Here is a 144,179-nt window from a genome sequence, read left to right on the forward strand (position 1 = left end):
TTGTTATTATAGGTCAGTCCGTAAACACTGAAGTTGGTGCTTTGCATTAAAGTAAGGATAGCACTCAATACATTGATTCACAATACACTTGTATGGCGTCTATATCGTATGACGCCGAGAGGCTAAAGCGGGGAAACGTTTTAGCTGTCAGACTCGCTGCTTTAGTCGTTGTCTGCATGAGAATCACTGCTCCAGCCAGGGTGCTGCTTTTGTTATATTGTATTAAAGTTAGAGAACATTACCACAGTGAATCACAGCATAGTAACTAACCCCTCTCTCCTTCCATTCATGAAATGCCGCCTCGCGAACAGCTGACTTTACTATGAGTGACGTAGGTTATAGTAGCACGCAACACCACGTGACCCATATAACTGTCACCAACAACACTTTTAATTATATTTATTACACGAAGCAGACAGCCCTGTGATGAAACCTTTAGCATTACACTGTGGTTAATACGTTTTTATTCACAATGGAATGTTATTGTACTCTTAATATATCACAGCACAGTAGATTCATATTTCAATCGATCTGGGATGTTAAAATTGTGCAAAACTCTGTTCAATCAATGGCCTCTTCTGCTACATGATTAAACATTACTAAACATTAAACGTTACTTAGCCTATACCTGTTATTGAGACTCCTATAGAGCATGTTGACATGGATAGCTTGGTTAGTAGTATCTCTGTTTGATTGATTGATTGAACTATTTATTAAGTCTGTAGAATTTACAGTACATTTTAAGCACAAACTCAATACAAAGACTGTTAACTGTGAGTGGACGACCCAATTAAGCATTACACTTGTTTACAACAGGGTCCACATTGTTCAATTCATCAAAACATTTAGAGACATACAAACATTAAACGTTACTTATACCTGTTATTGAGACTCCTATAGAGCATGTTGACATGGATAGCTTGGTTATAGTAGTATCTCTGTTATATTTAATGCAGTTTGATTAAATGAATAGCCTATTTTATTAGACAAAAATGTAGAACAGTAGTACAAGTACCGTCAATACAAAACAATTCACATGCAAGTAAAGGCATGGTGTTGCAAAGCAAAAGAAGCACTGGTAGTATTAAGTAGGCCTACTATCCAAGCTTCTGCCTGGATATTGGGCGTTTAAGTTAAATAACTCAGAAACTACAAAACATTTCAAAATAAAAAAGTTCCAACATGTGTCTCCACAGTAAGCTGAATAATACAAAGTGTGAATGGAGTTTCTAGGTGAAAGTGACTTTTGACGTGCCTATAGAGCTGCCAATTGAGCCCCATGTTCAATGTCTCAAATTTGAAAGCACTATATTTCTAAAACTAAGAAACATTTCAAAGATTCCTTTTCAGGCAAACATGTCCACCATAAGATGAACCTAAGTAGGCTAGAATGGGGTTGGTCGGTTTAAGTATATGTAGGACTAGTAGCATGCCAAAGTTTGTGCTATTGCCATAGAGAATGCATTGGGCGTTTAAGTTAAATAACTCAGAAACTACAAAACATTTCAAAGTAAAAAGTTCCAGCATGTGTCTCCACAGTAAGCTGAATAATGAAAAGTGTGAATGGAGTTTCTAGGTGAAAGTGACTTTTTGACGTGCCTATAGAGCTGCCATTGAGCCCCATTATCAATGTCTGAAATTTGAAAGCACTATATTTCTAAAACTATGAAACATTTCAAAGATTCCTTTTCAGGCAAACATGAACCTAAATAGGTTTGAATGGGGTTTCTTTCAAAGGATATCAGACTTATGAGGCCATCAGGCATTCGGAGCCACTCTACTACTACGGGTCACAGCATCAATGTGCATCAATAAAGCCCAGGATTCAAACTCAGGCCTCCCGCGTGAAAGTCCAAGATCTTAACCACTAGACCAAAGTGATAACCCTCTGGACTGGGGGAGATATTAGACTTACAATTTACAATTTAGGCATTTAGCAGACGCTCTTAATCCAGAGCGATTTACATTAAGCAAGAACAAAACAAGCATGGGAATACATCACATAAAAAGCATTTATCATGAAACATGCGTAAGCTAAGAAAGTAACAGTGGAATATCTATATTATGAGACTATACATATAAACTATATATATATACTACTATGCTATACATCTGTACTATGACGTGCTATGACTACATACAATGCAATTATAGTGCTGTCTATACATAACATGCTATAAGTCTGTATCAAATGCTATCTAAGTCTACAGAAATGCTATCTAAGCGGGTAGGGTAAGTGCTATGGGCCATGATGGAGTCTGAAAAGGTGGGTTTTCAGACTACGGTGGAAGATTGGGAGTGAGGCTGCAGTTCTGACTGCAATGGGAAGTGCATTCCACAGTTTTGGAGCCAGAAGGGAGAAGAGTTTGGGACGTGTGGAGCGTTGTCCCGGCGTTTTTAGTGAGGGTACTTCCAGCTTCCCTGCGTTGGCTGATCTGAGTGCGCGGGAGGGTTTGTAGGGTTCAATCATACTTGCAAGATATGGGGGAGCCATACCTTTGGTTGCTTTGAATGCCAGCATCAGAGTTTTGTATTCTGTGCGGGCAGCGACCGGGAGCCAGTGGAGGGAGCGGAGCAGGGGGGAGACATGTGAGAATTTTGGCTGGTTGAAGACCAAGCGAGCTGCGGCATTTTGGATCAGCCGGAGAGGCTAAAGTGCACATGCTGGTAGGCCAGTAAGGAGGGAGTTACAATAGTCGAGTTTTGACAAGACTGTTGTCTGGATTAGGAGCTGGGCTGATTCCTGGGTGAGGAACGGTCTAATTCGTCGTATGTTATAGAGTGTGAACCTACAGGATCGAGTGACAGCTGTGATGTGAGTTTTGAACGAGAGCTGACTGTCCAGGACAACACCAAGATTCCTGGCTGTTGGGACAGACGTTACCAGGGCGTTGTCTACGGACTTTTGAGGCCATCAGGCAGATCGGCTCTGAGCCACTCTGCTACACATGCTCATAACGTCACATCACAGATCAGCTTTGTAACCATTTTTGTATTAACAATAAAATCTGCTTTTGGGGCATAAATAATATAGCCTATTAGGTGCTTTTAATCCAGAATTGATCGATGTCACCATGGGCCACATACTGTACCCTATAACTGTATTCATGTGAAGTGCTGATTGAACCTGGTGAGTAGACTAGATACTTTGGAAATGTCAGCTTTACTGGGGCACTGTGCAGCTCTGCGGTTTCCTGAACATCTGTAAATTGAGTACATACTGTATACAACACACACACACATGCACACACACACACAAAGTGGCGTGCACAAACATTCTGAGGGGCAGGTGCTCAAGTGAAAAAAGGGCACCTTGTGCAGCACACAATCATTTCATGTGATCATTTTATCCTGCAATTGTGTGTATATGCACATCATGATGCGTGCAACATGCTGTGCCTGTTTTATACTTTTAGCGCATTGAAAAATAGCAGATATGAAAGCTCACATATGGCGCGCAACACATAGTGAGCTAGCAGATCTGCTTTTCTTGTGCGCAACACCATGCACAACCAAGACCATGCACAACCAAGAGACTGAATCATGCTGTTTGTATGGCTATAGCATGCTGCGTGCGTTGTGGTGGGGGGCTGGCCTGGGAGTGCTTTCTGTGTAAGAACCACAGGGCTGTTTGATGATCACAGCTGGAGGCATGGGGACACCTGGAAGGACACTGTGGTTTCCCTGGCCTACATACAGCGTGTGTGTGTGTGCGTGCGTGACAGCCTTCCTGTGTGTCTGTGTGACAGTCAAACCAAAATACTTAGCAAGATTAATAGTAGTAGAGTATAGTAGAAAGAAGTATGATTGAAAGATAAATACCAAGAATAGGAAATAGGAATGCTATGTGTTTGGAAAAGACTAACATGTATGTTCAGTGGTAATGATCGACATTTCTCAGTGAAGGTTCCAAACAGTCCAGACAAGCTCTGTCAGACGTGGCATTGTTGACATTTTACAATTTATTCTGGTGTATATAAAATATATTTACAATGATTGTTTACGTTTTAATACTTTAATACACAAAACCCAGCCATGTAACAGTTAGATGTAGATGATAGATGTCATGTGTGAACTGCAAGTTTTTAGTTTTTGACAATAGCACAAACTTTGGCACGCTACTAGTCCTCAAACTTTAAAATGTTCATCTTGCGGCTGTCAATTGCTTCCCAGATACACATACACACGTGTGTGAACAACACTAAGTCAATACACTCACAAAACCTTTCCAAAGGATCTTTAGCCATCTTTTGTACAACACAATTGTTTTCCTTCCTTAGTGCTAATCATAGCATCTTCAATTCTTGCTTTTTACCAATTTTCTCGTTACAACCACACACATTTCTTCACAGCACTGAGTTGACTGATTGAACCCATGACCTTGTGGTCAAAAGACTAGCTCTACCAACTGCACTACCCAGACTTACCTTCACTTCAACTGATTGATATACTCTTCCTTTAGGATTATTCTTTTGTATGTTAGCCTTCAGTTAGTAATGTTACATTGACATTCTGATTTGAACATGAAATCTGTGCTGAGAATCCGATCATTAGAATACTACACCATCATTTGGTCACTCTCAGCAGTGCATAGGGGCACTATGCGGTGGCTCAGGGGCTCAGTGGCTGGATGGTAATCACAAGGTTGCCAGTTCAAACCCAGGCTCCCCCAGAGTTAGTGTCGAAGTGTCCATGAGCAAGACACTGAACCCCTAATTGCTCCTGATGTGCTGGTTATTGCCTTGCATGGTTCCGCCGCCATCGTAGCCTGGTTAATAAACCAGGCTGATTCGGTCTGGTTTATTAACCAGGCTACCGCCATCGGTGTATGAATGTGTGTGAATGGTGCACAATCTATGTAAAGCGCATTGGATAAAGGCACTATATAAATGCACCATTTACCATAGTACTGTTGAAGCGATCCACATTGCTCAGGGACCCATTCTTCCAAGTGTTGTTTATTACACAGTCACAGTAATAAATCAATATGAATTGAGGGACAACTATATGAACAGTTTTATGTGAAATATACTTTTCATTTGGAATAATCGTGCATTTCTACCACCACTGATCCATGCATTAGTGACAGTAATGAACTTGATCTCATAGTAGTGAATGGTGAAAGTCTACCAGACTCCAGAGAGTGAGGCAGAGGTTTACTTTAATTTGCACATTTATTTTACCCATTAAGACCTTCTACAGATTCTACAAAGGTCTTCTCAATCTTAACAGTTATCTGAAAAAATGTACGGTATGTTGCTAAATCAGTGGTTTTCAAACTTTTTCATGTCAAATACTACCAAAATGTATTTGGCCTCATGAAGTGGCTATAAATAAATAAACAGTTTAAGTCCTGTATTCTTACATTTTTATTTACTGTCCTTTAACACAACTTTATATACAGTTATGTGACCCCCACATCCCCAACAACAGGCAAACAGGAGTTTTGTGGTTATTGCTCCGGGTCGGTAGCTGAAGCATTGCTAGCATGGTCACATGTTGGTGCTCATCCGGGTTTGGCTGGTGTTGGCAGGTGTGAGCTCTCCTTGGCCACCCTCCCTCGGTGGCGACTGAAGAAGACAGAGAAGGAAAAAAAAGACATGGATGACTTTCTGTACAATAAACTGGAGACACTACTACTACTACCACAGAACACAACTTTTGTGGTAAGCATTTCTCTTAACTCACTCCAGGGGTGGACTGGCCACAGGATGTACCAGGCATATGCCTGGTGGGCTGTCTGGGCAAAATCTTACATTTGTTGTCCGTCTGTTGGTTGAGTATCATTGATGTTGTACTGTAAATGTGGTGGTTTTAAGGGCTTGTATTTCAAGTATTTGTATGGGCCTTAACCCGAAAGGTCAGTAGAGTATCTGCGCTCTTGTTGTGGTGGGCCAGTCTGGGCCAGTTTCCGTGAAAATGTCCTGGCCGAATTTTTGTCTCTTTCGGCGACCGGATGTTATGTTGTCTAACTAGTGTGTGTTGTCGCATATCACTTATTTTTTGCACCGTACATTATGTGTGACTAGAGCGGTGCCCGTTGGGCACTGGCCTACTTGGAACGATGCACGTCGGAAATGCATGCCCACCCAGTTATGTCTGTGTCCCTATTATGCCCATATATGGAGTTCTTTGTCAGGAATGCCCAAATATGGAGTCTATGAAGGCTTGTCAGAACAGGCCAGCGCCATATGGAGATATAGAGGTGATCAGGTCCAGACCCCGGGCAGAGGCTTTTGTGCTGGTTCTGGACAGCGATTTATCCGACGGACTCGAAACCGGGCACTGCACTCCCTGTGGGGGTGTGGAACGCGTGAGTCGAATTTGAAGTCGGTGGGGCGAATGGTTTTCGAGTTAGGTGGATTATAGACGTACGTACTGTACATACACACGTACAGAGACTTGTTGAATTTATAGATAGGGAAATTAACCTCCCCTGGCTCACCATCAATAAAATAAAATACATTTCTCATACACGCAACGACTACGCCTCAAGTAGCGACACAACTCAAACAACGTACGTACTATTGGCAGTTTCAGCTTTGCAATCATGTAAATTGAAGAGGTAGTTAGAATTTCACAATGCTTTCACATGCTTTAGAAAAGGTTGGCAAAAAAGATCAGCTGGGCAGTGTGTGCACATACAGTAGAGGTGCTCCGATCACGTTTTTTGGGGGCCGATTCCAATCACTGATTTCACACAATTTAGCAGCATTCATTATTTTTTCATGATGTATCTATATTCTTTTATTTTTTACCTTGACGTGGATCTGGTTGCGCAGCACGGCTGCTCTGAGGATCATGGCTTTGGCTCGTCTCTGAAACTCCTTGCCCATGTGGACGGACTTCTCAAAGGTGGTGCTCCTCTGGTCCACGTCACGGGCATACAAAATCTATCAGCAGCACAACGAAAGACCATGTTAGGGATTATAGAATCTAACAGTACAACAAAAGACCCATGGCATTTCGTTCAACACGTTCACAGACACACATTAGATATACCAGTACACGTATGAATGCGAACAGTGAACAAGGAAAGACTGCCGTCATTTGCTGTGCTCTGCACAAATGGAACAAACTTCAAGAGGACTCTCTTTAACTGGTTCGATTGGTCTTGATCGATAGTAGACATTTAGGGTGCTTCTTGAGGGGACGTCCTCAAGAAGCATTGTGACTGCATCCGTTTGATGTTACCCAATAGAGTTTGACGGCAGCTAATTGTTTAATCCAGTGTTCCACCGTGCGTAAAACGCTATACCCGACATTTGTTTAATGCATTTAATTCGCCGTTTTAAAATAATTAAAAAGAAACAGCTGATTTATCCGGGACCTGATGACGAGGCCGTCGTGTTCTGATGACGAAACCGGAAATCAAGTCATCATCTGGGCTGCTAGGGCTTCTGGGAAGTTTGGACTACAATACCTCATGGAGGCGGATCCTGTAGCGCATTGTAATCTCTGCTGGTGCTGATGATCATAACATGCCGACGGACGGATTTTGGTCGTTGAAAGCTGCAAATACTTCAGCGTATTCTCTAAAGGTAATAAAACAATCTCGGCAGCGTAGAATATTTGATTAAATAGCGGGTAACGTGTTTTATGGAGTCAAACTGTTAATGTAATGTGGTTCAAATGTTTGTTAGTGGTTTTCATCATGCGTGTTCAGGGCATCATTAAAAAGAGAGCTTGCTCTCAATGGACTACCCTGAATAAATAAAGGAAAAAGAAAGAAAGAGCTGGGCTTAGCGTTACAGCTGACCAGACACAAATGTCTTGTGATTATGCTGCATTAAGGCCACGTTTACACGGCAACGGTCTCTAGAGAAAAGGGCCAAATAAAATATATCCATTTAGACGAAAACCCCTTCCAGAGTGGAAATCTTTTAAATTGCTCCACCTGGCGTCTCTATATTTGTAAACGGTGAATCCGCAAAACGTGTGACATCATGGCTCACTTCGCTTATGTTTATTACATTGGTGCAGAGCTGTAGGCGATATTTGAGTTCCTCATTTTAGGAATACAAATTTAGCAAGCCGATATTGGTGAATGTAAACAGTTGTGTGATTCTGCATGCCTGGTCTGTCTGGCAGTGCGTCACCGGCACCTGCTGTAAGCACCTGGCATGTACACTACAGCGTTTTAAATAAATTGTGCCTGACTAAACGCAGAATAAAAAGTGAGAACGCAACAGGACTTTGCCCAAAAGAGACATTTTGGAGAATGTCTCCCCGGGACCCAAACTAGTGAAAATAGCAGATAGATCGGATATTTTAATAACACTTGTTTTCTACTTTATCGAATTTTTGATGCTTTGTTCATTTCTTCATGAAATTACTGTAAAGAAAATGTTTTTGAATTATTTTTTGTTTTTGATTCATGAAAATGTTAGCTTTTTTGGAAATGTTTTTTGAAAATGTTTTGAAATAATAATTAAAATAAATAAAATAAAGGGACCCATAAAACTCATTTTGGGGGTAAACGGTTGTCTAAACGTGCCATGCGTGCGTTACCTTGCTGTGGGAGTCGATGCGTCCGTTGATGAGTCCTTCTAGAATCAGCTGTGTGAGTTCGTCCTCCAGAGCAGGTACTGTGGTGTTGAAGGCCTGGGCCATGTTCATCATGTCTGCCGACACGTATGGGCTGAAATACTGAGAGAGAGAGAGAGAGAGAGAGAGAGAGAGAGAGAGAGCGAGAGAGAGCGAGAGAGCGAGACATGGGATTGGGAAGCGAAAGAAAGATGTGAGTTTGTCTTTAAGTCATACGTGTCAGTAAGGTAAATAGAAATGTGTGTGTGTGTGTGTGTGTGTGTGTGTCAGACAGACAAACAGACGTTACTGTGAAAAAGAACTAAAAGCTAGTGTGAAGAAATGGGTTAATAAACAATACAAGCGAGCGTTCTCTGTGGACTCACCTGTATTAGAGCTCTGTTCCTGATCTGTGTGTACAGGGTTCTGACATGAGGAGCCAGGTACATGTCCAGCAGAAGGTTGTCCTGGAGGACACACACACACACTTTAGCCCATTCTACAAAATAATCCTTACAGTTTTCTGAGAATGTTATGCTGCTATATAATTCAGCTGTGCTCAAACTTTTGGATCCCCTAAAAGAAATTGGTGAACACAAATGTTTATTTCTGACAGCATGTATTGACCGTTGGAAATTAATCTGTCAGCTCTTACCTTCATTTCGTCCAGTAGTTTGAGACAGGAGGCGTACTTGGACTCGTAGAATGTAAAGATGATGTCACGGACCTGTGGCTCTAACTCTAAAAATAACTTAAAGGTGCTGGATGGGAGAGAGACAAAAACAAAACAAAAAACACATTAATGTTGCAGAAGCATGAAACGTCAACATCAACAAGTTTGATTTAGTTTTAGTCATAGTCTTTTGAATAAAGTTCCATGTAGTTTAAATTAAATTTTTGTGAAATGTCAAATCTGAAAAGATTTTGTTTTAGTTGACTATAAATATCATGTAATTTGAATCGACCAAATCTACAGTTGATTTAGTCGAGCAGGCTTTGATGGTGTCACAGCGCCTGATTTGTAGACAGACTAAGAAAAAATCACCCGTGTGAACTGAGTGGTGCAACTCCCCTCCCCCCTCCTCTCTCTCTCTCTCATTAGCAGGCATCAGTGCAGCACTATCTCTCTCTCTCTCTCTGTTTCTGGCACAACAGTGCCCCTACTGGTACTCATAGTCATACTGGTGCTCATAGTCACATAGGTAGGTAGGTTAACGTCACATAGGTGAACACATAGGTGAACACAGACATTGCTGTTCCTTGGAGTGGTTGCACCACTCAAAAATAGCTGATCTACAAGTTCACAACACGTCACAGGGACTCGCCTTAGTTCTACTGCATCTCTTCTCCACTAGTCCCTCCCTTAACATTTCAGTTTGTATTCGTTGACAAATTGTCAATATATTTAGTCTTAGTCATCATACAAGCTCATTTTAAATTCTAAATTCAAGCGTGAGTGAATGAAGTGCACAAGTCTCTGTACCTGCTTGAAATGACATTTCGTTGGAGCTCCTGTCTGTCGAATGTTGCCAGTGCACAGAAACCTCCGTACACGGCTACGTTACTGGGAGACAGAAGCTGGAAGACACATAGAACATAAATTAAATGCATTACCAGCCAATAGAAACTAAACTCTGTCCACCGACTGTGTGGCATGGGACAGGTCTGCTCTGAATTTACAGGAGTTTACAGCAGTTTGTCAAATAAGCAACATTGATACTGTAGTAGGCCTGTTGAAGCTAAAGTCACCAGGTATAGGTTAACTCACCTCTGGAAAATCACAGTGGTCAAAGGAGGCTAGTAGGAAGCACTTGGCTGCTGCCTTGTACTTCTGAGACGCCAGCTCTGCCAGGCCTACAGTACAGCACCCAGACAATGTACACAAAGATGAAGGGTCAAATATCCCCTTAACACCATACAGTTGTAGATCGTTATTTATTACATACAAAACTTTTTTTTTTCTTCCAACCAAATTTAGCAGAACATTTACAACTAGAAAAGGTGCCCTTCTGGGCACAGGTCTCCATCAGGAGGATAGGAGTGTGTGATGTTTGGCAAAATGTTTTTAAAAGTAATATAATCATAATCATGTGTGTGTGTGTGTGTGTGTGTGTGTGTGTGTGAGACAGAGACGCGGCTTGGCCTGTTGTAGCGCCACCATGAGGCTGATTTGAAAACTGTCAAGTGGCATTTCTTCCTCAGCCTAGTGGGAATATGCATGCACAGTTTCACCGCAATCGGACAGCTGCGTTGAGTAGTTGTGGCAATTTGTACAAAACGGGTACACAGCGGGCTACTCCTGAAAAGTTTAGAAGCCAATCGTAGGCAATGAAGGTGGATTATGAGAAATCAAACAAACCCGTCTTGATCACATGACTATGGAGAGCATGTGTACCAATTTGCGTGACATTTTGATAAAATCTGAAGGAGTAATATTAAATAATGTGTTTTACATATGTCAGCCTCCTGGTGGCGCTATAAAGAGCAGATGTGAAAAATTCCAGGCAAAGGTTTTTCATTGGCCTCTAGGGAGTTGGCATATAAAGTTATCCACAGATCTGTGCAGTTAGAGGTAAAAACACTTTTCGGCCAGTAATAGCGCCACCATGAGGCCGAATTTAAAATGTTCACGTGGCATTTCTTCCTCGGCCTAGTGGGAATGTGCGTGCACAATTTCACGTTAATCACATGATGTGTTCATTATTTGCAGCATTTTGTTTGAAACTGAGCCCTCCTGCGAACTTTGGAAGCCAATCTTAGCCAATCAAGATGGAGTCTGAGAAGTCTGAAAGACCCGTTTCGTTGAATGGCTCTAGAGAGACTGTGTACCAATTTGCATGATGTTTGGACAAAATCTGTAGGTGTACTGTCCAAAAACTTGTTTCGCACAAAGCCGCCTCCTGGTGGTGCTATAACAGGCCATTCTGGAAATTTTGGGGCAGAGGTTCATGTTTGCATCCAGGGAGTGTGTGTGCAAAATGTGGCATCGACCGGGTTACCGCTGCCGGAGATTAGCTGTTCACATACGGACGGACAGACACACGGACGGACGGACGGAGTGCAAAACATGCCTTCGGCCTGGTGGAGACAATAAAATATACTCTCTCCCCATGCCTTCGAGCTGGTGGAGACAAAAAAACATACTCTTTCCCGATGCCTTCGGCCTGGTGGAGACAACAAAACATACTCTCTCCCCATGCCTTCGGCCTGGTGGAGACGATAACCATTGACATTCACATTAACCGATAATATCCGACTATCCAAACCTGCATTGAGTTTACCATCGCAGACATTTACCTGAACCGTGGACAGACTCAATACAAGTTAATATGCCAAGGGCTAGTTCCATAAGTGAAATCATATTGAAGAACGCAAGTCTTATCTAACATTATCAAAAAAGCTCTCAAATGCTGTAATCACCATCAAGAAACAAAGAGACAAAGTAATCATGAGAGATGGCAGTATTCCTTTACCTGCAGCACATTTTAATTTGGTGAGGACCGATTGGTTTTGACTGTCTCTTTCTCCTCTTTGCTGGAACAAAAGACACACATACAAAACAAATGAAAAAACAATCAGAAAAACACATTTGCTCTAGTATCACTACAAGTGTTTCATCGTGGCTAAATGAATCCTTACTGGTATTGCATTATTTGTTTAAATGCATGCAGTCATGCTAACAAAATAGACACCAGTTATACCTGAGGTATAATCAGACATGTATGTTTGAGGAAATTAAATACATTTAAGACTCCCATCAATTTAAACCATATTATACGTCTTTGTACGCCAATCCAACAAGCTCACAGGAGGCAAAATAAAAGTGTTACATTGTGGTGCGTTGTGAGCTTGTAAGTAAGTCGCCTTGGTCCCGACTCTCGAGCCATGTGGCCCATAGGTCAGGAGCCTATCTCCCGTTTGTGTAGTATGAGGCAACTTGATGTACAAGTCACATCCTGGAAATGATGCTAGCACTGTATGCCACAGGGACCAACCCTCAATCCAACCCTTGATGCTGAGTGCCAAGCAGGGAGGCAATGGGTACCATTTTTATAGTATTCGCCTATTCGGTATGACTCGGCTGGGGCTCGACTCCCAGTCCTCAGGGTGCGCACTCCTATTTTCACCTATTACAACATGACCAGAATTGGGATGCCAGGTTTAACATGGTTACAACAACAAAAAGGTGACTCGGGTTAGTGGCAAACCATGGTGCTTAGCTTACCTCTGCTATTTCTGGGGTAGACTCAGCCTTGCTGACGTAGCTCAGCACATGGGACCAGTTCTGGAGGTAAACGCTGACCTGGAGAAGGACAAGAGAGAGCTTTTTGTCTTACACCCAAAGTCACCATGCTGTCATCCCTTCCAGTTTTAGTCTAACCAGGAGAAAGTATGTCAGTCATGTCATGTTCTATACCAGTGGTTCTCAAACTTTTTCATTCCAAGTGCCTTGGTTTGTCTAATATGCAACGCCATCGGCACTATTCCAAAGCCCCCTCGGGTACATTGTTTAACTATTTTCAGCTATTGGATAATATATTTTTTGGTGGGTAGATCTTGTTGAGCCATTTTGAAAGTAGCTCTCAAGTCAAAAAAGTGTGGTCTACTATCAAAGTATTCTAAGGCACCCCTGGACTTTGAGAAAGCCTGCCATTTACCTTGATAACATTAAGACACATGTTAATGACATGCTTGGCACTGGTACAGTAGTCTCTGGCTCTGGAGTAACACTTGAGAGCGTTGCTGAGGTCACCACAATCTAGATAATGATCCCCCAAGTCATCGTGTCCTCGCCTGGGAAGAGGGAAAGATAACCAAAGGCCATGGTCAAACAGTTTGTTGTTTTTAATTTATGATGATGAATTATTTATGATTTTTACAGTGGAAGGACAAGATTATGTTTTCTCTTCTCTTCATTGTTGACTTCTTATACAAGTCTGATTTTAGTAAATAAACTAATAAAGTCATTGTAAACAAGGAGGTAAATGTGCCTTGAACTACTAATTACACTTGCGATCTGTCTCTTTTGAAAGAGACATAGAAAAGTGTGAGTGTGGGTTTGTAAAATGAAACGCTGCCTCTGAGCCAAGCATACCTGATGCTCTCTTTGATGGAGTTTCCTTTGTAGTTCTTGAGGTCGGTGTCTAGTTTCTCCAGTTTGAGCAGGGCTTTCTTCCGGGTGGACTCGGCCCAGGCTGTGTCCAGAGCCGGAGGGTCCGCTGCTCCCTCGGGCACTGCGTCCGGTACACCCTGGACCTCACTGTAGTGTACAAGTACAACAACACATACTGGATGTTTTTACATGAGCTGACTCTACATAACTCAGTGCCGTGGTTCTCAACCTTTTCAGGCTGTTGTTCTGTTCTTATATTATTTGACAATCGTGCCCTAGGCGATCTGTGGTCATTAATTAATCTCGCCCCAAATCTCACCCTAGGAGAACGACCTTTTAGACAGGAGGATGAGAGAACAGAAGCCGGCAGAAAGCTTTGCTCTGAGCCATGTTTAATTATACAGTCAGGATCAAACAGTTCACCAAGCCCAACAATACAGCCTGGCCTGCTTCAGAGACATCATGTCTATCGGTTTTCACACCGTCATCAGACATCATGATGATCCCAAACACACCCAGTCTGCAGAGTGCAGACGGACGTACCGGGAGGCCTCTGTGAGCTTGCGATGAATCTCCTCATACGCGTCCACATTGAAGGTCCTCTGGACGAAGGTGAGCGCCATCTTGAGAGCCTCGACGCGGAGCTGGGGACAGTGCTGAGCGATGAACTGGAGCCTCTCGATCCTCATCAGGCCGCTGTAGCTGGCCGCATACTGCTCCAGGTCCTGTAGGCAAAGAGGAAGAACAACATTAACCATATTACAAGCACATGGATTCTGATTAGGAATGCACTGATGTGGAAATTCTTGGCCGACACCGATACCAATGTTTAAAATAACAATTTAGCCCATAGGCGATAATGATAATGAGATGTTTCTTTAGTTTTGTTGTTTTTTATTTCCACCTTTTGTGCCAGGGAAACAAATACATCTTCAATACAAGAAATAAATGTTCAGAATCTACAGCTTGGTAGGCTGCAGATAACCAACACAGCCAAAGCAAAATGTATGCTTATCGGGGCGCCCGCTGTCCTAGCGGTCCAGGCGCATGCCACATATAGGCTCTGGCCTTACAGCGCATTGCGTGTTCGAGTCCCCTTCATGACGACCTTTGCTGCATGTCTCTCCCTCTGTCTCCACTGTAAGTATCAATAAAGGCACAAAAGCAACAAAAATCTATCTAAAAATAAATAAATAAAAGGATGCTTATCAACCACAGATAAATATCGGCTACTGTCATCGGTTAATGTCAGTTTGATTTGCAGATACCGATATTGACCGATAACGGCAAATATCGGCCGATACCGATATGTGGCCGTTACATCGGTGCATCCATAATTCTAATACACCCCTACTTGAACTTAATGGGTAAAATGCAATTTCACCATCAACGGTATCAGTTTATTATACATTTATGTAATCTAATTTAAGTGAGGCCACCACAGTTCTGACTGACATTTCCCTTTCTCTTAGTTGCAATACTGACAGTCTAGATGTGTTCTATTGGTGGTTGCAATTCTTCCTCTGTCAGTGAAAAGTGGCATTGATGCATTCTTGCACATATTGTAAACTACACTGTGTGTTGTGTAGTTATCTGCATACCAGTGTTGGATTATCAACGATATAGTTGGTGTCTGGAGCATTCTGCTGGTCATCATGAGGGTCAACATCAATCTGCATTGGCTCCACAGCCCCCTGCAAAAACAAAAACAAAAAATACATTAGGCAAAGACTAACATCCCTCAGCTCTCTCAGATCCAACCATAACGTCTTTGTAAAAGCTGGTATCTCAGCTATATGGTGCTCTGTCTAGTACTGTGCTGGCTTGTTACCTAGTAATGCCTAGTCTCGCGTAGCCAGACAACTATTTAACATTCTCAAAATGCTATACAGAGTCTGGAACTAGCTGCTATTTCCGTTCACGAAAATATATTTTAAAATATCTTTGCATTTTATTTTTGTATTTCCTTTTCTGCTAAACAGCTAGCTATATTCTATTTATATTAGGATACATTTGCGCGACAGTAAAGACGAAACGGAAGTGGGGACTCGGGAGGAGGCTCCACTTCCGCTTTATATTTTACTCATGATAGCTTTTCCACTGCTCCACACTGTATGACGGAAGCATTTGGAAATTGCAAGAGGCAACAGTCTGGCAACGCGAGACTAGCTAATGCCCAAATACTCTAGCCTGACACTTTTCATTTCGTTTCACTTCATTAAATATATATATTTTTAATGGGTGTGAGGCTGTGAGCTAGTGATTCAGGGGCTGGAGCCAGGCTATAAATACTGTGCACTGGTTATAATTGTTCTGAATGTTGGAGTTTGGAAGCGCTCCTGCTGCCTCCTGCAGGTGATACGAAGGACCATTGAGTGATTTCCACAGAGCGCTTTCAACACTCCAAATTATCACCTGCACGCCACAGAATGATTTGACAGGAAGTAGACTTTGCAGATAGAAAGAGTATAATTCAAGCTCTCCGTGCAGCTGCAATGTTTGTGAGTGTAACACAATCAGATAGGACTTTTCTGTTTAGATGTATTATGAATGAATAGGGGGATTATTCATTGTGAGCTTAAAATAAGTTAAAGAAAAAATGACATGACAAAGGATCGGCATCAATAAGCTTTGAGCTTCAGCCTATGCCTTTTCGATCAACTATAAGAGAATGTGAATATTTTAGGTAATGATTTATGTTACACACTGTTGAATTGATCGAAATAAACTAAATTATACTTAGCTTTTTGGATCAGAATTGATCAAATAAATGATATAGTACTTGTCAGTTATTGTCAGTTTGCAACTTTGCACTGAAATTTGTCTTGCGACCCAGTGGTCTTGCAGACTTGCACGCAACACATACACACATTTGACATAACATAACAGAAAAACAAAATTACATACATAAAGACAAAGGCAAGAGCAATGTCCACAGCTCAGTCTAGTCCTGGCAAAACTCCTGATTAAGCCTCAAAGTCGACTAATGGACAAAGGACTATCTCCTTCCTGAAGGCAGCAACCTACACTCTCCATGCAACACATGGCTAGTATTTGAGGTGATATAACTGATATTCCTTGCTAACCTTAATAGGATGCAGCTGCTGTTATCATACGTGGATGTATAAAGTCCCCGAAGGGCAAATTGATTGCAGCATCACTACATCACTACATCACTACAACAAACACAATAAAATACAATAAAACATACAATACACATAGCCGATACCAGGAAAAGTACAATAAGTGCACATTTGACCTTTAAAGTGCCAGGTGTTAAAGGCAAGTGCTATGCAATAAAGTGCACATTGACATGGAAAGTGCATGTACATAGTCCCAGAAGACAGAACCATGTACTGAAGTGGTTGTCCAACAATCTTTGAACAAATGTTCAGTTGTTGCAGCAATTGTGACTTTAAGCCTACAGCAGACAAAACATTCCCTACCAGGTGGTACTATAGCCCTACAAGCAGAACCCAATGCTACTGAAGTTTCTGACATTTTTTAGACCCAGAGCATTGGGTCCTATTCCACCTCCACCCTGCCACCTGGTACGCACACATATATAAACGTAAACAACTTCGGATAAGTCCTTCTGCGCCCTTTCAGGACTTTTTTTCATGTGAGGGCTTCTGAATGTGTGAACTTTAAGTACCTATAAATACCGCTGCGAATATCTCCTGTGGCGCGGAAGCCGTTAAGTATTTTTGTTTGACCGATTTGGTCGCTTTGATTCTTCTCTTCCTTCCTTGTTTATTGACACCTCATTGTACCGCCTATCTGGCTAGCTAGTGCCTAGTGGCGCTATAGCTATGACAGAGCAGATCAGAGGCAGGGACGTAGCCGGCACAAGCCAACCGCACACCGGGAGGCGGTACAATAAACGGTAAACAAACAAGAAGAAATAAAGCGACCAAATCGGTCAAACAAAGATTAAAAATACTTAACGGCTTCCGCGCCACAGGAGATATTCGCAGCGGAATGTATAGGTACTTATAGTTCACGAATTCAAAAGCCCTCAAAGGAAAACAGGCCGTCAAACGCCGCAGATACGATGTTACGGAGCATATTTATGGCCGCGTTCCAAAATTCCCATACGAAAATATAGTTATGAACAGGGACCATACATAAAACTCATCCAAATTTCCAAATTCCGAGAGGGGCTAGTGGTACTACAGTACTGAAGAACACTCATTAATAACAGAAGTGGAAAAACTAAAGAAGAATCCGTCTACTAGCACCAAAAGAGGTTAGTAAAACGGAGAAGGAAAGTGATTCTTTGCTTTGTTTTCTTACACACAATCTACGACCCAAACTCCTCCATCACCTGCAGGTGCCATACATCTCTCTCATCGCCACCTCTGCATCCTCAGACTCCATCACCTCTCATCATGATCTCTCTTTTAGTAGCTCGAGAAATGCACACACATGCATGACAGCTCACACTCATATTAATGAATGAGCACATCAAGGTTAGCTGAATGCTCGCTTAGCCAGCATATTATATGTTAAAATCACACACGTGTGAACTGAGTGGTGCAATCCCCCCCCCCCCCCCCCTCTCTCTCTCTCTCTCTCTCTCTCACTCTCTCTCATTAGAGTCACTACCCCTCTCACTGTTTCTGGCGCCCCCTACTGCTATTATTAAGTCACATACTCGTGCTTACACAGACACACACACAAACAAACAAACAGGTACGAGGACATTGCAAGCTGGTTGTAGGAGTGGTTGCACCACTCAAAAAATGACTGCAGCTATAGCCATGCTAGCCAACTCAATCACGTACACCTATACTTGCCTAATTAAATCGTGTGGACTAGTACAACAGACAAAGTAGCCAGACAGACATTATGCAGTCAACTTGTTTGGAAATCTACAGCTGCATTTTGAGCTCTTATAAAAGCTTCCCCACCATGGCATGTAACTATACTTGGCTAACAGTTAGCCTTATCTAGCTATTTGGCTACCATGAGTTGAAAGTTGAATTACCGGTATGAAGAATTGGGGGGGGGGGGGGGGGGCGCTATCATTGTGTAATACCGACGTGTATAAATAAATCATACACTTTTCATTGAGTGAACTTTTTACCTGAAAGTTGAAGACCTGCACGGGCAGCGGCATCTCTGTTCTGTTGTCAGAGTATATCCCTCAGTCTCAGTCACAGGCTGCAGACTGCTCTGTTGTTCTGAATCACGATAACATCCGGTGCGTGCAGCTGCTGTCAAGTCACAGCTTCCGGTCCGATTCCGATTTCAAATTAAATCTTCAATGTTCCCTTTTTTTACTTTCTCTTTATGATTTCCTAATATATGACATTGTTGTAAACAGGTTTAGTGCTTTTAATGCTTTATCTTGGTTCGGTTCGTCCACAAAGTAACAGTTTTTGTATTGACTTGCGCTTCCGCTTGAAATGTACCCATTCTGCATACTGTGAAATAAACATTTCAATCAATCAATCAATCAATCAATCAATCAATCAATCAATCAAACAAACAAACAAACAAACAAAATAAATAAATAATAGTACGATTTGTAGCATTGATTGATTGATTGATTGATTGAATAGTTTGTAGAATGGGTACAGTTTAACGAAAGTACAGGTCAATACAAAAACTGCTACGAGGATAAAAACTGAAAAGGCACTAACTTACATAGGGTCCTCCACAATTCATCAGAACATTAAAGACATACAAATATACACTTATAGCCTACAGGAGGCAGGGAAGCATCATAGAACATTAAGTGGTCATTAAGTAAAGTAATAAAAAATCACAGCCGTCAGCCGTGTGAACCGAGTGGTGCAACCGAGTGGTGCAACTCCACAAATAATTTAGTGCCTTGTTTGTGCCGACTGCCGAATCTCGGTTGTACATGGTTTGTTGCACTCCCTCTGGTGTTGTGGGTGTGGACTTCGTTAACATTAAGGAAGTATCTAGAGATTCTAGACAGGTATACATGGTATACCTTGTATATCATGGTGGTGGGTGTATCGAATCTTGTAGACCAGACCCATTGCAAGATGCCGTGTTGTCAACCCTAAACCATTCCAGCCTAAGCGAAAAATGTCGAACCAGCCAGGACTCGAACCTGGAATCTTCTGCTCCGTAGGCAGACGCGTTATCCATTGCGCCACTGGTCCGCTGCAATACAAAGTTATGAAAGAAGTACTCACATGTTTTACTTAAGTAAAGGTATCAAAACTGCTTTCTGGCCCTGACAGCCCATACATCCAAATAGAAAAGTCCTATCTGATTGCATTAAACAACATTTAATGCAATTTAAATTTGCCACTCGCTCTATGCATGCGCATACCCTCCATTGTAGAAATAGTATGTTACAGTACAATTAGGTATTCAAGATTTACTTGAGTAAAAGTACAAATTAAGATATTGGCATCAAAATATACTTAAAGAACCAAAAGTAAAATAACTCATTATGCAGAAGGTCCAGAAGTTTTAAAAATCCTTTGAAAATAGCCAATCTACAAGCTCAGAACTCAGCTTGTAGCTCAGCTTGATTAATTATAAATATTGTAGGAGGACAACATTCACCTCAGAGTTAGTGGAGTAGAAGTAAAAGCATTGGAAATCTTAAATTATTTTGCACCACTGGTACACAGGGCAAAAGTAGTCATTGGCCCGGTGGGGCCGTGGCCCAGGCCCCTTGGTTCTCTGGGGACCTTTGAGGATATTGGACCAGGCAGTACTGGATTTGAGGCCCTGAAAAGAGCTCCTGGCCCTGGGGACCTTCATTGGGGGTTAATCCGTCGCTGCTGGTACAAAATTAGTTTACTTTTAATCACTAGTGTGTCTGTGAGCAGATATTCTAGCTGCAGTTCTCCAGATTCTCCACAAGAGGTCATCAGATCCTGGAGGTGAACTCCACTCTCCTGACAATGGACCTGCTAATCTCTGATATAGAGCGACAGCCTAGAGACAGATAACACACACATACACATTCACACACACACACACACACACACACACACACACACACACACACACACACACACACACACACACACACACACACACACACACACACACACACACACACACACACACACACACACACACACACACACACACACACACACGGAAGCATTGATAGTTTCGTAAGTACTGTACAGTGACACAGAGGTCAGTTGAGGTATGCGTGTTGTGTATGTAGATAATAACAGATATACCTGCAAGGGCCATGGCAAGTCGTAGTTCTGATCTCAGTAGCTCCAGAACCTCTGAGACGCCTTGATCCCCCTGTAACACACACACACACACACACACACACACACACACACACACACACAGTCACTCACACAGTCACACACACACACACACACACACACCTACATGGACGTGTCCGTGGCAAAGACTTGGTCTAGGCAAAATGTCAAGTTTCTTCAGAATACAGTATATGTATGAGTATGACACTTATCTACTACGACATGTCATAGTAACTAGTGCTCTAGTACTAGTGGTTCTCAAATGTTTTATTTGCAAGGACCCGTACAGGTCCATTTGGTTCCTTTTGTCATAGGAATTCAAGGCTAGCTCTGTATGTCCGTGGCATAAAATAGATTTTTCTTTACAAAAACGTCCACCACAAGCCAGCATGGCGATGGTCAGTTGTCAGCTGACTGACCTGACAGGCCAGTCCCCACAGTATGGGACGTCCTATGAACACAGCCTTGGCTCCCAGAGCCAGAGCTTTCAGGACGTCTGTTCCTCGCCTCACTCCTCCGTCCAGATACACCTCACAGCGACCCTGCACGGCGCTCACTACGTCTTCAAGCACATCCAGCTGCACACACACATATATAGATAGACGCACACACACATACAAACACAATGCACACACACATATAGACAGTAGACACACACACATCACACACATGCACGCAAATGCACACAAAGGCCAAAGACAAGATTTCAGTAAACGGAAAATGAGCTAAACAAATACTTTTCGACTTGACAAAGCACAGATGTAAAAGCTGTAGAAATGTTTTTGTTGTGAAAGATATGTCTTTAAAATGCTTAAAAGGACGACTTCATCCATTTCACTATCATCATAAAATTGGTCCTCACTAAAATCTACCAATAAAGTGAAGAAACATAGTGGAACTTTGAGACAATGGAGAATTTGGAAGTCTCATAACACACATGCACGTCACGCAGGCACATACACATACTGTAGGCTACATACACACTGTACACACATACGCACACACACACACACACACACACACACACACACACTGTACATACACACTTGCACAGACCGTGGCGGGAACTCCGTCCAGCTGTCGAGCTCCGTGATTGGACACCAAGATACCATCGACACCATGGTCCACAGCCAGAATGGCATCCTCAGCTAAGCATGCAGACACGCACGCATGCAGAGAGAGAGATTAGGAACAGTTAGGGTGACATTTGGAAAAGTGAGTAAAGTCTCTTCACCACCATGAGAAAATCATTTGTGGTCATTTAAAGCGCAAATAACATGCATTTTAAAACTGCTTTTAATATTTAATATCATATTGTCTATGTCCCTCAAAGTTATTTCTATTGGTTTGAGCCTCAATCACCACTCTGATATAACCAGGCCTTGTCATTTCTTTCTGGACTTTGAAAGCAGTTTTAGCTGCAGTACCACAATGTCCTGAGGTGGTGGGGGTGCTGATATGCAGATTATTTAATATTTGAGTCATTATAATACTGATGCTAGATAAAACCAGGCTTGTTTCCATGCCATGCCAGCTTGGAAAATCAACAATGGTGGACATTGTAAACAAAGTGGAAATGCAAATTTGGAACTGAAGACTGAAGAAGAGGAGGAATTATACAAAGTAGGGTGACATTGGTGACATCACGATGAGGCCAAAATCAGTCGAGCTGTTCCTGAGAGCAATTTCCATTAAAACACCCATATGACATGAAGGCATGAATGTTCAAAATTGGTTATTTGTGGGGATAGAAAACACATGGGAGCCCCAAAAACACAAAAGAAATTGAAAAAGTTGAATTTTATGTTATAGGTCCTTTAATAATGTTACTTTAACCTAAACATCCAGGGAATGAAGGCACTTTGCATTGGGTGGTGCTAACATTATGCGTAGCCTAGGCCTACTAGAGATTTGTGTTAGCACTATAGTGCAATTATTAGGAAATAAAACTGAAAGATGACATCATTCTTAATCATTTGGTCCCTACTCCATTGGTGGCATTTGTGACTGTATAAATATTTGCACATACGGTAAAATGTGTCCTCTGCGTTTAACCCATCCAGAGTAACAGGAGAAGTGGGTGTAGTGGCTGCTGTTTCCCAGCTCGCCTCTCTACCCAAGTGTAGTGATGCGCAGGAGCCGGGGATTGAACCCCAGTCTCCCACTTGCCAGACCGACACACAAGCCGGCGTGCCAATAGGGCTGAGCCTGGTTAGCAGGGCTGTTGTGTGCTCATGCAGGCCGCAGCCATGGTTTATTGCTACAGTCATGGATGCTTGCATCATATTGTTTCATATGGGAAATACAGTATATTACTTCAAGCACTCAACACAGCACGCATGTGCGTGTGTATGTGCGTGCGGCGTGCGTGCGTGCCTACCGGTCAGTATTCCTTTCACAACCACCGGCAGGTGTGTGTGTTTTTTCAGCCAGGTGATGTCTGTCCAGGAGAGGGAGGGGTCTATCGCCTTGGCAACATACACTGCCAATCCACTGTCGTCGCCATAGCTACCTTCAGAGAACGCCATCGTGGCTGTATTAAAGTTAGACATACTATGCACACACACACACACGCACGCACACGCACGCGCACGCGCACGCGCACACGCACACGCACACGCACACGCACACGCACACGCACACGCACACGCACACGCACACGCACACACACACACACACACACACACACACACACACACACACACCAAGTGTCACGTTAAGAATGACATCATAGGGATATACAGTATCAAAAAGATCAAAGCTACTTTTTATTTTCGATGTCTAGACTAGAGTATAGGCTACGTCTTGGAAGATCTAGTCTTGATATGGAAACGTTCCGTCTTAAAGGCTTTCAAAAAACATGGTTCCTACCTGAGGTGTGAGGGAAGTTTAAAGCGGTTGCGCACATCGTCCCACCTCCTGCCAAGATATGGCGTATCCACGGTAACAAAGATGCCCTTATAGCCCGCCTCCTCCGCCCGGCGGACCAATGAGAGAGTGAGATCCCGGTCTTTGTAGATGTAAAGCTGCAGCCACATGACACCCGAGTCGCCCGGCGATGATGTCATCGCTGACATCACTTCCTCTATGGTGGAAGTGGCCCAAGAGCTCAGCATCATCCCTGTTCCCGCCGCTCGGCATGCTGGGTAGAAGCAACGTTAAGACATTTTAGCTCAGTGGTTCCCAAACGTTTCTGGATCAGAGCCAAGGCCCCAGTGAGACTCTTCAACGTTAAAGGCTTGAAGCACTGGGCCCTAGTGGTAAGAGGAGGGACTGCAGGTGGACCCGTGGATTCATGACGAGGAAACCCTGTGCAGCTGGGCTTTAACAGCACTCGGTTGCACTTCCGCATTTGACCACCAACATTTGGTGGTCAAATGCGGAAGTAGACGGTAGTAGACGGTTCTTCCGGGTGCTTAAAAACGCCACTGAGCAACCCTTGCACATGCTTTTTGGTTTTGTCCAAAGCTAAATACATTTTGGCAATCAATATTTAAAACATTTTCAGATGTATTAGAAGTGCCCATAGAACCCTCTGCCACTATTGCAGTGTTTGGAGTTATTTCCCAAGATCTTCATCTTAGAAACAAAACAAAACAAGAATATGATAGCCTTTGCATCTCTTTTGGCTAGGCGGCAAATACTATTTAAATGGAAGGAGAAAATATCACCAACCTTTAAATCTTGGGTTAATGATGTTTTACATCATCTGACATTGGAGAAGATTCGCTACTCCACAAGAGGGTACGCCGGTGCTTTAAAATTTTACACCATTTGGCAACCGTTTTTGACACACATTGAGAGGATGAACACGGCTGACATCAACAATCCTTAACTTGTTACACTGACCCTACTGTAATTGTTTTATTTTATTTTATTATTATTTTTTATTTTATTTTCATATATATATATTTTTTAAATTATTATTATTATTTGTTTGCATACTTCTATTATTCTATTATGTCTATGTATATTTGTATGTGCCTTTTATTTCATATGTTGCAAGATACCGGGGTTGTGGCTCTTTCAGAGCGGGAACTCTGGGGGGAGGGGAGGGGGGGAAAAAAGGGGGAAAAAAAAGAAAGTTCGAAAAATGTTGTATGATATTTTCATATTTTCAAATTAATAAAAAAACAAAAAAAAGAAAAAAACGCCACTGAGCAACTTCCACTGACATGAATAGCGGGGGGGGGGGGGGAGCTTCAGTCTCTATCCTTCTTTATACTCTATGATCAGAGCCTTGTTGAAAATATTGAGGGGTGTTTGGCCATCTGAGGACGGATTATGGCCCTCATTTATCAACCGTGCGTACGCAAAAATATGGGTGCACGCCGAAATTACCGACATTTTCGACATTTACCATTTCCGGCAAAGCTTGAAATTGAACTTGAACGTCTGCTCGGGAGCTGGCGTACGCTTTGTCCTCACCTGTTTTTCTGTCGTAGAACGGCGGAGCAGCATTGTCTGACCAGCTGAGAGGCTGCCAAAGGCATCGAAACACATGTATTCACTCCTAAAATGTTAATATAAAACTGTATGTATATGGGCTACATGTAAATAAATAAAAAAGAAAAAGAAAAGAAAAAAGGAATAGACCTACAAGATGTGTCTTTGTGTCATATGAAATTTGTAGGAGCTTTCCAACTTTACAATTAAAATTGTTGATTTAAGCCATTTAAACAGTGTTTCGCATGAGCGCATACATGCGAGGATTTGGGCTGTCTGTGCTGGAATATTTCCATGACGTTGGAAAGTAGTCTATCGTGCAATGCAGCTGCGGAGATTCCCAACATGCATGGGTAGCCTATATACTGTAGCCAAATCTACAGCAGGCCAATGTCTTTCTGGAAGTTACGGTATATGCAATCTCCTCCTCGTTTAATAAACCCGTTGCGTCACTGGAATGCCAATGTGCCGTGCCAGCGCAAATGCATGCAGGGGAACCGCATCGGCTAACCCAGCCATGAGTCAGCCCACCACCACCAGTACCATATATTTTGGCTGCACATTAATATAATCGACAGTTGACAGCCCTGCAGCGACTAGCGACTGCGAGGCAATCTAAATAGACTGTCGAACGGAACGTGCATGGTCAGTTGGTCACGGACGGACCACAGTGATAGAGAGAGACAGACAGGACAAGAGGAGCGCCTATGCAAAACCGAGGCGTGCCGCGTGTGTGTGCCTATTTGTTATTTAATTCATGGTTCACAGGTTCAGGTTTTCGTTCACTAATATATCTTGTTGTATATCAAATTAAAAATACTTTAATAATTTAATATACCAACTATAACAACACACAGTGAAAGTTGCTTGAAAATTGCGATATGTGCGTGCGTGCGGGGGGTGAGGCGAGTTGCAAGTTGCGTGTGCGTCTGTGTGTGTGTGTGTATGTATGAGAAAGGGAGCCGCAAGGCAAGCGAGAGAAACAGTTTTTTCCTGTAACCACGGAAACCAAGGATCGTATTGCATGTGTTCATGTCGCAAAAACGAGGGCGAGGCTTGATTCCATAGGGCGTGCCAGATATATTTCAGCCGTCACATTTATTAACATCGGAACGAAATTAAGGAAGGATCAGCTGTTTGCGATCACTTTATAAATGCCGTGGCGACGTGGGTGTACTACGAAACCTGCACTCGAATCTGTGGCAGATTTTACACTCGATTGATAAATGAGGGCCTATATCTCTACCCTGGCCTGGTAGTAGAGGATAGGGAGAGAGAATGGCCATTTCGCGCTAATTTGTCTAAACGCGCCAAATTGTGCACATATGTAGCCCAGGGCCTGCTCTAATGATTTAGCTAGGGCGCCCGGCCACTGTGGTGACCTTCTGGGTCGCCACAGTGGCCAAATCTGCTAAATCTATATGGCCACCATTACTACTACTGTATATTAGGCAACAGGGGGTTTTCATGATTCTGAATCTATTCAAAACATTAGTTTTGCAACGAAAAACACGGCCATAGCCATCATCACAAATGTGATGAGGTCATGTGGTCATGTCATGCTATGGCCGAATTTAGCCCAAGGAGTGTTTTTTGTGCAATCAGTGTTTGTAATCACTGCATATTAGTCTGTGTGGAAGATTCATTTCCATGAAGGCGTGGTTTTACAAACAGATTCAAACGTCACAGCAAAAAAATGTCCCACTTTGAATAGTGGCCTCCGATTGGTCACCCACAACTCTGGTATGAGTTGAAATGTATAATTCAATTCAAACTGAGTACCAGACCAATCTGCCAGATTCGTCTGGTTTGCAGACTAGGTATGAGGGTCCTTGAAAAGACAAGGATTGATTGATTGATTGATTGACAGACAGATCACCTCTGGCGGTGGCGGTCTCTCCGTCGGGGTGGGCCATCCTCTGCATGGCCGTGGCCGCCACGCCCACAGGCATGCTGATTGGCTGTCCCAGCACGGAGCAAGACAGGTCAATGGTAGACACATCTCTCAGCACCCGAGGGAAAAAACGCCATCTACAGTACAACACACACACACACACACACACACACACACACACACACAAGCACAAGCAGTGTTTAACATGAGACATCGATCTGGCAAAGTTTGTTGGCAGCTTTTAGGATCCTGGTTCAAATTAGGGTTAGGTTAGGTTAGGCACATGAACTCTATAGTGTCCCTCCCTATTCTGGGCATGTCATAATAGGGGAACTTTCAGCTAAAATAGCCAACCTACAAGCTCACTATAATGATAAGAAGGAGGGGGCCACATATAGACCCCTGGGGGACCCCGGGCAGTGAAGTATGGAGGGTTTAAGACAGTTTAAGACAGTTATCATAGGCATTTAGTAGTGAGGTAATACATAATAATAATGATAATAATGCATTTAATTTATGACCACTTAAAACAGCAAAGGCAATCAAACAATTGCATGGGACCCTATTAGGCTAAAGGGTCAAATTAAAAACTACAGTGGGTCAAATCAGGCCAGGGAATAGAAAAGAACTGGACCAAGAATAATTAAGAAAAAGCTTGTTAAAAAAGGCAGGTTTTTAAAAGCATCAGTGGACTGTGGTGCTCTCAGGTGTTCGGTAAGTTATAGGGCAGTGGTTCCCAAACTTTTCAGCCTGTGACCCAAAACTGAAATTAGGTATTCGGGTATTCGGGACCCAAACTAGTGAAAATAGCCGATCTACAAGCTCATAACGTGTCTCTTCGCGTCACGTTGTGAGCTGGTAGATCGGCTATTTTCACTATACTTAAATATTATTTTCTAATTCATGGAATTTCTTAGATTTTTCTTTCATTTCTTTATGACATTACTGAAAAGAATCATTGGATTTTGTTATTACTTCATGAAAAGTTTAGCTTTTTGGGGGATTTCTTTTTTATGAAATAATAATCATTTAAAATGTAGGAAACTAAAACGATGGGGACCCATAACAATGTTGAAACAGTGAGGTCTGGCATTCCACAGATGTGGGGCACTAGATCAGAAGGCCGGCCGGTCAGTCGCTCATGGTGCAGAGCTTGTGGGGACAACAAGGAGAAGGCTGGTGTTGGAAGAGCGGAGGCTTCGAGTGGAGGGTTTTGGGGCGTGTGTGTGTGTGTGTGTGCGTGTGTGTGTGTGTGTGTGTGTGTGTGCGCGTGTGTGTGTGTGTGTGTGTGTGTGTGTGTGTGTGTGTGTGACCTGTTGAAAGCGGCGGTGTTGTCGGCCAGGCTCTGCTGCTGGTCGGCTCCTGAGCGGTAGTAGTCATAGGTAGCCTTAGGAAGGACCCTCCTGGCCTCGTCCTCAAAGTCACTGATACACACACGCTGCCCCGACATCACTCACTACTACACACACACACACACAAACACACACAGCTAGTAGCTCTGATGAGCTGTGGGAACTCTGAGAAAGCGACACAAACCAATACAGAGAGAGAGAGAGAGAGAGGATACCAGCAGAACAGCTTTAATCATTAAACTGTTGATGTGACCCTTACACCCCCCCCCCCTCCCCCAAACACACACACACACACACACACACACACACACACACACACACACACACACACACACACACACACACACACACACACACACACACACACACACACACACACACACACACACACACACACACACACACACACACACACACACACACACACACACACACACAACTCCTCCCCTCCTGTTTGTCTCAGGTCTTCTTCTGCTGTTTCCGGTGACTCTGCTTCTATAGACCGGCCCTTCATTGACCATTTTAACACGAACAGACACTGTAGTACAGTAGTAGTAGCCTACTAGTTACTAATGTTACTGTTCACACGGAACACCAACCGCTGTCAATACTGTGTGTGTGTGTGTGTGTGCGTGTGTGTGTGCGTGCATGCGTGCATGCGTGGACAAAGTTACTTCATAACATGACCCTGGCTATCTGTGAACCTTGAGCCCAGGGCATAACATGTAAGATGTGTGTGTGTGTGTGTGTGTGTGTATTGATTGCGTATTGATTCAATCACACTCCGTCTAGTGATTGATGCTCATGTGTTGAACCGAAATTACATTTAAAGCTGAATATTATGGGGGTGTAGTAGACGAGGGGTATAAAGGCACAATTAAGCTATCGCATCCAGCTATAGCACATATAATGTGCTATATAATGTGCTATAGCTAATGAACATGTGAAGTGATCTCTGTGAAGGAGCCGGACAGTTATAGCACTGCTGACCCTCAAGAATGTTCAGTATGGTATAGCCTAACTTCTGACTGAGACAGCAGTCACAACATCAAGTGTTACACACACACTGTCAATGCTGGCAGAATTGACATGTATAACTGGGAACTGTCCAATTCCATGAAGCCCTTCATGTTCGTATACAAGGAAGTACCCATTCAAATAACTTGTTTCCACACACACACACACACACACACACACACACACACACACACACACACACACGCACACACACACGCAGCTCTGATGAACTGTGTGAACTCTGAGAAAGCGACACAAACCAATACAGAGAGAGACAGAGAGAGAGAGAGAGAGAGAGAGAGAGAGAGATAGGATACCAGCAGAACAGCTTAAACTGTTGATGTGACCCTTACTGACCTGAGCGTCCCAGACGATCCCAGGCAATCCAAGGCACTACAACGAGAGGCTCAGGGGTTACCACAGACGATCCAAACCCCCGCCGCCTGCAACGCGACCTCTCTCCCTCAGAAGACAGACGACCCGACCCCAGTCTGCCCCTCTCTCAAAGCTCTCAACAAACCACCACTCAGGAAAGTGATGCATTATACATCAAGTTTCTAAGTTCATGGCAAAGAACATTATCTATCATATAATTTCATTATCATTGTCTCCACCAGGCCGAAGGCATGTGGGGAGAGTATGTTTTGCACTCCGTCCGTCCGCGTTATAGCGCCACCAGGAGGCCGCTTTGTGCAAAACTAGTTTTTGCACAGTACACCTACAGATTTTGTCCAAACATCACGCAAATTGGTACACAGTCTCTCTAGAGCCATTCAACGAAACGGGTCTTTCAGATTTATCAGACTCCATCCTGATTGGTTAAGATTGGCTTCCAAAGTTCACAGGAGTGCTCAGTTTCAAACAAAATGCTGCAAATCATGAACACATCGCGTGATTTCCGTGAAATTGTGCACCCACATTCCCACTAGGCCGAGGACGAAATGCCACATGAACAATTTCAACTCAGCCTCAAGGTGGCGCTATAACTGGCCGAAAAGTGTTTTTACCTCTAACTGCACGGATCTGTGGATAACCTGGTGGAGACCTGTGCCTGGAAGGGCACTTTTTCTTTTGATTTGTTTCTTAAATTCTATTTGAACCTGCATTAACTCTTGTTTAAGAATTAATTTGATTATTGTGATCCATTCTGCTGAGTTTGTCTATAAGCTTAAGTGTGGAAATAAATTGATTAATTATCCAAGAGCGATATACTGTAAACTATTTCAAATATTACAATAGATCTAGTAGCTAGTGTATGTAAGAATATACGTATCCAACCTGGAAGAGTTCAGCTGCCTCTTCCAATGACATTTTAACCACAGCCTGTTCAAATGCAGTTTTTAAGTCAATAGACTTATGAATATACGCCTAAAGCAGTAAAAAGGCTACTTGGTTTATTTAAATTCACCAGTGCTTAACCTTCCACACAGGGGCCTCTTGTAAACTGGTTTGCTGAGCCTGGACACCATTGGATTGATTTACATCAAGTCGTGTTCACTTAAGAGTGAAAGCATTTGTGCACAAATGCAGTATATGGATATTAGCCTTCTAGTAATTATGGTTGCATAAAGCTAATCTATGAGCACCTCTGCATCTCATGCCATGTGTACCGTCATGTGCAACACATCTCTTCTGTGGATTGAAAACCAGGAGAGTCACATTTATCAAATAATGCCATGATAGCCTGTGGCGAAGACAAAAAACTAATGCGTACACATTTCATTGTTTTGGTTGTTTACGCAACTGGAGTATGGCTGATATAATTAATATATTTAAGGCAGTTTTGAGTGTAGATTGTTTGTATAGAGCATACTGTAACTTTACACATAATGGGGAAAATGGACATACAAAATGCATACATTTCGCTGGTGCACTTGACAGAGGTGCAGTGGCCCGTGGGTCTGTTTTATTGTGTTATTTTTGCTCCAGACGGTACATTTTAGCATCCGTTTTCTGGTCATTGTCATACAAAACATTACAATATTTCTGGGTGAAAATAAAGTGTATGCGCGTGGCCGCGTGCCATCATCATCATACCCGGAAGTTATGCGGGAACAAAACAGAAAAGTCCATTAAATTAAACAACGTTAAACTCACTCGATTTGCCACTCACTTTATGCATGCGCAATTGCACATACCCTCTACATTTGTGTAGAGGGGAAAAAGGAGGTGACCAAGTACAGATCCCTGAGGGTCCCTGGTTAACGACGTATATACGGGGCGGCGGTGGCTCAGGGGTAGAGTGCCTGGATGGTAACCGTAAGGTTGCCAGTTCGAACCCAGGCTCCCCCAGAGTTACTGTCGAAGTGTCCTTGAGCAAGACAGTGAACCCCTAATTGCTCCCGATGTGCTAGTTGGTGCCTTGCATGGTTTCCGCTGCCATCGGTGTATGAATGTGTGTGTGTGAATGGGTGAATGTAATGCACAATCTCTGTAAAGCGCCTTGGATAAAGGCGCTATATAAATGCACCATTTATTTACCATTTACTGTCGGGTTGAAGTAGTTAATTCTGTACCAATAACAGTTGGTGAACAGATCATTGAGCTGCATGTTGATTCAAGTTAAGAATTAAATAGTAATATATTGCTGATACATGTTATCATTTGTATGTTTGGGGTGTTATTAAGTTAAATAATTGTCTCCTCATTAAAAGTGCAGTTCATTATATTATTGGAGTTTTTAGCAGTAACTTCAACTGTCAACTTAAACTTTACCAGACGGTCAGAGCACAGGGATAATACACAGTGATGAAAGCAGTACGAGTTCACATTTCTTTACTTAAGTAAAAGTATCACTACCGTATTTAATTGTAGAAGTAGTCTGTTACAGTGCAAGTTCAGAATTCAAAATTAACTTTAGTAAAAGTACAAAGGTATTGGCTTTAAAATATACTTTAAATCAAAAGTAAAATAAAAAAGAAGAAAAAACTCATTATGCAGAAGGTCCCATTTCCCCAAGTTTTCAAATGTAAAAAATCTTTAAAAATACTTAAAAAATAGCTGATCTACATGTTCAGAACTCAGGTTGTAGCTCAGCTTGTAAATCGGCTATTTTCAAAAGTATTCAAATAATTATAAATTAAATATTATAAAAGTACAATATTTACCTCTGAGTAGAAGTAAAAGTATTGGAAATACTCCAGTAAAGTTACAAAAAAAATCATAAAAAAAAAGAAAAGTGCAGTACTTTTTCTTTTTTTGAAGCAGATACAGGCTTTAAGAAAGAGCCTATCAGTGATCTGCAGCTACTCAGTCAGGGGAAAATAGAAACGGAATGTTGGATGATTAAAAGTCCTTGAGCTTTATGGGATAACAGTCTTGGTGTATCCGGCTGTTCCATACTGTGGAGAAAGCTCCTATGAAGGTATTTGGTGTTTTGTTTTTTTTTACATGGGGGGGGGTTTCCAGGGCGTGGCTTGGTATTACCCTCCGGGTGATTCGACCTGGCGTGTGGGCTTGGGGTAGTGGTTTGAGGCCCCCCAGGACAGCTGGGAGTGTGCATCTTGTTGACAGTTGTTGCTGCAACTGTTCGACCATAAGCTGATGGCATGCTGTGTAGGTCAAGGTCCTCATCCACCCCAATGCTTTTTAAAGCCCTCGTTTTTGGATGTTGTCTACTCTAATACAGTAGCTGCCTGAGAGTGGTCCGAGAGGCAGGAGTACTCCATAATGATCCTGAGCTGCAGGCAGGAGTACTCCATAATGCTCCTGAGCTGCAGGCAGGAGTACTCCATAATGCTCCTGAGCTGCAGGCAGGAGTACTCCATAATGCTCCTGAGCTGCAGGCAGGAGTACTCTATAATGCTCCTGAGCTGCAGGCAGGAGTACTCCATAATGCTCCTGAGCTGCAGGCAGGAGTACTCCATAATGCTCCTGAGCTGCAGGCAGGAGTACTCTATAATGCTCCTGAGCTGCAGGCAGGAGTACTCTATAATGCTCCTGAGCTGCAGGCAGGAGTACTCTATAATGCTCCTGAGCTGCAGGCAGGAGTACTCCATAATGCTCCTGAGCTGCAGGCAGGAGTACTCCATAATGCTCCTGAGCTGCAGGCAGGAGTACTCCATAATGCTCCTGAGCTGCAGGGTTTAGGCAGGAGTACTCCATAATGCTCCTGAGCTGCAGGCAGGAGTACTCCACAATGCTCCTGAGCTGCAGGCAGGAGTACTCCACAATGCTCCTGAGCTGCAGGGTTGTGTAGATGTTGGCTCTGCCTTTAGTGTTTAATGTACTTATTTACTTTCCACCAGTGGTAATACAACATGAGCTCATTTTCCATCACTGTGACCAGAGATTTAACTGCAGCTCTCCTAGCCACGGTTCACAACTCGTCCTGGCGGAATTATACCCCGTTTTGCACACCTTATTGCTACATTTACAACGTTAAAGGGACACTTCACCCTTTTTGCAAAAAAATATATGTTAATGACGTTTAGAAGCTTTAGATCACTTTCCTGGGGGTATTTATGTGTGTAATATGTGGTTTTAGTTATTTTAGATTGTAGCAGTGAGCCTGTTGTCTCTGATGTCATGGACACTGGTCTCACTACCTTCCTGGACTACAATTCCCATAATTCTTTGGTGCACTGCTCCTCCTTGTGGATAGGGGGAGAGCTGTCTTACTGAGACAACATGTAGTCCAGGAAGGTAGTGAGCCCAGTGTCCATGACATCAGAGACAACAGGCTCACTGCTACAATCTAAAATATCTAAAACCACATATTACACACATAAAGATCTCCAGGAAAGTGTTCTAAAGCTTCTTAACGTCATTACATTACATTTTTTGGCAAAAAGGGTGAAGTGTCCCTTTAACGTCTACATAACGTTTCAGATTTCAAATATAAAGTGCTCACCGCCGGGGCCACGGATGTTAGATGTTTGCACGGGTGGGTAATAGCACCCATGCATTCCGTATTCTTCAATAAAAAGCATTTTAATAGCAAAACAGGATGAAGTAGCATCACACTGTCATGAGACAGGCATGTTTCAGGGCTGCAGTTCTCCAGACTGTCCACAAGAGGTCATCAGATCCTGGAGGTGAACTCCACTCTCCTGACAATGGACCTGCTTATCTCTGATATAGAACGACAGCCTAGAGACACACACACACACGCGTGCACACACGCGCACGCACACACACACGCACGCATGCACGCGCACACGCATGCGCACACGCACACGCACACACACACACACACACACACACTGATGGTTTCTAAGAATTTACTGTACAGTGAGTGACACAGAGGTCAGTTGAGGTATGTCACGTGTGTTGTGTATGTAAATGATAACAGATATACTGAGCGACGATTCGTGTGTGTGTGTGTGTGTGTGTCTTCTACCTGCAAGGGCCATGGCAAGTCGTAGTTCTGTCCTCAGTAGCTCCAGAACTTCTGAGACGCCTTGATCCCCCTGTAACACACACACACACACACACACACACACACACACACACACACACACACACACACACACACACACACACACACACACACACACACACACACACACACACACACACACACACACACACACACACACACAGTTAGTTAGTTTGATCTCAGAAGAGTTGCCGACAGATTCTGCTGCAGGGTTCTGAATCTGACTTGAGAGAATAACCTGCCGCCGGTAACCCTAAGACATAACGACCCAGAAGCTGTGTGTAGAGAGTGGTAACCCTAAGACATAACGACCCAGAAGCTGTGTGTAGAGAGTGGTAACCCTAAGACATAACGACCCAGAAGCTGTGTGTAGACAGTGGTTGATGTCAGTTGTCAGATGACGGACCTGACAGGCCAGTCCCCACAGTATGGGACGTCCTATGAACACAGCCTTGGCTCCCAGAGCCAGAGCTTTCAGGATGTCTGTTCCTCGCCTCACTCCTCCGTCCAGATACACCTCACAGCGACCCTGTACGGCGCTCACTACATCTTCAAGCACATCCAGCTGTGCGCACACACACACACGCACACACACGCACACACACGCACGCACGCACGCACGCACACAAAGGACAATGAAACGATTTGCATTTCAGTAAACAGAAAACGAGCTAAACAAATACTTTTTGTATTGTGTTGTAAATGCTTAAACCTTAAAGGACGACTTCACCCATTTCAACCTATCTTCACAAAATCGGTCCTCACTTCATAATATGGTAATTAAGAGAATTCTACCAAGAACGTGAAGAAACATTGAAAATGGCTATTTGGTCCCAATCAGGGTGGATGGGGGCTTTAAGTTATGGGCCGAAAAAAGGTGTAAAACACAAAATTGTCAGATTTTGCGTTGTCATATATATTGTTTTGTTGTACTGTGCAATAATACAATAAATAAATAAATAAAAACCATGGAGAATTTGGAAGTCCCATAACACACATGCACGCCACGCAGGCACATACACACACTGTACAATACACACATGTGCACAGACCGTGGCAGGAACTCCGTCCAGCTGTCGAGCTCCGTGATTGGATACCAAGATACCATCAACACTATGGTCCACAGCCTGAATGGCATCCTCAGCTAGACACACACACACACACACACACACACACACACACGCACACACACACACACACACACAGTGAGCAGTTAGGGACCGTCTACAAAGTGCAACACCGAACGTGAAAATATTCAATAACTTCCATTTATAGGCAGAATATCACAACCAAATTTACACCACACATCAATGGTGTACTTATAATTGTACTACAGCATTTACTTGCACAAAAGATAATTAGCCTACTTTTGTGCCCAACCCAACTTCCCAAGACCATCTGTAAACAATTCCCCCCTATCAGTAATGTGATCCATTACATCGCATTACCCACACTGAACATCATTTGCTGTTCATATATTCAGAACGGGTAAGGACTAGTGTTATGAATTATTGGTAGAGTCATGGATGCTTGCATCATAGTTTCATACAGGGAATACAGTATATTTTGTTGTGTGTGTGTGTGTGTGTGTGTGTGTGTGTGTGTGTGTGTGTGTGTGTGTGTGTGTGTGCGCGTGTGTATGTGTGTGTATGTGTACCGGTCAATATTCCTTTCACAACCACCGGCAGGTGTGTGTGTTTTTTCAGCCAGGTGATGTCTGTCCAGGAGAGGGAGGGGTCTATCGCATTGGCAGCATACGCTGCCAATTCACTGTTGTTGCCATAACTAAAGTTAGACACACTACACACACACACACACACACACACACACACACACACACACGTCTCAGGGTTCATGGTGTTGACCAAAGATTTATGTTAGTGTTCTATCGAGCAGTCTTGGAAAGCCTGGTCAGGTTTGGCATCACAGTTTGGTTCGGTAATCTCTCAGTGCAACTGAGGTCCAAATTGTTCAGATTGGTGCAGACTGCAGGGAAGATCATAGGGGTAAGACAACTCCCCTCTCTTCAGTCTATTTATGAGCAGGCTACATTAAAACAGGCTCAAAAAATTGTCAGTGATGTTACCCATGTTCTATATGGCGAGTTTGTACTTCTGCCCTCTGGGAGAAGATACAAAGAACCAAAGTGGAAGTACATTAGATTTAAAAAATCGTTTGTATCAGCATCAACTAAGATGCTGAACGAGGCTCTGAAACAGCGGTAACTACGTGAGGCCTGATTATCCACATCATGTGTGCAATTGTGTAATGTTGTGTCTTCCTCTGTAATGTATTTTTGTTGTCATTGATGTTTTATGTGTGGCTGTAGCTGGGGTGAAAGCCCAAGACAAATTTCCCTTGTGGACAATAAAGTTTACCTTGACCTTGACCTTGACACAGTATCAAAAAGAACAAAGGCACTGGAGCAACTTTTTATTTACGGTAAGTACAAGAAATTATGCTCCGATTTCTAGAGTACGTCTTCGAAGATGTACTCTTGACATCGAAACATTTTGTCTCTGGTTAAATAAAGGCTTTCAAAAACATGGTTCCTACCTCAGGTGTGAGGGAAGTTCAAAGCGGTTGCGCACATCGTCCCACCTCCTGCCATGATATGGCTGATCCACGGTAACAAAGATGCCCTTATAGCCCGCCTCCTCCGCCCGGCGGACCAATGAGAGAGTGAGACCCCGTTCTTTGAAGACGTAAAGCTGCAGCCACATGACGCCGGTGTCGCCCGGTGACGATGTCATCGCTGACATCACTTCCTCCATGGTGGAAGTGGCCCAACAGCTCAGCACCATCCCTGTTCCCGCCACTCGGCATGCTGGGTAGAAGCAACGTTAAGACATTGTAGCTCAGTTGGTTCCCAAAGCTCTTGAAAATGTCGAACGTTTTGTTCGCCATGGGCACGTGCACACACACACACACAGACATCAGCCCCGGGCACGAGCACACACACAGACATCAGCCCCGGGCACGAGCACACACACAGACATCAGCCCCGGGCACGTGCACACACACAGACATCAGCCCTTTGACCTTTGACCAGTCTGTAAACAGTGCCCTCTCCAGATCATGCATTTCAGCATTGATGCCGTACCTGAAGGTACTGCAGTAGTATGGCAGCTACAGTATACGGTCTTGGGTCTTGGCTTAACCCATTTTGACCTGAGTTTTCTGGAAAAGCTATGTTTCTATGTCAGTCGTTCTTCGAATTTTCCAAAAATAGCAGACCTACAAGCTCATAGTGCGCCTATGGCACGCTATGAGCTGGGAGTCTTTGGACCAGGTAGACTAGAGGGATTATAAAATATCTCCACCCTGGCCTGCGGGAACACCTCAGGATCCTCCCAGTCAGGGGTTCTCTGCTTTGGCTTCTATACTGTAGTGTACGTACGGTTGATGTGGTTCCGAATGGAGGCCTATCCATACTCCAGTTTCCGGTGATGAGGTGACGTATGAATAGGCCTTTACAGGTTTGTAACTCTTGAAATGAGACGGTTTGAGAACCACTGATCTACACATGAACATGTATCCTTAATACAGATTTTGATTGATTGATTGATTGATTGACAGACAGATCACCTCTGGCGGTGGCGGTCTCTCCGTCGGGGTGGGCCATCCTCTGCATGGCCGTGGCCGCCACGCCCACAGGCATGCTGATTGGCTGTCCCAGCACGGAGCAAGACAGGTCAATGGTAGACACATCTCTCAGCACCCGAGGGAAAAAACGCCATCTACAGTACAACACACACACACACACGCGCGCGCGCGCGCAACCCATCAGCAGTGCACACATGTACTGTAGGTGCATGCACATTGCACGCACGCACGCACGCGCACACACACACACACACACACACACACACACACACGTGATATGAGCGGCGCTCTTAACATCATACATAATTTCTGTTTGTGTTTACGCAATGTTTGTGTTTCATACCTGACGAAGACCCGGAAGGGTCGAAAGGTAAAGTTTCCTGGGAGCAGATATTCAGTGAGTGGACAACCCTCCTTTCTCATTGCACTCAAAACTGCCCATTCATTGTCAATGGCATTCAATGACGAGAAACTGGCCATTCATTATCATAGTTAGGGAAAATTAGCAGAAGTTGTGGCAAATCTGGAGAAAAATAAATGCTTACCACTAGGGCTAGGAGTAGGTAACACATGCAATAGAAGTTCCTCACTGTGTGTGTGTGTGTGTGTGTGTGTGTGTGTGTGTGTGTGTGTGTGTGTGTGTGTGCGTGTGTGTGTGTGTGACCTGTTGAAAGCGGCGGTGTTGTCGGCCAGGCTCTGCTGCTGGTCGGCTCCTGAGCGGTAGTAGTCATAGGTAGCCTTAGGAAGGACCCTCCTGGCCTCGTCCTCAAAGTCACTGATACACACATGCTGCCCCGACATCACTCACTACTACACACACACACACACACACACAGCTAGTAGCTCTGAGAAAGTGACACAAATACACAGAGAGCGAGAGATGACACCAGCATTACAGCTTTAATCATTAAACTGTTGTGACCCTTACACTGACTCCGTATTGCCTGGTTGAGTCACCATTATAAGGAAATGTGTCCATACTCAATAGCATGCGTCTGCTCGCTCATACGCACAGTAAGTTGCAATGAACAGCAACTTGACTTTAATATGGAAGGTTAATCCCCCCTCCAAACACAACAGTGGTGTGGTCCCCAGGTTGGTGGGGGTCCCTCCCAGGTTCATAAACAGCCCATTTAGCCGAGCCAAAAAAGCTATTATGGATGCCAAGCATTGAATTTCTTCTAGGAATCACACTGGTACATTAGCGAGGATGGCTAAGTGGGTTACAGTGACAGTGTGGCACAGGTGATTAAACTGTAGCAGCTACAGGGACAGAAGTAGTAAGACCATTATTTCTCCATTCTTGGCTGACAGTAAATGCAATGTGTCCTTCCTCAGTGATGAGTGCAATGAGGCCCAAAAGGAAGGACAGACATGTATGATGTGTTCCAGACACTGCAAGAAAGATGGGGACAGAAATGCGTGCCGTCCAAACTGTGGGAGGAGTAGCGTTTCCAAAAAAAAGAAAGAATAATAAAGTGTTCCAAGTACTAGAGTCTAGTTGCCCTGTTAGGGCAACCACACTAATAAACTTTCTCAGCGATATTGTCAGGGAGTTGTCTGTGTCGTCACAACTGTAAATGAACGGTCTCAGAAATGTGGAATATTTGGACGGCAGTATATATTAGCCTTCTAGTAATTACGGATGCAGTAGAGCTCATCTTTGAGCACGTCTGCATTTCATGCCATGTGTAACTCTTCTTTGGCTTGAAAACCAGATGTCACATTTATCAAATGAGCAGTTGAGATTAATAATGCGGTTTATGCCATAGATTAGAAAAAAAAAATTAGAAAAAAGAAACTGAGTGTTTTTTCTTTATTTAATTTTTTCTCATTTAAAAAAGAATGTCTGTAATTCACTTAATTTACAACATGTTGGAAAAGTTTGAGAGCAAGAGTGTCTGTCCTGTTGTCTGTTTTGTTTGTTCACATTTGTCATTGTTTAACTGTTTTTAGTTTACATGTTTATCACATTTGTCTTTTTTATTATGTATTGTATGTGGAACATTTACATTGGCTGTTATTTTTTTCATTTTATTTAACTGAATTACTCATCATTGTCGATAATATTCTGATGTCATACAAAAAATGCCTAATAAAAACAGTATTAAAAAAAATGCCATAGATTAGCCCGTTGCGAAGACAACAAAATGTGTACAAATTTCATTGTTTTGGTTGTTAATGTTTACACAACCCGAGTATGGCTGACTAGACAAGCCTTTGTTGAGCGTTTAATACGTTTAATGGCTGTTTTATATATTAAAGATAATGGCTGTTTTGAGTGTAGATTTTTAGACTGATAGCTTTACACAGAAAAGCCAAAAGATGATATATGATTGATGCGCTGCCCAGGGGCCTGGTGGTATGAGAATATAAGGTCAGGGCATGTTATGTACCAGAGCTGAGCTCACTACTGCCTCTCCCTTGAGGGGAGTGACTTACTCCCTGTATGTAAACTGTTGCTTAAAGGCCTATTCATAGTCTGGATTTACGGTGGTGAGGTGACCACCGCTCTGGTGGTGAGCTGACCACCGGAGATGAAATAATGTTGAATGTTGGTGAGTAAAAACAGAGAGAAGGGCTGGAGCGGTGGTTTGCTCTTCACCGCAGCTCATGACATCATGTTGTAGTTTGGTGGTCATCTCACCACAGAAAATCCAGACTATGTATGAGCCTTTACTCTGCATGTCTCAGAATGCATTGTCTGAATAAAGAGTTATTGAACCGCGTATTCTCTTCTATTTGGCTTCGCGTCACAGTACGTAACTTTAAAGACCCACGTTTTTCCATGGCGATCAAGTGTTGCATCTTAAATGAATAAATAAAAATGTAAAGTAAAATGATATTTTATTCAAAATGTTTTCAACAGAACCAGCTGACGCGCCACGTCTCTTAATTCCAACTTTATTATTTGGCATCAAACAAAACCCATTTAAAACTTTAAGAAATAACAGTTTGAACCATCACCAAAAAACAACACTAACTTGTCATTTAAGTTTTCTCCCACTAAAAATGTAAAACTAGAAGGTCAAGATCAATAAAACGCAAGCACTAAAGGGGTGGGAGGGTAATTACATGTCAGGAAGGCTACGGGTTATTACAGGCAAGTCAAAAAATATGACGGCAATCTACTTTTAAATTGCATTTCAAAGAAAGGATGAGACTAGCAACATCTACATTAACACAACACAGATTCAAAGATGAACATAGAAGAAAAGGGTGTCAGAAATGGATTGCCATACTGCAGCGGTTCTCAAAGTGAGGTCCTAAATGGACCCTTACAGGTCTGGGTCTGTTACTCAAGACTGTACCAATGGAACCAAATGGACCCTTGCGGGTAACCAGCGAGGACTTGAGCAAGCTGTGTGAATTTCATTGCCGATGCAACAGAATGAACGTTTATTTCTGCGGTTGAGGATATCTTTTAAAAGTGGACCCTTGCGGATCCATTTGGTTCCATTTGTACACTCAACAGTTGTACGGCTCCTTGAAATTAAAAAAAGGTTTGAGAACCACCGTCCCATTTGTACGCCACGCTGTCACCCAACGAAAAAAGGAAAAAAACACTTTCACAATTTACATGTCCCTCGTCGTCTCTCACGAAACACGCCGAAATCCAGAGCATTAAATTAACTTCCGATAGTGTAGAGGTAGACCCTGACGGGTCCATTTGTACACCCTCGGAGATAAAGGAACACTTCCGACTCATCACAATAATTAGTTCCATTACAAACAGGCTTTTTTAAATTTAACCACGACAAAAGCCACAGCGAGTCCCGATCCAGAAACCCATCTTCACGTGACATTCCTTTCTTCTGTGACAATTTGGACGATACACAATATTGAAGAGGCGTGTGTAAAAAAATCAGAAGTCCTCTTTCTGTAAATGTTTTTTTAGGAGAAATAAAAGTCTTGATTACACAGATTCTTCCCCCTTTAATCATTTTTTATTTTATTTTTTTAATTTCATTTTTTAATTTTTTTAAATCTGAGGCTTCAGATGGGAGTCCATTCAGCCTTGTAGAAGTGTTATGCCCCCTACACCCGTCGCCCGCATCACACCTGCCCTGTTGTCCACAGAACGGCCACTGGCCAATCACAAATCGCCATACCGTTAAGGAAAAAATGCTTCAAAAACGGCAGGAACGGACAATTTTCGCTCTTCACAGTACAGGCCCCTCGGTCGATCTTAGTCCCTCCGTTTGAAGTCCAAACCCCAGTGGCGTACTGCTATTAGAAACCAGCTGTATGGTTGGTTCCCCATGGGAGGCTGTACTCACATGAGAGGAGGCCTCAGCCTGCAAACGAACAAAGTCCCATCACTGCCTTTTGCCTCGGCCTCGCGGAGGACCCATCGGGGGTCGTGTCTGTGTTTGGGCTGGGTCAACAGGGGTGATGATGCTGGGTAGGTGGTCGGTAGTGGGCTGTGTGCAGGCGAGGGGGGAAGGTGGTTATTTTTTCTTTTTTTTGCCCCTCAAAAGCGGAGGGACGAGAAAGCCTTTTTTTCATCATCAAGACTTGTTTCCCCTCGCTTCCCCTTCCCCCCTCCCCTCCCCCTGTCGCGGGCAGCTTACACCCGTTGAAAACACCATTAAGAGAGTGAGACGGGGGTTGCGGGCCCCCCCCACCCACCCACCACGCTGAGCAAGGTGTGTTAGCTGGGTCGCCGATGGGGCTGAGGGAGGGGGGAGTCGGGTGGTTTGCAGCGGTTTAGCTACGAAGTGGACCTCCTCTTCCCCGGATTGGGTGACAGCCCCCCCCCACTCAGGAGTTTGGGTATTGGGGGGGGGGGGTTGGCCCTTGACCTCCCCCCATTGTGTGGCACGGTGCCGCGCGGCTCCTCTCGCCCCCAGACTCAGTGGATTCTGGTGGATCTTTTTAACCCTTTGCTTTTGACCAAAGAGACGTAGCGGCGTTCGCGTTCACACCCAGGCCGTCCAGCCCTCGTACAGCTGGGCCAGGTTGTCCAAGTTGGTGGCCTCCTTGATGACAAAATCCACCTGCAGGAGGAGGAGAGGTGATGAGTGACCACTTTGCATGTGTGTGTGTGCAGCTTTTTCTCTAAATCCTATTGAACCCATGTAGACCTGAAAAGGCCTTCTGAAACAAGGCAGCTTCATGAACGTCAACCTAAAAGCAAACCTGAGGTCTCTCTGAGAAACCTCGACGGAAAAGTACAGAAAAAGTTACTAAACTACAAGTTAATACTTGTTGTGATAGGGCTCCAAGCTAATCCTTTTCATATGATTTGGACCGGTCCTTCCTTATAGTCTTATCGGTCCTATATATTCCATACCATTTCGGATGCGTTAACGGTTGCCCATAGATCCAGGTGTCGCTGATCACCCTCCCCACGCCGGCTTCCTTGGCCCACATACAATACTGTACAATACAATACATGCACACACACAGTCTCCTGAATAGTATGGGTACTGTACTGTACCTGCTCTGTGACACTCATCCTCCTGTTGGGGTCCATGTCTCTGCCCTCCAGCTTGGCCTTGACTCTCTTCCACACACTCACAGCGTAGGAGTTTCTCTCCTGGACGGCTGCAGACAGACCACAAACAATGACGCGTTTCGTTTTACGACAAGGTTACGACAACCGTCACGTTAAAGTCAACGACTGAATGAGGAGGAGGAGGAGACTAAGCAGAGAAAAACCTTCCAAGGAAGGGACAGCACACTCCAGGGAACGGAGACGGCCCAACTTACTGTATCAACGCTTTGTCAGGTGCTCATCATAGCACCTGACGAAGCTCACGGCGAATCCCTTCCTTGGAAGGTTTTCTCTTTTTGATATATATATATATATATATGGCATTCGAGTCACGGACCACCATTTGATGGGATTTAGCCTCTCAGACCCAACACTTAATATGTTGTTATCGTTGGATAAGATTTAGTCTACAATTCCATGCTGTATTGAAGTGGTACCATTAGTTGAGATAACAGGCAAACGTTGATGAAAAATAACAATTCTTCTACATTCTCTAATTGTGTAGACTTCTTGTAAATTAAGTGATGCAGTTGTTTGATGTTTAACAATTATTTTGTAACTCTAAAATTAAACCATTTTCATTTTAGCTCTCAATAGTTAAATATCTACATTCTATAAGGGTCTATTTGGTTACCAACTCTCCATCATTTAGCTGGGGACCACCTGGAACCCCCTCAAGCTGGACCACTGGCTGAAAACCACTGGACTAGAGCAGGTGGCATTACCTCGTCCTGTTTTGGGGTCGCGCACGGCCCGCTTGGGACTGGGGTTCAGTCCTTTGCTGCTGGCCGGCACGCTGCCGGGCGGGGTGTCGGCCGGAGTCTCCAGGTTACGGGGGAGGGCCTTGCTGCGTGCATTCTGGGACATGGAGTCCTGTGGGGTCTTGACGACCCCGCTGCATCGCACGGCTGGGGGGGGGGGGGGGGGAAGAGAGAGAGAAGACGTGAAAGGTAGGCCAATAATTCAGACGCGGCTATTCTCTACACACTTTTATGTCCTGCTTTGAATTTCTACGGCTTTTGCGAGACAGAAAGGCTGCTTGGCCATGTCAGATATTGCTCCAATGACCTTCAGGCAGTACTACTAGTAGGGGTGTGTTCAATGAATCGATATGGCAATATTTGCATCGTATTCATAATCGTATCATCATATCATATCATACCATATCGATACAGCAGGAAACGCTGTGTGTGATGCAGCTTTAAAACAAACATCAGAATCAGTTTCTGTCTGACAGAAAAAGAAAAAAAACAAAAAAAAAAAAACATTGTTTCCTTGCTTTTTGTTTAAAATGAAATGTAATCCACTACGTTTTTCAAAATGGTTTGAAAACGTTAACATTTCTGTCAATAGATGTGTCAAAGCCTCTGCAATCGGTGGTCTAGGACCCTGTATAATGATACGTATTGATCATGAGGTTGTTGGAAACACCCAGCACTAATGGTCATTATTTGGAATCAACGTATCTATCGTGAGGTTGCAGGCAATACCCACCACTACTACTTGTCAACTAGTAGGTGTCGAAATGGGTCTAAAGTCCTAAATGGAAGCGTAGGGAGAGACCACCTCCAAAGAAAAAAGTTTCATGGAATATATTTTGTGACATTATTGAGGAACTGTATGCTATGGAAAAACTAACATTCATACTTGGACTACAAGAGGATAAATTCTATAAAAAGTGGGAAAAGTGTAAGGAATCCAAAAATCTGTAATATGTATTGTTGTTGTTGTACATCCCATGACCTCTTCTGTTTTTTTTTGTCTTTTGTTTTTACTCAGTTTTTTTTACTGTTGATGTTTCTGTCCTATTGTATGTCTTGTGTGCACTAGTGTAACATGGCATAATATGGTGTGACACAGGAGAACCGGTACCGTACCTGCTGCGAAGCTGTTTTGAGCAATAGAGACAGGGCTGCCACATTCAGTGTCTCTTTCTGTCACCAGTGGAGAAGCAAAGCCCACCAGTCCATTATACACACTGTGAGGAGAGACGAGAGGCTTTCAGTGAGTAGGGCTGCTGGGCAACATATAAACACAAAGCCCCACCGGTCCATGTATTGTTACATTTGAGCCGTAACAAGTTGTGAGCGGCGACACACATTTCGCGCGCCGTTCAGTTGGGCACGTCATAGACCGCGATGCACGCGGACCATGCGGAAGTGCCCGCCTATGCCCGTGCTCCGCGACCCTACCCCCGCTTTCTAGGCTGTGTGCATTGGGACTACAGCCATGCACAAAGACTAACGCCATTGAACATTTGTTCAACGGCGGCAGTCAAAACGAGTTAAATGCAGCAACGTCAGTGCTCACCTCTGGCTCTGCGCGTGCAGCTCCTTGAGAGTGGCGGGGATCTCCTGCAGCAGCTCCAGCTGCTCGGGGCTGCGCGGCTGGCCGGTGGACTGCACCACGGTGAACAGCACCATCTGCACGTTGTCCTGCCACGCCTTGTACTCCAGCAGGAACTGACGCACGCTGCCCTCGTAGGCCACCTCCTCGCCCTCCGCCAGCGCGTTCTCCTCGTCCTGAAGAGAACATGTGCATGTCATGTCATTTAAATGGCACGTGTACATTTACGTGGAAAAGACTCACATCACTTTGTCCCCCCTATATGAATGTTCACCTATTATGCCATGCCCAGAATTGGGACGCTATTATTCACGTCTTTAAATGGAACGTTTTGTGTTTTTGCTGCAGACAATATGAATGTGTGCGTACCTTGGCCCAGGGTAATCTAGTAAGAGTGTAGCAACACGCTTTGATCTCACGACAAAGCGGATGCCTATGGGCTATAGTTCCAAAAATTGGAACTATCCCATTGAGATAGAATGAGCACTTCCACATTCCATTGTTACAATGAGAGTCAACGCTAGTGTCGCCACTCTCTTACTATTCCACTCGGCCTTGGCACGCAGTAATATGAATGTGTGTGTGTGTGTGTACCTTGGCCATGGCATGCAGCAGGTGTTAATATGAATGTGTGTATGTGTGTGTACCTTGGCCATGGCACGCAGCAGGTGTTAATATGAATGTGTGTGTGTGTGTGTACCTTGGCCATGGCACGCAGCAGGTGTTAATATGAATGTGTGTGTGCGTACCTTGGCCATGGCACGCAGCAGGTGTTAATATGAATGTGTGTGTGTGTGTGTGTGTGTACCTTGGCCATGGCACGCAGCAGGTGTTAATATGAATGTGTGCGTACCTTGGCCATGGCATGCAGCAGGTGTTAATATGAATGTGTGTGTGTGTACCTTGGCCATGGCATGCAGCAGGTGTTAATATGAATGTGTGTGTGCGTACCTTGGCCATGGCACGCAGCACGTGTTAATATGAATGTGTGTGTGCGTACCTTGGCCATGGCACGCAGCAGGTGTTAATATGAATGTGTGTGTGCATACCTTGGCCATGGCATGCAGCAGGTGTTAATATGAATGTGTGTGTGCGTACCTTGGCCATGGCATGCAGCAGGTGTTAATATGAATGTGTGTGTGCGTACCTTGGCCATGGCACGCAGCAGGTGTTAATATGAATGTGTGTGTGCGTACCTTGGCCATGGCACGCAGCAGGTGCTTGACGTCCGCCAGCTGCCGGTTGTGGACCGACAGGATGCCCTTGATGGAGTCCACCAGAAGCTGCAGGGTCTCTCCGGAGGTGTCCAGCTGCTGCTCCCTCTCCTCCTGGGCCACGCGCTGCCCGCCCAGCTCCTGGTTCAGCTGCTTCTGGGCACAGAGCAGCCAGTCTGTGCTGCCGATGGGCAGCTCTAGAGCTAGAGGACTCTATGGGGGCAGGGAGGGAGTTGGGAGCAGTCACAGACTTGCCAAAATTCAAACTTGATGTCATAACATAAGCTACGGCTCACTGAAAAGGTCTCATATGGGGAATGTTAGGGAACACAACACATGGCATTGGCCGAGTCAAACCAAAGACTATAAAAATGGTATAAAAAAGGAAGGTAACTCTAGACAACCATATTGACCTACACAATGAATTGGCTATGAGACACACGGTTGAGGTATCCATGTCCCTGTCGTCACCCTGGCATAGGAACCCAGGAGGAAATGGAGCCGAAGACTGTGACTAACGGAGGTCTTGAACTCACCAGTCTGTGCAGCAGCTGCAGCTCCAGGGGAGACACAGTGCTGCTGAACTGGGCGGCGTACGAGCAGGTCTGCTGGCAACGCTTCAGCAGCTCAAAGAGCGCCGCGTCCATGTTGAGAGCCTCGGGGGTCCGCGTGCGAAGCCCCTCGAAGTTCAGGATGGTGGAGCACAGGAAGGTGACCTGGAGAGCGAGACGGAGGCAAGTGTCAGTACATGGCCGACCTCAAACAGTGCACCACTACTAAGGTTGGTGAATGTGTAGTCGACATCCACTCAAGCAGGTAATTGACCTTTGTTCAAAGAATCAATAAAAACAAGATTGTGGATGAAAATTATATTGTGGACCGGACCCCACTAGGCACAGTGGCTAGTGGGTAAAATGAATTTAGCACTACCGAATCAGTTGGATTTGTATGGGCTATCTACCGGTAGGTCAATTTGACTGGGAGCAAGTTACTCAACAGTGTGCAGACTATTTTTACCTGCCTATTTTTACAAGTCCCTTGCGGAAATTGATTTAGCTAAAGCTAAACAAACACAATACATACAGATCGCACAATACATCAACACTACACAGCTGCTCCTCTCTAACAAGGCAGGAAAGTAGAACAGTCATAGTTCGAGAGGCATCACATATCGCATTATACATGACGCATGATGGGGCAAATGATCTTGAAGCCCTATCCCTAGTTTGTTCTTTAGTCCGGCAGTGGTTCCCAAACTTTTCAGGTCAAGCGAGATTAGACGTTTGCCCAGACCCAAACTAGTGAAAATAGCTAGAAGCTATATCTACGTACAAGCTCGCAACGCATCGTGCTGCGTTGTGAGCTTGCAGATCGGCCATTTTCACTACTTCTTAAACATTAGTTTTCTAATTTATGGAATTTCTTACTGAATTTGTATTTAATTTTGTCTAACCTCCTTTTCTTGTACGACGACGCATGTCATTCACATTGTTTGGCAGTGGGCATGTCCACACTCAACAGAAACATAGAAAACCTCTGCTGCTGCTGCTGCTGCTGCATACCTGGCTGGTCCGCTGGCCCTCCCTGGCCACCATGGCCCGGCGCTCACTGATGGTCAGCTCAAAGTCCTGCAGCACAGGCGCCAGCGCTGGGTTGGCTCCTCCTGCCCACTTCAGACGCTGCTCGATGCTGGCCTCCAGAGACGCCAGCTTCTCCTGAGAGGAACACGCCAGGAGAAATCCATTTAATTGTTGAGGAACTGATGAACGCTTTCATCACAACAATCTGACAAGTGAAGTGACGTTATATCGTGGGAATGAGGTGGGGAAATACTTTGGGTGGGCTGTCAGCCTGTCACGAGACACAAAATATAAATCTTTCTTGATAACTCATTAGAACTAGAAAGCTAAAGACTAGGGTTTTCCCAAATATTTTAGCTCAAGACCCAAAAAAGTTGCCCAGGACCCAAACTAGTGAAAACGGCAGATTCTTCTTTGATTTCTGCATGAATTTAATGCATATTTGGGGAATATATTTGCAAAATGTTTTGAAAAAATAATTGTGTAACAAAATGTGGTTAACAAAACCATGACCTGATCGTAAGGCTTTCCCTATTTATACAGTGGGAGAACATTTTTCAGAAAAGCACCCAATTTATAAATAACTTTTTTTTTTCAGATTTTAGTAATGCAATTAGTTTAAACATAGAAGGGTAGGTAAAGAAATAAAGTGGCAGGTATTTTTGCCTGAAATTCATAATGTCAGTATTCTTACATTCCAACAAAACATGATACTCGTCTCCAATTCTGGCTTCCTTACATAGATATAAAGGATTGGAAAGAAATCAGAGGATTTGTAACCTACCGATGACCTTTGGGATTCTTGTGTTGTTTAGCCTAAGGTTGCAAATAGCCTGTCTATACTTACGGTTTTCACATAGAAGATATTTTTCTAGTTTGAACTCTTGTTTATATTCAACATAGATGTCACATGATGTCATACTATTGAGTTCACTTTGCCACTTTTGCAGAAACTGGTCTTTCAACCTTTGTTCAACAGTTCGCTTCAACCAGTCAATGTTATTACATTTCTGGGCCAACCAAATGTAAGACATACCACAGTCATCCAGTATTTTCTTCACCTGTGCAACCCAAGGTGACACATGGGCACCTGTGTTGTACAGGTTAAGCACACAGTCGTACATTATTCGACTCAGTTTACTCTCTTTTCCTTCGATCAACCGGGCCCAGTACCCGATAAGTCTCTTTTTAACAGCGATACAAATTGGATACCTCCCCAGCTCACCATATTACTACAGGTAGTTGTTTTAACTTTTAGAATATACTTGAGAAATTTCAGATGTAATTTTTCTAGTTTTTCCAGTTTTTCGAACCCCCAGATTTCACATGTGTACAGCATGACTGGTGAGACCAATTTGTCGAAGAGATCCAGTGCAACATTTACTGGTAAATCAAACGATCTACATTTACTAAGGAGGGAGTACATGGCACGTGAGGCCTGCTTGTGTAGTTCTTCGATAGCAATCTTAAATGATCCATTATAGTTCATAATAACTCCAAGGTATTTGAAACTATGGACAAGCTCTAGGTTGACTCCATTACATACAAATTTTAGTTTGTTACGTCTGCTCTAACAAAACATGCAGGGAACCCCCCAAAATGGGTCCTGTTGACCCAGTGTTTGGGAACAAGTGTTCTAAATGGTCGGGATGTGAATGTGACGTTCCGGCCCGGGTGTTTGTGATGCCGACCTGCACAGCTGCGATGGCCGCCTCATCCTGGCTCAGCTTGTAGAGCTTCTTCTTCATGTTGCTGAGGATGATGGGGCGAGGAGGAGGGCTGACACTCAGAGACTGGTTCCTGGGCCCCAGCACGTCCTCGTGCTGCCACTGCAGGGAGACAAACGCAAGGTTCAAGCGTGTGTTATTTTCAAGCAAATTTTGATTTTAGTTTTAGTCATAGTCTTTTGAATAAAACTCCATTTAGTTTGAGTCACATTTTAGTCACCTGAAAAAAGTTTAGTTTCAGTCGACTAAATATCATAAGATTTTAGTCGACTAAAATGCATTTTGGCGGTGCCTTGATGGCGTTGCAATGCCTGATTTTAGACCTGGTTGCATGCTGAAAATAGCCCATCTACAAGCTCACAACGCGCCACAACACGTCGCGCAGCCAATAAACAAATACTCGCTCACACGCACCTTTCTGGGCTCATATCTCACCTGGAACATGGCGATGTGCAGCTGCGTCCTCTGCAGGCTGACCTTGGCAGTGTCCAGGCTGGCGTCCAGCCTGCGGACCAGGTCCAGCTTCTTCCAGGCCGTGTCGTAGGAGGAGGCCAGCACCGTGGCTCTGTTCAGCAGCAGCTGGGAGACGCGGCCCGACGTCATGCTCTGCTCCATGGCCTTCTTACACAGCTCGTCCAGGGACACCTGCAGGGCACAGGACAGTGGTGGGCATGTTGAGAGCATGTTTGGATTTACTTACTTTAATAAAAATATGTTTAGTTTTGGTCATCTGAAATGTTTTAGCATTAGTCTAGTTTTAGTCCATTAAATCCACAGTTAAGTTTGTCAACAACATTTTATTTTGGCGGAGCCGATTGTAGATCAGCTATATACACAGGACAATCTTCAGAGCATTTTCACACCAAACATAACTATTTATATGCATAATAATTTCACACAATGTTTCACACAGATTTCTTTGTATTTATCTTTTGCTAAATAGTTACTGTATCGATTTTAAATCATTGAATTGTATCGCCATGAATGAACCAATATTGTATCGTATCGCCCGCCACTGGTCGACAGTAGCGACTATGGCAGTTAACGATTTCAAAACGCATGCATTTGGATCCACTTGTCTCTCACCTTGCTCTCAGCCCCAAAGTCCTTGGCCTCCACCTGGGCCACGAGGTCCAGGCCCAGGGCCGACAGCGTGCTGCAGAGGGACAGACCCAGGGTCTGGGTCGGGAGGCCCATCAGCATCTGACGGACAAACTCTGCCGTGAAGGCCTTGATGGGACGCGTCATCTGCTCCTCGCTCACCACCGCCGCGCTGGGGGCCGCCGCGCCCCCCCCGGAGCCTCGGTACAGGGGCTTCCCCAGGCCCAGGGTCCCCAGGGGCCCGTTGCAGGGGGAGGACTCCTCCACTCCCGGAGGGCAGGTGCCTGGGGAGGACAGAAGGGGGCGCTTATCATCAGTGCCTGAAAGTGTCCGAGAGAAAGTCACGTACCAAGATAAACGCAAGACTACTGGGAGTATATTCTCCATATGCTACACAACACGAGATGTTAGAGATCAGAACGTGTTCTGAAGTACATGTCATAACTAGGGATGAATATTACATGTCAGGATTATTGTGGCAAAAATAATTGTGGTTAACGATATCGAGATAATCAAATGACTGTCGAAGACGAGTTCACTTGTCTTTTCAATTACAACCGTTGCCTGCCGAGCACGAGTTCACTCATCTTTTAATGTTTTATATTGATTACGTTTGAGATCGCGCTATATTACCGTCTATTAGAGTCTCTGTAACTAGGCGATAAAAAGGTTCTCCCTCATTGACTTGAACGGTGGCCAAGATCTTGACAACCCTTTTATCTCGGATTCTAATCCCAGATTCCGCTTCGAATCAAAAGCAGCAAAATTTGCGGCAGATTCCAAATTACTCCAAATTCATTTCGCCACCCCACTGTCAGTGTCCGACCCCAACTTTGTGAACCCCCGGTATAGAGGGTTAAGTGGTGCTGAATTTTGCAGCTCAACAAAAGCTAATTCATCCTTGTGTATGATGGAGAACAATTTCACAATAAATTAAAATCATAACAACAACAATGGTCGTCCCATCTCTAGTCATGACGTGGTATAGGGGTATGTCCTTACCGGACAGCGTCTGTGAGAAAGAGGCGCAGAGCCTGAAGAAGTCCCTGATGGTCTGCAGTCTCTTGAGGAAGAACACCTCCTCGAGGACCTGCCTCTGGGACAGGCTGTCGAAGAAATGCAGCTGGGCGGCGCGCGCCTCTCTGATCACGTCCACCTTCCTCCAGGCCGACGGCACCTCCAGGGAACTCAGCTGAAACACACACGGAGCGCAAAGGTATGACGTGTCAGGTTTATTCATGCGTTCTCAAACTCTGTTTAACACCCATACGATGACCACGGATATGCTCTAAAAGTGTGAAAACTATTTTTAATTTCCCTTCATTTCAAGTACGACTGCCCTTCAGTCCCACTTGTGTGTGTTTAAATGATAGGACAAGTACTTTAACGTATGAACCAACCGTAAAGCCAGCAAATGCCAATCAACATCTAAGATAGACATATTGGGCACACATTTATTCTGGGTGGATTCTGGACTAAGAACCTAATCAAAGATCAATACAGTTTCCTCTTCTTTATGTGGGTGGATAGAAACAAATGGACGCTTAATAAATACGGGTCCATTAACAGACTGATCTGACCGGCAGCATACAAGCAATGGAGAAAAACAACATGGCCAGTGGGCCAAAGATAAAATCAAGGAGCTGGATTAAAAACCTTCTCCGTGAGCTGTCCGAAGGCGGTCTCCAGCTGTGCAAACATGCCATCGAAGGCCACCAGCAGCATCTGGCCGGCGGACATCTTGGGCGTGTCCTGCGCTGGTCCGTCCATGCTGCGGGGCTGGATGAGTTCAGAGTACTGGGCACGGAGCATCCTGAGCACACACACAATACAGGCCATTAGAAGGTGTACATTCTAACCATCTATCAGGAGACCACAAGGCAATTTAACCCATTTTGACCTGGGAACGATTCTAAGCATGTCTTCTACATCCTGACAGTTTTCTGAAAAAGCTATGTTTTTTTTTTTTTTTTTTTTTTTATATATTTTTTATCCCACGATTTTGTAACCCATTTTTCACCCCTGTGTCAATCATCCTCTAATGTGATCCTGGGCTCTAGGGCTGTCCCCGACTAAGGATTTGTATAGTGATAGATGAATAAATTTGCTGTTAGTCGACTAATAGTCGACTAAGCAACAAAAAAAGTTTATTTTTTTTGCCCCAATTTTTTTTATATAAAAATACAATATTTACAAAAATATACAAAAATATTGTATTATTCCACTAGGTCTGTGGGGGACATAAACACATTTGAACATTCTGACTGTTCAAATCTTTTTTTTTAAGAACTGAGAGGCTTGTCATTAGCCAGATTGAGCACAGCAGGTGAGATTGAGATTCTGGAGTCAGGCCAGCACTTTCAAGTCACAGGCAGTGGCACATTGCCACACAGGCAGACACACTCCAGATGCACATTGGAGATTTGAACAGTCAGAATGTTCAAATGTGTTTATGTCCCCCACAGACTTAGTGGAATAATACAATATTTTTGTATATTTTTGTAAATATTGTATTTTTATATACAATTCTTTGGGGCAAAAAAGAAAAAAAAATATATATATATATTTTTTTGCTCAGTCGACTAAGAGGTGGTCAGTCGACTGAGACCCGTTCCGATCGATTAGTCGACTATTCGACTAATCGAGGTCAGCCCTAGGCTCTACACACCCTCCGCCAACCTTGGGAGAGCAACGGACTTGAACTCATGCTTCCTTCATGCCTGAGTGTCCAAGTTGCTCCTTTACACCTGACAGGGGGGAGTTTCCCTGGTTGGACGTAGCGCGTGGAAGGAACACGTTATTCCAACCAGTTCCTTTCCCCTCCATCAGGCGCCCCGGCTGGATGAAAAAGCTATGTTTCACCCACCAACGAAAGATCAATGGATGGACATTATTGAGGAACTGTATGCTATGGAAAAACTAACATTCATACTTAGACTACAAGAGGATAAATTCTATAAAAAGTGGGAAAAGTGGAATCTCTTCTCTCAGCCTAGCGATATTGCAATAGGATTTCATTTAATGTTTTTTGTAATATGAAAAATGCAGCCTTCTTGTCAGTTGTGTTTTTCTTGTCTGTTCTTCCTTCAATAAAAATTAAGTGAAAAAAAAAAAAAAAAGCTATGTTTCTATGTCAGTCGTTCTTAAAAAATTCAAAAATAGCAGACCTACAAGCTCGTAGCGCGCCACCGAGTGGCGCGCTATGAGCTTGTAGATCTGCTATTTATAAATAGCTAAAGCATAACATAATGCCAACACCAAAAGGGGTTCCAGCCCAAAATGGGTTAACATAGAAAAGGAGGTGTCATTCTCTGCCAACGTTTTCCCCTTTTCTCGTTTGTACATAGGACAAAAAGGGGAGAGGAAGAATCCCCCTCCCCATATTTCTGGCAGAAGCCCTTGAGGGGTGATTTCTCCATTGTGCTACCGTACCGTGTGATGTGGAGGCAGTGAGCTTGCGAGTCCTGGTCCAGGCCCATGGCTGCGGGGTGCAGGCCGCCGTGCAGGCCCTCGGCCAGGCCCTGCAGACCCAGGCTGGCCTGCAGGCCCTCGGCCAGGCCCTGCAGACCCAGGCCGTCGGAGCACTGCTCCACCAGCGTCTCCAGCTCCGCCAGCATGGCCTCCAGCGTGGGCTCTCCCTTCAGCATGCAGCGCAGCGCCTCGGGGAAGATGATCTGGCGGAAGTTGGTGTTCAGCTCCTGCGTCAGGAGGAGGAGACACATTCATTTCCCATTGCGTGGAAAGACTAAGGGCTGTATTTTGCGTGTCTTAAGTACCAGGTCTTATTCCCTAACTTGAGTAAACTAAAGACCTGGAGGCGTGATCAATAGGGCTGCAACTAACGATTAATTTCATAATCGATTCATCGGCCGATTATTTAAACGATGAATCGATTAATCGGATTATGGCACCTTTTTGCAATTACTTAAAAAAATTAGCTTCAAATTATTTTAGGCATGTTGTAACTAACAATAAAGACAATAAAAATGAATACTCATTCAAAATTAATATTTTACCCCCTTTTTTATCCAATTTGATTTCATTGCCATTCCTACTTGTAATGATACTGTAATCTGTAATGTTGACCGTGTATAGCTGACTGTCTCTTTCCATTTCTATCTCTGGGACTCCAATTTTTATTTTTTAATTTCTATGGTAAAATCAATTGTGAGTCCATTTGGTTCCATTTTTGCACTCTCTGTTACAGACCCTTTAGGGTCCACTTGGTTTACTTCCTAACTATCTATAATGTAGCTGGAACTCCTACTATGAGAACCACTGTCCTACACAGTCTGTGTGGACACGCACGCACGCACACAGTCACACACACACACACACACACACACACACACACACACACACACACACACACACACACACACACACACACACACACACACACACACACACACACACACAGTGCACACAAGTTACAAGTATAGCTAGCTGATAGGGGAAACCGTTCTTATAGCAGCCATATTGGCATGTTCTCTAGGGTCTAGGCTCTAGTATCACATATTGCTAAAGTTAAACAGCACTGAATAAATCATTAAGCAAAAACGTTCACTTCACGGAGATTTTTGCCCTGTGCCCACTTCAATGCGCTGCTGTGATTACACAGGTGGAACAAATGAGGAGCTAACGATCGTTAGCAAGCTACACTGCTATAGTGCTCGTCGTAGACAGCCTGCAAGCTCACAGATTCAGACATTGTGGAGCATTTTTTGTCATAAGACAAACAAATATGGACAGTGGCCGTGCTCACAAATGCCATGTTTTGGGACCTGTTTGGGGCATTTTGCAAGCAGATCATCGCAGCCACAGAGCTGACGCTCTCCCTCTCTCTGTGTGTGTGTACTGTGGGGGAGACTGAAGTTAGCCGGGCGCTCTGGTCACGTTCAAGACAATATTGTGGGTGCGTTTGGAAATGCACACCGGGAGCGCACTCGCCTATTAGTTTGCATTGCACAGTGCGCTCAGTGCGCTATTTCCGAACGCGCCCTGTGTTGTGTTTATACCGACCCGTTGCATATTGTTCGTTCAGCCTAGTGCCGTTACGGAACGGTAAAAAGAAAGCAGCTTTACGTTACATTTTAATGTTGGAAAACACCCGCGATAATAATCGATAAGATAATTCGTTGGCAACGAATTTAATTATCGATTTTTATCGATTTAATCGATTCGTTGTTGCAGCCTTAGTGATCAATGCTCTTTGGCCACTCAGAATAGCGAAATGGCATTGACCACGCCTCCAGGTCTTTAGTTTACTCAAGTTAGGGAATAAGACCTGGTACTTAAGACACGCAAAATACAGCCCTATGTGACTAAAGTGTTACCCATGTTATCATTGGCAACTACAGTACATATCCTACAGACAGTTTGGTGAAATTCTACCCCCCCCCCCCCTCCCTGTAAAACAGTGGGTGAATCATCTTTATTATCGTCACATCACAGGTTTACATGGTGTAAAACAGTGGGTGAATCATCTTTATTATCGTCACATCACAGGTTTACATGGTGTAAAACAGTGGGTGAATCATCTTTATTATTGTCACATCACAGGTTTACATGGTGTAAAACAGTGGGTGAATCATCATTATTATTGTCACATCACAGGTTTACATGGTGTAAAACAGTGGGTGAATCATCTTTATTATTGTCACATCACAGGTTTACATGGTGTAAAACAGTGGGTGAATCATCTTTATTATTGTCACATCACAGGTTTACATGGTGTAAAACAGTGGGTGAATCATCATTATTATTGTCACATCACAGGTTTACATGGTGTAAAACAGTGGGTGAATCATCTTTATTATTGTCACATCACAGGTTTACATGGTGTAAAACAGTGGGTGAAATTAGTTTTTGTGCAAGCTCCGTCGTTTTGATCGTTTCCAGAAAAGAGAAAGAAGAGAGAAGAGGGAGCAAAGAAAGAAAAGAAAAGAAAAAAACTATCCTGAACATCGCTCTATTAATTAATTTCAAAACCTTATTTCAAATCCACTTCTAACCAGGAGTGCTCGACACCCACCTGTAGACAGGTGTAGACGGCGTTGGCCAGGTACACGGCCTGGGTGGTGTGCGTGGGGGCGGGCAGATCCAGGTCGTGGGGCAGCAGCGTGCAGCGCTGCAGCAGCGTGGCCAGAGCGCTGACGTTGCCGCTCATGCTGCACAGCTCCTCCAGGAACCAGGCGCCGTCACGTGACGTCAGGTCCACCAGCTGCTCGCCGGCGCTGGCCGCCGCGCCCTCCATCACCAGGTTACGCCTGCATGGGAGATGGCGGGAGACAGTGAGTCAGAGTTAGAGAGATTTAAGGCCCATTCATGCTCCAGTTTTAGGTGATAAAGGTGACCGCCGAAACTGTGGTTAGTAAAAACAGAGAACTGTGTTCGGGTGAGCGGTGAGTCGTTTGTCACCGCGGCGTGACGACGTCATGTTGTAGTTTTCGATGGTCATCTTATCACCCTTCCGGTCCGGAGAAGAAAGAAAAAAAAAAAAAAAAAGAATCGGTGGAATATCTTTTGCTCGCTTACCTCTAACATTACGGTAATCATTGCTGATGATCGCTCGCGTTCATATTTGGAACGAGAGGCATGTTGAAGTCAGAAATGAAGAGCTTAGTATATCCATCTGATCAAAACCACGGAGAGCTCCCTAGATTAGCAGATACGAGGCATTCTTTCTGCAGCGGTAAACAGGGAAGTGAACGGCAGCGCGGATGAACGAAGAGCGAAGAGTATGGTGGCCTTGGAGTCTAACTCAAAAAAAAAAAAGTGCACTATATGAAAGTCAAAAAACAACAGGCACAGATTCCGTAGATGTTTTACACTAATTCCCATGGTCGTCGCTGCTCACCTGGTGAGCGCGCACAGCGCCGTGGTGATGATGCCGGCCAGGCCGAGGGAGCCCGGCTCGCCGTTCTCGCGCAGGAAGACGACGATGCAGCGCTCGATCTCCTGCAGCTGCTCCTCGCAGGCGTGGGCCGTGGTGCCCTCCGCCTTCAGCCGCTCCGCCTGGCGCAGCACGCGCCCGTTGGTGTCGGCCGCCTGGTGCTGCAGGGCCAGCTCCACGCCCTGGAGGAACTGGCAGGTGGAGGCGGGGGGCTGGGGGGAGAACAGCACCTCGTACCTGGGTAGATAGGAGGAGGAGGAGGGTGGCAACCTAGCATCACCGTTTCTCACTTACAGTACATTTTAACCCATTCTAGTTCTGACCTGAGATCAGATTCATACGAGGTTTCCACTGGACACACACTGGTCTGATTAACCCATTCTGACCCGAGATCAGATTCTAAAAATGTCAGTCGTTCTTCGATTTTTCAAAAATAGCAGACCTACAAGCTTGTAGATCTGATATTTTTCAATAGCTAAAGCATAACATGATGCCAACACCAAAATGGGTTCCCGTTCAGAATGGGTTAACAGCGGGCGAACAGCTCTGGGCGATAAAAACCTCCTAGTTCCTGCTGTACATACATACAGTAATGACAGTGTTCCTGCTGCCATTACTGTAAAATAAACGTAATTAACGTGTCACCTTCCTGCGTGGAGGGTAAACGTAGCAACACATGAATTTGATTGGCTATCGCCGGACAACTCCGTCCAAAGACAATCGACTATCCGCTATACAGCACAGCACAAACAGGTTTTTCTCTATTGCATGATGGGGTCTTTTCAATTACTTTTTTCATTTACTTTGTATCATTTTTAGAAAGAAATTATAAAAGAAAAAATACAATGGATTATGGATGGGGTTGTCTGTTCAAGGAATATTTCACTACAAATAACTATGACTACTGACTGTCTGTAGATGAGCTGGCAGTGGTCCACGGTCATGTCCGGCATCAGCTCCTCCATCCAGGCCTTCCACTGATGGGCTCGGTGGCGCAGCAGCGTGGCGCGCGGGTACAACAGCGCCACCGTGGCGTAGCTGTGCAGCTGCTCCAGGCAGCCCCGCAGGGCCCCACGGCGCTGCTGCAGAAGGGCGCTCACCTCCGCGTCCAGGCCCTCGCACTGGCTGATCAGGTGGGCCTGGCCGGCGTTCTGCAGGAAGGCTGTGGCCGGCACGTAGCTGGGAGGACCTGGCGGAGGAGAGATGGAGGTGGAGAAGACCAGATAGAAAGACAGTCAGAGAGGAGAGATGGAGAGAGAGATGGAAGCTCACTACCTTTAGCTTCTGCTATTTTGTTAACACATTCAAGAGAATTACAAAGAAGCTCACCAGCTTGCATAACCTTTATAATAATTTAGTTCTTAATTTTATAGGGTAGTTTACTGCTCATGTATGATTTATTCTATTATGCTAGTAGCAATGCGCAAATGCTTGCGAGCTAAGACGTCTAAAGTGTAGAGGAGGCATGACCGGAAGTCACGGTTGGAATTCAACCCATGCATGACCAACGTTCACAGTAAATGGTGCATTTATCTAGCGTCTTTATCTAAGGCGCTTTACATATTGTGCATTACACCCGTCTACACCTGTAGGAGTACCATAATGACATTGGCATTGCATTACTACTGATACGATATGAGAAGTCCAGTGTCTCACCGAGGTCTATGGGGCTGCTGATGTCCTGCAGCAGGCTGGCCAGCTGTGTGGCTTCCAGGCTGTTGAAGGCTGCCTGGTACTGGGAGATCCACTGGTCCAGGTCAGACAGCTTGCTCTGGATGGCCTCCTGCACCGTCCGCTGGCGCGACTGCAGCTGGGTGTGCTCAGAGTACCTGCACGCATGTTCACCGGGTTTTAATCCATTCTCTGGACGGGAACCCCTTCTGGTGTTTTAAGCATCATGTTATACTTTAGCTATTGAAAAATAGCAGATCTACAAGCTCATATCACGGCACAGAGTGCCGCGATACGAGCTTGTAGATCTGCTATTTTTTTTTTATCTTGAAAATGTGGCGCAAATCTTTGAACAAATATTCTTTAAGCGTGAGCGTTTTTAACTCAAATCTTTGCTTCTGGGGGTCCCTGGAACAACATATTCTGAGGTGAGGGTCGGCGGCCATATCATTCTGAGGGGTCCTTGACATGAAATAGTTTGAGAAACACTGATATAGAAACATAGGGTTTACAGAAAACTGTCAGGATTTAGAAGAGGATTTAGGAGGTCCAAATGAGTTAAGGTAAGGCGCTATAAGGTCATGAAAGCAGGAACAAGCTGGCCGAGAAATAGTATCTATCCCAGAGCTGTCATAGTCATAAACTCTGCACAGACCTGAGATACTTGACACATGACACTTCATGAACCTTTTATGGAACTATTGTGCAATATGTAAATAAATAAATTCTGATTCTTTTAGAATCTCAGGAATACAATATATCTACAGTAGCATATCTGCTGGGGAGGCGGCATCCAACCACCGCAGTATATCCAATCTTACACTAACGGAGCTACAAAGCCATGGGGATATGTTATTGTTTTTCCTGACCTTTGCTCCAGGGTGAGGATGAGGTGGTCCGGGCGGTTCTCGGCGCCCTCCAGGAAGGCCACCTCCTCCAGCAGCTTGGCCTGCATCTTCTCCGCCTGGCACAGCAGCTCCGTCAGGGCCAGGTACTCCTCCACAGACTCCTCCACCTGCGGCAGCGCCGCCAGCATCTCCTCGCGGTTCTTGAACCAGTTCACCTGTTAACGCGCGCACGTCGTTGGAGGAAAAGGGTTTTTATCTTGCATTCATCAAAAAACGTTTGTGGTGTCGTGATTTAACAACTTAAACCTTACGTACTTCCATTAATTCGGGGTCGCACAGGTTTAAAAAAAAGTCCCCAACCTTTTAAACCTCTACACCTAAACTCTTTGCCGAAAATAGCCGACCGAAAAGCTCATAACTGGTTATCTTGGAATACAGTGTGAGCTTGTAGAGACTCATGTAGTTTAGATAGTATTTTATGTAGACATGGCACTCATATACTCATAGCTTTACTGTACAGATTTTCTACTGTTAGACAGATGCTTCCTCATGATTCTTGATGACAAACCTTTATGTATTTGATGTATTACCATGTGGTCTTGCTTACTGTAAATCTCTCTGGATTAAGAGCGTCTGCTAAATGCCTAAATTGTAAATTCTGATATTTTTCCCAAATGTTGACTATTTCCGCCCCAATGTCTAGAATATGGACGCTAACCTTTCATGTGGTTGAAAGCATTCCACGGTAAACATCTCTCTCTCTTTTGACAAAACTCCAGCGAACTGCCTCACCTTGATCTCGGCGACGCGAGAGGAGAAGAGGGAGCGAGTGATGTCCCTCTCCATCTCCCTCTTGCTCTGCTTGCTCTCGGCCTGCTGGCCCCCGCCTCCGTACACGGCTCCGGCGAAGCCCACCTCCCCTCCGGCGGTCCAGTCCACCAGCGGGTCGTACACGAAGGCCTCCAGCAGCGTCAGCAGCGTCTCTCTGCCGCGACGCATCATCTGCACCACCTGGGGAGCAGAAAACACCACACTGAGACCATCATCTGCACCACCTGGGGAGCAGAAAACACCACACTGAGACCATCATCTGCACCACCTGGGGAGCAGAAAACACCACACTGAGACCATCATCTGCACCACCTGGGGAGCAGAAAACACCACACTGAGACCATCATCTGCACCACCTGGGGAGCAGAAAACACCACACTGAGACCATCATCTGCACCACCTGGGGAGCAGAAAACACCACACTGAGACCATCATCTGCACCACCTGAGGCGCAGAAAACACCACACTGAGACCATCATCTGCACCACCTGGGGAGCAGAAAACACCACACTGAGACCATCATCTGCACCACCTGAGGCGCAACAACGCCACACCGCAGACTGAGACCACAAACTACATATAACGGTCAACAGGAAATCTTTGAGAGGCTTTTCCTTCAAGTAAAATAAGTCTGAAAAGAAGACTGTCAGGGAAGAATAAAAAGGTTTTAAAAAGAAAAGAAAAAAAGAGGCTAGGTGAACAAGAAGTAATAATAACAACAACAACATAATATAAATAGGTGGTATGGTACCATATGGATTCGGGGCCCGTCGTAGTATTCTGAATATTAAGACATTTTGAGAACTCAGTTGTACCGTTTGTGTTCCAGCACTGTGCTGAGGGTCGTGGTGTTGGCATATATCTACCATTTTCACTAGTTTGGGTCCAATGTCTATTGGGTCTCGACCTGAAAAGTTTGGAAACCACTGGCGTATAGTGACTGACCTGCTCACAGGACAGTCTGAAGATGCCCTCCACCCCGGTGACACCCAGCGCCGTCTCAATGTTGTGGGTCATACGGAATGGCACCTTCTCAGGGACACGCAGGCTTTTCCCTGTCGACACACACATTCAATCAGCATTGGTCAGACACACACAGAGTTGCAAATGACTCAATCTTCAATTCCAGTTATTCCACCCAAAGTTATTTGCCCGACAGAAAGGCTTTTCTTTGTTTACATGTAGTGATGGCACTCGCCAATTCTCTTCGTGTACTGCATATAGACTAAAGCATATCGGATACCTATCTACACTGTAATAAGGAAATAAGGTCATTTTCTATACATAACATTCATGCTAACTAAGAGAGAAATATACGTTTGTCTACAGCTAATTTGAGCAGTAGAATGTTTTGTTCAATGCGGTATGGGCATGACAGAGATAAACTACAACAAAGACGTAGAATTTGGACAATTCATTAATAAGACACCAAGGTTGACACAGGAAATAAATGACAATGGCTGACAAAATAGAGTGGTGTGCATGTATGATACTATGAAATTAAAGTTACATTTTGCTGCTGTGGTCACATTTAACCCTCTGAAGTGTTCAAGTCAAATCCCATGTTGTTATTGCTTTTCTCTATGGGAAATATGCGTTTTTGAATGATTTATTGAAAATTCTCTGTTGTGACTGTGACAATAAAAGACCTTCAGAGAAAGCTTGACAAGTTTTCTTCCAGGAAAAAAATGAATTGAGTTGATACAATGTATAGTTTTTGTGTTGGAAGCCATTTAAAAAAAATGCGCTTTTTTCAAAAGTGCTTTTTAGCACATGGAAAAAAGATACAATCATTTTAAGGTTTATTTTGGTAACAGCTTTTTTTCTACAGGGAGCCCATACCTATGACATATCTCATTTTAAAGGGTGATTTGTCTAGTTCAATAATAAAAAAATAAAAAGTTTCCCACATGTACCACTGTAGATATTTTGCCATCTATAAATAGCATGGTCAGTCATTACCAAACTGACCAACCCAAATAAAACCGCCTACTGCCCCCTACTGGAACAAGATAGAAACTCACTGTTATTCTTTCATGAAACTTGACATTTTAACGAAGATTTCGATATATAATATGTTTACATAGTCTTACCAGTACCCTAGTCTATTCATTCATGTATCTCAAAAACCTGTTATGAAGAAACACAGTTTTGATAAAAAAACACATCCAATGACATAGTTTTCCGGACTTGGTGCCTATGATATGTATAGAAATGTAGACTTGAATGTTTACTGTATTATATAAAAAAAAATTGGGTTCTTACCATCTACCGTTACAGAGTAAATCACAGTTGAAACTCGCTTAGTCAGAACATAAACCTCAGAATAGTGTAAAAAAATGACATGTATCTCGGATTGAAATAGTGCATTTTTATTTATTCTGACTACCAACATAATAAAATTATAATACATATATTACAGAAAATAAATAGGCCTACAGCCTAAAACAATTTAAAAAGAGGCTCAAACAGGAATTATTGCATAGATATAACCTGGAATGAGCGGGGAGCTGAGCCTTGTTTATGCCATGTATAGTGTTGGACTAAGGTATAACATTGTAGCGTTGTCTGTTTGTCTTTTTTCCACTCCTTGTTTTGTTTTTTCTCGTTGTCTGTTGTTTTTTGTTTGTTTAATTTTCTATTCTTCTATAAATGTCATTTGTTTGTTTTGTTTATATGTTGATTGTTATGCATATCTTCAACAGTATTTTGGAATACGTTGAGATAAGGATAGGCACTAATAAGCTTTAAGCTTCTGCCTATGCCTTTTCGATCACAAAAGAAAAAGTAAACTGTTTTTGTGTAATGTCTCCCTCTCAAAAGATCGAAATAAACTATTCATTCTACATACAAAACAGTTACGCCTCCCCCAGTGTCCCCAAACCACTGCAGTCCAGTTCTTGACGGTGTGTACTGTGTAGGCTAAATAGAAAACACAACTGCCCCCTGAAATGAATTAATGTATCTGGTTCAGTGTCGGAGAAGTCTTTTTCTTCTTCATCGTCATCATCATCATCATCATCATGGTCCTCGGTCGTCCTCGTCCTCGCGGCTCGCCTGATGTATATACAAATAAAGACACATTTAGCTGTAGTCAGTGCTCGCTACTATATATGTCCATTACATGGTGTTTTTTACCCGGCGATCAAATACATTTATTGTGCTGCCGTGGGCCGATGCTACAAATAGCTAATAGTAATGCTAACTAATTAGCAGCTACATGGTCGGTTTGGGCTAATACCGACCCTTATATATTCTCCGATGACTGCTAGCGATCAAATGATTTTATTGTGCCGAGTCGTCGCTACAAATGGATGATTGTATAATTAGTATCACGTATGTATGTAACCATTTGTGCAGTGTTTGTTTTTTTAACTTTGCAGAGCTTCTGGAGCGCAGGCCGCAGCCTGTAACGCTAGCTACGCTCCAGAGGCTCGGCAAAGAAAAAAAAAACACATTAGCTCAGCGGCCTGCCTTACCCCAGCGGCGCGGCAAACAGCGATTATAAACTATAATACACACTGAATAGATATAGCATATAATGTTTCAGACAATAAGATTCTTACCATAGAAAAATCTGGTCACCCGTCCAGATCGTAGTACGGTGTCATCGCTCGAGCCAGGCCGGGAAGAGCGAACTCAGAAAGCCCGCAAGCAGCTGGCTTGCTCCCCATGCAGGCCAGGCATGCAGATCCCCAGGGGGCGGGCACGTTTTATAGCCAAGATGTGCGCGCGTGTTACGTGACACGGGATTTCTGGGTATTGCAGTTGGAATTTCAACAAAGGGACTTCACACAGCGATGCGGAGGTTATTAATATATCGATATTAATCAAGAAACAGAATCACGGGTTTTCCAGTGATTGCCCATTTACGGAACGCTATTACTTCACGGGTTTTCCCGTGATTGCTCTTCTAAGGGTTAAAGTAAGCTAAATAATCTGCTGTTAAACATGACACTCCCTGTTGAATGTAATTCAATACTGGAGCCTGACCTTTCTCAAAGCAGACATTGTAGTCGATGTGCACCACCTCTCCGGTGGTCATGTCAATCAGCACGTTGTCCAGGTGACGGTCACCCAGGCCGATGATGTAGCCCACCATGGACATGACGGCAGTGGACCTGGTGTAGGACTGGAGGGTCGAAAGACAATGTCATCAAAATGTCCTCAACCAAAAACATGCAACCGCATTAATTCCTACTCTTGTGTTAGCCTTAACATACTGTATGACTGTATCACCATACCGTTTACATTTCTGACTAATAAAAGCATTCAATAAAAAAGAAATACATCTCCCTCTCAAACGAAACTTGACACAAAAACGCACAATAGAGGGTATATTATACCCTCTATTGTGCGTTTTTTTTTCTTCATACCCGGAAGTTATGCAGGAACGCCTGAGTGGCAAAATACTTTCTGGCCTTGACAGCCCATACATCCAAACAAAAAAGTCCTATCTGATTGCATTAAACAACGTTAAGCTCACTTTAAGCATGTGCATACTGTAAGTATGCACATACTAAACGTTATTTTACCTGGTACTAAACGTAACGGGTAAAATAATGTCAATAATAAAAGACATTCCACGTAGTGGAAGATTATAACTGTGGGTCTTTCTGACCTGTGTGACCCTCCACCACTCGCTGGGCGTGGTGCAGGAGCACCACAGCTCCTTGGCCAGCAGGTTGGGCGGCGTGGCGTCCATCAGCTCCTTCAACACCTCCTTCATGACGCTCAGCGGCCAGTCGCGCCTCGACACGTCCAGGCTCAGTCCCACCGCCTTGAGGGCCGGCCCGATGCGGCTGTAGTAGAGCTCGCTGGGCCGGGGCACCAGGGGCAGCGGCTGGGCCTGCTGCTGGAACGAGTCCTGGGCCTGAGGGGAGAGCATGGAAATCAGACGCCGAGTAGGGGGTTGGGATCCGGAACCGGAGGAATCGGGGGGAACCTGAAAAAAAAAAAAAATCTTCCCCAAGACGTGCACAGACGTCCTGGGCACTGCATGGGATCATTCCTAGGACGTCTGTGGACGTCTTGTGCACAAATTGTGTTAATGTGGCCGGTAACTTCATTCATTGAGGACTAGAAATTAAATCTGAGAAGGAGGCAGTGTGGGAGAAACGGAGGAATCCATGAATCCATTCAGGACAGGAACCCCTTTTGGTGTTTTAAAAAGACATTCCACGTAGTGGAAGATTATAACTGTGGGTCTTTCTGACCTGTGTGACCCTCCACCACTCGCTGGGCGTGGTGCAGGAGCACCACAGCTCCTTGGCCAGCAGGATCTACAAGCTCATACGAGCTTATATATCTGCCATTTTTGAAAAATCGTGAAAATGTGCCGCAAATCTTTGCTTCTGGGGGGTGCCTGGAACAACATATTTTCCGCGGCCAATTAGATAATTCTGGGGCTCCTTGACATAGTTTGAGCACCATTGACATTGTCTGTCCTGATGAAGGTCGAATAGACCGAAACGTTGACCAATAAAGAGCAACATTTTTGGCAAGTTTCTGGCAGCGTGCGGGACCCTTCTGTGATCTTCAAAGATAACCTTTTCAAGTATGCTTTATTGCCCTACGCACCTGTCACTAGACTTCTGAGGTGTGCATCGGCCTTTTGCTAAAAAACACCACTGACATAGAAACATAGGTTTTTAGAAAACTGTTAGACCTGAGGCTGTTTTTTTATCTGCCTCAGGTCTAAATGGGTTTAATTGTACCTTCTGGGCCTGCTGCACGGCCTCTCTCTGCTGCCAGCGCTTGTAGAGGCCAAAGAGCGGCGTGGCCCCGTCCACCCACTGGATGAGGCCGGAGCGCGTGCCCAGCGGCGTCACAGAGTAGTGGCGGGCATGGAAGCGCGGACGCTCCTGCTGGTTGACCTTGGTGAACATGGTGTTGACGATGGACAGGAACTGCATGATGCGCTCGTCCAAGTGCAGGTCCTCCAAGCCTGAGAATGGAGACGATGATGGAGAGGTTATGATGAACTGCAGCGTAACATTGACACATTCACGGTTCTCTTCAAGTAATATCCACTGCAATGTAATTGCCAATAGACTAAAGGCACAGAAAACACAGAAGAACCAGGTGCTCACAGGAGATGAAAAAGGTAACGATAGTAAAAAGTGTCAATAGTGACATATGGGCATAAAAAGGGACACAGACAGATGGGTGGAACGGGTACAGCGGGTACAGACGGGTGGGGCATGGATCTCCAACTTCCTTCGTTACCGACTCAGTGCTCTACAGCCGGGCACTGGTCTAGTATATTATGCAACACACAGAAAGATCACACAGTAACCGTACAGCATACAATTCAAAAGACGGAACAAGTTGCTCATCAGGTCAGATTGAGCAACCTCACAGACTCCATATTAGGACATCATCTTTGACACAAAACTCCATATATGGGCATCGATCGACTTGGAGCTCCATGTATGGAACCTGACTGACACGTTTTAATCCGACGTCATGCTGACACCGTCAGGTTAGACGACACACTCCATATTTGGGCGTGGCTGCGGTGGAGAGACGGTCTATATATGGTTATGGCTGAGTCACAGTGACATCAGCGGCAGAGACACATAAGAGAAGGTCAGGCAGGGCGTCACACAGCTTGACAACTTGGAGCAGCGAGCTTGGAGCGGCAACAGAGACACTTTCTTTGAGAGCTCTAAGCAGCAACTGAGGCAGACATTCTTGAAGGACAACAGAACAGAAACGTCTCTTCAGAACCCTTTCCGTTACAGATCAGTTGATATTCAGTGAGGTGCAGGTCTGTCCAAACGATGCAGTGGACAGTGAATCTGAGAGGAATACACAATGGAGTGCTCATTGCTGCAGTGACCGTGGGTCACGACAGGGTGTTCTCATTTGGAGGTTTGGAGGATTTTGGAGGTCAACCTCCAACACATCCCATCATTGTGTGTATCTTCAACACAGTGTCTCTGAGATGGAGGACGTTGCCTCCTGCAGTGGCAACTAGAAGAGGACAGCGTCCCCTTGAGGTTCCCTCCGGGCGCTACAGCCACACAGCTGTGCTGGTAGGAGAAATCGTCTACATCTGGGGAGGGAGGACTAATGCAGGTTTCTGCAACAAGCTTTATGCATATGATGTCGACGCCCACACATGGTTCAAACCCAGGGCTTCTGGGACCGTTCCAGAGGAGAGGGGAGGCCACTCAGCCTGTGTCTTGGGGGAAGTCATGTTTATCCATGGAGGATCGACCCAGACTGGACTCACTAATGACATCTACAAGTTGGACACCAGCACACTGGTCTGGACTTCAATTAACACCAGAGGCACTGCACCACCTGCTACCAGGTGTCACTCTGCCACCATAATCGGGACAAAGATGTTTGTATTTGGAGGCTATGGGGATGATGTCGAGTGCTACAACCGCATCGGAGTGTTTGACACAGAGACCAACCAATGGAAGAACACACCTTCTACACAGCCTCTTCCAGAAGGACGCTGGAGTCATTCAGCCTTTACTTACAATGGAGAGCTGTACATATTTGGTGGCATTAACCAGTCCTTAAATGATCTATGGAAATACAATCCTGAGACTTTCTCCTGGAAGGAGGTTAAGCCCAAGGGGAACGGCCCGGATCCGGATCCTTATTGTATGTGGCTGTGCTGTTGCATTGTGGGAGATCGTATCTGCCTCTTTGCAGATACAGTGATATACAGTGATGCAGATACAGTGATATACAGTGATGAACTGTTTATCTTAGACTTGAGTCCTAGTCTGAAGACGTTATGCAAGCTAGCAGTTATTCAGTACGATCTGGACCAGTCTGAACTCCCACACGACATCAGGTGGGAACTGGCAGCCATGATGAATAAAGAATAAATTAAATATGGCCTGAACAGCTGGCAATAGCGCCAACTAGGCCTGACAGCGTGACGCGTGTCCACTGTCCAGTCCCTTTGCTGCGTGTCACTCTCCATTTTCTGTCAGCCTACTGTCCTATATAGAATATTAAAGGCATAAAAGCCCCAGAAAATCTTTTAAAAAAAATGAAAAAGTGAGGCGCTTTCTTATCATCGTACATGCATAGTCTCATACTGGCCAATCAGATTAACTAATGGAACAATTTCACTGTTCGTCCTTCTCACTCCCAAGTGCCCGGATCAACCTACAAGCTCGTAGCGCGCCACCGAGTGGCGCGCTACGAGCTTGTAGGTCTGCTATTTTTTTGAAAAATCGAAGAGCGACTGACATAGAAGACATTTTGTAGAATCTGATCTCAGGTCAGAATGGAAAACTGTCAGGATGTAGAAGACATTTTTAGAATCTGATCTCAGGTCAGAGTAGTATCATCCATCCAGAGACAATCCTTACATTTATCCTTAAACTGATCTTCCACCGAATGAGTTTTAAGATTTTTTTTATCTGGAAATGACATTGCACCTGTTTTTCACCCTCCATACCTTTGAAGAGATACGGGTAGTTGTGTCCGTCGGAGCCCAGGAAGTAGAGCTTCTTGGGCTTGGTCTTGGTGGGCAGGATGGTGATGGTGTTGCCCACGCTCTGGATGGTGAGGGTGTCCGTGGCCGAGGACACCTCCCCGGGCAGCGCCATCTCCGTGGCCGCCATGGACGCCAGGCGGGGGCTGATCTCGTCCAGACGGAGCAGGTAGCTGGCGCGCTTCTGGGCCCGCTGCTGCAGGCTGAGCATGACCTGAGAGACCACCACAAAACACACACTTCACTATAGAGCACTGGTCCTTCTGGGCCCGCTGCTGCAGGCTGAGCATGACCTGAGAGACCACCACAAAACACACACTTCACTATAGAGCACTGGTCCTTCTGGGCCCGCTGCTGCAGGCTGAGCATGACCTGAGTGACCACCACAAAACACACACTTCACTATAGAGCACTGGTCCTTCTGGGCCCGCTGCTGCAGGCTGAGCATGACCTGAGTGACCACCACAAAACACACACTTCACTATAGAGCACTGGTCCTCAAGCACTGGGACCGGGACCCAGACCAATCTTTATCTAGCCCATTCAGACCTGATTTTTTTCTTTTCTAAAATCATGACAATTTTCGGAAAGATTTGAGGCACATTTGAAAGATTTTTCAAAAATAGCAGACCTACAAGTTCATAGTGCGCCACTCTGTGGTGCGCTATGAGCTTGTAGATCTGCTATTTTTCAATAGCTAAATTATAACATAATGTTTAAAACACCAAAAGGGGTTCCCGCCCAAAATGGGCTAGACCGAGTAGCAGTGTTGTTTTCGTCAGGCATGACGATAACGTAAATGACGACGTCAACGCCCCTTTTTCCAGGACTAAGACGGACTAAAACGAACGACACTAAAATAATTCGGGACAAGACTGACGCTGACGAGCTAAATACTGTAGCTCTGTTTGATGACAATGACGAGACGATCGTTGACAAGACTACACGAAAATGTTAGTGGATTGACGAACAAAGTTTTAAATGCATGAAAATGTTCCGCCAATAATGTCACTGCTCTCGCCGCTATCCTGCTGTGACGGCCCCCTGGGCCTTTAGTCCACTATATGGAGTTCTGTGTGTATGTGTGGCTGTGCCTTTAACAGTTCCATTGCAGTGTTGGAGGGCGGAGCCAGAGATGATGAGTGGAAGGGGAGACACCTGGCCAGTGTCCTCCCCAAACACTATTTAAGACACCTGCTCTCACAGCACTACAGATCTGCTATTCTCCACAGGCTGCAGGGGCGGCTGCAGGAGAGTTCCTTTGTTCATTTGTTTGTTTGGTTCTAAGTTCAATTATTTAATCACTATTTCTATTATCACAAGTATGAAATAAAATACTTATTTTTCGATTGTCCTCCGGTGTGGTTTCCCCTTCTTCGTTATGGCCCCAGAGCCAGCCATAACACTGCACACACACACACACGCACGCCTCGTCGCCTCCTCCCTCCTCTGCATGCATGCACGCACGCACATCAGCGCGCTGCAACTAAGAATCACTCACATGTTTTATTAGTACCGTCGGGTCCGTCGCAACTTGTGGACAGTTTGAAAATGCGGGTCCTACGTGCATTAAACCATTAACGTTGGTCTGGCTGGTTTCATTTTGTCCTACGCGATTACGTGAATCAGCATGGCTGCGCCTGCAGTAGGCCATTACCAAAACAAACACATGGTACTTTTGTGTTGCACATGGAAAGCAACTGAAAACGACCATGGATATATTAAAGACAGTTCCCCTGTGCTGCTGTGCACAGCGGAGATAATGCACAACTCCAGGTACGAACCAAAACACTGACTGAAGCTGATTCACGACTAACTATCTCCAGACTAGTCCTGCAGTCCAGGAATGGAGACAATCTCGCCTCTCACTATAGTCCACTACAATGCCATTCTAGCCTTAAAACCTACATTTATATGTTATTCAATAATTACTTTAGCGCAAAATATAGGCTTCTCTAAACCAAGCCCCGTTTCAAAAATGCTCATGTGACATTGTATTTTGTGAATTAACTGTAGTCTACAGTTTAACCCATTGATTCTCAGCTATTTTAATTTCAAGGCCCCTTAAATTAAATTGATAGAAAGTAGCCTAGGCCATTTCATTATGATTTTCATCTCTGTCCAGTCTCCATCCATCCATCGTCAACCGCTTATCCGTAGTCGGGTTGCGGGGGCAACAGCTCCACCAGTGTTCCAGACTTCCCTCTCCAGAGCAACCTCCTGGGGGACCCCAGTCTACATGGCCAAAAGCCAGTGTTCATTTAACTCAAAGTGTAGGCTAGACCTACAAATGCTCACATCACATCATGGCTATACTAAATGCATTAGAAAACAAAAAACATTCAAAAACGAATATATATCCGCTTTCTGTCATTTATATTTCCATTTCCACAACAATAAACAGGAAAACATGGCATATTTTGGACATAGTTCTAATCAATTTTAATCATTTGACAGCCCTAATTAATACCTGTATGCTATAGACATTTTATTTAAAGACATTTTTACATTTTTGACTAAAACCTTTTACTTATCAAGGATAGAAATGACTAAGACTGACTAAGACTAATTAAGCATTTTTCCAGAGTGACTAAAACTAATTTCGTCCAAAAGACTAAGACTGACTAAATCTAAAAAATGCCTGCCAAAAACAACACTGCCGAGTAGCAAAACATTGAGCAGCATGGAGCGTTGGAAGTGCTTGTTGTAAATCACTCAACGGCCCGTTTCTAAATTGCACAAAATGCAGGCGGCAGCAGGCCGCTGTGTTATTGCAAACGATATGATCTCACGCTAACGCGCATAGCCTCTAATTTGCAGTGCAGTCAAAAGTGCAGATGCCGCACTTTTGACTCACTGCACATTCTAGGTGAAAACTAGACGGAATGTTGCCTCTCTCAATTTTCTAATGCTTCCGTCATACAGTCTGGAGCAACGGAAGCTCTATCATGAGTAAAATATAAAGCGGAAGTGGAGACTCCTCCCCACTTCCGTTTCATCTTTACAGTCGCACAAATTTATCCTGATATAGATAGAAATCATCTAAGCATATATAGCTTGTTGCTTAGCAGAAATAGAAATGAAAGAATACATTTTAAATATATTTTTAAAATATATTTTCGTGAACGGAAATGGCAGCTTCCTTACTCGGATTTCAGGAGGTGTAGTTCAAGACTCTATAGCATTTTGAGATTGTGGAATAGTTATCTGGCTATGCAAGAGTAGGTGAAAACGCAAGTGCGACCGGATTTAGTCTGTTCTAACTTAGATGTTGGAAATGTTATTACAGTTTTCAAAAGTGTTTCTTCTGTCCATTGTGGCTTCAGACGTATTCTAAGCTGTACACAATAAAATGCTGATTATTAGTTTAACTCTTGAGTGTTACAAACTATACTGTATTGAATTTCAGTACTTACTGCTGTAACAAAACCATTTCCCCACAATGATAAATATAATGCACACACACTACTGCTGTAACAAAACCATTTCCCCACAATGATAAATAAATGACAAAATAACAATTCCCCTCCCTCCCTCACCTGTTTGAAAGGCCCCCAGCTGCTGGCGGGGTTGGCTGGGTTGTGGGGGTTCCTGAGTCTCTCCAGGGCGTTGGCCAGCGCGTCCCCGTACGTCTGCTGGAACCAGGTCTCGTGCGGCGTCTCGGCCGGCGCCGCCGTGATGCTGCGCACGTGGTCCAGAGCGAACACCACGGGCCGCATGAGGGCAGAGTGCTTCTCCCTCATGATGGCTATCTTCTCATCTCTGAGGGGGGAGGGGGGGGCAATTTAGTCACGAGCAAACAAATAAATTGTGCGCCTTGACGTGAAATAGTTTGAGTACCGCAGACATACTGTAGAAGCTTTTTCAGGATTTAGAAGACATTTTTAGAAATCGGGTCCTCGGGTCTCAAACTGGGTTAATGCGAGTGACACTCACTTGCGCAGCGTGTTGTTGTTCTGCACGCGTTTGACCTCGTCCTCCAGCTGCTGTATGCGGCGCAGCACATGCATGTGCTGCTGCTGCAACACGCCCAGCCACAGCTCATCCCACAGCAACGTCACCCTGCGCAGCTCCCCCACCAGCATCTGCACCTAAACACACACACACACACGCACACGCACATGTTGATTTCATAGACTAAAACCATCACGAAAACATTTTATATCATATATATATAATATATTATACATACACACACACACACACACACAAGTATATATTTAGTCTACAAAACAAAACTAGACCAGAATGTTAGGGAGGGGCTAGTGAAGAAGAGATCGAGTAGAACTACAAGGCAAGTCACTTTATGGTTGGTTTGGTTGTGCTCGGGTGTCGCGCTCTGAAAATAGATCTACAAGCTCACAACGTGTTGCATTTCAGTTTTGTTCTTAATGAAAATTTGAAACAATAATAATTAAGAATAAAATGTAGGAAACGAAAAGAAAAAAAAGTTTAACCCATAAAAATGTGCAATCGAGCCTGCTGGATTGCATTGGAGTGATGAGTAACCCACTGGTGATTATCGGTTGATAACGTAGTAAACGGGTGGCCGTGGACAGTATTCATTACCTGCAGCACCATGGTGGGGTTGGCCGTGGACAGCTTGTCTACTATCTTGCTGTAGCAGTCGTGCATCATGGCCTGGTCCTGGCTGGAGCACAGCGCCAGCTCCTCTCTGCCGCCGCCCGCCTGCAGCCCGCCGCTGTCCTGAGACGCCGGCCGGCTGCCCGAGCGCTCGTCCTCCTCGTCCTCCTCGTCCCCCATGGCCTCGGCCTGCATGCTGCCCAGGAAGGTGGGCAGGGCGGACGGCAGCTTGCTCCCTGCGGGGGAGGGGTCAAATGATTTGTTTACCATTGGTTAACTGGGTCCCTTTTTTTGGGCATGTCATCATACTGTGAAAATGTCATACTTTCAAAAACATGACCAAAACATGGTCACAAGAAGATCCAGAACAACAGATTAAATAAAGTGCAAACTACAACAACTCAAGTTACCCGAGCAATGCTACTCATACGCCGAGTTGGCGGTGCTCCAGATCGAACCCAGGACCTCATAGTGCAAATGGGACTGCTCTACCCCAACAAGAAAAATAAACTTTTAGGTGTAAGTGTTATAATTAAGGTCATTGGTGATATACACATTGACATAGAAGGGTAGACGCCTCCGGCAAGCTTCCGCGTTGGTGCTTCTGCTGCTTCACTAGTCTCACGTAGGCAGACAACTCTTACAAGAGGCAACAGTTTGGCAACGCGAGACTAGCGCTTCACGGAAGCTTCCGTGTGCGTCACAGAGCGGACGTTCGGGTCTGACAAGTCCCGGAAAAGACGCGCTGTGATTGGCCAGTAGTCACTCGAGTGGCAGCATGGCTTCCGCACTTCCGGCGCATGTCCCACCCTCACGTCGATGCACAACGAACTGCAGCGACCAATGAGGCATCAATTATTTTTATATATCTATGCATATCCACATACCAGCGTTCTGGGCCTCCCCTCCCAGGGACAGTGAGCCCACGATGGCCGGGTAGAGGATGAGGTGTGGAGAGTCCTGAGCCACTCTGCACAGCAGGCTGCAGATGCTCTGTCTGATGTAGGCCTCTGGGTGGTTGAGACGGGAGAACAGCTGAGGGATGATGCCTGGAGGAACACCACAGCACAGAGGAGTTAGCGCATTGATACCGGGAAAGCATCCGTGTCCATTGACTAGGGCTTTAAGCAACTAGTCGACTATTCAACTAGTAAATCCACTAGTTGACCTCGTTGGTACTAGTTGACTGAAGAGAGGAAAAAAAAGTCGACTAGTAAACTAGGCAGTAAACTAGACTAGTAAACTAGTAACAAGCCCAAATTGATTAAATCAATTAATTACCAGCTGCATTATTATTATCTGCGGGGGTCCGCTATAACTGCCTCTGTGTCAGTTTCAGCGCAGTAGTTTAGGTAGGAACCAAGATTCTCTAAGGCGGAACTATTGTGTTCTGATTCGTTCGTTTCTGCCCGGACATATTTGCGGTGAGCAGATGCATCAGCCAAAGAGGAAAAAAATCGGAAACATCTTGTAAGTGTGAAAAGCTAGAGTTTAGAATATTGGATGAAGTGGTTAAAAGCTATGTGACGGGTTGAGTACAGTACGGTGCGCGTAGTAGCGTACCCTTCCAGGGCACGGTGGGCGTGGAGGCCAGGCCCAGCTCCAGCCCCTCCCTCAGCTCGCCCGCGTGCTTCACCAGCAGGCGGAGCAGACGGAGCGTCGCCATGACGATCACGTCGTCGTTGCTCTGCTTGCTGCTCTGATTGGTCAGCAGCAGCTTGGGGTCGTCCTCGTCGATGTGCACCTAGGAGTTAAAGAGAGGCGAGTGTGAAAAGATTTGGATTTCAGATATATATATATATATTTTTTTTTAGGTAGCGTAAGTCTCCATGTCTCTCCAGCTTTTTAGGTTGGGATACCAATTGGAAATCGCAGATCTACAAGCTCACACTCGCGTTGTGAGCTTGTAGATCTATTCTCACTAGTTCTTAAACATTTGTTTTCTAATTTATGGAATTTCTTACAATTCTTCGTCGATTTCGTCATGAAATTATGCTGGTCAAGCAGCACACCACGCTCCTCCGCCCTCACCTGTCCAGCGTTGAGCTTGAGGAAGGTGAAGTAGGCCCGGCAGGACACTCTGTAGAGGCTGAAGATGCGGTCCACCACGCGGCGCCACACCCTGATGAGGCCGTCGGTGACGGGCTGGCCCACCGTCGCCTCGCCCAGCCAGGGGCACGACGCCAGCAACTGGCGCCAGATCACGTCCACCATGTCGTCCTCCTCGTCCTCCTCCTGCTGCAGAGCCATGTCCTCGTCCTGGACAGAGAAGGGACGAAGAGTTAGTTAATTATTACAGTACATTTTACTTAAGTACACGTTTGAGGTATTTGTACTTTACGTGAATATTTTCAATTAAAAGTACTGTTACTTCTACTCCACTACATCCCGAGGCAAATATTGTACTTTTGCGCCAGTACATTTATTTGAAAACTTGAGTTACTTTGTAGATTTTTATTATTATTACAAAACATACACTAACCACTTCAGCCCTATATGCATTTACACCATTTGAAAATAAACAAGTATTTCTACATTACGTTATTGATACTTTTACTTAAGTAAAATAATTGAGTACATAATTGAGTGGTGTGCTGGAGTTGCGTGTCGAAAACAGCCGATCTACCAAGCTCGACGTGTGAAACTGCCATACATCCAAGTAGAAACTAAATGAGGATATGGTGAGATGCATACATTTATCATGGTCGGAGTGGAAAGTGGGCAATCTTCCCAGGAATTTAATGAATCCTCCTAAGCTCTGCCTCTTAGACGAGACAATATATCAGAGTTATTAGACTATATAGGTTGTTCTAGGACACAGCCGTCATTAGTCTGCCAACAACAGGGGCCGATACTGTCCGGCACTGCAGACCGGTACCTGGATGCCAGCGGGCCGACACATGGCCTGTCCCAGGATGCTGAAGATGGCCTCTTTGTCTTCTTCACTGGTGGTGGCGGGAAGCAGCTCCTCAATGTCCTTCTTCTCCCCAGGAAGGAGGGGCACGCCCTCCCCTTGGCTACGGAAGGAGAAAGAGAACGACACATTTAAAGTTCATGGCGTATCATCCGACACCAGACATGAACGGAAACAGTGATAAAAGAATGCAACCATTTCAAGTTTAGGTCACACTTGCGCCTAGTTTAATTTGAATCCATGTAGAAGAAATCCTTTTCTTGAACTAAAAACATACGAGGGCCGATGGAAGTTGTACCTCGTGTTCAAACAGTTAGTCGGGCATTTGGTGAAAAGGTTTAGATTAGACGGTCGGATAAAGTTAGGAGGCCAATGCTAAGAACATGAGCCTTAAGAGACTGATTCCAGCCCATGTGATTTATTTCTGTTTCCAAAGGGGCCTAGTCCCCTGGTGGAACGCCAGTCAACAAAGTATACATTTAAGTGGTTAAATTAAGGCTAAAACTTTTTGTCCAGCCTTGATATCGTGTTCCACCTTTAATAAGGTGTAGTGGATTCTACATGGTCTCCACTAACCTGGCATTGTCAACCACCTTCCTGCCCCAGCGATAGGCCCAGCTGGCCAGGGCAGCCCAGGACTTGGCCACCTCAGGAGCTTGGCTGGTAGACAGCTGGTAGAGCTGGCCCAGCACAAAGTCTGGCTCACCCACACCCACGCTCACTGGAGAGACAGAAAGAGAGATTTAAAAAAAACTGTCAACAAGTTCCATACTACTTTAAGTAGCAGGAAGAATGCAGAAAAAACATTGGCCAAATTGTCAAATAATATACATTTTTATAATATATTATTTTGAAATAGCCAATCTACAATTGGGGGGGGGGGGGTCACAGGGGTGGTCACGGCTCAAAACGTGTTCAGTTGTTTTCAACCAGTGGTCCTTGAGGGGGTTCCAGGTGGTCCCCAGCTAAATGGAGAGTTGGTAAACACTAACCAAGTCTTATCCAACGACAAAATATTATTTCGTTTTGGGGTCTGCTCATTGAATGGTGGTCCGTGGTTACTTCAAATGCCAAATTATATGAAAAAGGGTTGAAAACCACTGGCTTCGAGTGGTGCTTTTTTCCCCCTGTCCTTCACCTGTTGTTTCTGCAGTGATGCGGGGGATGCCCTGCTCCACCAGGGGGAGCTCCAGCAGGGCAACGATGTTGCAGCTGAGCGGAGACAGGCTGCCCGCAGTGCCGGCGTTGCACGTCGCCAGAGCGCCAGATCGCTTCACCACCTGGACCAATTTACAATGTAGACATTTAGCAGACGCTCGTAATCCAGAGCAAGAACAACACATGGTAATACATCACAACGCATCTCTACCTGCTTGAGCTGCGGGGTGAGGTCCTTCCAGTCAGCGAGGAGCCACTTGCACAGGGTGAGCACCGAGCGACAGGCGGCGCGCTCACACTTGCCCTGGTGGCAGTAGGACAGCGCGCACGAGCTCAGCATCTCCATGGCTGCCATGGACTGACCTGCACAAGTCACAAGACGTTCACTTAACAGGTGCTTATGAATGTCAACCGTTTCATGAATCTCTGCGCGTTGATCAGCCAGTTCACTTTCTTTAGCGGTCACATGTCATTTGTATAATCACAGGTGTACGGTAAGCCCAAAACGGGTGCAGTACTTAGTTTAGACAGTTTTTGGTTTAGACTAGTCATTGGTTAGACCAGTCATTAGTCAACTACAACCTATCTCAAACCCTCACCCTAAACCTAACCTCCCACGGGGCAGCACACCTAAACCTACCCCATGTCTAACCAATGACTAGTCTAAACTAAGTATGCACAGCCCCAAAACAAGTACCTAATCAACTTTAATAAATGCTATGGTAAAAAGGGATCTGCCTTAATCATCTTATTAGTGTGAGCGCTGTACGTTTTTCTATTATCATGTCCATTAAATCCTTTTGTCCTCACCTGCGGTACAGAGGACTTTGGCTTTCTCTATCTGCAGCTCCGGCCCCCACTTCTCCCCGATCACGCCCTCCAGACTCAGACGCTTGAAGGCGTTGCTCAGCTCGTCGCCCTCCGTCTCCTCCGCCTGCACCTCCTCTCCTCCCTCCTCGCTCTGCTGGGCGGAGGAGTCGCCACATTGGCCGAGGAGCCGCGTGGCCAGGGCGATGTTGCCCTGCTTCCGGGCGAACTTGACGGCGGTCAGACACAGCTCCATCAGGTGGCCGTCCACAGGAGCGGAGGAACCTGGAGACCAGAGAGTGTCCACTCATTTACTGCCAAGAGTAAAATAATAAGTCAGCCGCTTCAGCCCCCGTTTTTTTCTTTCATTTTTGCAGAATATTTATCTCCAGTACGATCGATCGCCTGATCGTTTGTACCACAATTCTTAAAATGAGACGATTCTCTTAAAATATTCAACTTTAAATGTATAATGGAAGGCTGACACCTTCCTCAAATTTGGAATCAGTCACAGATACGTCGTTGAAACAATGACGCGATGACTTACCTTTCAGGTGGAGCAGCAGCTGCCTCTGGAAGGTGGTGTATCGGAGCGCATGGAGCCAGGGCTGGACATCCTGCTGCTTACAGGAACTGAGAGCTTCACTGTACAGTGGGATCACACAGTCCTGCAGAGAGATTATAAAAGGCAAAAATTATTCAATTGCGATTCTGTTTGATATTAAAAAGGACCTAAAGACGCCTTTACTACTGTACACGTCATATTCCCCAGAGTACTCCGCAGTTTGATTAGAAAAGACATTTACTGTATACACGTCCTTAGCACAAAAAGGTGCGTGTACCTCTGTGTGTACCTTGGTTATCTTGTAGGCCTACTATGTCACGTTTTTAACAGTATGCATGTGCTGTGCACCTCTTGTCCGGTCAGTGTGTTCTCCAGGCCTACTATGTCGCATGATTCTAAACGGTGTTTGTACCTCTTGTCCGGTCAGCGTGTTCTCCAGGGCAGAGGCACAGTGCAGCTGCATGGTGGGCAGGGTTGGCAGCGAGTCAGACAGCGTGAGAGTAGACAGACGCAGCGGACCCAGGGAGATACGGCCCGTCTGCTTCAGGTAGCGCACCAGCGTGCTACACACACACGCACGCACACGCACGCACACACACACACACACACACACACACAGAGGACCGCACATTAAACAGACTACAGGCTAGACAGCCAACATGGCCAGTGAGTGCATGCCATTTTCTCCTTCTCGATACTAGAGCATAGCAAGTGGCGCGGCTTTCTGGTTCCACTGAAAAATCTTTAATTTTTCCCATAGAGATTTACAAAAATATTTATATCATATTTTAAGCCTAGAATTAAGCCATCCGTGATCTTTAGCAGCGTTTGGAAATGGAACAACACTCTTACTCTTACACTCTTTTTTTAAGGACAAAATCTGAACCATTTGAACCATTCAGATTTTGTGAGCTCACAAAACTCACTCTGATGTGGCCGTGGCTTTCTGCTCTTGCTGGTGATTGGCTGTCGTCATGGCACTGACAGCGCTGCGAAGTAGCTGCACCTCGATGGCCTTCTGAAGCTCAGAGGGGTCTGGACTCAAGGCCGATGGCAGCAGGCGCTTTAGATCTGACATACACACATGGTTTAAAAAAACACTTCACCATGCAATAAAAACAAAAACATGCTTTCAAAAACATGCTTCCAGCGCCTGGCTACTAACTGGCTACTAACTAGAGCCCAGCCGACATAACCTTTTTGAATAGGGCTTAAGTGGTTGGTTGTTATGTGGTCGTTTGACCACTTCAACCCAGCAGTAAAGAAGATATATATATACAATCACCACAGTTTCACGGTGGCCAACTGGCCACCAAAGTCATCAATATAGTATATATTCAGGGCTGAGATACAGTCACCATTTCCCCTTCTGTCCCAAACAAAAGTCATGGTGTTAAATAAGTGAACCGTTTTGATAAAACCTTATAATGTCACACAGTGAAAACGACCTAGGTGCACCCTAGCCTGGGAAGCATTTCTTTTTGGGTTTATGATCTGGTCGGGAGTGGATGGTAACTAACGTCATGCTGTAGTCACTGATTTGTAGTCATCAGGCAGGAAACCACAAAGCGGCATCAAGTACCCAAATTTTCCCGTGATCAAGGGCATCGTAATTTTAGGGCCTACCCAATAAAAATATTGATGCGGCGTATGAAAACTATGAATTTAAAGTAGTTTGTTAAAGTACGTCTTGAATTTAAAAAAACTATTTTTTGTTATATCCATATTTTATCCCAACTCGTAGCGACTGGCGAGACTAAAGAATAATAATAAAACTCTTATTCCCGTTTGTGGTCTCCGGCTTTTTTGGCGTCGCTTTGTTTTGCCCCCCCCCCCCCCCAATTTGTTTTATTTTAGATTTTACCATTCGGTCTAGACCGGATCTCACAGTGATTTAGAAACACAGACCAGGCTTTCCACCTCATAAGGAACGCCTGGTGACGCGAGGTTAGTTGCACCGTCCCTACCCAGCTTGTCCTTGGTGGTGGTGGAGTTGAGCAGGCCGTAGTCCTCTCCGGGCAGCAGCTCCAGCTGGCTGCGGCACCCTGCGAAGTCTCCCTCCTCGAAGCGGCTGAGGGCCTGGATGTAGTTGAAGTCGGCCTTGAGGTGGACGCCGGCCAGGCTGGGGCTGCTCTTCTTCAGGGCGTGGACGCTGGCCTGCCACTCCTGCACCGAGGGCCAGTCGCACAGCGCCACGTAGCACTGGCACGCCTTGTTCACCAGGAAGTTCAGCACCTCGGGGGAGCACTCGCTGGACTTGAGCAGCACCGTCTTCCTGCCTTCGCCTGGGTGGGGGAGAGCGGAGGGTCAAGGAGAGACTTGAAACAACGCCACCAGAGCACTTTCTGACTACGCCTGTCACAATTAATACATAATCTTCTATGGAATAATCACAATCACTTTTGCAAAATTGTCAATCGTTGCCACGTCGAAAAGTGTCCATACATTTTTTTAAAATAGCAGAAATAGTTGATCTACAAGCTTAGAGCACGTCACAAGGTGATCAATGCACTTTTGCTTGACCATCATAATTATCCCATGGCTTTTGAGTTTTGGATCATCACTGTCCTAAAGAAGAGAATATCTAAAAAGATCATCATGTGATCATCATATTGTACCATGTGAAATCTCTTCAGATTAGAAAAGTAGCTTTCAAACTTCAGTTCACATGACATGAGACGTGTTGTAGATCTCTGATTTCTGCTATTTTTTTAACATTTTGTACATTTTTTGGAAAGAAAATAATTATACAAAGTTATTAAATGTGTCAGTGATTTTTGTATATTTAAGTTATTTGTCATGTCTGCACCGTGCAATTTGTGATTACAAAGCCTAAAAGGCAAACAGAAATACAAATTGTAATGTTCCAACGTTCAATGCAAAAAAACGACTAATCGTTAATTGCAATTATTTATGTTACAATTAATCGTACCAACTTAAATTTGTGATTGTGACAGCCCTATTTCTGACTGCACAGAGGTGTCACGCACATGTTTATTTGCTAGATTGTCAGAACAATAATTACACTTTGATGTTTCCTCATGCAAAAAACAAAGATGGACTGAAGTAAAGTGACAGCATGCGTTAAGCACCGACCGTTGCCCGTGTGTTTGGGGCTGGCGCTGGTGCTGTTGCTGGCGTTGGACAATTTCAGCAGCGTGCGATCGAAACTCTTGATGGAACAGTCCATCCCCGTGACGGCACACAGCTGCTCCTGGTACTCTAAAGCGGCCTTCTCAAACCTGGACACACACACACACACACACACAGAGCGTACAATAAATCAGTACAGTAGAAGCTGAGTCAGCTGTAATCCCAGGAAAAAGCAGACATGACAAGGGAAGACCAAACAAACAATGGCCGTCCTCACCGGCCCATTGCCTGCAGGGCTACAGAGAGCAGCCAGGGCAAGCTCTTGCCAGTGTTGTAGAGGCTCCAGGCAGCCACTCCCTGGATGGCCTCGGGACAACGCAGCTCACACAGGGCCTCCACCAGCATCATCAGAGGAACCTCCAACTCTGGTCCCTGTGTGGGACGACAAGATACGGCAGTTTTTAAATTTGCATTGAACCATTTAGAGATACAGCATTTTCTATTCATATTGGGACCGATTCACTAAGCTGTTTACATCCATATTTTGGGTGTAAAGGAATTCTTTGATTCAGTAATCTTTTTTTTTGTGCTGTGACTTTTGCGGAGGGCTGCTCTTTCTCAACTCTGCTCGGAAGTAGACTTACATGAGACCAAAGTTTACTCTATGTCATTAGAATGCCTTATTGTAGACTACTTGCCCACTAATGTGGGAAGTTTGGAACATTTTATCGGAAATAAATCTTTCCAACAGCTCTTCTTTTGCACGAAACACAGTATAATAACAGCTGCCAGCTGTCCCGTACCTGGGTGCTGCTGTTCTTTATCTCCGTGAGCAGGTCAAAGCCGTGGCGCACCGTGACGGCGGGCTGACCCGAGAGGAGGCCCACCCTCATCAGCGCCAGGCGGATCCGGGTCAGCCAGTCCTGACACGTCTGACGGTTGGTGTAGAAGAATGTCCTGATGCCCTGCCGCAGGCGGGAGAAAGGAACACGTCATTACGTTGTTCAAAGACTGTCCTGATGCCCTGACACAGGCGGGAGAAAGGAACATGTCATTACGTTGTTCAAAGACTGTCCTGATGCCCTGACACAGGCGGGTGAAAGGAACATGTCATTACGCCATGTGACCTTACAATTTCCTGCCAACATTGATTCACTGCCTTCCGATTTTTTTTTTGAACACCCAAAAATTCACCCCAAAATGAACCGGAAGCAAAATCGCCTAAAGCTTAATGTGGCTACCATTTTTTATAAGTCATCCGAAGCGTTAATATTGTAGCAGCGAGGTAGCAACGATTTAGTAATCGACGTTCTGTTCAAACACCTCAATCTGAGAAAGGATTCTGATGAAAAAAGCATTACAAAGGTCACGGCCATAATGGCAGTGGACGAGGGGGAATCATTCCATTGACGGACCACAGGCAAGCCGAGCGTTACCTAGCGACGGGGACGCTGCTAGGCGGTGGATATCAGCGAGACCATTCTGAATGAAATAAAATCCCCCTAAAAGTATTGAAAGCAGTTATTGCGTGCATGTACTGGCACAAAATGAGAGTGAAGGGTTAGGCAAGATTCCAAAGGGGCGTTGGGCTGGCTAGGACCAAGACTAGGATTATATTGCGTAATAAATATTGTGCGTTTTGTGTCGACAAGGAGCACCCACTAAGTGCATCGACCGCAGGCTACTACCTTGGGCGGGGCGGTGAGGGCGTTGGCACAGCCCTCGTAGGCGTTGTACATCAGTTTCTCCAGGTTCTCCAGGTACTGCAGCAGCAGAGCCAGACGCAGCTGGTTGGAGTGGTGGCCGTCGCTGTCTCCTCCGGCCCCGCTCCACGCTCCCAGCTCCTGCTGCTCCGGGTTCAGGCTGTGGGCAGCCAGGCTCCGGATGATACCTGGATGGTATCAATCACACGAGAGACATTTAGCACAGTTTATTTACTGAATGAGTAACTGGATTGACCTCTACGTGCTCGTTTAAGAATTTGGTTCAGCTCGTTTGGGTCTCTATTTTGAATATCTGCATATGCATATCTTCCTAGTTATTACATTAAAATACATCGGTGTATAATGACACCAAGTATAAATAAAGTGAGTTTTGTTTGGCAAACTATTCCAAATGAAGACCACACCACGATTGGTTGTGAATGAAACGCCCTTACATATGCTAGAATGGGCAAGGCTTCTGCCATTGAGTTATGCATGTTGAGTACAATACTGTAGCAGTCAATGAAAGCAGCATTCATGTAGCGTTTATGCCATGGTAGTTTATCCTATTTTGGGCGGGAACCCCTTTTGGCATTATGCTATGCTTTAGCTTTTGAAAAATAGCAGATCTACAAGCTCGTAGCGCGCCACTAAAAAGCGAAGAACGACTGACATAGAAACATAGCTTTTTCAGAAAACTGTCAGGATGTAGAAGACATTTTCAGAATCTGATCTCAGGTCAGAATGGGTTATTCTATTTCCGGGTCCACACAGCAAACGCGGGCCGCTCTCTCTCTCTCTCTCTCTCTCTCACCCTCGATGGTCTGGAAGGTGTCCTGTGCGCGGCCCAGAGGCGTGCGGAGCTTGGAGAGCACGGTGAACTGGGCGGCCTCCCACACGGCCCACTGCCACACCACCGCCTCCGTCTTCAGCAGGGCGCGGGGCATGGAGCCTGGCACGCTGGCACCGCTGGCTCCACCGCCCTCTGCACCACCACCACCACCACCACCGCCACCTCCTCCACTGCTACCACCGCGGCCCTCACGCTTCTCCAGCCTCTGGCAGCTGTGGTACATGCGCTCCAGCCATGGCTCCTTGCTGCAGACACACACACACAGAGATTTAGTAAAAGACAACAAACCCATTCAAACCAGGAAAGCATTTGGTGTCATTTTAGATTATTTTGTTATTTAAAAAAATATTAAAAAAATATATATACGGTATATTAAAAATATATATATATCAAGAAATATGTCTGGGAGCAGAAATTGGTGTGCAGGCTCTTTTATTCTTGAACTATCACTGTTTTTTATATCTGTCTATTTTCACTAGTTTGGGGCCAGGGGGGACATAAGATTTATTTTTTGGGGTCACAGGCTAAAACGTTTGGGAACCACCGAGTGAGACGTACCCACCGCGGTGCAGGGCTCCATACAGAATGACAGAGAGTGAGACGTACTCGCCGCGGTGCAGGGCTCCATACAGAATGACAGAGAGTGAGACGTACCCGCCGCGGTGCAGGGCTCCATACAGAATGACAGAGAGTGAGACGTACCCGCCGCGGTGCAGGGCTCCATACAGGATGACAGAGAGTGAGACGTACCCGCCGCGGTGCAGGGCTCCATACAGGATGACAGAGAGTGAGACGTACCCGCCGCGGTGCAGGGCTCCATACAGAATGACAGAGAGTGAGACGTACCCGCCGCGGTGCAGGGCTCCATACAGGATGACAGAGAGTGAGACGTACCCGCCGCGGTGCAGGGCTCCATACAGAATGACAGAGAGTGAGACGTACCCGCCGCGGTGCAGGGCTCCATACAGGATGACAGAGAGTGAGACGTACCCGCCGCGGTGCAGGGCTCCATACAGAATGACAGAGAGTGAGACGTACCCGCCGCGGTGCAGGGCTCCATACAGGATGACAGAGAGTGAGACGTACCCGCCGCGGTGCAGGGCTCCATACAGAATGACAGAGAGTGAGACGTACCCGCCGCGGTGCAGGGCTCCATACAGGATGACAGAGAGTGAGACGTACCCGCCGCGGTGCAGGGCTCCATACAGAATGACAGAGAGTGAGACGTACCCGCCGCGGTGCAGGGCTCCATACAGGATGAAGCTGATGAGGTCACTGAAGTCCTGCGGGTGGAACGTGCTGCTGGGGGATCGGCTCATGTGACGACGGATAGCCAATGAGATCTCCCCGATCTCTGGGTGTCTGTGGTTACTGTGGACACAACGACGATCTCCTGATTACATCGAGTACTGTATATATATATTTCGATATTGTTGCATCAAGTAGAAATACTGGTTGAAAATGAAAGTTAACATGTCGATGATCCTATAATATCCATGTTAGTAGAGCAGTATGCATCCGCACCCGATGTGGGGTGATCATAGTACATCGGGTGGCATCCGATGTTACATATACAAGAGCTACTTGTATTTGGCAACGAAATCCTACAGCTACTCTCAACTTAACAAGAAAGCCTTGTAATATTTCTTCACAGGAACATTATCTTTGACAGCAGATGGGAGGTCTGACCTGAGTGTCACGTCCAAGGGAATTGTCCTGAGCAGCTTGCCGTACGCCTGCCGCACCCTCACAGCGGAGTGCACCAGCTGTACCCGGCAGACGTCCACACACCTGAGACAAGGATCACACACACACGGCATGATGATGAGCAAACTGGACATTACAACCTTCTACTACACTAATGTGTGCTATCACAGAGGTGGCAGAGGAGGCTGAAAAACAGCCAAAAATACACACATCTACAGCCTATTAGGCTGGGTGACGGATACAAAACAGTGATAGTTCAAGAATAAAAGAGACCGCACACCAATTTCTGCTCCCAGACATATTTCTTTATTTAAAGTGGTAAGGTTTAGAGCCAAAGCTCTGAGGAAGCGCTTCGGCTCAAAACGTTACCACTTTAGGTAGAAATATATGTCTGGGATCAGAAATTGGCATGCAGACTCTTTTATTCTTGATGCTATCAGAGAGGCAACAACACATGCGTTTTTTGGGAACTTTTCAAATTTGAGTTCTTCTCGTATCTAAAAAAAGATGTGGTACCAGGTGATAACATCAATACCGTTTCCACAAAGGATGAGACTAAATGAGGTTAAAACAAAGGTATGGGGAAGGAAGACCTTGTATGGATACATCTCGATCTGTGCCCCTACCTTTGCAGTAGCTCTGTGGACAAGGATGAAGACAGGACCTGAAGGCTGTTGCAGGTCTGAAGGCAGACTCCGGGGTCTTCATTCAGGGCTGCAGGAAAGACCAGACAAAGCACAGATGTGTTGTAGGTAAAGAGAAGTCCAGTGAGTTTCAGCCAGTCGTCTGTGCTCAACAGGGACAACTTACATCAGTGAAAAGACTCCCCAAATACTCCGTCTGCACATACCGGCCTGCACATGTTTTATGGTTTTGCAGGGCACTTTGGTCTCAAACAGTTTGACTCTGAAGAACAAAGTCAAAACTTCAGTCACTCTGATTTGCCCAGCTATTTTATTTTACTCTGACACAGATTGTATAGCTCACGGTCAGATCTCAGACAGTTTCAGATACCATACATACCATAAATGTATGTTATGAACACCAAGTTCTGAGGCTCACCATTAGCTAGCCCGGTAGAACACCCAAGTTCTGAAGCAGCCTCACCATTCGCCAGTAGTCATGAGCACTAAGATCTGAGGCAGCCTCACCACCATTCACCAGTAGTCATGAACACTAAGTTCTGAAGCAGCCTCACCTCCAGTCACCAGTAGTCATGAACACTAAGTTCTGAAGCAGCCTCACCACCATTCACCAGTAGTCATGAGCACTAAGTTCTGAGGCAGCCTCACCACCATTCGCCAGTAGTCATGAACACTAAGTTCTGAGGCAGCCTCACCATTCGCCAGTAGTCATGAACACTAAGTTCTGAGGCAGCCTCACCATTCGCCAGTAGTCATGAACACTAAGTTCTGAGGCAGCCTCACCATTCGCCAGTAGTCATGAACACTAAGTTCTGAGGCAGCCTCACCATTCGCCAGTAGTCATGAACACTAAGTTCTGAGGCAGCCTCACCATTCGCCAGCAGGCCTTTGCAGAACCTGTTGAAGGACGGCAGGGAGAAGAACGGTTGGTAGGTGTCACACTTCTTCATCAGTACAGAGATCTCCTGGGCCCATGTCAGCAGCAGCTTCCTGCACAGTGATGACAGCGCACACACACACACACACACACACACACACACACACACAGTATTATTGACTTCTGATGGCTGCATACCAAATGTGGCAGCTTCAAACGCGTGTGGATTTGTGCCCGTGTTAAGTAATGCCTCTGTAGTTTTAAGGGTGTTACGCTAGCCACTCCAATGCATGGCTTTCCGAAATTACGTCATAGGCCAGCCAAGTCTATGAACTTTTAATGTTTTTCGAGCCTAATTATTCATTTCCTGTCCCAACCAAAGTATATGAATTTAATGTTTTAGGGTAAAGTAAAATATAATTTGTGCCGGCCAAGTCTATGTACCTTAATGTTCGTTTAGAGTACGTAAGATGTCATCTGGCTGATATAAACACTGCCCTCGCTGCGCCCCTCACTTCACACATGCGTGATGTTTCAATGTATCAGTGGTTTTCCCAGCAGTTGATGTTACTCATTCCAGTTGTGGAACTGCAGTTGCACCCAATCTTCTCATCGTGTTTTGCAAGTAACAACATGCTAGTTATTGTATGGTAAGACGTAAGAGTGTGTGTGTGAGGCACTGTGCATGTGTGTGATGTGTGTGCGTGAGCTACATACCGGGCGTCTGGGTAGAGGTGCTCCCTGGCCAGCAGTCCTCCCAGGAGGTGCACGTGTGCGTGTGCATGTGCGTGCGTGCGTTACGTACTGGGCTTCTGGGTACAGGTGCTCCCTGGCCAGCAGGTTGAGCAGTGTGTGTGCGTGTGTGTGTATGCGTGTGCGCGTGTGTGTTACATACCAGGCCTCGGGGTACAGGTGCTCCCTGGCCAGCAGACTAAGCAGTGTGTGTGTGTGTGTGTGCCCGTGCGTTACGTACCGGGCCTCTGGGTACAGGTGCTCCCTGGCCAGCAGGCCTCCCAGCAGGCTGAGCAGCGTGCTGAAGTGCTTCTTGGTTGCCGTGGTGACGGTGCTGATGACGGCCCCATCGAACAGCGACGGAGACGACGATGACAGGCTGGAGGAGATGAAGTGCTCGTGTCTGTAGAGGACGACGACACAGTGGTGGAGAAAGTACAATAGTATTGGCATCAAAATGTACTTACATTCTGGGCGGGAACCCCTTTTGGTGTTTTTGATCTGCCATTTCAAAAATATTTTAGAAAAATCATGAAAATGTGGCACAAATCTTTGAATATATATTCTTTCAGAGCGAATGTTTTTAACTCAAATCTTTGCTTCTGGGAGGTCCCTGGAACAACATATTTTCAGATGGGGGTCCGCGGCCAAATACAGAACATTCTGGGGGTCCTTGACATGAAAAAGGTTGAGCACCACTGACACAGAAACATAGGTTTTACATTTGTAGAATCGTCCTCAGGTCTAAATGGGTTAAATTACAGTACTAAAAGTAAAAAGTACTCATTATGCAGAATGTGCCATTTCAAGTTTACAAATGTATAAAAAAAATCTTTTGAAAATAGCAGATCTACAAGCTCACAATGCCCAAATTTGTGTAGATACATTTTATTCCAAATTTCTTGACAATTATTTAAAGGACCTATAACATAAAATTCTACTTTTTCAATTTCTTTTGTGTTTCTGGGGCTCCCATGTGTGTTTTCTATCCCCCAAAAAAAACAATTTTGAACAATCAGGCTTTCATGTCATATGGGTGTTTTAATGGAAATTGCTCTCAGGAACAGCTCGACTGATTTTGGCCTCATCGTGATGTCATCAATGTCACCCTACTTTGTATAATTCCTCCTCTTCTTCAGTCTTCAGTTCCAAATTTGCATTTCCACTTGTTTACAATGTCCACCATTGTTGATTTTCCAAGCTGGCATGGAATGGAAACAAGCCTGGTTTTATCTAGCATCAGTATTATAATGACTCAAATATTAAATAATCTGCATATCAGCACCCCCACCACCTCAGGACATTGTGGTACTGCAGCTAAAACTGCTTTCAAAGTCCAGAAAGAAATGACAAGGCCTGGTTATATCAGAGTGGTGATTGAGGATCAAACCATTAGAAATAACTTTGAGGGACATAGACAATATGATTATTAAATATTAAAAGCAGTTTAAAAATGCATGTTATTTGCCCTTTAAGATTGTTCTTTATCTGAGCGAAAGATAAAGATATGACGTATTTTCTATCAGTTACACGCCATGAAGACTTGGATGGATTATTTTGTTTTTGTTGCATTCCTGAGTCAATAATTTGATGCTCAGTGGAGTCAATTCAATGGAGACTCCGACTCCTCTAGTCATGAAATAAATTGGCATTAGGAATGAGAGCAAGAAAAACTAAAAAAATATCTCCATAAATGCACAGAATCACAGGGTGTGTAATTGAAAATAAGTCCTTTTTGGTGAACTAATCCTTTAACCAATTTTACTGGGGGGACCCCCAGGAAAGGGACCGCCACTTTGCTTTGAGACCACCAAATAGATAAGACTTCCGTGTGTGTGTGTGTGTGTGTGTGTGTGTGTGTGTTTGTGTGTGCGTGTGTGTTACCTGGTACAGTGTGAGTACAGCGTGTAGAGCACAGCGTATTGAACAGCAGGGTGGTACACGGCCAGCTCAGAGTGCACCACCATCAGGTTGTGACTGAGCAGGGCGAAAACCGTCGGGGACAGAGCCCACATCTAAACAGAGACACAATCTGCTTAAACACTATGGCAAGAACCAGTGAGAAGGCATGAAAAAGCAGCCAGCACACAATGAAATGTCCTTTTGACAGGATTAATTTACCTCCGATAGACAGACAACGGATGCGTTTCGTGGGCCTTCAGCGTTGTGACTTCTTCATTACTAGTTTTTATTTTATTTTATAGGGCAGGGTTTTTTTTTCTGCTTTTGCAGTTTTTTTTTCTGCATGTTGTATGGTGCAACAGAGTTGAACGAACTAATCCATTTTAATAGATTATATAAATGTTTCAGATAATTTATTATTAATTAATAAGCCATTCCGATACAGGTCATTACAGGCAAAGAGTTTAAAGACATGAACGCATGTGGCGCTGATTGGTCATAGAGTATGTACAGTAGACACTGCATTGGCCGCTGGGGGTCAATGCAACAAACTCCATAAATAGTGAAAATAGCCAATCCACAAGCCAATCTACGGCTATTCTCACAACCTTTACTTGAAACCATTGTGCGACAAAGTATACTTAAGTGGTTAATCGAGTCGTTGAAAGAAATGTAAAAACAAACGCGCTTCTCGACTATTCGATAGAATAATTGCTAAGAAAACAACCTATAGTTGCAGCTCTAGCGTGTTTGTTTGTGCAGCGTCTCACCCCTATCAGGGAGTTCTTGGTGTTGCCGATGGTGGTGAGAACGTTGAGGTTGAAGATGAGGGTGAACTGGGCCCGCTCCGGGAACAGGGTGAGGGAGGAGAAGGCCGGGTGCTGGATCTCGGGGCAGGGGCTCTGGACGGGGGTCTGCTGGTCGATGGTGTCGTCCAGACTGGCCATCAGGCTGTCCAGCGCACACGCCATCTCTCCCAGCACCAGCTTGTAGGCCGTCTCCAGGACAGGGATGTTCTTGAGGCTCAGCAGAGCCTGGTACACGCCGTGGGTGGCCGTCATCACCTGTTGCAACACACACACACACACACACACACGTGTTGTTTTAGTCATAGTTTCTTGAATAGTTTTCATTTAGTTTTAGTCACATTTTAGTCACCTGGAATGTTTTAGTGTTACCGGTAGTCTAGATTTAGTCGACTATCATAAGATTTTAGTCGACTAAATCTACAGTTGATTTAGTCGAACAAAATGTGTTTTGGCGGGCCTTGATGCCGTCGTAATGACGGCATGAAAAAGCCGATCTACAAGCCTGCGACGTGTTGTGAGCTTGTAGATTTGCTATTTTCAGCATGCAACCAAGTGTAAAATGACTTATACTGGATCTCCTGTCCATTATAGTCCCCCTTCCTAACATTTTAGTCTAGTTTTGATTTGTTGACGAAATCGTCAGTAAATTTAGTCTTAGTTTTAGTCATCATAGCTTAGTTTAGACACACACACACAGTCACACACGTCAGGAGGAGGCACAATTTGTTGTCACAGTGGGGTCGGCTGGGAAGTGCCAGACGGGACAATTTGAAAAGGAGGAATTGGGAGGAAGGGAGAAATATCGTAAAAGATATACCGTAATTGCTTTATTATTGTGCAAGTTTAACCACTTTCAAGTTTCAACCCGGCAACTCTAAATGTTTAGCTTTTTATTTTTGCCTGGCTTATGAAACAATCTTTTTCCATTTGGTTGTACGGCTGTACAGCCTGTAAATAAGATAAGAGAAACCCAACAGTTTGTGAAACAAGCTTTCAAATTATCGGCAACCCTTTACTTGTACTTTGTGGTAAAAAGGGCTCTCCTGCCTTGATCTCCATACCTACCCCCCCCCCCCCTCTCTCTGTAATACCCTTTCTTGTATTTCTTGGAGAATAAAAATTACACCATAGGAGCTATGCACAAAAAACTTATTCACCCACTTTTTTACCAACTGATGTGACAATAAAATGTATGATGTTGAGTGTGCACGCATACACATACACACCTCTTTCTCCCTATGGAAGCGAAGTTCTAGAAGCTGAGAGTTTGGTGACAACAGTTTCTCCACAAATGATGCAGGTAGTTTGTTATTGATCTGGTCCACAATCTAAAAGAAAAAGGAAAAAGAAAAACACATCATTTGCAGACATAGTTGAGGGTGAAGTCACTTCCTGACTTGCCTACTTAATTGGTGTCATTTGGAAATCCAGCTCAAACAGGACGATAGCCAGACACGTAGTACAAAAACAAACAAAAAGAACAACAATGCTGAACAAACGCCTCTGTATTGATTAACCCTTTCAGGTAAGGACAGGAAATAAATCCCTTTTGGTGTTTTAAGTATTATTTTATACTGAAAAATAGCTACAAGCTCGTAGCGCAGCACTCGGTGCCGCACTACGAGCTTGTAGATGTGCCATTTTTTGAATACCGGTAATCGTGAAAATGTGGCACATATCTTTGAATATATATTCTTTCAGAGCGAACGTTTTTAACTAAAGTCTTCTGGATGGGGTCCCTGGAACATCATATTTTTAGATGGGGGTCGGCGGCAAATTACATAAACTTTTTGGGGTCCTTGACATGAAGAACTTTGACAACCACTGACATAGAAACATGGGTTTTTCTGAAAACTGTCATGATTTAGAAGACGTATGTAGAATCTGGTCTCAGTCCTAAATGGGTTAAAGACTATAAGGTCTGAGGACGACGTAGAGAGGTAGAGAGAGAGAGAGAGAGAGAGAGATGTCTCACCAGGGTGAGCAGGCCTAGCACGGCCAGGCTGTAGTCGGAGCCACATGCTCTGCAGGCGTCCAGCTGGTCCAGGCCGTAGGCCAGCACGGCCTCCGTCAGCGGGCCCGCAGGCTCCAGGCTCACCAGCAGAACGCTCACGCACTCGTTGCCCGCCGTCAGGACGGCCTCCGAGAACAGGACCTGCTTGGCCGTGGTCACACAGGACAGCACCCTGTTCAGAACCTGAAGGGAGAGACGCAGTCACCATGAGTCACAGATCTCGGAAGATATTTAGCAAAACATTGATTCTCCTGTCAAACGAGGAATGTCTTTTTGGAGCCCCCCCATTACTTTTAACAGTAGGCTGAAATAGGGTGGTCTTTGGATTTCCTTAGTCAGTCAACAGAAGAATGACACCAGCCATTGACACTTCAGTGCCCAGAATCACAAAAGGAGCTCTTGCGGGCTGTACAGTATATGAATATGAAATACATATTACATAACCTGGCCGTTTTACAAATTCTCAAAAGGCCAGTCTTCTGCATGCATATGACCGTTTGCAATGCACTCTCCGCTCCAAAATAACATCCATGACATTCCATAGTGTGAACATGCCCGCTATCTGCCGTGCGGCAGGGTGTTGGCCTTACGTCTGTGATGTAGATATCTGTAATGGGGGGGCCTCTGGAGGGGTTGAATGCCGATCCGATGCTGCGCACCACCGTGCTGAACACCCGCAGCAGAGCCGCCAGCTTGGGCAGAGACACCGTGGGTGGAGGGATGTCATCGTCCAACGCCTCCCCCGACACCACATGGCTCAAGTCCTGCAGTCCGGGAACAACAAGAGGAATGTCTGAGCTATACTCGGTTGCACCCTGTAAATAGCCCATCTACAGCTTGTTGACAGGCCATTATACTGTAGGGGTGGAAAACAAAAATCGATGAACACGTTAATCGCCCGGGGGAATTAAGGACCATTAAATCAGAGCGCCCATTGATTTATAGCGACGGAGCACATTTAGTGACGCACCAGGCGCTATCCCGGATGTAGCTTGATGTAGCCAAAACACTCCCGAGGCGATCGACAACAACGGGAGGTGTGATTCTAACACGACTAGCGACGGGACTGTGATGAGCCGCCTAACACATAATCTTTGCTTAGACATTTTCGATGACGTCCTAACCGGAAATGACATTGAATGTTGCGCAACAGACGCTCCCAGCCTGTGGAGCGATCCGCTCAATCAATAAATCTCTGTCCTTTATTTAATCTCAGTCCTGAGTGCTGGGCGTTACTAATTGATAGAACGGAGAACTCCGTCCTTGCTCGGGGGTGTTAATAGATTAATCGCGATTCTGACATGGACGATTACGAATCGATTCAAATGTAAAAAATGTATACCGGTATATATTTATAAAAACAAGAATGACTGAGTCATAACTGCCAGGTGAAACGTTCGTTTCCAACGTTCTTTAGTTGGTTCACTCACCGTGTTGCGGCGTTCAGAGTATAGGTTTTTATGCCATTCAGACTATCTATCATTGTCTTAGGAGGCAGCCAATCATGACTAGGTCCCTAGTAAGATTGCTAGGAGGCAGCCAATCATGACTAGGTCGCCACTAAAAAATTGCCTTCACGGCTGTCAGTAGTGATGGGTGCAATTGTAGTCCAGGCACTTTTCAAGCACCTGGCAAAAATGTATGTTGATAAAGAATTCATTCAGTTTTTTTAAGAAAGCTGCTTAATGACTTTGTAGTGTAATAAAAGTTAATGGTGATTAATTAAATAATCAGTTTTCATTATGGATCATTAGAAAGCACCTTGTTTATTAGTCACACAGTGAGGGGGAAATAAACCATGTATTAGAATCGAGATGCATCGGGAATGAATTTATAATCGAATCGTAGCCCTCTGAATCGAATAGTCAGGTACCTAGAGATTTCCGCCACTAATGTTGAGTGCATGAAATGATTCCATTGACAACTGTGATCCATGGGCATTACCTCTGCATAGGCCTCCATGTCTTCCATGAACTGACCCAGCAATGTGGTGGAGAACTGCAGGTCTGACACCCAGAACGGCTCCAAGCTCTGCAGCCAGCCTGGACACACACACAGAGAGCCTTCAGAACATCAAAGATTACCTCAGAAAAGCTCAATAACATCAACTTTATTAGTCGCCAACTTGGGGAAAGATGTGACTTGGTAGGGTCGGAAGAAAAGATTTGAACCCAATAGTGCACACAACTCAACATAAGGTTGTGGGATGCACACTACACTAAAGGCAATGTCTACAGACAACAATATTATCAAGACTTATTCATTTTTCCCATAAACTACACTGTACACTGTATGCAGATGTAGGATAAAGATCACCCACCACTAAAAACTTTTACGGTTGTAGGATCAAAACAAACCTGAGACTTGCTGAGTGAGTGCCGTTTTCTGAGTGAGGTCAATATGCCAGCCCACCAAGATGTCCACTGTGTCCTGCGAGGGGGAAGTTATGCCCGTCAGATACATTTTGACAACTTGCTCCTGCTTTGACGTATAGCAAATGTTGGTTCTCTTGTTTTTTTTGTTTATTAGCAAATTTCATTGCTTAGTTTTTGTATTAGCCTTTATTGGTTGCGTTATTAGATGTTCCTGCTCTACCGCCGAGCTTCTTTGGTAGTGGGTACTGTATTTATGAGCGTTGCAGGTTTGTCCTGTTCTTGTCTTGTATTTATTGTTACTGGCAGAGCTGTGTTACTTATTGCCTCTTCTCTTGGCCAGTTCAAACTTGTAAAAGAGACTTCAGTCTCAATGTGTATTTTACTGGTTAAATAAAGGTGAATAAATAAATAAAACTGCTTGGAGTTTTTACCACTTAAACCCTAACGTTGTGTCACCAGGCTTTCCACCTCGGAGGACAGCCTGGTCTGTGTTTCTAAACGGCTGTGATCCAAGCACCTTGTAATGTAATTTTGAAAGGTGCTATATAAATAAAGTTTTATTCTACAACAGGTCATTTCGAGGAAGCAATCTGATTGGTTGAAACGGCTTCTAGCCGTGGGTTAAACCAGCACCATTCACCACCTAATCAAAACAAAGAATTTCTTGGGACATTTGTGATCGTAGTGACTACATCTGTCATCTGTTTTAATGGTAACTGTTGTAGAATTGCAGTTACCATTTCAATGATGCTTGCGGAACTCGACTTTGTCTCGTTCCTGACCGCATCCCTGTCGTGGCAATAATAACGTTAACAGACACCCTCTCGTGTAATATTGCTTAATTATCATCCGGTTTAGACCGGATGGTAAAAATACAAAAATAAAAACAATCGTATTTCTGTTTGTGGTTTCCGCCTTTTTTGGTGTCGCTTTGTTTTGGTCTCCCATGTTTGTTTTTAGTCTTTCCAGTCGCTACGAGACTTGGATATACCAAGACGTACTTGAAGAAACCAAAAATTACGATGCCCTTGATCAGAGAATTCTGGGTAATTCCCCATTTGTCAGATTGGTCCCTGACTGACTAACTAACCAGGAGGCACTTTCTGCCTTGTTCCGCCCTGGTTCCGCTTTGTTTAGGGTGATTTAAAAAAAAAAAAAAATCAAAAGAGAGTTGACGGGCTCATAGGTTGGCGATCCAATAGGAAGTCGGCGTCGGTTTCCAGCACCGTTTGTTCCGTCACCAAATTAGGTATTGGTTTAGTGAAATACAAGGTCACCCCGACTCCTATTCCAGATTTTTTTTTTAATCCCATTGAAAACAAAACGCCTGCTGTTTCCGAGGCTAGGCTACGTGAGACTAGGGTTCATGTGGTAAAAAAAAATAGAGGCAAAGTTAGGAAGACAGAAAGAATATAAAGTATAGTATATTGTGTTTGCATGCAAAACCATTGCTCACACAGAAGTTCTCAAACTTCACTTTGTGTGAGGAACAAAATGAGCCTAGCGTCTGGACTCACTCTGAAGTTGGTGGTGAAGACGAGCGGGTTGCAGCGCGCCACCGTCAGGATGCACTTGACAGCCTGAGTCAGCAGCTCCGGTGTGTCCAGGTTCTCCAGGATCGACTGGAGGCTGTTCATCACCATCTGAAAACATCATGACATGCTGTGAACACCATTTAGCACCGAGGCCGATTCTAAAAAAAAATCCTAAAAATCCTAAAAAGTTTTTAACCTATGTTTCCATGGCAGTGGTGCTCAAACTTTTTCATTGTCAAGGACCCCCAGAATTATCTGTATATGGCCGCCGACCCCCCATCTGAAAATATGTTGTTCCAACTTCCAGCCCCCCCCCCCCCCCGATCTACAAGCTCAAGTTGTGTGCTTGTAGATCCCCCCCAGAAGCAAAGATTTTAGTTAAAAATGTTCGCTCTGAAAGAATATATATTCAAAGATGTTCACGATTTTTCAAAAATAGCAGATGTACAAGCACGAAGTGCGGCACTCGGTGCCGCGCTATGAGCTTGTAGATCTGCTATTCTTCAACAGCTAAAGTATAACATAATGTTTAAAACGCCGTCCTGAATAGGTTAAAGGTTAAAGGCTGTTCATCAACATCTGAAAACAGCATGACATGCTGTGAACGTCCATCGTGCATCGTGGACTGTGGCTTTGATCATTTGCACTTATTGTGTGTCATTTGTTTTCAATGGTAACAGACAGTTATATCAGCCTAGCTCTAGAACAGGGTTCCCCAATTAGCGGCCCGCGGGCCGAAAGCGCCCCCTTGTGGCCCACGGAAGAATTTCAGAATTTCCTTTTTGGGGGGGGGTCCCAGATATAAATGGCATTAAATTGGGGTCAGTAGCCTCTGCATGTCAAACTGGGGGTCCTTTTCAAATGGGGTCTTGCCCTGAAATTAATGTTCAGGGCAAGACCTCGACCTCGCGCGTGCCGACCCGGCCCCCAGCCTGGTACCGTAGTCAAAATATGGCCCTTGAGGAAAATTCATTGGGGAACCCTGCTCTAGAAGGTGCCGCAAGAATAATTTGCGTAAACAATGAACGGTGGTTGCTGGTTGGAACGTCCAATTAGAGCATGATGGGACAACATTTCCGACATCGCCAGGTCATTTTGGAAGTAGCTGGCCATCTGGAAGAGGGGATCAATTTCAAGTCCAGACGAGTCTAATTTCGCATCAAGACATTTTTGGCTTTGTGTAAGCCATTACAGAATATAATTGCTTTTTTGGAAAATAAAGCCGTCGATCAGTTTCCCATTATGTGAAAATATACTGTAAGTTTCACCTCTGTGTCCAGGACATATTGTGCAACTACTTCAGAAATATTCCTCGTTGGTGATGTTCTCTAAATACAAATAGGCTATATGCCAAAGCAATTAGCATGCGCCGCAGCCAACAAAAAAAGCACACAGGCCACATCATCTTCCTCGACACAGAACACAAATTAACGAAAAGCACTGCCATTTCGGAACCCGTGCTCCCCAGAGCTGTGTAAATGGTGCATTTATATAGTGCATTCATCCAGTTACAGTACATAGATTGTGCATTACATTCACACACCAATGGCAGAGGGAACCATGCAAGGCACCAATCTTGCTCATTGGGAGCAATTAGGAGGAGGAGCTCACTTCGACAGCAACTCTGGGGGAGCCGGGGATCGAACTGGGAACCTTCCGGTTCCCAGACGGCCGCTCTGCCCTGAACCACTGCCGCCCCTGTGTAGACATCCTCATCTTTGGCTCCAGTTACCTGCATGACAGGCGAGAAGGCCTTCCGGTCGCCGGCGGCCTCCAGCGAGCGGTACACTGACACCAGGTACAGCAGCTTGACCTCGTCGCGACCGCACGAGCTCAGCTTCAGGAAGAGCCACTTGAAGATGCGCTCCGCCTCGTAGCTCAGTGCCGCGCACAGCAGGCCCAGGCAGGACGCCGCCTCCTGCCTCAGCTCCCACAGGAGCTTACTGCTAAAAGTGTGTGGAGGAGAATATGGGAGAGGAGAGGAAAGCAGAGGATGGGAGAGGAGAGGAGAGCAGAGCAGAAGATGGGATAGGAGAAGTTGAGTGAACGTGACAAAGAGACTCAAGCTCAGGATGAACCACTTTAGCCCTGGCATCCCTATGTGTAATTTGCATTACATTTGGAACCGTTTCTGGAAGCCGTTTCACCACATTGAGGGGGTTATGTGGACTTTACGTCTGCTATAAAAATACAATACGTTCTCAAACTTTTTTAATTTCAACACCAGCATAACTCTGAGAGTGTACAAATGGAATCGTTTTAAAATCCTAAGAGGAACCCAACCCTAGGCACCCTTTATTTCAGCAATCTATGTTCAACGACTTCGGCTGCGAGACACATACAATGAAGTGGCTCTGATATGTGGGAACAGAGGGGTCTCTTCCTCTTACCTCTCGTTCAGAATGTCATTCAGGGTGCTCAGGATGGTATCCAACTGTTTCACCAGGGCCTGTGGAGGACAAAACACTTGATCTCATTTGGCAGCTGCGTCCGTGTGTGTGTGACGTGTGTGTGTGTATGTGTGCGTGTGTGTGTGTGTGGTCCCATCAACTAACGCCTCCAATCTAGAGGCTCGATCGCAGTCTAAAAAAAGCCATGTTATCCGGGGCCAGCCTGAGAGGCGACAACACAGTTGGCAAGGGTGGGGGGGGTGGGGGGGTGCGGGGTTCACTTGATGGTAGAGCCAGACTGGGCTGCGTTTTGAGTCCGATCCCAAATTATTTTGGAGGCCACCGATTACAGTGAACACGCATGTACTGTAGTACAAATGTTCAAATAATGTTTTTTTGTTTATTATACTTGAAGGAACAAATTTCAACTCATCTTCATACAATAGTCCGACTCCTCACTAATGCTCATTATAAGATGGTTGAAAAGGGATAAACAAATCTTCGGCTGCATATTTACAGATCCTGACATCAAAAGTAAAAACAAAAGGCTGATATATCGGTCGGGTTCTACTTGGTGGTTAGTTACCATATCATGTATGCTATGCATATTGAATACACAAAGTAAAAAATATTTAAAATATATTTGGTGAAACCAATCGCTTTTTACTTTAGAATCACTGACCCAGTACTACTACTGGATGTTAAATAAGTGTCAGTAAATTAGGTAAATTGACTGTCAATTCAACTGTGGCTAAAGCAATATATAATATTCAATGCTATTCTACTGAAGCAATGTCTAATTATTTGACACAATATTGAATATTTATAATGCGGTGCGAGTTGGTTAACCACTTTCAACATGACATCCACTATTTTGGCCATGTTTTCAAAAAAAGCAAAAAGAAGCTGATCTACAAGCTTGTAACGTGCCGCTTTGCATTGCGAGCTTGTAGAACTGCTCCTTTGTACCATTTCTTTAAGTGGTTTTGTAGATTATGTAAAAACGGATGATTCACGTACACTAAAAAAGGTGAAATGCTGGGAGGTGTGAAAGGGGCCACTGACCACTTTGTTTTCGGCATGGCCGATGAACTCCTTCATTTGCTTGAGGGTGCTCAGCCTGCGGTCCCTGTCATCCTCACGGGACACGCGGCGCAGGAGGTTGGCCAGCCGAGACTCCTCCGAGTGAGCCATGCCCCTGTCTGCAACCAACAGTACAGAACACAATGCAAAACACACAGTTACATGATGAGACTCCTCTCGGAGTGAGCCATGCCCCTGTCTGCAACCAACAGTACAGAACACAATGCAAAACACAGTTACATGATGAGACTCCTCTCGGAGTGAGCCATGCCCCTGTCTGCAACCAACAGTACAGAACACAATGCAAAACACACAGTTACATGATGAGACTCCTCTCGGAGTGAGCCATGCCCCTGTCTGCAACCAACAGTACAGAACACAATGCAAAACAGTGAAAACACACAATTACATGAGACTCCTCTCCGAGTGAACCATGCCCCTGTCTGCAACCAACAGTACAGAACACAATGCAACCAACAGAACAGTCATGAGGCTTTAACCTTTGCGTATATGAAATATCCGAGACCATAGGGTTTTATGGAAGACGCTTCCACACAAAGTGCAAATAATGCTAGTTTGACAACTTGAAATAATCTAATCTTATAACAAAATAAATACATAAATGGATGCACCTGGGACGTATCCTCAGTGATGTATCCCAAGGTCATCGGGGGTTTCGGGTTCTACCCCTCACTCAGGTGACCCAGCCGGGGTGATCAAGTCCCGACTTACGTCATAGTAGCTACCCTCATTAAGTCCCATTAGGGAAAAACCAGGGCCACACAATCCATTCCTCCTGAAATACTCTGCCGGGACTGGGAGGTACCATTCTGGCACATGGAAGGACTAGGCTCTGTGGGTTGACTCCTGTCCGGGCCCCTCCTACGTCTTACCAGGTCCACTCCTGCTCTCACCAGGTCAGGCCCTGTGAGTTGCACCAGACTCCCAGCACCAGGCACTTTATTCAGGAATGGTGGATTATCGAGCCGCAACGGTTCCGCAGGCTCCACCTTGCCCTTGGTGGTGCCACAGGCTCCGCTTGAGGCTTGAATGGCCCTCCTAAAGGCCTCACGTGGGTTTGTTGGGCTTATTCCTCACGGAAGACATAGGCTGGGGCGACAACCCATACTGCTCCCGGGTGCCGTCTAATTTCCGGCTGCCACCCGTCTCTCCGGTAGTCTATAGACTACTCTCAAAAGTAGTCTATTCTACCAGCTAGAGAGCTTGTACAATAGATTAGACTACTTTGGCTATATATAGACTACTATCGCCATCACCAGAATACAAATTATTTTTCTCAGTCGTGGCGACTGAGAACGTTAATCCATGAGAACACAATGCAAAACAAACACAATTACATGAGACTCCTCCGAGTGAGCCATGACCCCCCCACCCCCCCACCCCATCTGCAACCAACAGAACACAGTGCAAACATATTACAGTCACTTAAGTCCATGACTTTATCCAGAACACTTCTTCTTTTTTTTTTTTTTTTTAAGATATTTTTTTGTGGCTTACGCCTTTATTGATTTTTTTTTAAGGGATAGAAAGTAGGCTGACAGGAAACGGGAGAGAGATGGGGGGATGACATGCGGTAAAGGCCGTGTCGGGTCCGGGAGTCGAACCCGCGGCACACCGCGACTGGATCACCAGTCCGGTGCCCAGACCGTTACGCTACGGCCTGGGCATCCAGAACACTTCTAATTATGACGAATGAGCAAGTCTCAATGAGCTCGCAACGCAGGACACACAGACACACAAGAGATGGAATCGAGGACCTATGCATCTTTCCAGCCTAATTTATAATCCATAAAACGACATTGGTGCCTGCCTAAAAGATCGGTTGTTCTTGGCAAAGCAGCATCCTTGTGTGATGGAGTATGAAGTAAGCTTAAAGGCAAGGGGCATCCATAGCCCACCAAGAAAATGATAACCATAATGAAAACTTACTAAAAAAGTAGTAAAAAAGATGACACTAACTCAAATGGACTGGACTGTTGGGAGTCCACACACCACAACTAATATCGTTAGGATCACTTTACGAGTAATTTGATTAATGACAAACACAAAATCTAAATCCATCCAGACATACTAGGCATCACATCACTCGCGTTCACCACAGGTTTGTGTAATGCTGTAGTAGTTCATCAGTGTGGATTCTCATTGCTCACATCATTATCATTTTTTCAGTGGACAGGCCTTTACTAGTCTAGCCAATGGCACTGCCCCAGGATTCCTCTCTTCTATTCAATTCATAACGCAATATACTGGGGAGCTCAGCTCCTAACCGTACTACCTTGTGAGCTCACTGCTGTACAACTGTACGTCATGATACCCGACTCTTCATATTTGTGATACAGTGACGTCTAACCATCTGTGGCAGATGAAATCAGCACAGTGTTGAAATATCAGTTATGCGACTCAGTGACCTGTGCTTTGACCACTGGTCAAATCACATTTAGAACGAAGTAAGGTGACCAATATAGCCCACCATGTGCCACTTACTACCTCACTACTACTTTTTTCTTTTTACTTCCAACTTTCTTTGAACAGAAATCTAATTAGGAGTCAACTACGGTCTATTATCAAGATGGTAACCAGAAGGCTCGCCCTCGCCCCAAAAACACATTCGCCCCCATGTTTTCCCCCCATGGACCGCTGGCCCCCAGCGGTTAGGAATCTTCCACCGTGGTCTGACTCCATCATGGCCTGTAGCACCCTTAGATAGCACTTTATGTAGACTTAGTCTAGCATTTTATACAGACTTATAGCATGTTATGTAGACAGCACTAGAATTGCATTTTATGTAGTCATAGAACTTTATAGTATATGTATAGTAGGCCTATAGTGTATCATGTATGTGTATATGACTATATGTATAGTTTCATTATATAGATATTCCACGGTTACGTTCTTAGCTTACGCATGTTTCATGATAACTACATTTTTATGTATGCGATGTATTGCCATGCTTTTGTTCTTGCTTAATGTAAATCACTCTGGATTAAGAGCGTCAGATAAATGCCTAAATTGTAAATTATAAATTGTATTAAATAAGGTTAGGCATAGTTTTACTGAAGTTACGTTTAGGAATACCTGGTGGAGACCGTTCCGGCGTTTGACCCGGCGTGTTTTGGGGGCGAGCGTCTTGTATCAAGATGACGCATGAAGTTACGTAACTTCCTTAAAGAATCCAGTAAGGGTGAGAAACATGACATGGTTGTGAGCATGGCTATTGTAGCCAAACCCCTATAAAGGTGCGATGTGGAACAATGACATTTGGCTGGCCAGACGTGATGTCCCTGGGCAGTTGGGAGTTATTATGATGGCCGGCAATAAATCACTGGTAAAATTTGATTCATACCAACTGTTAATAGCTTGAGGTCATGCGAGTTTGAAAACATCTCCTGTCTCTCACGCCACCCATCATGTAATAGACATTTGAGTATTCATAGACTACCTGCATTGGTACTCTGTTGGTCTTGATCAAGTAGCCTACACCAACGTTTTATAAGCTACTGTAGACACTATTCATTGATTCACTGGTACACCAAAATAACAATCCATTTGAAAATAAATATTACTGTTCTCAGGTCGAATATTGATATGCGATTAAAATGTGATTAATTTAGATTAATTACAAAGCCTCTGATTAATTCGATTAACATTTTTAACCAAGCCCTATTTTTCATCTGGGAGCATTTAGACTGAAAAGAAACATGACCCCAAACAAATAATGTACTGCATGTATGTATTCAATACATGCAGTACATTATTTGTTTGGCTTAATTGTATTTCTATTACAATAGGAATACAGTTATTCATTTCACAATTTGAGTGGTGCTTTTTTTGTACTTTTTTTCCCGGGACGGTATACATTTACTTCGGGACGGTTCAAATTGTATTTTGGGACGGTTCCGGGACGGTGGTGAAAAAGGTTAGTCTGGAGCCCTGCTGCACCAGACAGCACGATTTGTAGAATCGGCCTCAGTCAGGTCTTAATGGGTTAAGACTCTCGTGAGTTTCAGACCGACAAACATCAAAGTCCTTGTCTACGTGCCTCATCATCATCATCATCATCAGGCGAAGGGAGGACTTACCCTGTGATTTCCTCATGTCCTTTGAAGCTAAAGCACGGTTTCCATGCTGAAAAGGGGTCAAATCCGGCGTCACGTCATTGAGCCTCAACTCTTGCCCCAACGACTTCCAACCAAATGTAGTATCACAGAGACCTCCGCCAGCTTCATATCCACCTGTGATGAAAACATTGTTGGATTACACTGATGTGGTACAGCCATGCAGTCAAGTCAAGACCAACTGTACGTTTCTCATTGCATCATACTTGTGATACATGTCATGAATCTGGCACCCCTACTCGGACATTCAGGACACCCAAACTTTATGCAAGGGTACAAGTTATGTGCAAAGCCTGTGGAAAAAAAACAATATTGAGATTGTTACAGACAGAAACAGGGCATGTCTTAAAGACAGACGGCAGCCGCACATTAACAGCAAGAATGTATACACATGTACATGTATAGACTCTAACCCTAGTACTGGTTTTAGTAAAGTAGAGTGGAGGTTTATCAGGAAAAACAGACAAGAGTCTCATGACAGTAGTACACTAATTATGCCAGATGACAAAAGAAATCATCATCATGTTTGTACTTCACGTCTTCAAATAATGAAGGATAGGTCGACCCCAAATTGTACGTCGTCAAATTAAGCAGCATTTTTTAAACACCATGCTACAGTGCTTTCCACTTTTTTTTCCTGCCAACTAAAAATAAGTGTCTATGCTACAAGCTTGACTACGGGCGTGACTATAGGTTTAGCCAACCTGTTCTGTTTCACATTGGCTATGAATCCACACACCACAAGCCGTTTCTGTATATTGAGACACTTTGTCTGCTTAACTAAGCTACTTCCCTGAATGCCTAAAACTATTTTCTTGAATATGCACAGGCAAGGTCACACCCTTTTCACCCACACACACTCTAAATTTTAGAATATAGTATACTTATAAGCCCTGTGCCATCTTCAACCACATGAACTCTAGCATACCATTTTCTGTGCAGGTCATAATAATCGTGGAGTATTTCGGAGTAATCTACAAGCTCACAGGTTTCTGCAACAAACACTTGTATATTGGCTATTTTAGCTATGGATGTACAACAACGTATATACTGTAGTGTAGTGATGTAGTGTAACCACCTACATCAATTAGTAGAGTACAAGTGCTTAATTTTGAGTACTCACCGAGTACAGATAGGAGTACTTTGTTTTTAAGTGGCGCAACCACTTCATTAAGTATAGCTTTGTGTGTGCCTAGCTGGCTGGCTGGCTGGCTGTGTCGAGCACGAAAACAGCATTTGGTTGGTTTTCAAAACCAAATATCACTGTTGTGCAGCCTAACACACGCATGCATATGATGATTTCAGGTGTATATCAGTACAGTACAGTAGAGGGACCCCCACACGGTAACTGTTTGGGACACGGGGCGGCTTGCCAGAACCCTGGGCGCGTTCCTGCGGGTCTGGAAGTTCCAGGGACCCCGCGGGGAACCCCCACACGGAGTTGGACCACTTACTTCATTAGATCTTTTTTGCTGAGAAACACCTTTTTTGCCCCTAAATAGGCTTTATATGCAGGGCTGCACATAAGTGGTGCGCAGGTGCGCATGCGCGGTAAAAATTAAAAATGCGCTGTCAATCAAGCGCCGGGAAGCGCTTCTGCGTACCAACAGCTGGGGCCGCCCAGAATGATTATTATGGCCAGAATACTAGAAAATGTTGTGGCGAGAGCATTTCCCACCGACTGCCACTCAAAGTGGCTACTGGCCCAATCACAGCGCGTCCTTACTCATAAGGGGGAGGATCCATGCTTCTTTCTGAGTGCTAGGAGCCTGGGAGGAGGCGGAGGGCGGTTGACAGGAAAACCTTACACAAATAGTTTCGTCTTCTCTTCTCCGTTTCAGATAGCAAACTACTGTAGTCCCCGGTGTAAAAGGTCATGCTTTGGATGCTTTGCACTCTTCCCATTTGCCGCTGTGCTTGTGTTTGTTTTCCGGCTGTTGGAGTAGCATGGTTGCTCGTGTGCGATGCCGTCTCAAAACCCGAATCCGAGGCAGAAACCATATTAGCGTCTCTCACAGCCTAGGCACCGGCCACCGACTTTTTACGGGTACTAAGGTTTTAGTTCCGACATAGTGGAGTGGGAAGAGTTTAAAGCATTGCGGACTGGCACTGCTGCTGCCCAACATGAACACCGTGTCTCGACATACTGTCCCTTATTATCGTAAAGTCGGGTAGTGTACACTGTTTATTTTTTTCACAGAGGAGCCATGTGTGTGTGTCTGACTGTCTGACTACGTACGTCGCCTCATCTAAAAACAAAAGGGAACTAGGGAAGCCTGATGTATGATTCGCCGTACGATGTGTCGCATGTTAAAAAAATAGCTGATCTGCAAGCTCACAACGTGTCGCAACACGTTGTGAGCTAGTAGATTGGTTATTTAAATACAAAATAATACAAAATCTAAATATTGCTTTGATGCTCATATCATATTATCCTTAAGTTGTTAACTTGTTTTTATTATAATATGCATTCCATAGGGCTGGACCACACACATGGACCTAGATTTTAGCAAATTTATATATTTTTAATAATGGGATGAATCTACAACAAGAGCCATTCTAGGGCTAAATCTAGAGTTGCAATACCCTCCATTGACTCCCCACTCATCCAATAAATATTGTTTTGCTATAAGTTATTCATCCCTCTTTTATCCATCCGGCGAGACGGGTCGCCGCATTTTAGGAGCACCAAGCAACTCCTCCAGGTGCTCTTCTGAGTACTAGACCAAAAAAGTTGTGTGCAGCCCTGTTTATATGGGTCATTTGATTTCTAAATTTCTAAATAATTACAACGTAAATGTAATGTGTATGAGGGTATGCCTGTCAATATATTGGCCATATTGCGTATAGTCTACTCACCTCGACTTTTATGCATATTGTGTCATATACATGATTCTAAATAATTACAATGCTTTCAAAGAAAATGCCGCTGCGGCTTTGGTCGCACCACAGCTTGTTTTGGTATCGAGTCAGAGTATCTGGACCTTTACAGATACAGATAATGAACAGGTACATGGGTACCTGGTAGGGTATCAGGCCAGATACAGATACTGGTATCGTTACCGGTACAACTATATCTATCAGATTTTATTATTGCATACAGATAGGCACAGTGCTCTCCATGTAAGACAGCTTTCTCTTTCATTTCCTCAGAATGATGAAGGAAGTGACAATGGCACTTTTAGCTGAAACAACACAGCCATGAACCACACCTCCTGCAACACTGGGCAAACACTTTTAGGGCTTAGTGCTTCATAGGGCTGCACGATTATGGCCAAAATTATTTTATATCACGATTATGAGAAGTACATTGAGAACACGATAATTTATCAGCAATTATTAATTGATTTTAGTGAGAACATTCCTGCGTGCTTCTGCTTACAGAACATACAATTTATTAAGAAATCATAAAACTGGCCCTTATTCACCAAATCTATGCATCTCAATAAATACCAACACTAAATTAAATCAACAGGAGATCGGCACTGCATTCACTTCTACATTGTACAGACAGACTTAACAGGTTGTATACACTTCAGCAAATACTGTATGCCACTCCATTATGTACATCCACAGGGCTGTGAATCTATCTCAAGATTCTATTCAGATTCTTAGGGTCACGATTTGATTAGAATTCGATTCTCATTTAAAATATAATTCCCAATCAATCAGTTTTATCCATTTTAATTCACAACAGCCATGTTGTTGTAATCTGGACTTTAACAACCAAGTGAAGCCTATTCCCAACATCTCAAACAAAGAAATATAATGGAGAAGATGGCTTGCAAACATTCTTGGCTTTGACAGCATCTTGGGTCACATTCACACCAGAAAGCTTTACTGCGATTAAAACTAATCCTGCTGCGCATTGTCTAGGATTTCTTAACGGTTGGTAAGAAAAGTTTACATTTTGTAACATGGGATGGTAAACAGCAGAGCTCCATACGTTTTAACAAGATTTATTTCGTCATACGTCGATTTGCTTTGCAGCGGAGAGTTCTATGGGCAGTCAGAGCACGCATTTTATTAAATGTCAGCCGGTTAATCATGTTCATTTCATTGTGGGAAACAAATTGTGAGATGACAGGTACGGGCTAAATTTACACAGGATTTTTGCTGTGCACAGCTGGTTTTCATTCAAGGGACTAAATGTATACATGGGTCAACAGGTCAGGTGTATGCAATTATGTCATAGGTCTTCAGGGCCAGAGTTGATAACTACAACCACTGCACTGCAAAATAAGCTTAGAGTTTATACTTTATACCTGCAGCACCAGCTGTGCGAAAGTTCTCTCTTAAAGGGGCATTCCACTCATTTTCAACATTTTACTGTTTACTTTTTGGGCGGGAAACCCTTTTGGTGTTAGCATTATGTTATGCTTTAGCTATTGAAAAATAGCAGATCTACAAGCTCATAGCGCGCCACCGAGTGGCGCACTACGAGCTTGTAAGTCTGCTATTTTTGAAAAGTCGAAGAACGACTGACATAGAAAAATAGCTTTTTCAGAAAACTGTCAGGATGAGGATGTAGAAGACATTTTTAGAATCTAATCTCAGGTCAAAATGGGTTAATATACCTTAGAGCGGTTGTTTGGAAATAATAAAGTCCCCCCCCATTCTGTGTTTCCTAGAACTGTAATTATGAAAGAAATCATTAACATGGTGAAACACATCTTGATGACATCATCAAGATGTGTTTCACAGCTCTAAGGTATATTAGTGACATAGTAAAATGTTGAAAATGAGTGGAATTCCCCTTTAAGTTAGCGTGTAAAGTCCATACCAAACAAAAATGTTGAAACGAGTGAACGGACTTAGTTTGAAACTAAGGCTGTTTGGTTGCAACACAGAGACGTAAGATTCATCTTAGCTACACTGATGGCTATCAACAGAATGAACACAGCCGGGCTGACAATCTGTGAAGGTTGTTGCCTACTACTGTAGTAGTTTATCACAAATTTGGTTTTTCCATTTCTATTATACTAAAAGCTTCATAGAGTAACTTTATATTAACACTAGCATCACTATTCTGATCTACAAGCTTGTGTGCCACGTTGGGAGCTTTTAGCATTTTCAGCAAAGATATTTGGTGGCAAGAGAGCCCTGGGGAACTCCACTCAACTATATAGGAGTTTAAGTGGTTAACATCTTAGACAGACAGGTAGACGACGGCTCCTTCGGCTCTGGGGTGTCTGTATCTCAAGGGAAGGCAAGCGTCACAGAAGGACGTTCGGTAGACCTATCAGAGGCAATGTAAACGTCTGTTTTCTCATACCAATAAAGGTCATTTGAATTGAATTGACAAGTCCTGGGAAATACACGTGATTGACCATGAGTCACTTTGAGTGGCAGTGGCCAGCGTGCCTTCAGCACTTCCGCTCGATGTCCGCCTACCAGTGCAATACAGGTCGCTCCAATGAACTCCGATGTGAAGCAGTGTTTGTTTGATTTAGTTTTAGTCATCATAGTCTCTTGAATAAAATTCCATTTAGTTTTAGTCATCTGAAAAGTTTTAGTCTAAAATCTACAGCTTATTTAGTCAACAAAACATTATTTGACGTGATGGCGGGCGCTGTAATGCCTGATTTATACTCCGCTGTATAGCATATAAAACCCAATTAATGAAGCCAGTAGGCTCCAGTAGAGCCTACTTGCTCCATTGACCATTTGCAGACCGCGGCCATGTTTCCATCAGAGTTTGGAAGCACTCGTTTTCAGAAAAGCAATGTCCTGTTGCCTCTTGCATTATGTGCCAATTCAAAATAGGTGGTACACAGGGCAGTTGAGTGATATCTAACGAGCACTTTTTAAACTCCAGCACTTAGAAAAATAATCACCTGCAAGGATACAAAGTAGCTCATAACATGTATACAGTGCATTTTTATGAAACAAACACTTTGTGGATAGAAAGAGGATAATTCAAGCTGTCCGTACAGCTGCAATGTTGGTGAGTTTGACGTTGTTTAATACAATCAGATAGGACTTTTCTGTTTGGATGAATGGGCTGCCATTGGAAGTTGCACCTAGGTAGCACCTTGCCATTAACTTATATGGTAGGATGGCCGCGGTCTGCATATGGAGAATAGCATGGTCGACTCTTGATGAGTAACTACTACTGATGGGTTGAGAGCATTCGAAGCGAGTGGGGGTCAATGGGAGTAAAAGCAGCAGCAGCTCTCTCTCACCTCCGTCATGGAGCGTGTCTGTGGCTGCGTAGGCATCGCTGTGCAGCGGCGGCGGAGTGTCAGGGTGGTCCGAGGAGGGCACCACGGCGTAAATCGCTGCTTCTTGGCCGAGGTCTTTCACACAGTCCTCGCTGGCTGACACACTGTCAACTCTGGGGAACAGCATGCATGGGACATTTGTTTGTGTCACCATCATTCTATTGAGAGCTCACAGAAGTCAGTGCCACGCATAGGGCCGTCACGAATCACGATTACAATTTTAATTTGATGATTGTGTTTTTTGCATTGAACATTGGAACGTTACAATTTGTATTTCTGTTGGCCTTTTAGGCTTCGCAATCACAAATTGCACGGGGCAGACATGACAAAACTAAAATATACAAATTAGACGCATTTAATAATTTAAACATCTTTCCAATTCTTTTTTACAAAATAGCGGAAATAGTTGATCTACAAGCTTACAATAAGTCACAGCTTGTGACAGGCCTAGCCACGCACACAGTCGTGCGCACACCAGTTATTTTGTGGTGTCGACCAATGGCAAAGAGAACTTAAAAATAAGACCTTGAAGGACGCTCGCCTTGTCCGAAACATTGGCTTTTCATTATTTCTCTGCATCCTCAATACTGGCACTTTAGCTACGCATGCAGCCACTTCGTTGTTTTTGCTGTTATTTTAATATACATCACAGTAATGTTATGAAATTAAATGTTTTAATGTAATCATCATCGCACAAAAGTTCAGTTATTAAAATCATAACAGACTTGAAATAAAGGCGAGTGTGTGTAAAATAGGTATTCTTTCAAATGTGAATAGGATATCCTGGCTCAAATATTAGTTAAACTGCCCCTGGCAAGGCAGCAAGGCAAGGGAAGCAATATGATACGTGCCTTCTAGAAGTGGAGAAATCATCCATTAAAAAAACATCATCCAAAACTTATACATGTACTTTTGACTTTTGAGATCATGCATTTAGATCCGTTTCAGTTACCAATGCACTACAAATCGTAAATGACATTTGTAAACGTAAAGCCAGAAGTATGCTATGGTGTATGTGTAGTACTAGGAAACAGGCAAAACACAAAGAATAATTGTGCATGGAAAAAGTGCGCAAAATGTGAATTAGCTTCAAGCAGAATATTAATGTAATTTCTTACACCGGCTCGAATATGAACATTTACCATCAAGCTTTATATGCACATAGTTGTACGATAGTAAAATAGCGTCTCTACAAGCTTAGGACATGGAACATTTTTTTTAAATAGAGATGCCAGGGGTTTTAAGTGGTTTAAACGCTGTGGAGGACACTAAGGACAGTGTAATTTTGATGTAATACTATTACAATGGAGTGAATGATGGAAGGTAAAGATTATGGGTTTAATGGTTCTTGTGTATACCATAATACCTGATTTATTCATTCATATTATCATACCCATTGAACCATCCAGTCAATTGACGCTTTGTGAGGAGGAAGGTACTGTCATCAGCACATAAAAGCTTCACCTCAAGATCAAAGCGATTTCTCACGACAACTGCATTGTGTCTATTTGGCATTTAGCTACCTCACCCCTTCCTTTATTCTAACATACTTTATCATTATGCCAGGCAATGTGCTTTACTAGAGGTCAGACTTGACAATCTACTCATAACAGCTATGAGGTGAGCAAATTCACAGCGGTAAACTAATTATTAATTCGAAATATTCACACATCCATTTTATCTCATATGAAGGTGCGTTGGACAGCATCAGTTGTCCATGAAAACATTATGTAGGGATGACATTTTGTTCCCTCTGGACTTTCATGAAGAATGTCTTACATGTTATTAAAAAATAGCAGATATACACAAGCTGTACATTTGCCATTTTTGAAAAATCATGAACATTTGTGCAAAACTTTGAATACCGGTACACATCATTTTAAAGCGAACGTTTTTAACAAAGATCTTTGCTTCTGGGGGGTCCTCCACGTGAAAGGTTTGAGCGCCACTTAACTTAAGTTCTTCAGAAAAGTTAGGATTTAGAAGAAGTTTGTAGAATTTAGAACCACCACAATTTAGAGCCACCTCAGATCTTAGTGGGTCGGTAACACGTCATTGTTCCGACCTCCCATAATAGTCAGACCGATTACTAACACTATCCCAAACACTAACCTCAGTCTTAATGGGCCACGCCTCAGTCTAGGGCCCGAAGCCTGCAGGGCCCTGTGCAAGACTATTTCAAATAGACACAACTGTTGCTTCCGTCGAAACTGCATTCCTATCATTCATAAGTCACCGATTTCAATGTAACGCAACACAGGAACTAGACTTGCGTAGCGCTACTAATCACTGCGTGGATATTAGTCTCATCCCGCTCTCAGCATTAGATTTATTTTTAATTTGTTCTCCCCGCAATGTGCCTCCCCATATTTGCATACTGGGCCCTGGTTGGTTATAGACTAATCCAGGAACGGGTCTCATGGTCGCAGCTTACGTATTTCCTGTAGGCGGACTCGACGTAGCTGCGGGGTTTAAACCCTCACCAGGCGCATCTCTTCCACTACAGTAAACGGCAGAGTGACTGATGTTAGTCTGCCTCAAACTTTACTTTTACCTGCTTTTTTACTAACACTAACATTACAAAGATGCCCAGAACATCGAGATGAACCTGTGTAGTTTATGGCTGCTCCAACAGTAGTGGCAACATAAAAAGAAAAAAAACGGAATGTCAAAATATCCACCGTGGTGGCTGAGACCAGAACCATTGAGTAATGGTTGAGACAAAGCAGTGAAAGGTCCTGAAAGATACATAATGTCAGTCTTACCCAATACCCAATCTTTCTGTTTTATGAATTTTATATGAGGTATTTTATACCTCATATTAAGCATTTAAAGTATGAGGTATAAAGTACAGCAGCCTTGTGTTACTAAAACAGAAAGATTGTGTATTGGTTGGGTAAGACTGGTGTTATGCATCTTTCACTGCTTCGTCTCAACCATTACTCAATGGCTCTGGTCTCAGCCACCGCGGTGGATATTTTGACATTCCGTTTTTTTATTTTTTTATGTCGCCACTACTGTTGGAGCAGCCATAAACTACACAGGTTCATCTCGATGTTCTGGGCATCTTTGTAATGTTAGTGTTAGTAAAAAAGCAGGTAAAAGAGTAAAGTTTGAGGCAGACTAACATCAGTCACTCTGCCGTTCACTGTAGTGGAAGAGATGCGCCTGGTGAGGGTTTAAACCCCGCAGCTACGTCGAGTCCGCCTACAGGAAATACGTAAGCTGTGACCATGAGACCCGTTCCTGGATTCGTCTATAGCCTGGTTCCAGACTAATCTGGTTGGCTCGTCACTACTGGCCCCTCAATTGAGAGGGGCCAGACTTTATCTGCCCTGGGCGATATGCATGAAGGCTGGCTACGCGAGGCTGCACAGGAACCCCAGCTAGTGTTTTTGTCGTCCAACAATTTAACCACTCTGTGTTTGGAGACTAAAAAATAGCAGCAATAGTGCTGGCGGTGCGCTGAACGCACGCTCATTCATTCATTCATTCACTGGGAACGTGAACGCAAAAAGTGTCATTATTGATTGTGTTCTCTCACGTGCATGGGGCCTTTTGATTTGGTGTAGCGCCAGGGCCCTCGGAGGGGTTGATTCGGCACTGGCGGCCACTAGTCACTAACACGAACCTCAGTCTTAACTGGGTTGTCGGACTTATGGGCAGTTCCCAGTGAGTCAATTAAAATAATACTCCGTACACCACCCTCCTGCAGTTCTCGGGTATGGCACCTCATCTGCACAGGCAAGGAGTGAGTGTTCAGACGACGATATCACGCGAAGAACTGTCCCGATATGCAGCATCAGTCATTGCGTTGTGAGGTAGCCTGAACCAATCAAATAACCAATCAATTGTAGCGTGTAGATCTCATCCAATGAAAGCATTTGGGGCCACAAAACATCACTCAAATACAGACTCTGCGAGCCTATATAGGAGGGGTGGGGTGCTCGCAGTCTCAGTCTTGAAAAACATGTATTGTAATGAGATTTCATCGTTCACATCGCTGGCAGTGTAGATGAGGTGTAAGAAAATCTGACGCCGCTGTGGGAAGGGAGTGACTGCCTGCGACCACAAATGAAATGTCAATGTTTAATAAAACTTGAGGCTGCTGCAGAGCAAGAGGCAATGTCAATGTGTGGGTTCTATCTTCCTGAGTGGAAGAAGTATTCTCACAGGCATCTTCCACTTGGACTTATTAAAACACAAACAGCGCTCAATCAATACACCCCCCCCCCCCCTACAAACTACACCCCATACCATGTTTCTCAAGAAGTCTACGAGAAGACATTCTACCAATTTTCGGTTGTGAATTAATTTTACAATATGCTCACAAATGATTATTAAATCCACTAAAAAGGGGCCTTGGTGGATGTTTAGATTGAATAATCTTTAGACAGCTTAGAAATCAGCATTAGGCTAAATGCACTGTTATTCACCAATATTTATGCTGAGCCAGAGAATGGGCTGTTTGGGGTCTGTTGCTTGTTGAGCAGGGTGGTGTCTCTCTCTCACATGGCCTAGAATAAACATGCAAAGGACAGGTCCGTGACGCCATAAAGAATGGTTAAGTTTTGTGCACAAATTTGGTGGTGCAACTGCAACCCTCTTGACAAAAATTACGTAATAATTTCACCTAATAATAAGGGGGCGCGGTTCACCGCTTTCAAGACGAAAACGCGTCGTTTTTACTCGAGCGTGTTGTTGTTGGGTTTTCTTTTTTACGTCGAACCGCACTTCCGCCAGACCACGCCGTCACGTCACTGACGAACCCTTGGTTGGCATTTTCGTTTCGTAGCCCATGCTAGTAGCTGGAAAGCTAAAGCTAACAAGAGTCAACAAGACAAGACTATTAGTTCTAAAGCCAATAGCTAGCCAAATAGCATGGCAAAACACGGCCGTGTGTCTGCGGTTAAACGGCCACCGTCCCGCCACGTCAAACAAGAGCCTCGTGCGTTTATCTATCCCAGTGACACACACACACACACACACATACAGCTAATAGTTAGCTACCGTTAGCCTAGCCTGCTACCCCCTACCCAACACGTTAGCAAACGTGTCAGACAGAAGCACTGTTACAGCACAGTAGTGTGGCGTAACAGGCAGGCATTTAGCTTCATAACATCACACCATGCTAGCGTCAATGTTATAGTCTCCTCTGTGTGGAAGTGCATGTCTGTCTGAGTGAGGTGAACGCCTCTTAATGTCGACATAAGTTGATATTGAAGATAGATAACCATAGTGTGATATAATAAATGAACTATATCTGAACTCATTATTACTACCAGGTAGTCATGAAACACGAGGGAACACAACACACCAGGGGGGACGAGAAAGAGAATGGTGAAATAAACCAGTCCAGTGGTTCTCAAACCTTTTAATTTCAAAGACTCAAAAGAGTAACAAATGGAACCAAATGGTTACAGTCACACTGTGTTAAACACAGCTATAGGGACCATTTGGACTGGAACCATGAGGGTCTAAAAAACATCCTCAAATAGAATGATAGGGTGTTTTTTCTAACATCCAACATGTGTGCCAGACAGACTATAGTGAGGACCCCCAGAATAAACAGGTTGTTGTTCATTCTGCGGGGGCCCCAGGGGGGTAAGGAATGGACCCCCATCATCATCATCATCATCATCATCATCATCATCATCCCCGGGCGGTGTGTTTGCCAGCAGAGTGACCCGTGGTCTGGCGGTACCAACCTGGGCTGCCAATCATTCCAGGTCCGCTGCAGTTTGTGGTGCTGTTGGTGGTGGTGGTGGGCGCCGCTGAGCCGAGACCCGAGGGCTTTACGGCTCATTACCTTTGCGAGGAGGACAGCATGACCCGTCTTCTACAACGGGGGGGAGTTCTGTCCTTCCTTTAAAGTACTCCTGAAGCTCTGTTATTATTATTATTACCCCCACAAGCGCGTCTATTTCGCGTCCATTAATGGGTTAGCTTGTGGTGCTAGCTGTGTGGCTAATGTTGTGTTGTACAGGGATGGGGTCGGCCCTCTTTCTTTTCTCTTGCACCCCGCTCCTCCTCCTTCTTCTCATCTCGTGAAATCTTCCCACAGTTTTTATGACAGCGCCATCTGTCGGGCTATTATAAACCGTCAAGTCGATGATCTTGCATCTCTACAGGTTTGGCTCTTCGTTTAAAAACAATAAAGCGTGGTACTGATCAATCAATTAATCATATTCTTTTCATCTGTGCTATTGCTTATCTGACTTCCCTGGGTGGTGTGCTCGGGTCAGGAGAGGCAAGTATTTTTCCTCCTCACATGACTTTGACTGGTGGCGGGGATGCGGTTGCCAGGCGACAGCATCGTGAGTGGGAGTGAGAGGGCGACTATAGAGATGAGCTGCACTGCATGGCTCAGGTTGCTTCATGCCTGCCTGCTGCATGAGATGAATTTAGACATGCAAGTCTAGACAGTCTTAGACATTGTTTCCTATATCTTTATTGTGAAGCAGTTCAAACATTATGAACTGCTTCAAACGGAGACATGCACACAAAATAAACAGGTGCAATGAAACAATGCAAACAAATACAGTCTGGGTGAATTCTTAGATGATTTTTTGATTGATTGAAATATTTATTAACAGTTTGCAGAATTTACAGTACATTTCAAGCACAAACTCAATACAAAGACTGTTAACTGTGAGTGGACGACCCAATTAAGCATTACACTTGTTTACAACAGGGTCCACATTGTTCAATTCATCAAAACATTTAGAGACATACAAATAGACATTTCTATGTAGCTAAAGTACAGAACAGGAATTCATCATATAGGAAGCAAAAAAGGAAAAGATACATATACAGTGAGGGGAAAGGGGGGGGGGGGATTCAGATTTTACAGAGGCCAGTTTCGAATTGCAGCCATCCGTATTCCGTAGGTGCCCTTTGAGAGCGGTTTTGAAGGAGTCAAGGGATTCACATGTCTTAATGACTGTTGGTAGGGCGTTCCACATTTTGGTGGCATAGGAGCGAAAAGAATTTAGTCCCTTGTTTGTGCCAAATCTGGGTTGTACATGGTTTGTTGCACTCCCTCTGGTGTTGTGGGTGTGGACTTCGTTTACATTAAGGAAGTATTTAGACAGGTACATGGGTATCTTGGTGGTGTATCGAATCTTGTGGACCAGACCCATTGCAAGATGCTGTACTCTGTCGTCGACCCTAAGCCATCCCAGCCTGTCAAAGTGGGCAGGGGTGAGGTGGGTTTGGGGGGTGAGGCCAAGTAGGAGCCTGACCAGTTTGTTCTGGGAGGTCTGGAGCCTTGTTTTAAGGGCCTTTGAGGTGCTGTGGTACCATTACCAAGAGGTGGATGCATAGTCAAAGAAACCTTGTAAATGATCAATGTTTTAAAGATAGATAACAAATATGTTATGCAGACACACAAACAAATGTACACCACAAACAATTCCATAGGCCTATACTTTCGCTTCAGTCAACCAACTATTGTGTCAGCCAGGGACCAGTAATAGTGGCCCGGGCAAAATACATTGAAAATGTATTTTGATACAAAATACAAATACTGGGTCAAAAAATGTATCTAAATACAAAATACAAAATACATCTTCCATCCCAGCGAAATACAAATTACAAAATACAGAAAAAGTATTTCAAATACGTATTTCAAATACATGTATTTCAAATACTGCCCATCTCTGATGGGCAAAATACATTGAAAATGTATTTTGATACAAAATACAAATACTGGGTCAAAAAATGTATCTAAATACAAAATACATCTAATTTCTTCCATCCCAGCGAAATACAAATTACAAAATACAAAAAAGTATTTCAAATACGTATTTCAAATACATGTATTTCAAATACTGCCCATCTCTAACAATAATGATCTCCATATATGCCTATAACGGGTTTGTTTATGGTTGTATGTGAGTCATAGTGACATGGGTGTATCAGGTTTGTTTATGGTTATGCCCAAGTCAGAGTGGCGTGGCCGTGGTATAGTACCACTGTGGTATAGTACCACTGTGGTACTGCCTGTATGCATCTGGTTTGTTAAATGGTTTATGTCTGAGTCAGAGTGACGTCAGAGATCCGCCGACAAGTCCTCCCTTGAGCCAATTTAATATGAACTAGAGCGGTGCCTTTTGGGCACTGGCCTACTTGGCACGATGCAAGTTGGAAATGAATGCCCCACCCAGTTATTATATGTCTGTGTCCGTTTTATGCCCATATATAGAGTTCAGAACACCATTGTGATGTCAGAACAGGCCAGCTCCATAGACCAATTGGCTAATTTGGGCCCTGTCCAGAACCTGGGCAGGGGCCCTGCATGTCCAGAGCCTGGGCAGAGGTATTTTGTGGCGGTTCTGGACCGGCCCTGTGGTGGTGTGGAACGTGTGTCGAATTTGATGTCGGTGGGGCGAACGGTTCTCGAGTTACGTGGATTACGTATACACGTACACACAGAGATGTGGTGCATTTATAGATAGATAGGATAAGGAGTCACCAAAAAATAAATAAAAGCTAGTACTTCATTTTAGAGAGCTTCGCAGGTGGCACATGGAAAATGACTGTTAAATGGGCAACGGCCCTCCCAATGGTCCGCAATGGTCAATAGAGTTTATTTCCTGTGCTGTCCAACTATCTCACAAGATGGCAGCATGGAGTTATAAGCTTGTTTTACCCTTAACTTGTGAGAAATGAGAAATGTTTCTTTCTCTATGACCCTTCTATCATTTTGTGTGTGAGTGAGTGAGTGAGTGAGTGAGTGAGTGAGTGAGTGAGTGCGTGCGTGCGTGCGTGTGTGTGTGTGTGCGTGCAGCCGTGCCTGCGTGTGCATTGAAGGTCAGGATTGAGACTGAGTCAATGATTCACTTGCTGCTACTAAAAAATTCCCTCAGTCTCTTGCTCATATAAAACATAATATTATTGTTATTATTTGCATTTTGTAGATTGTGGTGTAGATAGAATAACGAGGAGTTTGGCCTACTTAAATAACTTAACAGAAAATAACCTATCTACGGTGGCGCCTATCTAAGGTGACGCCTTGTGAGATTGTAGATTGGCTATGTTCGGTACACTATTGATTCCTGGGTTTATCAGTATATACAATGGGTTTATCTGTATACGCTGTGTGTTTATGGGTAGGCCTATATGCTATGGATTTATGGTTTATGCTGGTATTGAAGAGGGTGGACAGACCGATACACTTGGCTAAAATTAATTATGGACCGTTTATCCTATATAAATATTCCACAATGCAGCTATTGAATAATTGATATCACTGACTCAATGGCAGACTGGCAGAGTCACGGTCAGCTATAGTGTCAGTCGTGCAGATTTCCGACTTTTTACATTGATGATGGGTTAAAAGTAAAACACTGTTTACCTTGAGAGTTCCAGTTTGGCTTGGCTAGTCCACAGAGGGAGAATGGCAATCTCAGAGTAAAAACAGGTGGATCATGGTTTCTGGGTAACTTCATAAAATATTGAGCCAAATGAAGTACTGAAGCTTTCAAATCATATTATGCTTAAATGGTTATTCTTCTAAGTTCAGTCAAGTGATATTTACAGCCCGCAGACACCATCTGAAATAATCTATAGCCCTACAACAGAGACACCGTTACAATATGAAGTGACAATAAAATTGATTCGGATTCTGACAATAATTAGCACTGTGCTACAAATGGCCCTTTGGAAAAACCTCCATATTGGGCATACAAGCTCCAAGCTCATCATGGTGCAACTTGTAGATTGACTATATTCTCTTGGTGTATACGTGTCACATTCACAGCAAGATCACTAACTAACACAGAACAACATCCACTGAAGAGTAATGGGTTTAATATACTGGCTCAAGTCATGACAAAAACACCAGACCTCAGTGTGAAACACGTTGAAAACTTCAGTTTTAGACTTCAGTGTTTCAACAGGGTACACACCACGCTGCTTTTATAGACATTTTATTAAGTCCATCCCTGAAACCCAGTCTCTTTCTTGCACTGACAGAAGTCAGCGGTCCACATATTCACGTGGCCAGTGTTCCTTTAATGAGCTGTTGAACTGGAGGCTGTTGATCGATCCTCACAGAGGCAGAGTCATGCAGTGAACTGTCTCATGTCATTTGAACCATGATCCTTGGATACGACTTAAAATCAATGCTTGCTACTGACCTACGATGGTTATATTTAGAGGCCACGTACGTGTTTTTGAGAACACTGGGGATGCAAGGAGGACGAGGGCCCCACCCTATGATGTATTTGCTGGAGAATCCCACAAGAGCTGACACAAGGGGTTAGATATCTTGGCTGAGCAGATTATGAGAGGAGAATTGGAGAGAGTATGAGAGAGTGAGTGAGCACTCGGGTGGCACAGAGGTAAAATAGGGGCAGCAACTTCCTTTTCCCTCTCAATAAAAGCTCTCGTAAGCGAGAGCTTTTATTGAGAGGGAAAAGGAAGTTGCCGCCGCCTGTTCATCCTGTCTGGCGACTACAAAACAATACTACAACATGACGTAACACATCATCCGGCCCCAGCCCGGATCATACAGACTTTTGAAACAGAGACCAGGCTTTCCTCCGAGGCGGTGGGAAGCCTGGTGATGCGAGGTTATACTTAAACTATACAAGAGGATAAGGTCTATAAAAAGTGGGAAAAGTGGGATCTCTTCTTTCAGCCTAGCGATAATGTTTGAGGATTTCAATGAAAGTATCTTGTAATATGAATAATGCAGCCTTGTTTTTGTTTTTCTCCCTTTTCTTTTTTCGTATTGTCTTTTTTTGTTTTGTTTTCATCAATAAAAATTAAGTGGGAAAATAATGTAGGCATAAATACTAGGGTTATATGAGTAACACAAAACCCCTTTCACTGACCTTCAAACCTTAAACAGTAAACACAATATGCACTTGTGTAAATGGTAAACAAGGGTATACACAAGTTAAACAGATCCGGGACAGATCCGTCTTGAACACATACTGTGTAACGATTTGCAGTCGTCCTCCTGGTGGCGCTATAACAGGCCGCTCTGGAAAATTTGGGGCAGAGCAGAGGTTCATCGTTGGTATCGAGGGAGTGTGTGTGCAAAGTTTGGCATCGATCGGGTTTTAATGGTGCCGGAGATTAGCTGGTCCACGAAAAATCGGGGAAAGCGTTCCGGTTACCGCCTGAATGCACACACATACAAACACACACACACGCACGCACACACACACACACACACACACACACACAGACACACAGACGGAGTGCAAAACATACTCTCTCCCCATGCCTTCAGCCTGGTGGAGACAAAGAGGGAAAATCTCTACAGGCAATATAATTGACTTAGTAGTGACATAGGTATGGAGTGTTGTCAAGGTTGGATCTGGACTGGCACACCAGACGTTTTTTCCAAAGTTGCCTGGCAAGAGACAACATTGCATGCGATGTGTTGTTTTTAAGTCTTGAGAAAATGGTTCAATATGTTTCAGAGATGTTTTCATAAGTTACATACTGAAGCATGTTTAGAGTGCAAATAAAGCTAAAGTTATGCTAATTTATATGAATTTCCATATTGCAACATAATTCTGTCAGGTTAGGGCCTGTCTGGAATTTGCAACACCGAACACAAAATCATTCCAATTAGGTTTCCTGCCCTGTCTCCTGAAATATATCACTGTGTTTCCTTACAACCGTATCACTTCTTGGGTTAGGATGGATGTTGTCTTCCCCGAGCTTTGACCCAATCAGCTGGACATAGAGACAAGAATGTGGCCCCTCTGGCTCTTACAAGGACGCTGTGTATGTGTGTGTGTGTGTGTGTGTGTGTGTGTGTGTGTGTGTGTGTGTGTGTGTGTGTGTGTGTGTGTGTGTGTGCGCGCGCGTGTGTGTGTGTGTGTGTGTGTGTGTGTGTGTGTGTGTGTGTGTGTGTGTGTGTGTGTGTGTGTGTGTGTGTGTGAGTTAGAGAGAGAGAGAGAGAGAGAGAGAGAGAGCTTGGAGATAAAGAATTGGGGTGAATTCACAAAGATGGATGGGGTCGAGGCAGCGGGTAGAATGCCCCAGGCTGGCAGAGGATGAAAGGTGAGGGGGTGATGGGTCAAAGCTTTGGATATTTCTAGACGGTCCTCTGTGGTTATTGGAAGAGGTAGATCAACTAAGGTCAGTGGGAGTGGAGAGGAGAGGACAGGACTGGAGAGATGGGGAGGGGAGAGGAGACTGGAGAGGAGAGGAGGGGAGGGGAGGGGAGGGGAGGGGAGGGGAGGGGAGGGGAGGGGAGGGGAGGGGAGGGGAGGGGAGAGGAGAGGAGAGGAGAGGAGGGGAGGGGAGGGGAGGGGAGGGGACTGAGAGGAGGGGTGGGGAGGAGAGGAACGCAAATGAGAGGACTGGAGAGGAGAGGAGCTGACATGTGAATTAATACGACAAATGTGAGATGTCACATGTCATTTTATGGTTACTTGTCTTCCTTTTGTGGACTGCTGGATTTGATGAAAAACGTAATTGCATCTTCTATTGTCTCATATACCGTTTATTGCTTCTCCTAGTCCACAGCAATCACTTCCACATTTACAATTACGCCTTACCCACAGTGGGAGTGGGGCATGCATGGGAGCAGCTCCATCAGCTCCTCCACTGTCCAAGCAGTTTACTGGACACATGACCACAGGAACATCAAGCTAAGTGGTGACATCCCATCTCCGTCCACAGCTGGAGTCGCCGGGGCGAGTCTCTTTGGCTGAGAGCGTGAGTTGTATAATCACCCCACACAGCTCCACGTTAGCAGTCCTACAAGTATGAGGTATGCTGGTGAAGTTTAGGGCTGTCAAAAATAACTGAGTTAACTGAGTTAATTAATTTGTGAGCTTAATTAGATTAAAATGTTTAACGCAATTAATGCATGCTTAGATGACCCACCCCATATATCCCATAATCCCAATAGTCATCGCTCTGGTTGACGGCTGATAGATCCAAACGAGATGGAAAGAGAAGTCCTATCTAGCCATATCTGGATGGGGCAAAAACACATGCTGTCATTTATCTTTCCATTCCCACAACAATATAGAGAAAAACATGTCTATTTTGGACATAGTTTGAATGTTGATTAATCATGATTAATACCTTTTTAAGCTCTGATTAATCTGATTAAATCGTTTTTCAACTGAAATGAAAGTGTTGAAAATAAACAACCTGGCTATTCAACAGAGTACAAATTAATGAATCTTCCGTTAACCACATGGAGCTATCGTCCCTATTCTGGGCATGATGTTGATTGGTGTTATTTTGACAAAACGTGTACATTTAGGCCTACATGATCATACAGTATTGTACATATCTGTCAAAAGGATAAAACACATGGTCAAAACATGCCAAGTTAACCTTTGCCACAATAAAGACTTTTTTTTGACTGATTGAATACTTTATAAAACATTTACGGAAAGTACAGATGTACGGTTTTACCATAATGTTTAAAAAGGATGACACAAAAATCCCAGAGGGCTTGTTTCCATTGCGGTCCTGTGTATTCTCCAGATTGCTTGAGTGATTGTATCTCTTTGTGCCTTCAATATAAATTGGTTGACTACGTGGCGTAGTCAGTTGTCACAAAAAGGAGGGAAAACCCTCCTTTTTCAACAGTTTGTCCCAGTTCTCTGCTGCTCCAAGTCTGTACAGAGGAGCTGCTGGTTGGGACTGTGAGGCCATGTTGTTGTGAAACGCTAGAAACCATCGCCTGCGTGTCCTCCATCCCTGAAGAGTCCCGGACTGATGGGAAGCGAGGTCGGAGGAATTTCCGGAAGGATTTACTGCAGTGGCAAGAGACATTGTGTGTCTCTCACACACACACACACACACACACACACACACACACACACACACACACACACACACACACACACACACTGACAGCTGATCACATCAAATTGAGTAAGCTGTTTCCATGACGTCCTTGTTGGTTAGTTTGCCACAACAGGGCTGAATGGAGTTTCTGTCTGAGACCCATGCATGCTCCACTCAAAGGCGGCAACCGCCACCCCTCCAGGCGGCAGGGCCACCGCCCAAGAAGCGGCCCCGACGCAACGCATCGAGACCCCTGCCCGGGCGACCACCCCCCCATACCCAAAGGGCAGACAAGCCCCCGCCCCAAAGCAGAGCACCCACTAGGGAAGAATGCTGGCATATAAGATATCTAAGGTTGGTACGGAAAACCTCCAAGTATCGTGGCAGACAGTGTGGTTCCAATATGATTCAAATAAGGGTCCCACATTTTGTAGAAAGTGTCCAATTTAGAATGCAACATGCATGTAATGTATTCACAAGGAATACAGCCCATTAATGTACACATTTTAAAGTGTCACATTTACTCAAAGAATTACCCACATAATAAATAATAATTAGAGTACCTAATTCTCCACTTTCCCTGGCTCCAGACTATAGACCATGATAGTGGACAGCTTCTTGAAGCTTCCGTCTGATAATCAGACTACATTTGTGCCCCACTCTCATTATTTATTTTGTTCCTACCTCCCGAACGCAGGGTCACACATCATGTATGACAGTGGCCCTGGCTGCTGAAAGTGCATTGTTGCTCCAATTAGCATCAAACTGGCCACAAACAATGTTATGGGGTCTGCCATGACAATAGTCACACCAGGGGCCACAGCGGGCACAACGTTGCTCCAATCATTCACAAACACAGCACAAATGCTGTTCAGTAATCTGCCGTGACAATAGTCACACTAAAATATATAACTATAGAGCATCGCAGTCCCTCCCCCTTTCAGAACGGCGAGTGGCCCAGGAAATGAAAAGCAATGCATTTTTCTCATGGCCGTTTCTGAAAGTATTTATTTAAAGACGGTTACGCCGCGGACAAAGCCAACTCGGATCGTGACAAATCATGACAATGAACACAATATTTTGGGCCGATCAAATAATTTATAAGAAGAAAAACAAAACAAATAGTCTTGTCTCCTGCCTTTATTTTCTTCTTTCTAATGATTTGATCGGCCCAAAATATTGTGTTCATTGTCATGATTTGTCACGATCCGAGTTGGCTTTGTCCGCGGCGTAACCGTCTTTAAATAAATACTTTCAGAAACGGCCATGGGAAAAATGCATTGCTTTTCATTTCCTGGGCCACTCGCCGTTCTGAAAGGGGAGGGACTGCGACGCTCTATTGAACACATGTGGACCACTACTATAGGCTACCTGAGGCTAGGCCACAACAGCAGTGTTACAGCATTGTCTAACATTTAAAATGGTCATACCGCTGTGACCAATGCTCTGATCAGCGCAATATAGGACTGGATTTGAAGGTTGCATAGCGGCCTGGAATTCTTGTCTAAATCTGAAAAGTATAAGTAAAGTAGTAAAAAGTACAATATTTGCCACTGAAATGTAGTGTTACAGTAGAAGAACAAAGGATAATAATCCAGTAGTAAAAGTATTTACAAATCCTACTTAACAGTACTTGAGTCTCTTGTCTTAAACCCTACATACTTCATAGATCGGGGCCCCAAAGGTGCCTATAATTGGTCCAGTTACTGTATATATAATGTTAGTTTTCCCTCTACACCAAATAGCAGAGTTACAAGCCCACAGCATGACACTTTGTGATACGTTGTTGTGACACGTGTGCTTGCAGATAAGCTATTTTCGCAGAATGTTCACCTATAAGTATTTTGCCAAATGTTCGCCTGACAAGCCCTGAATATGGATGCTAAGCTTCATGTGGTTAAGGAACACCTAAATTCTCCATTGGACATAGGGAACGTTGTTTAAGTTTCATGTTTAATTGTGAAAACTTACTGTAAATGAATGGGTTGTGGGGATTTACAGTAAGTCAGCGCTGTGCGGTACAGTTGTCATAAACTTGAGGTTTCCTGTTGGGTTTTGTGTCAATAATTTATTCATTTTAGGTCAAGATCATCAAGTTTTAAGGGCTGTATATGGATTTGGATTCCCGGCAGACTGGAGGGACATGTCATGAGCTAAAAGCTTTAAAATCATCTTGAATTGAGATGAGTGACCTTTAAGGCTTAGGCTTTACATGCGGTTTAGGCCAATTATTGTCAACTATTTGGTCAGGACCCAGAAGACAAAGTCATGTGATGTTCTGACACAATAAAGGGTTAAAGATAAGAAGAAGAAAAAAGAAGAAAAAAAAAGATTAATTAGAGAATCAAATTGTGTTATCTATCATGGAGTCCTGACTTAATCATGGCCAGTGCAACATTGTGTGACTCAGACGTAAGTTATCTCATTAAGATCATCTTGACTTCATTTGTGAGACAGTTGGAGTGGTCTCAGTGGTTTAGGAGAAGTGGCCTCCCGCTGGCAGGAAGGATGAAGGAGGATTACAAGGTCAGTAACTCTCTGTCAGTGGCTGCTAAGCCCTGACCCTGTAGTGGAGGTCATCTGTCCAGGGTCAGTCAGTCAGTCCAACAGTCGAGTCGAGACTAGAGCCTGCTTCCTATCAGGTTCACTTTGTCTGGACGAAGTCTTCTGTTGTCAAGCGAAAACCCAATAACCCGTTCTTTCTCCTATTTATCCTTGTCTTTGGTTAGAAAAACAACGAAGCCTCCATCTGGCCCAACTCTTAGGTCAAGGGGTTCCCAAACCTTTTATGTGCCAAGGGCCCCCAAATGGCCCCCTATTGCGAAACAAAAATATGAAAATAGTCAATCTACAAGCTCTTACAGCTTGGGCCCCATGTTTGCTGTTTTTCACGCTGTTCATAACTTTAGTGCTCTATAAATAAAATAGTTAGGCAAATATATGAACAGGAGTTCATATATGGCACAGTATTTCTTTCTCCTTTTCCATTTATTATCTCCTTATAGTCATTAACTCGTGCCAATTCCCAATTCCCCCATAGTCCCACCCTAGAGGGTGTAGACCACATCTCCATTCTCCGCCACAGCTGCTTATTTTCACCGAGAGGACATTTTCACTGCATGCGTCCTATCCAGTTCTGCTCCCTGCTGATCAACCTGACAGAGGTCACCCTCCCTGCCCGGCCTGTCCTGTTGGGTCCCTAAAATGCGGTGACAGAGGTCACCCTCCCTGCCCGGCCTGTCCTGTTGGGTCCCTAAAATGCGGTGACAGAGGTCACCCTCCCTGCCCGGCCTCCCACCCTTGAATACAACCACATGTGTTCTTTAGAACGCCCGGCCAAGCGGGAGTCACTATGGAACATTCGACCCGGAAAGTGGGAGACTGATTTTGACAGCTAAATATTCAGACAGCTTTAGTACAGGAAATTCAGGAATTATGTATGAGGTATTATATGGTCGCGATCCTGACAAAATGATCATTGCATAATTTCAAGGCCAACTTCCATGATGACATAAATACTACGTAATACGTTTACATTATTAGCTTATGCCCCAAGACAACTCTTTCTCTCAAAATGGGCCAAACGGGCTGAACAAACCAGAGAGTATAAGTGATGTAAGAAGCATTGCTTATAATTAACATAATGTTTCTAGACAGCATGGATTTACTCCCTTTATATGTTTGTGCTCGCTGGCATATGTTATATGGCATATGTTGGGATTATGTGTTATATTAATAGACGCCTGCTTTGGTTATGGAAATGCAAGTAACGATGGGAGTAGGTTTAATTTCCTTTGTCATTTTTTCCCCTTGTCACCATGCAACTCCTTGGGTCCAGTCACTCTCTCTTTATCTTTGAGTTATTTGCAGAGTTCAGAGCCAGTGTGATTGACTGGGAAGGCTCTGGAAAAAACAGCAGTAACTCTCAACTCGATCTCTTTGTGTCCTGTTGCTCGCTCTCTCTCTCTCTCTCTCTCTCTCTCTCTCTCTCTCTCTCTCTCTCGCACACACGCACACGCACGCACGCACACACACACACACACACACACACACACACACACACACACACACACACACACACACACACACACACACACACACACACACACACACACACACACACACACACCCTCTTTCCATCACACACATTCCCTCACACACACGCCCACACCATGGATCTGCGTGTGTCGGTGTCACAACGTGTCTTTGGTTCCTCAGACAGTTGAAGATGCTCTTGTGGGAGCTGTGCTCGTCCCTCATGGTCCTCTGGGTTCTTCCAGTCAGAAGTCGACCCTCCACCAACATCCAGATCACCCACGGTGAGTAGCGCTCCGTCTGACGCCATGTGGGGAGAACCAGCTTCAGCTCAGCTCACGGGGGGAGAGATCGAGATGAGCTCAGAGAATCCAGAGCCGTTCTGGGGCTGCCTGCCAGGCTGTGGAGAGTGCAGGAGTTGCTTGCTGGGGCTCAGTCAGAGCACCGGAGCACCAAATGTATACCCATTAGGGTCTGTAACTCTCTGAGTTACAGACCCTTGGGGGTCCATTTGGTTCCATATTAACACTGAGGAGTATAGGGACTGAACATGAAGTTTTTCCTGCTTATAAGGGTGTATGACTACTTAGACGTGCTTAGATGATGGTCTCAGCTCACATTTCCACATTTCTTGGGTATTGAATTCCAGAGGACATTAAATACTATTCTCTGTTACCTCAATCAGTAACATCAAATTGTTATCAAAGGCACGTCCTGTGTACATGTGTTGCACTTATATCCCTGCCGACTGACTGTGCAGGAATCTATTTTTGGTCCAGCTGGTCAGTCATTTGGAATGCGGCTGGCAGAGTTTGAAGGCTTCCACGTCCAGGTGAACATATAGTATACAGTAAGTAGTCATCTGGAGTGCATTTGAAAGCTACCGGGTATGGTTCCGTATTAAAGCCACCGCTGCCTCCGACACGCTCTCGCTGCTTTGATATGGACAATATGGCATGCGTTAGAAGAATCATTAAACGATATTGCCTTAGTTTTGAGACACTGGAGTATTTCAGCAATATATCATGTCTGTTCTGCGTCTGAAAAAGTTTGCAAGATGTCTAGGTTGTAAGGGAACACCACCTAAGAAGACACAATGCACATGACGTGAGTGTGTTAAATCTGCAGCGAAATGAATAATCCCGATTTTACTGTCAGGATACTGTAATAGAGATGATGACACACTTAAACCTTTCGCTCTTCTATACTGTACACAATCCTCTCTCTTCCTCTCTCTCCACATACTTGGATATCCTCGACAAAGTCTAAACATTTCATTTGTCTATCAGTAACAATTTAACATCATAAGCCTCTGTGAACCAAGAAACCACTCTCAGAAATCAACACGACGGAACAACTAAAACATAATCTGACTGTACATCAACAACAACAATGCTTCATAATACACTTTGTCGTGTTCCTCCTCAGCCCTCCCTCTGCAGCTGCCAGACTCTCCTCCCCCGGCGCTGTGTCCACTGTTCTGGACCGAGCTGGAGGGGAACTGCTACCGCTTCTTCCCCCTCAACAGGACCTGGGCTGAAGCGGACCTGTACTGCTCAGAGTTCTCCAATGGCTTCAAGTCAGCCAAGCTCGCCTCCATACACAGGTTGGGACAATACGCATGAATCGAATGCCTGAATGAATACAAGAACGCTCTCCCACAAAACATGTTCGCCAGAGTTCCCAGAGTCTAATCCGGTAACTAAAACGGTCGTCACCAAAAATCTCTAAACTCAGTAAAACTATGCGTAAACCTAACCTTATTCCTAAACGTAACCTCAGTAAAACTATATGCCTAAACCTAACCTTAATGCTAAACATAATATCAGAAAAACTATGCCTGGCATTATTCCTATACCCTTAACCTTAGTAAAACAAATGCAAGAATACAAGAACCACTGGGTGATGTGCATGTGGTCCGCGGGAAAGATCGGGGCAAGCGTTCCGGTTACCGCCTGAATGCACACGCACGCACGCACACACACACACGCACGCACGCACGCACGCACGCACGCACGCACGCACGCACGCACGCACGCACGCACGCACGCACGCACGCACGCACGCACGCACGCACGCACGCACGCACGCACGCACACACACACACACACACACACACACACACACACACACACACACACACACACACACACACACACACACACACACACACACACACACACACACACACACACACACACACACACTGCAGTTCTTGGGAACACAGATAAAACTCTCCGACAGTGTTCATTATTTATCCATTTGTAAGTTGGAGTTATGGTAACAGTTTAGGGTGCAGCAGTACACTTCAAAGGAACACTTACCAACGTGATGGCCCTCAGGCAGCAGAGACAGCGCCAGCCCAGAAGCACACCTGGTTTCTGCAGGCCTAGTTAGAGGGTGAAGCAGGTCAGCTGGTATCATCAGGGCCTAGAGGAGCTGTAAATATAGACCTGCATCTGACAAATCAGCAGTCATGGTTGAGAAGGGCCTTTTTCAAATATAACCCTAAAACAGTGGTTTTCAACCAGTGGTCCGGGGACCACTGCAGTGGTCCTTGAGGGGGTTCCAGGTGGTCCCCAGCTAAATGATGTTGGTAACCAAATGGACCCTTAAGCCCTAGCCACACCAAAGGGTCACCATGCAACTCCTTGGGTCCAAACGGTTGCAAGGAGTTAACGCTAAAACCGTCTTGACCCTTTGGTGTGGTTTGGGTCATTGAATTCCATGCGTTGAATCACTATAGGGTCAACATGGGTCAACGTGCAACAAGACATATCACACCTCAGGGACAACGCTAATAGCGTCTTGACCCTTTGGTGTGGTTAGGGCTTTATAGATCTTTAACTCTTGAGAGAGTGTAAAATGAAATAATTTTACGCTCTCAAGAGTTCAATTATTGTTAAAAATCTGCATGACTTTATTTACAAGAAGTCTACACAATTAGAGAATGTTGAAGATTTATTTTGGTCCGTGGATCAAATGCCAAATAAATAATGGGCCTTGATATGAAAAGGGTTGAGAACCACTGTTCTAAAAGGCTTTTCTTTGATTCTGGAAGAAGTACTCAAATGTTTTACTCAAGAAAAAATATCAATACCACAATGTAGAAATACTTTGTTACGGGTAAAGGTCCAGTATTCATTTTACAGAATATGTCCCATTTCAAGGTTTCCAAATGTTTGAACATCTTTTGAAAATTGCAGATCTACAAGGTCACAACTTGTCGATACACGATGCGTTGTACAGTAAGCTGGAAGATCTGCAAAGTAGGCCTATGTACCGTAGGGCTGGAGTGGTTAATATGTTTTGTAATAATAATAATCAAAATCTACAAAGTAACCAGTAACTAAAGTTGTCAAATAATTGCAGTGGAGTAAAAGTACAATGTTTGCCTTATTGAAATATACTGCTACTAGATTGTTTGAAAATAATGTCTCAAAATACTATCTCAAAATGAATGAACTTTTTGAGAAATCCGATGTAATTCTTGCTTTACCATAAATAATGTTGAGATAATTTGTCAGGCATCTATTAAATAGTAGGCTACATTAAAGATCTGTCTGCGGACCACATGACTGCATTTATTTAATTTTCTTTCTGTCACTGTAACAGATCACAAGCACTATTTTTAGCAGTCTGATGACTGCCATGCAGGCTAGTACATGTAATACTTCCAAATATAATTACAGGCCTGACTGTCTAACATCAAAGCTCCGGTCAAGGATATTACATTTAAAATGCACTGCGTGAAAACATACAGTAGTAGTATGTAGTATGTACTGTATTATGAATAGAATAGTACACAGTAAAATCATCAGTGTATTAATCAATTTGCGAATCAGTGTGTACAAGCGTAACCGGTCCGCTCGACCCCAGCAGTTCTTGTATTCTTGGTTGGTTTTAGGCATAGTTTTACTGAGGTTATGTTTAGGAATAAGGTTGGGTTTAGCCATAGTTTTACTGAGGTTATGTTTAGGAATAAGGTTGGGTTTAGCCATAGTTTTACTGAGGTTATGTTTAGGAATAAGGTTGGGTTTAGCCATAGTTTTACTGAGGTTATGTTTAGGAATAAGGTTGGGTTTAGCCATAGTTTTACTGAGGTTATGTTTAGGAATAAGGTTGGGTTTAGCCATAGTTTTACTGAGGTTATGTTTAGGAATAAGGTTAGGTTTAGCCATAGTTTTACTTCAAAATTTCCACTATAATGGCTGCACAGCTGCACTTTTGTGAAAACGTGCCTTTGACAGAGTGTGTACAAAACAAAAGGCCATTTGGTTCCATTAGTACACTCCACGAGTTATGGCATCCTTGAAATCCAAAGGTTTGAGACATAGATCTGAAGTGACAACTCAAGTCAAATAAATTTGTGTTTGTGTGTCGCTCAGCTGGGAGGAGAACGTGTTTGTGTACGACCTGGTCAACAGCCGTATACCTGGCATCCCCACTGACATCTGGATAGGCTTGCACGATCGCAGACAGGTAACGCATGCACGCACGCAGGCACGCACACACGTACACACGCACGCACGCAACGCATGTCTGCTACAATGACTAGACTAGAGGTATAGTAACAAGAGGAGGGGGGGGGGGGGGGGGTTGAGTGAGGGGATTAGCGCGTTGTCATGGGCTCTCAGAATTCCAAGCAGCTCCCCTGCTGATAGACTGAGGGGCATACGGTATGTGTCCTCCTCTGTCCACAGGAGGGCAGTCTGGAGTGGACAGACGGCAGTCACTATGAATACAGTTACTGGGATGGCAACCAGCCTGACGACGGAATCCACCGCATCCCCCAGGATGAGGACTGTGTGGAGATCTGGTTCAGACAGAACAGCGGTGAGACACACACATGCACGCAGACACACACACACACACACACACACACACACACACACACACACACACACACACACACACACACACACACACACACACACACACACACACACACACACACACACACACACACACACACACACACACAGTGGTGCAAATTGTGAGCTTGTAGATCTGCTGTTTTCAAAATACTGAAAACTTGTGAATGGGACCTTCGGCTTAAAGGACAACTTTAGTTTTTTTCAACCATGGTGCATGTTTTAAAGGTTTTATGACATTAATTTTCATTTATTTTTATTTTTATTTTTTATTTTAGGTTTTATGACCTAAATTACACCCAAAAACCCTGAACTTTGAACATTCAGTGGATTTTCTGTGGTCTGAAGTTTTCTTTGGGGTTTGGAAGCCTTTTGAGCTACAATGAAAACAGGCAACACAGTGAAAACAGTGACATCTGCTGGCAAATCCCATTGACATATATGGGATTTGCAGGGTCTTACATCACTTACTGCCGGCAAATCAAAGCACCTGTTTGAGCCAGAAAACCCCAGATCACAGAATATCTACTGAATGTTAAAAGTTCATGTTTTTTGGGTGCAATTGAGATTAGAAAACCTAAAAAAATAAGAACAATTCCAAAACCTTTTTTTTAATGTCACAATCCCTTTAAGTTGTTATTTTGAGAAAGTAAAAGATGTGTTAATTCTTTTTCATTTGCTGCTTTCTTTCGTTTTAGGGAATTTAGCGGTTTTTGACAGGGGGGCGGGGGCATTCGAGCATGGGGCTAAATATTAATTTATTTACAAAATATTATGGCGATTTATTATTTTATTATTTACTATAGTCCTAATATACCCCAGGAAATTACATCTGGCCACAGAAGATCACAGGAACTACTGAATGTGAAGTATAGCCTACTGGGGGGAAGCCACACTGTGTGTTATATGCCTACTATAGGCACATTCAGTAGATCTCGTGATATTTTGTGGTCAGATGTAATTTCTTGGAGTTTAGTAAGACTAGAGTAAATAATAAAAAAATAAATTGCTATAAAATGTAATAAAATACATATTTAGCCCCATGCTCGAATGCCCCTGCCCCCCCCCCCCCCCCCCTGTCAAAAACCACTAAAATCCCTCAAACGAAAGAAAGCAGCAAATGAAGAAAAAATTAACACTCATCTTTTACTTTCTCTAATAACAACATAAAACATTGGTTTAAAAAAACTAAAGTTGGCCTACTACTTTCTACTTTTGGAGCTTTAAGTGCAGACTTTTACTTGTAACGACATAGAGTGTAGCAGTATTGACTTTCACTTAATAATAAAACCATTTGATTACTTTTTACACACACACACACACACACACACACACACACACACACACACACACACACACACACACACACACACACACACACACACACACACACACACAAGCACACCTGTTGACGATTGTATTATTTGGTCATCCCTGGCATCCTAAACTCCCACCACAGCCCACAGGCCCTTTCTTTGGTGCGCTTGACATGGAAACAATTACCTTCCTAAATGGTGATGTGTGTGTGTGTGTGTGTGTGTGTGTGTGTGTGTGTGTGTGTGTGTGTGTGTGTAGTTGGCTCTGAAAGACCAAAGACATGCACATGCTGTGAAATCTTCCAGTGTTAATTTAACAGAAAAAACTGAACAAAAATAAAATCAATATTTATCCCATTCTGGCACTGTGGATATTGTTCGTGTTCATACCGTAAACGTTGCGTGCGTCTGTATTATGTTCTTTTGCAGCACTGAGATCCTGGAATGACAACAGTTGTGAGAGAGCCTTCCCCTTCGTGTGCAAGATCCCTACACTGGATAACTAGCCCTCTCTCCTACATGCATGCGCACTAACAGCACACACACACACACACTCACCAACAGCACGCACGCACGCACGCACATCCTGAATGCTATTTTAAATTGATTTCAAATTAGCCCAGCAGGATGTGACAGTTCTCGTATATTACCCAATCTCCTCCCCTCTCCCTCAGACAACCACAAACAAGCTGTGATGATTAATGCCCCCCCCCCCTCCCCATCTCCCGTTTACTTCCCTCAATATTCTCCAGCAGCAAACTAAGATGCATTTATATTATGTTAACCGTATCGGCTGCCAAAAAGAACTCTTCAGGCACTGAACACTGAACACATCAAATTGTATTAAAATGTCCATTTGGTGACACTGCCATAAGACAGAGCAGTGTTAATTTTGTTGACTAAGACTAAGAGATTAAAAAAACCAAGATTGAAAATTTTATCTACTAAGACTAGACTTTTCAGATAACTATGGACTAAAACTAAATATTGTGTTATTGTCTAAATCAGAATTAGCTCTCAAAATTAACACTGCGACAAAGTATAAATCAGGCTTAATCACGTAAACCCAATCCCTTTTGTTGACCGGGGGGTCGCCCTCAGAGGTCTACTTGGTCCCCTTCTCTTGTCCCTGCACACAATCTCTTTGCCGAGAATAGCTGATCAGATCTGGTGCAAATGTTTGCGGGTTATGGTTACGGTTGTTCTAACTCATGAGTCATGTATCATGTTTGGATGTAGTCGTCGCTGATATTATCATGTTGATATTATGTTTTTAAGTCATTTATGTTTTAATATACAGTAAATACGGTACTTTTATGGGTGTGAGATTTGAAGTGTAAGCAAGTTATAACTGGATAGAAATGTGGTGGACGTTTGCCTGTTGATGGTCAGTGGTCAATGGTCACTGGTCAGATGGTGGTGGCTGGGAATGGGCTGGAGGACCAGAGCTTGGACATTAATCTGCGAAGCCAACATCTGATTTCAGCCCAAACTTGCAGAAATTAAATATAACTTTGTTTATATAACGTTGTTTTTTTTTTGTAATTTTGTATTACATCTCTGTCTAAGAATGGCCCAAATGGTGACTTTGGGAGGCACTTATATTTGTGATAGCATATAGTCTTTATTAGTGATAGTGTGTAAACTAAATAGGCCTACCGTGCAATCATCACCTGTGGACAAACGACCTTGATGTATCAAAGGCCAAAGATAGAAAGAATCCTTTACAAATGCCTTAATGAAATGTCTTCACTGTAGCTTATACTTAACCAAAAGAGTTACAACTGATCACGTGGGCAAGCAACCTAATTACCACACAATAGTTTTTTTCAACCATGGTGCATGTTTTAAAGGTTTTATGACATTAATTTTCATTTATTTTTATTTTTATTTTTTATTTTAGGTTTTATGACCTAAATTACACCCAAAAACCCTGAACTTTGAACATTCAGTGGATTTTCTGTGGTCTGAAGTTTTCTTTGGGGTTTGGAAGCCTTTTGAGCTACAATGAAAACAGGCAACACAGTGAAAACAGTGACATCTGCTGGCAAATCCCATTGACATATATGGGATTTGCAGGGTCTTACATCACTTACTGCCGGCAAATCAAAGCACCTGTTTGAGCCAGAAAACCCCAGATCACAGAATATCTACTGAATGTTAAAAGTTCATGTTTTTTGGGTGCAATTGAGATTAGAAAACCTAAAAAAATAAGAACAATTCCAAAACCTTTTTTTTAATGTCACAATCCCTTTAAGTTGTTATTTTGAGAAAGTAAAAGATGTGTTAATTCTTTTTCATTTGCTGCTTTCTTTCGTTTTAGGGAATTTAGCGGTTTTTGACAGGGGGGCGGGGGCATTCGAGCATGGGGCTAAATATTAATTTATTTACAAAATATTATGGCGATTTATTATTTTATTATTTACTATAGTCCTAATATACCCCAGGAAATTACATCTGGCCACAGAAGATCACAGGAACTACTGAATGTGAAGTATAGCCTACTGGGGGGAAGCCACACTGTGTGTTATATGCCTACTATAGGCACATTCAGTAGATCTCGTGATATTTTGTGGTCAGATGTAATTTCTTGGAGTTTAGTAAGACTAGAGTAAATAATAAAAAAATAAATTGCTATAAAATGTAATAAAATACATATTTAGCCCCATGCTCGAATGCCCCTGCCCCCCCCCCCCCCCCTGTCAAAAACCACTAAAATCCCTCAAACGAAAGAAAGCAGCAAATGAAGAAAAAATTAACACTCATCTTTTACTTTCTCTAATAACAACATAAAACATTGGTTTAAAAAAACTAAAGTTGGCCTACTACTTTCTACTTTTGGAGCTTTAAGTGCAGACTTTTACTTGTAACGACATAGAGTGTAGCAGTATTGACTTTCACTTAATAATAAAACCATTTGATTACTTTTTACACACACACACACACACACACACACACACACACACACACACACACACACACACACACACACACACACACACACACACACACACACACACAAGCACACCTGTTGACGATTGTATTATTTGGTCATCCCTGGCATCCTAAACTCCCACCACAGCCCACAGGCCCTTTCTTTGGTGCGCTTGACATGGAAACAATTACCTTCCTAAATGGTGATGTGTGTGTGTGTGTGTGTGTGTGTGTGTGTGTGTGTGTGTGTGTGTGTGTGTAGTTGGCTCTGAAAGACCAAAGACATGCACATGCTGTGAAATCTTCCAGTGTTAATTTAACAGAAAAAACTGAACAAAAATAAAATCAATATTTATCCCATTCTGGCACTGTGGATATTGTTCGTGTTCATACCGTAAACGTTGCGTGCGTCTGTATTATGTTCTTTTGCAGCACTGAGATCCTGGAATGACAACAGTTGTGAGAGAGCCTTCCCCTTCGTGTGCAAGATCCCTACACTGGATAACTAGCCCTCTCTCCTACATGCATGCGCACTAACAGCACACACACACACACACTCACCAACAGCACGCACGCACGCACGCACATCCTGAATGCTATTTTAAATTGATTTCAAATTAGCCCAGCAGGATGTGACAGTTCTCGTATATTACCCAATCTCCTCCCCTCTCCCTCAGACAACCACAAACAAGCTGTGATGATTAATGCCCCCCCCCCCTCCCCATCTCCCGTTTACTTCCCTCAATATTCTCCAGCAGCAAACTAAGATGCATTTATATTATGTTAACCGTATCGGCTGCCAAAAAGAACTCTTCAGGCACTGAACACTGAACACATCAAATTGTATTAAAATGTCCATTTGGTGACACTGCCATAAGACAGAGCAGTGTTAATTTTGTTGACTAAGACTAAGAGATTAAAAAAACCAAGATTGAAAATTTTATCTACTAAGACTAGACTTTTCAGATAACTATGGACTAAAACTAAATATTGTGTTATTGTCTAAATCAGAATTAGCTCTCAAAATTAACACTGCGACAAAGTATAAATCAGGCTTAATCACGTAAACCCAATCCCTTTTGTTGACCGGGGGGTCGCCCTCAGAGGTCTACTTGGTCCCCTTCTCTTGTCCCTGCACACAATCTCTTTGCCGAGAATAGCTGATCAGATCTGGTGCAAATGTTTGCGGGTTATGGTTACGGTTGTTCTAACTCATGAGTCATGTATCATGTTTGGATGTAGTCGTCGCTGATATTATCATGTTGATATTATGTTTTTAAGTCATTTATGTTTTAATATACAGTAAATACGGTACTTTTATGGGTGTGAGATTTGAAGTGTAAGCAAGTTATAACTGGATAGAAATGTGGTGGACGTTTGCCTGTTGATGGTCAGTGGTCAATGGTCACTGGTCAGATGGTGGTGGCTGGGAATGGGCTGGAGGACCAGAGCTTGGACATTAATCTGCGAAGCCAACATCTGATTTCAGCCCAAACTTGCAGAAATTAAATATAACTTTGTTTATATAACGTTGTTTTTTTTTTGTAATTTTGTATTACATCTCTGTCTAAGAATGGCCCAAATGGTGACTTTGGGAGGCACTTATATTTGTGATAGCATATAGTCTTTATTAGTGATAGTGTGTAAACTAAATAGGCCTACCGTGCAATCATCACCTGTGGACAAACGACCTTGATGTATCAAAGGCCAAAGATAGAAAGAATCCTTTACAAATGCCTTAATGAAATGTCTTCACTGTAGCTTATACTTAACCAAAAGAGTTACAACTGATCACGTGGGCAAGCAACCTAATTACCACACAATAAAAAAAGGATCACATTTGGATTTTGGGTAGTTCAAAAACCAAAAATCTGAATTGGGATTACTCTGATATCCGATCAAATCAGGAAAACCTATACTGTATATCCATAATGAAATACCGGGACAACATTTGGCTGGATTGTCTGATCCTGGATCACGAAATATAGGATTTCAAAATCTTATCCAATCAGATAGGGATTGAAATGTTTGAACCTTGATCAGGAAATAGGTAAATGTTTCAGTCAGATGTCACTGAAGGCACAATGCATGAGTTCTGTGCACTGTGTGGGTATAATAAGAGGGCATTCCTACATGATTTCTGTATTATATTCTGACTGATGTATATTGCATCTGAACTCAAAGTTTATAGGACAGATTAAGGGCCTCAAAGTTTATAGGACACAAAGAATGTACAGTAGCTGCTTGTGATTTGGGTTCAATGCACATCTGAAGCATCTCACTATGGAACCTTCTTCAGCTCCTTGGGAAAAATGTAACAAACCTATTTCTAGCGTGTTTCCTCATTGTCATTTCTTTCGCATTTACTTTTTTATTGCAGTACTGTATTCTCCAATTAAGAGATTATTGAACTACAGGAATGGCTTAAAAACCTGATAGTTTTATACCAAGGCTCAGTATTTTTTATATCTCTCTCCTGCTGTCAATGTGTGTATTTACATTCATTTAGTTAGATACAGACTATGAACTATGAACTACACCGTAAAATCCTGAGTATTAATTGAGTCGGTGAGTGTACAAATGGATAAATGAATTCAGTGAGGATTTTACTGGTAACAATGCAAACATAGTTGGAGTGAAGAATGTATTATGGATAGAAATTATGTATGTGAATCTACAAATCTCACAGAGAAAGGTTTTACATTAACATAAGAGACTGATGATATCATGCCTGAATACTGTAAAAAAAAATCGCTGAGCAGTTTTATTGAACTATTTGATTAAACTTGCTTAATAAATCAAACTCCAAAGTTGTTACATTCGTTTACACCTCTGCAACTTTTTCTTATTTCAACTGAACACACACCTTGAATTCCATTCTATATGCAAAGTTTTTGTTCCATAAGAATCCACGCTGCACGAGTCGTAGTGAGCTTGTAGATCTGCCATTTTCAACTAATGTTCACCTCAATAGGGATGCTAGGGTTCAAGTGGTTACCTCCCCCCCCCCCCCCCCCCCTTGGCCTAAAGCATACCTGGTTTGGTAAATTAAGAACCACTGATTTAGGGAAGCATGTAGAAACATAGTTTGAAAAAGAGCTAATCTGGCACTTTGAGGTTATGAGTCCACACTGAGCGCTCAGTGACCCAGAAGGTGTCACTGGGGGCTGGGGGGAACAAACCAAATTCAATTTGGGCTCAACCTGGCATCCTGACCTCTGAGATTATCTCGTAAAAAAAAAACACAGAACAAACTGACCAATTAACCACATGGACCCTATTAGTGTCCCTATTCTGGGGTGAAGATTCGGTGGAAATAACAGATCCCACGTTGTGAGCTTGCAGATTTTCGGTAAAGATATTAGGTTAAGAGGGATAAAGGAGGGGGGCCTAGTATCTACAGTATAAGTATAGACCCTGGGACCCTGATCAATGAAGTATGTAGTGTTTATTATGGTGACAGACGACTCACTGTAAAACCTGTTACCTATCTGTTTAACTCCGAGTGCTCACATGTAACGAAAATGGACCCCTAAGGGTCCTTTGGGTTACTTCAAGGAATCAGCGAGAAACACCGCGTTAAGCATTTAGAAGAAATGCATCATTTTGTTTTGACGATGCATTTCATGTATTGTGTGTGCAACTGTGCATGCATTCAGCCATGCATGGACATGGTGCATGGCCTGCTTGGTCGTTCTGTGGTGTTTCGTCAACAACATTCCTAAGCAAGCATGTACTGTACAGCTTTATTTGTGAGTGAGTGACTCATGCACTTTTCCAGCAATTTGGAGGTGCCTAATCAAATTAGGGTGACATCTCTAAGGAAAAAGCCAAAACAATAAGCCTTTCCAGGTAATACATTGCCAATTCCAGCATATTTCTAACCTCGATTCCAAGTTTGTTCTGCTCACTTATTTTCCTCACCACTTCCAAATCCACTCGTTTGTCCTGTGTGAGTTCTCCCTCTCCTGATTGGATAATCAAATTGGTATCCCAACCTGAAAATGCATTTTCTGTTTACTAAACGAGCTGGAGAGACAGCAGGAGACTCCTGTTAGTGTTACTGAACAAACATAGCAATGAAGAGTACTATCAGAACATAGAGCTATAGTTATTTTATATTATATTATTTTTTAATATATTTAGTTATAGCGCGCGCACACACACACACACACACACACACACACACACACACACACACACACACACACGTGTGTGTGTGTGTGTGTGTGCGTGTGTGTGTAAATGAACACTGTGGATTTGGCTGTGTACAGTGATTATTAGTCATGTAAAAATGTGTGCGGAGAAGCAGCTTGTGGTGCTCTGCTGGAGGCAGTCTGGAACATCATCATCATTATTATTATTATTATTGCAGCCAATAATACATGTGGACTTG

At 44.1% G+C, this 144,179-nt stretch overlaps 5 protein-coding genes across 6 annotated transcripts; 1 reads left to right on the top strand and 4 right to left on the bottom strand.

Annotated features, from left to right (window-relative positions):
* Nucleotides 1-5,351: 5,351 nt before the first annotated feature.
* On the bottom strand, nt 5,352-18,822 carry LOC310868947 (COP9 signalosome complex subunit 1). The gene is made up of 14 exons (XM_083779445.1): nt 18,729-18,822; nt 15,241-15,333; nt 14,183-14,364; nt 13,622-13,786; nt 13,185-13,320; nt 12,752-12,829; nt 12,000-12,060; nt 10,295-10,380; nt 10,010-10,104; nt 9,182-9,287; nt 8,913-8,993; nt 8,512-8,649; nt 6,759-6,893; nt 5,352-5,570 (listed from the first exon to the last, which is right to left on the bottom strand). Exons 1-14 carry the CDS (start codon nt 18,759-18,761, stop codon nt 5,493-5,495), a joined length of 1,467 nt encoding a protein of 488 aa, XP_083635571.1. The 5' UTR covers nt 18,762-18,822; the 3' UTR covers nt 5,352-5,492.
* Nucleotides 18,823-20,501: 1,679 nt separating this feature from the next.
* On the bottom strand, nt 20,502-28,652 carry LOC310869092 (2-Hydroxyacid oxidase 1-like; the record flags this gene model as incomplete). The annotated part of the gene is made up of 8 exons (XM_083779682.1): nt 20,502-20,569; nt 20,827-20,896; nt 21,282-21,440; nt 21,919-22,010; nt 23,243-23,415; nt 23,734-24,004; nt 27,188-27,339; nt 28,516-28,652. 8 exons carry the CDS (start codon nt 28,650-28,652, stop codon nt 20,502-20,504), a joined length of 1,122 nt encoding a protein of 373 aa, XP_083635808.1.
* A 5,942-nt stretch (nt 28,653-34,594) lies between these two features.
* On the bottom strand, nt 34,595-39,358 carry LOC310868533 (2-Hydroxyacid oxidase 1-like; the record flags this gene model as incomplete). Its single annotated transcript, XM_083778993.1, has 8 exons — nt 34,595-34,662; nt 34,913-34,982; nt 35,358-35,516; nt 36,004-36,095; nt 36,609-36,751; nt 37,508-37,778; nt 38,540-38,691; nt 39,222-39,358. The coding sequence occupies 8 exons, from the start codon at nt 39,356-39,358 to the stop codon at nt 34,595-34,597; spliced, it is 1,092 nt and encodes a 363-aa protein (XP_083635119.1).
* Nucleotides 39,359-41,444: 2,086 nt separating this feature from the next.
* Nucleotides 41,445-118,870, bottom strand: smg1 (SMG1 nonsense mediated mRNA decay associated PI3K related kinase). Its single transcript, XM_083780276.1, has 64 exons — nt 118,554-118,870; nt 112,807-112,958; nt 106,586-106,738; nt 102,468-102,604; nt 101,403-101,461; nt 100,745-100,958; nt 98,995-99,120; nt 97,460-97,532; nt 97,047-97,144; nt 95,693-95,866; nt 95,064-95,285; nt 94,315-94,416; nt 93,050-93,343; nt 92,262-92,392; nt 90,619-90,780; nt 89,640-89,758; nt 88,751-88,838; nt 88,107-88,208; nt 87,648-87,788; nt 86,379-86,662; nt 85,550-85,752; nt 84,665-84,826; nt 84,139-84,293; nt 83,865-84,010; nt 82,736-83,053; nt 81,695-81,839; nt 81,181-81,331; nt 80,751-80,871; nt 80,207-80,488; nt 79,608-79,759; nt 79,377-79,518; nt 78,815-78,959; nt 78,203-78,341; nt 77,356-77,583; nt 76,888-77,068; nt 76,212-76,373; nt 75,310-75,560; nt 74,677-74,831; nt 74,280-74,502; nt 70,705-70,954; nt 67,988-68,217; nt 66,892-67,143; nt 66,264-66,402; nt 63,216-63,325; nt 62,232-62,450; nt 61,461-61,654; nt 60,577-60,749; nt 59,830-60,109; nt 58,885-59,157; nt 58,060-58,294; nt 55,458-55,723; nt 53,682-53,838; nt 53,028-53,217; nt 52,011-52,309; nt 51,360-51,569; nt 50,889-51,026; nt 49,180-49,332; nt 48,154-48,333; nt 47,600-47,830; nt 46,368-46,579; nt 45,935-46,035; nt 44,783-44,965; nt 44,001-44,107; nt 41,445-43,557 (listed from the first exon to the last, which is right to left on the bottom strand). Exons 1-64 carry the CDS (start codon nt 118,649-118,651, stop codon nt 43,480-43,482), a joined length of 11,250 nt encoding a protein of 3,749 aa, XP_083636402.1. The 5' UTR covers nt 118,652-118,870; the 3' UTR covers nt 41,445-43,479.
* An 11,583-nt stretch (nt 118,871-130,453) lies between these two features.
* clec19a (C-type lectin domain containing 19A) lies at nt 130,454-138,799 on the top strand. Of its 2 annotated transcripts, XM_083779635.1 has the most exons (6): nt 130,454-130,542; nt 130,843-130,943; nt 132,088-132,265; nt 135,048-135,141; nt 135,363-135,495; nt 137,279-138,799. In XM_083779635.1, exons 2-6 carry the CDS (start codon nt 130,853-130,855, stop codon nt 137,353-137,355), a joined length of 573 nt encoding a protein of 190 aa, XP_083635761.1. In that variant the 5' UTR covers nt 130,454-130,542; nt 130,843-130,852; the 3' UTR covers nt 137,356-138,799. The 2 variants fall into 2 exon arrangements, with proteins under 2 accessions (XP_083635761.1, XP_083635760.1); XM_083779634.1 differs by lacking the exon at nt 130,454-130,542 and having other exon boundaries at nt 130,768-130,943.
* Nucleotides 138,800-144,179: the final 5,380 nt, after the last annotated feature.

The sequence above is a fragment of the Protomyctophum parallelum genome (genome assembly GCF_964188405.1).
Source record: "Protomyctophum parallelum genome assembly, chromosome: 13".
Lineage (NCBI taxonomy): Eukaryota > Metazoa > Chordata > Actinopteri > Myctophiformes > Myctophidae > Protomyctophum > Protomyctophum parallelum.

Excerpts from the sequence above, each read along its gene's own strand:
- smg1 (XM_083780276.1), bottom strand. The coding sequence starts at position 118,651 with ATGAGCCGTAAAGCCCTCGGGTCTCGGCTCAGCGGCGCCCACCACCAC. Across the intron at positions 76,374-76,887 it reads GCCCACCGTGCCCTGGAAGG|GCATCATCCCTCAGCTGTTC; the intron begins GTACGCTACTAC and ends GTGTTCCTCCAG. Across the intron at positions 60,110-60,576 it reads CAGCAGCCCCATAGACCTCG|GTCCTCCCAGCTACGTGCCG; the intron begins GTGAGACACTGG and ends CTCCTCCGCCAG.
- clec19a (XM_083779635.1), top strand. The coding sequence starts at position 130,853 with ATGCTCTTGTGGGAGCTGTGCTCGTCCCTCATGGTCCTCTGGGTTCTT. Across the intron at positions 130,944-132,087 it reads CAACATCCAGATCACCCACG|CCCTCCCTCTGCAGCTGCCA; the intron begins GTGAGTAGCGCT and ends GTTCCTCCTCAG. Across the intron at positions 135,142-135,362 it reads GCTTGCACGATCGCAGACAG|GAGGGCAGTCTGGAGTGGAC; the intron begins GTAACGCATGCA and ends CTCTGTCCACAG.
- LOC310868947 (XM_083779445.1), bottom strand. The coding sequence starts at position 18,761 with ATGCCGCTGCCCGTGCAGGTCTTCAACTTTCAG. Across the intron at positions 15,334-18,728 it reads TGCAGGTCTTCAACTTTCAG|GGGGCTGTGGAGCCAATGCA; the intron begins GTAAAAAGTTCA and ends TTGTTTTTGCAG. Across the intron at positions 8,650-8,912 it reads GGAACAGAGCTCTAATACAG|TATTTCAGCCCATACGTGTC; the intron begins GTGAGTCCACAG and ends TCTCTCTCTCAG.